The sequence below is a fragment of the Peromyscus californicus genome, unplaced genomic scaffold (assembly GCF_007827085.1).
Source record: "Peromyscus californicus insignis strain IS unplaced genomic scaffold, ASM782708v3 Scaffold_10__1_contigs__length_136768540, whole genome shotgun sequence".
NCBI lineage: Eukaryota > Metazoa > Chordata > Mammalia > Rodentia > Cricetidae > Peromyscus > Peromyscus californicus.
The window spans coordinates 64,295,744-64,439,922 of record NW_026294391.1 but is presented as its reverse complement, the minus strand read 5'-3'; the positions used below and the strand labels follow the sequence as shown (position 1 = coordinate 64,439,922).

Here is a 144,179-nt window from a genome sequence, read left to right as displayed (position 1 = left end):
GGGCTGGCTTTTTGGAGCCTGGGGCCTATGCTGGGACACTTTGATCAGCCCTGGTGTAGGGAGGAGGGGACTGGACCTGCCTCAGCTGAGTCTATCAGACTGGACTAACTCCCCAGGGGAGACCTTGCCTTAGAGGAGATGGGAATCGGGGGTGGATTAGTGGGGAGAGCTGGGGGGTGGGAGGAGGGAGGACGGGGGAATCCGTGGCTGATATGTGAAATTAAGTTAATTATAAAATAAAAATAATTTTAAAAGCCCACCCTCATAGTGACACACTTCCTCCAACAAGGCCACACCTATTCCAACAAGGCCATACCTCCTAATAGTGCCACTCCCTGTTGGCCTATAGGGGCCATTTTTATTCAAAGCACCACACTACTCTTGCAGAAGGACCCAAGTTCAATTCCCAGAACCCACATTGAATAGCTCAAAACTGTTTGCATTTCTAGCTCCAAGGGATATTCTGGCCTCCCTAGGAACCCACACTCATATGCATATACCCATATATGACACATATATAATTAAAAATAAAATAAATTGTGAAAATAAATGAATTAGAAAACCATATGATTTATATAGTGGTATAGAAAAGCAAAAGATTAGATGTTGAGAACTGTAAAGAAAAGAATAATATTAAAACATGTGATGGTGGGGCTATGTTTTATTTTGTTTGCTATATGTTTACACCATGTTCAGGCTGGCCTTGAACTCAGTTCAAAATGTGTTTTATTCACTATTTGCTAACTCATAAATAGTAAATTTGAGGTTGGAAGAATATTAAAAAAAGAAACCAAAAACTTCTGCTAAAGAAACATAGCAATAAAATGATTCCAAATGACATTCTGCTATACCTACAGAACAGTGCCTTACTCAGCCATCACAAGAGAACCTTCTTCTTGCAGTAGGTGCCAAGTAACATAGAGACCCATAACTAGACAATGTGTAGATAGTGAAAAATTTTGGATCACTCAGTACTAAATGGGATGTCTTATCAAACCCCTCCTCTTGGGGCTCAAGGAGATATGTGGAAGAAGAGGTGGAAAGATTGTAAGAGCCAGAGAGGACGGATGGTTCCAAGGAAACAGTGTCCTCCAGACATAACAGGACCAATGCACATATGAACTCATAGACTTGCAGCATGTATAGGGCCTGCACAGGTTCAAGCCACACAGGATCCTAGCACTGAGAGAGGTGAGTGGACATGGGCTCCCATCCTAACCTAGAAGCTATCTGCTACTGGTACCCATTTGGAAAGGTAAATTTAGTTTTCTCTAATGGAGTGTCACTGGGTATATTAACCACACTTCAGGGCAGGCTCCATGACCAAGAGTTGTTGGTCAACACAAAACTAACTCAATGCTATTTTCATAGACATTTTGTCTCATAAAGCTTTGTTTGGGCAATTTTTTCTCTTATTATCTTTTGCTTGTATATTTTGGTTTCTGATTTTGTGAGGGAGTTTTGTTGTTTGTGGGTTTTGGGTGTGTGTGTGTGTGTGTGTGTGTGTGTGTGTGTGTGTGTGTGTGTGTGTCTGTGTGCATTTTTTCTGTTTGTGTTTTCCTTATTAGGTTTTTTGTTGCTGTTGTTGTTGTTTTCGAGACAGGGTTTCTCTGTGTTGTTTTGGAGCCTGTCCTGGATCTCGCTCTGTAGACCAGGCTAGTCTCGAACTCAGAGATCCGCCTGGCTCTGCCTCCAGAATGCTGGGATTAAAGGCGTGCGCCACCACTACCCGGTGCTTATTACTTTTTTTAAGAGAGAAGAAAAGAGTGTGGAGCTGGGTGGGCAGTGAGGAGAGGAAGACCAAGGAGGAGCTGAGAGAGGGGAAACCATAATCAGAATCCATGAACAATTTTTCCCAATAAAAATGACTGAAAACTGAAAATTTTAGAGATCTTGCTTCACCTTCTATTTAATCACCTTTTCCTTAACTCTGGCTAACTGATCTGGAACTTTATGATCTGAAATAAGTGTAGTTTTCCCCAAACATCATGTTCTCTGTGACTTGGAGGCCTTTGAACATGTTGACTCCTTTTGTCTGGAACTGTCTTTTCAAGCTTGTCCTCCCATTCCATTTATCTTCAGTTGGTTAACTCCTACTCATCCGTCATGTCTATACTTAAATTTTACATTCTTTGGGAAGTACTCCTTGCCCTCCTCCCAAAATTAGATTAAGCGTTTTTATGCTCTCATAATACAATCTAGTTCAACTACAGCACTTACCACAATGTACAGTATTTTTTTAATTATCAATATTTGCCATATACAAGACATATGTTTTGCTCACCTTTTTATTTCATCATCACCCTGCCTGGTTACAGTAGGTATTCAGTATGTGTTAAAATAATAATAATAATAATAATAAAAGAATTATGGGGTTGGATAGACGAGTCAGGAATTAAGAGAACCTACTGCTCTTTCATAGGACCTGAGCTTGGTTCCAGGCACCCACATCTGGAAGATCACAGCCACCTGTAACTCCAGTTCTAGTGGTATCCAGCATCTTTGGGTACTGTGGACACTGCACACATGTGCGCATATATATATATATATATATATATATATATATATGTTTATAGACACATAAGCATACAGATAATTAAAAATAATAAAAATAAATCTAAACAAAAGAATATTATAGAATTAAGTTTCGAAGTGGTATTAGGACTGCAAATATAAATTGGATTTCATTAGATCAAAGAAGGGAGCTAAAGCAAACAGAGTATGAATTACCTAGCGAAGAGAAGCAGAAACTCTAAAGTTGAAAATATTCAGACTTTACTAATGAAGGTTAAACAGTGTGAGAAGAATTAGAGATAAAGAAACATATAAAGAACATTTAGAGTTTCTGAAAGATGAACAAAACATTATAGAAATATGGAAACTTGGGGGGAAGTTTCAAGGCATTTTTTCCCAAGCAACGAAAACAGTAGGGAAGCTGTTGAATTACGTAGCTTTTTTCAGTAGCAGTACAGAGAGAGAGATGTTTGATTGCACAGAGTTAAGGAGTGAATTAATCTGGAAAAAAAATATAGTTTGAGCTGGGCGGTGGTGGCGCACGCCTTTAATCCCAGCACTCGGGATAATATATATATATATATATATATATATATATATATATATATATATATATATATATATATATATATATATATATATATATATGTAGTTTGAATTTAGAAATAAAAACTACACAATAATTTGACAGTCAATATAAGGAAAAGAATATTCTGTATTCTGGGCTGGGGATATAGCTCAATGGTATAGTGATTGCCTAGCATGTACAAGGCTCTACATACAATACTCAGCACAGAAGAAAATGTTATGTATGGGAAAATGGGAATAATAAAGGATTGGCAAGAAATAAGTAAGAAAACCTTTCAGCTGGGCAGTGGTGGCATATGCCTTTAATCCCAGCATTCTGGAGGCAGAGCCAGGGGAATCTCTGTGAGTTCGAGGCCAGCCTGGTCTACAGAGCGAGATCCAGGACAGGCACCAAAACTACACAGAGAAACCCTGTCGGGAGGTGGGGGGAACAACCCCCCCCAACAGAAAACAACAACAAAAAAAGCTTTTCAAGAATGCAGAAATAGGGTTTGGGGATTTAGCTCAGTGGTAGAGCGCTTGCCTAGCAAGCACAAGGCTCTGGGTTTGGTCCTCAGCTCTGAAAAAAAAAATGCAGAAATAGCAGAAAAGCACCCAAGAAAGACAATCCCCATTTCAGCACAGCCCAGGACTGAAACGAAGATTAGGAAGATTACGCTGAAGTCACTAAGGTAACATCTTATCACAGAATCACCCCCTAGGGTGGGTGCCTAAGGGTTGTTCAGATGGAGTGGGAGGTATCTCACTTGAATATCTAAAGGGAAGAAGGGGTATGAGATCAAAGGAAGACTCAGGGGGTAAGAAGTGCCTAAGGTTGCAGGATTAGATATTTGGGAGGCCACATGCGAGTTCTCCAGGACTACTGTCCATGCTGCTGAAGCTGGATCTTGAGGAATCCAAGTGGTTTTGCAGGATTTACAAGTTACATGTTCAGTGAGAAAGACTGCAGAGAAACGGGTGCCTGCATGTGAGAGAAAGAGCAAGACATTGCTTAGTGAAAGAGATTTTAAGATAAAGTATATTTTGTCACCAAAGAACCAAAGTCTCTGCAAAACAACTTACAAAGGAGAAAAAGACAGTACCTAGAAGACCTGAGATGCAAAGGGAATAGGGAGGTCTCAGATGAGGTTTTGCATCTTGAAGAAAATCAGAGACATAATACTTGCATGTTTATTGAATAGGTATTGAAATTTGAAATTGAAGAAAGAAGGGCATAAAAATAGAGATTATCGCCATAGAATTTTAGATGTAGGGCAAGTCTAGCCATTGTATAGACTCTTTATAAAAGCTCCAAACAATTGTGTGATTTTCCCCTTAAGTCACAGTCAATGAAAGAACCAAGATTAGAACAATGTTTTTTGTTGTTGTTTTTTCTGACTCTCACGGTATTATTCTATCATGCTGAGAAAGAGCTGTTTTGAGGGAAGTAGAACTCGTAGTGAGTTCATCAGAATTTCAAAGGACAGCAATAAAAATGCACTTTGATGTTAGCTCAAGTGGAAAGCTGGCTTAGTCAGGTAAGAAATGCACATCAGACCTTCTTAGGGCAATAAAAAAAGTTTTTATTTTAAGAAAGAGTGAGTATTTAAGGAGCAGGTGACTTCACTTCAGCCACAGCGTTTAAAAATACAAAAAAAGCTGGGTGTGGTGCTTTCACATTTCTAATCCTAGGACTTGGGAAGCTGAGGCAGGAGGATTGATTGCTATAAGTTTAAGGCCTACCTGAGTTATGGCGTATTGCATGTCAATCTGAAATGAGATATAGGATAAGACCATGTCTCAAACAAAATTAAACTGAATGAGTAATGTGGACTTTGATGAATTTTAAAGTTAACTACAGTACAATATGTATTAATTAGAGAGCTGGGAAAAGGATGCATTGTGACATGTATTGGATGATTAACCAGAATACCTTAGAATTCACTATGGAATTTTTTTTCATGAATTGGAATATATAGAATAATTAATTTTACAGAATACTGAATTCCATAATATTTTGACTGTTTATATATATATTGATCCTAGGGATTTTCCTAAAATTTAACAAAAAATTCTTTTACTTTCTTGTTTTCCTGTTAAAAGCAGAATAGCATAAAATCAATTAATTAAAATCAAGATGAGCAACTTATTTGGATACGAATATGATTTTATCAAGGCTGGTTCTGTTTGTATTTGTGGACAATAATTAGTCATTAATATGGGGGTGGGAGATGGCTCAGTAGGTAGAATGCATGCTGCTCAAGCATGAAGACCTTTGTTTGATCCTCAGAACCCACGTAAAAGCCAGGTGTGGTGGTGCATAGCAGGGATAGAGGTGTGCAGTAACAGGCAGATCCCAGGAACTCATTGTCCTGTCTGGCTGGCCAAATTTGTGAGCTGCAGGTTCTATGAGAGACCTCGATTCAAAAAAAAAAAAAAAACAAGTGGTAGCTCTGAAATCATATACACAAAATTGTACAGACTAAGTAGGTTGTATTTCTACACTTTAGGAACACATAAATAAATATATACTATATATATATACATATATATATAATCTCTCTCTCTCTCTCTCTCTCTCTCTCTCTCTCTCTCTCTCTCTCTCTCTAAACAACAATTAAAGAAAAAGAGGCCAAGAATTTGAAAGAGAGCAAGAGGCATACGTGGAAGGGCTCAAGGAAGAAAAGGAGGTAAATTATGTAATTGTATTTTAATTTCAAAAACTAAAAAAACATTAATTAATAATAAATAAAATGGAGAGTGACGGAGAAGACACATGTCAACCTCTGGCCTCCACATGCATTCATGTACACTTGCACACACATTTGCACATACACACAGCCCGTTAAAGTCATAGTTTTAAATTTTAATATTAATGAATAAATCCTTAAACTGTGACTATTTAGTTGTGTAACAACACTATATAATTTGTTCCCAAGTAAAGGATAAACAAAACAAACAAAACAAATAAAATCTCTAGTACTCTGAATATAGAAAGGCAGGAGGATCAGAAGTAAAAGATCATCTTTGGCTAATACTGAGTTCAGGTCCAGACTGGAGTACATGAGACCCTACTTCAAAAAATATTCTTATTCATTAGTATCTTAAAATGATCTAGAAATAAAAAGTGTGGCACAATAAATAGGACTTACTCAAGAATGGAAATACTGTTTTATACCAAGAAGTATATCACCTGGGCATGGTGGTACACACTTATAATTCCATCACTGGGGAGGTGGAAGCAAGAAGATTAGGGGTTCAAAGGCAGCTTCAGCTACAGACAATCTGAGGTATATGAGACCTTATCTCAAAAACATATGCATCAGTATGAAGCACAATGTCTCTAATATTCATATAGTATCTTATAGAATAATTTTAATGTGGCTTAAATGCAGATAGCTGAGCTTGGTGGTGCACACCTGAAATTCCAGAACTACAGAGGATGAAGCAAGGTTGTTGTGAGAGGGCAGCATAGTGGGTTGAAGCTGACTTGAGCTACACAGTAAGATGCTGTCTTCCAAAACAAAAACAAAATACATACAATGGGATTGATAAGGTAAATGAAAGAGCAAGTAGATGAAAACAAAAATATCAAATGGCACCGAGGCTGAATGTGTAACTGAGTTGTATACATACACATAGCATGCACGAGACTTTGGGTTTAATTCTTAGCAACAAAACACACAGAAACACACATGCAAAAATGTTTCCAATAAAAAGTTACCTTAATAGATAATACTCATGTATCCCAAGGTGACTTCACACTCACTATGTAGCTAATAATGACTCTGAATTTCTGATTGTCTTACCTTTAACTCCCAAGTGTTGAGATGACAGGCATGGCCACCATGCCCAACTAAAGTATTTGATTTATTTTAAAAAGCTATTTCTTTCTCTTCCTGTAGCATGATTTTTTTCAACATTCATTTATTTATTATATGTATGTGTCACACACATGCATGTGCAAACTATGGCCAGCACGTGTAGGTCAGAGGACAACTTGTGGGTATCAGTTCTCTCCTTCTACCATGTGGGGCCCAGGGATCAAACTCAGGTTACTTGGTGGCAGGTGCCAGCACAAAAAGCCATTTCTGATTTTAAATTTTTCTTACACTATTAGGAATAACTGTTTTTTTAATCATAATTAAGATTAGTCTTTTATTTATTCATTTTTTTGCAAGGCCCACAGAGGTCAGAAGAGGGCATTGGACTCCACAGAACTGTAGTTACAGACAGTTATGTGCTGCTATGTGGGTGCTGGGAACTGAACGTGGGTCCTCTGGCAGACCAACAAGTGCTCTTAACAACTGAGCCATCTCTCAATCCCTTATAATAAAGATCAATCTTCAAGAACAATCAGTATTATATAGAATACTAGACATATTCCAATGAAAACAATGACATTTTTGAGGCTTTAAGAACATATTTATGGAGCAAGGAGTAGTGATATATACCTTTAATCCCAGCACTCAGGAGTCAGAGGTTCGTGTGTCTTAGAGTTTGAGGCCAGCCTGGTCTACAAAGCAAGTTTCCAGGACATCAAGGACTACACAGAGAAACACTGTCTCAATAAAACAAAACAAAAAACAAACAGAAAAGAATGTGTTTATGATTTTAAAATCAATTTTAAATCAGCAATCAAAGTAATGTGTTTCATAATGTTATTTTCACATGTATGTGTCATTATACTTTGTTTTTGTTTGGGGGCCAGGGTCTCATGTAGCTCAGGTAGGCTTCAAACTCATTACACAGCCAACAATGACCTTACACTCCCAATCCTGCTGCCTTCACCCCCAGAGTACTGGGATTATGTTCAGTCCCTATCATACTCGGTTTAAAACAATGAATTTTTTAAAATTATGAACATTTAAATTATTGTATTCATTCTTACTAAACATAGTTTGAAATTTCTCACCAGGGAAGTAATGTATGAATTAGATATTAGAGTGGGATGGAAGTTAAATCACTATAAATAATTGACTTAACTATCTACCTACTGAAACTCATCACTTGTAAAATTACTAGGATACTATTAATAATAGTATTTTTGAATGCTCACCATGCAGTAGGTACAGTTATCAATATTTCATTTCACCTTACTTATCTTGAAAATACTATAAATGTTGTATTAGTTACTTTTATACTGCTGTGCTAAAACTATGTGGCCAAGGTAACAAATAGAAGAGTTTATTTGGGGTATATGATTCTAGAGGGTTAGAGTCCATGATGGAGGGAGGGATAGAGACAGGAAGCAGATGGAGCAGAAACTGAGAGCTCACATCCTGAACCACAAACAGGAAGCAGAGAGCACATACTGGAAACTGTGGATGGTTTTTAAAATCTCAAAGTTTGGCCCAAGTGATATACTTCTTCTAGCAAGGCCAGACCTCCCAAGCCTCCCCAAACAGGGCCACCATCTGGAGACCAAATATCTAAATGACTAAGGCCTCCATAGATATCATTTTCCCTTATAAAGATGAAGGAATTTAGGATTAGAAATTAAGTAACTTGCTTCTAGATCAGATGTCATAGCCTAGTATCAAAATTTTTTATTCAAAATAGACAATATCAAGCAGCTTTAATTTCTATAGAAGATAGCCTCAGAATTAAAAAAAAAATGTTTATGAGATCTGGAGAGAAGGCTTAGTGGTTAAGAGCACTGGCTGCTCTTCCAGAGGATCTGGGTTCATTCCCAGCATCCACATGGCAGCTCACAACCATCTGGTTGACAATCTTTGTCAACAAGTAGAATTTTTCCAACAACGTACATGGTGCCTGTCCCTTATCTCACATTCTTCCATAATAACAATCATTTTAACCATTCTGGAACCCTCTTCCAGCCCTTCAAACAGGTAGAAACAATGAAGATTTTCTGCTCAATAAGTAGAGAGGCAAACAAGGTAAGTAGCTGGTTGAATGTTATCATTTAAATAGCCTTTTGAAATTCCAACTAAACCAATAAAATAATAAATGGCATCCAATTAAACAAGTGAAAAGTACGAAGAAGGAAAAAAAATCTACTTTCAACAAAAAAGAGAACTATGGTGGTACATACCAACAATTTCAGCACTTGGGAGGTAGAGGGAGGAGGATCAGATTTTTAACCTTAGCACCAACTATATAGTGAGTACAAGTCCAAGTCTGAGCTAGATGGTATCTTGTCTCAAACAGAGGGTGAGGGAGAAAGAGACTGAGAAGGAGAGGGAGAGAAAGAGAAATAGTAGACTACATAGAAGGATGTTTAATATTTGCTAGTTTTGTGACATTGATCAAAACATTTAGTTTATTAGAGTTATTTCCTTATTTCTAAAGCGGAGAATAATGAATGTATACTACACAGGGTTCTTGTGACAATCACCAATAATACATGTGAATGTCTAGCTTAGTCTCTAGCATCTAATAGGTACTATTTATCTGTACTCTAAAGAAGTTGAAATTACGGAATAATAATCTTAACAAAGCATGTGTAGAATTCTTATAAAGAAAAAAAATAAAAAATTATGACTGTGGAGCTGTGGATATAGCTTAGTTTGTAGACTGCTTATCTAACATACACAAGGACCTAGGTTCAATCCCTAGTACTTTATAAATTGGGCATCGTGGTGCTTGCTTATAATATCAGCACTCATGAGGCTGAAGCATGTGGATCTCCTTGAGTTCAAGATCAACCTGGTACTACACACTGAGTTCCAGGCTAGCTAGGTTACAATGTGAGATCCTGTGTCAAAAAATCAAAAAAAGAGCAAAAGGGGAGGAGAAACAAGACAAAGTGTTTCTGAAGTTGCTTTAATAAAAAGAAGTATGCTAGCTTGCCTTCACTGAGACAAAGCACCTGAATTAAACAACTCAAAGCAATACAAATATATTCTGGCTCAAAGTTTCAAGAGGTTTAAATCCAGTCAGCTGACTATACTGCTTTTAGCTCTTTGGCAATGTAGAAACATGTAAAAGGGTATAGTGGACCGGGCGGTGGTGGCGCAAGCCTTTAATCCCAGCACTTAGGAGGCAGAGCCAGGCGGATCTCTGTGAGTTCGAGGCCAGCCTGGGCTACCAAGTGATTTCCAGGAAAGGCGCAAAGCTACAGAGAAACCCTGTCTCGAAAAATCAAAAAAAAACAAAAGGGTATAGTGGAATTAAAGTGCATACCTCACCCAATCTTGAAACAGGAGTGAAAAGGGTCCAGTGAGAAGATATACCTTTCAAAGGTGTACCTTGTGACCCGCTTCTTTCATTGAGGCCCCCACCTCCTACTAGCCCATTTACCTCATAATTTACCAATGCATTAATTCATTGATGAGATTAGTGCCCTCTTGATCTAATTATGTCTCAATAACTCTACATGTTGGAGAAGCAAACCTTTACTATATGAGACTTCTACAAGCCATGATAAGGAGATAACAAATGAAAAACAGAAACATTGGTGTGTGTGCAATCAAGTTTTGTCAGATGCTCAAATGCAATGTAATATAAAAAAATGAAATCAACATGGTATTGGTACCAAATAGTGATGGTTGGTTTTAATTGACAACTTGACACACAATTTAGAATCACCTAAGAATGGAGTCTCAATGAAGAATTGCCTAGATTATGTTGGCCTATGGGCATGTCTGTAGGGATTTGTCTGGATTATGTTAATTGATGTGGAAAGATGCCGTGGATATCACTCTGTATGCTGTGAATGTGTTGCTCTAATCGGTTAATAAATAAAGTGCTGATTGGCCAGTAGCCAGGCAGGAAGTATAGGCAGGACAAAGAGAGAAGAGAATTCTGGAAACAGGAAGGCTGAGTCAGGAGTCACCAGTCAGACACAGAGGAAGCAAGATGTAAAGATACCGGTAATCCACGAGCCATGTGGTAAGGTATAGATTTATTGAAATGGGTTAATTTAAGATGTAAGATCTAGCTAGCAAGAAGCCTGAGCCATTAGGCCACACAGTTTTAATTAATATAAGCCTCTGTGTTTACTTGGGTCCAAATGGCTGCAGGACTGGCGGGTGAGAGAGATTTGTCCTGACCACAGGCCAGGTGGGACACAGGAAAACTTCAACTACAGAAAGACTGAGCTTAAAAATGGGCAGCTCTGTTCCGTAGCGTTAAGTACTGGACTGTTAAAAAAATGAGCTGAGCACAAACATGCATAACTGTGGATGTGAGTAGCTGCTCCAAGTTCTGGATGCCTTGAAGTGCCTCCAATGATGAAGTGTAACCTGGAGTTGGGAGCTAAAATAAATCCTTTCTCCCCTCCACTGCATTTGACAAGGTATTTTGTCACAGCAACCAGAAAGGAAACCAGGATATAGATCAATAGAAAAGAACATACAAAAAGAAATAGATCTTAATGAACACATTAATGAATGACAATGACTGCATAATGTGCCAACTGGAAAACAAAAACATTTAATAAATATTGCCATAAAAATAGTTAGCTGTTTTTCACAAAATCCTCATACACAAATTCAGTTGGAAAATAGGAAGTCATACAGAAAAATATTAAATTATTGTTTTGTCTTTTGTTTATAGAGCATATTTTAATTACATACAAGAATGGTTTTCATTATGATATTTTCTTTTTCAAAGTTTTAATTAGTTTAATATTAGTGTGTTCGTGTGTGTGTGTGTGTGTGTGTGTGTGTGTGTGTGTGTGTGTGTGATTTGTGTCTGTGGGTACATGAGTGCCAGGGCATGTATGTGGAACTCAGAGGAAGTTTGTGGAGTTAGTTCTCTTCCTTCTAGCTTGTACATGACTTCTAGGGATCAAACTTAGCAGTTAACCCCGCTGAGTCATCTCTTTGGCCCCAGTTTCTTTCTTCCTTCCTTCCTTCCTTCCTTTCTTTCTTTCTTTCTTTCTTTCTTTCTTTCTTTCTTTCTTTCTTTCTTTCTTTCTTTTTTTCAAGACAGGGTTTCTCTGTGTAGCTTTTGTAGCCCAGGCTGGCCTCGAACTGACAGAGATCCATCTGCCTCTGCCTCCTGAGTGCTGGGATTAAAGGCATGTGCCACCACTGCCCGGCTCCCAGTTTTTAAAAAAGATTTATTTTATTTGGGCCCATGAGACTGATCAGGGGATGGATAAAGGTGCTTATAGCCACGAATTTGATCCCCAGAATCCAAGGTGAAAGGAGTTAACTTACCCCAAGCTGTCTTCTGATCTCTTCAAAGCCACATGAGATACATGCTCACTGACATGGACACACACACACACACACACACACACACACACACACACACACAGGTGGGGGAGATAGAGACAAAGACACACACACACACACACACAGAGACAGAGAATAAACAAAGATACCTCAGTGTGTAAAGGCACTTGCTGCCAAGCCTGGCAATGTGCATTTGACTCCCAGAACTCACATGATAGAGAGGGCTAACTCGGGCAAGTTGTCCTCTGACCTCTACATATGCATAGTATACCACCTACATATAACCAAATTCTTACAAATCTCAAGATGAGGATTCCTTTCCAAGTTTAGGAACAAAAGTGTATTAGGGTAGTCAGGATGCAGTCTAGGTGGGTAATCCAACAATGGCTAGCTTGTGATAGAAAGGCCAAGATTCTGGTAGTTGTTCAATACACAAGGCTGGATGTCTCAGAAGTCCCAATGTGGCACTGGAGTCCTGGAAGAGTCCTGGACAGCCGCTGCTCTTCAGTCTGTTGGAATCCCAAAGAAGTAGGTTTTAACACTAGTGAAGGAATTCTGTAGCAACAAGGCAGATGGACTTGCCAATGACAGTGAGGACAATCAGTCAAAAAGCGAACTTTCCTTTTTCAACCTTCCTTTTCTCTGGGCTGCCACCAGAAGGTGCCTTCCTGCTTCAAATAGTCTGATCTAGAAAATCCCTCACAGTAGTTAGTACCCAGCAGCAGTTTCAGACAGGTTGACAACCAAGATCCGTCATCACAAATGGAAAATAAATCAAAAGGAAAATGGGGAAGATTGACTTTAAACTCTCCCCCATTATAAACAAAGTAAATCCAATTTTCAAAACAAGCTAGGCATTATTATTAATGCCAGGAGTCTCAGTACTTGAGAACTAAAACAGAATGGTGATGTAGAGATTGGCCCTTAAGCTGCAAAACTCTGTCTCAAAAATAAGTAAATTAATTAACAATAAACAAATAACAAAGGGAATAATAAAATTGGAAATGTTCTTGTAGAAACACGCATAAAATGGGTTTATAATCATATATATATATATATATATATATATCTCATACAACTTGATAAGATGGAAGTAGGCAATTCTAACAATTCACAGATGAAATAAATGGTTAATAAACAGGTATAAAATACATTTTCATGCAGCCAAATAGTTTCAACTGAAAATGATAGATGACAGATAGATAGATATAAATATATGATGGCTTATGATATAGAAATTTTATACAATGCTGAACGGAATATTAAAATTAGTAGATTTTTTTTTTTTGCTTTTCTAGACAGGGTTTCTCTGTGTAACAGCACAGACTATCCTGGAACTTGCTTTGTAGACCAGGCTAGCCTTGAACTCACAAAGATCCACTTGCCTCTGCCTCCTGAGTGCTGGGATTAAAGGCATGAACAACCACGCCCAGCTAAAATTAGTGGAAAAGTAAGTTGGAGGAAAAACTCATAATGCACTTGGGCGGTAGAGGCAGGTAGATCTCTATGAGTTGGGAACCAATCTAGTTTATACACAGAGTTCTAGGTTAGTCAGGGCTGCACAATGAGACCTGTCTCCAAGAATTTCTTTAAAGAAAGAAAAACACAGACAAAAATTAATACCTCATGCGATAAATGATACTTTACTAATGAAAACAAAGAGGAGAAAATTCAAATGTATAATATTAAGTTAAAGCAAATGTAATGTGTACAAGCAGTGACATTTCTACAAATATTAAGATACTTAATAAATATTATATGTGTGATGATCAAATCAAGAGTCCAGCACATGATAACCAAGGCCCTTAACACTGATATATATCCTAACCCCTTACTGTTTCCTTTGCAAGTAGCAATCTGAAAATGTGTAAGAAAATGAAGGAGAAAAATGCAAGCCGAGATTAAAGAAACAAATAATCAGAATACTATTTGGTTTTGAAATATTCAATTACAGCTCCACGAGGAAAAAATGTTAAGAACATACTACGATCATAATTAAATTTATTAACCAAACACCCTTTTAATTAATTTTAAAGAAAATCTGGTTTTATTAGTTTATCTTTATTCAAAGCACCACATATTTTTAAGACCCCACTTGAGACATAATTTGCATACCATAAAGTTCACCATTTGGGTAATGAATGCATAGCCTTTTGAAAGGTAGAGAAGTATTTTAAGCATTGAGCTACATCTCCAGCTCAAGTTCACTGTTTTAAAATGTGAATTTAAGGCCAGCAAGATGGTTCAGTGAATAGGTAAAAAGGCTTGCCACACAAGCCAGGTGATCTGACGTTGATCTCTGGAATTCATGAAAAGGTGAAAGCAAAGAACTAACTCTACAATGCTGTCCTCTGACCTCCACACACGGATCAGAATATCCACACCTATACACATGCATACCTACAGCACCCACACACTAATAAAAAATGGTTCACTTAGATGGTTTTCTATATATTTACAAAGTTGCCCAACCATTACCACATCTAGGTGTAGAACACTTTAGAGGTACTTCCCTCCCAAATATATGTAATACATGCAAGCACATCCCCTTGCTCCATTTCCCTAGATCCATGGAACCAATAATCTACTTTTTACCTCCATAGTTCCACATGTTCTTCACATTTCATATAGTCCCACTGCATGTGGTCTCTTTTCTGATTAGCTTCTTTCATATTTTTATGATCCTGATGTGTGTGTGTGTGTATCATGTCATTACTTTTTTCTTTTTTTTTGTTAGAATACTCAATTTGATAAGTAGAGCATATCTTGTTTATTCATTCATAAGTTGATGGGCATTGTGTTATTACGGAACTATTAGAAATAACACTGTGCCGAGCAGTGCACGCCTTTAATCCCAGCACTCAGAAGGCAGAGCCAGGCGGATCTTTGTGAGTTCAAGGCCAGCCTGGTCTACAGAGCGAGATCCAGGAGGCTCTAAAACCACACAGAGAAACCCTGTCTCGGGAAAAAAAAAAAAGAAGAAAAAGAAAAAAACAAAGAAAGAACACTGTGAATGGGGTTTTTCATGAAAGCCAGGCTGGTCTTGAATTCTCTGTATAGCTGAGTCTAGCCTTGAAATGATTCTCTTGCCTCCATGTCCTAGATGCTGATTACAAACATATGCCACTGCAACAGCTTCTTTTGTTGTTTTGGATGCTATGAACTTTTGTGTACAATTTTTTTTTTTTGAGATTGGGTTTCTCTGCGTAGCCATGGCCATCTTGGAACTCATTTTGTAGACCTGGCTGGCCTTGAACTCAGAGATTCCCCTGCCTCTGCCTCCCCAGTGCTGGGACTAAAGGTGTGTGCCCAGTATAATATTTAAGGCTTCTTTCCCTGTTTTTTGAGACAGGGTTTCTTTGTGTAGCCCAGTCTTTCCAGGAACTCTCTCTGTAGACCAGGCTGGTCTTGAACTCAGAGATCCGCCTGCCTGTTGTGTACAACTTTATTGTACTGATTTTTCCATTCTTTGGGGTATACAGTGACAGTTTAAGTTTTTGAGGAGCTACCAAGCTGTTTCCACAAGCACCATGTAAGAGTACCAGCAACTCTACATACTCACCACTATTTTTTTATATCCATCCTACTGGATAGAAGGCAGGTATTGTCATATTATGGTTTCAATTTGCACTTTCCTGAGTATTGATATGTTTGTGTTCTCTCTATATATTCTGGTAAGTAGATCCTTATTGCATATAATTTACAACTATTTTTCTCTTACATTGAGCTATCTCTTTCTTTTTCTTTCCCCTCCCCTCCTCCTCCTCCTCCTCCTCCTCCTCCTCCTCCTCCTCCTCCTCCTCCTCCTCCTCCTTCTTCTCTCTCTCTCTCTCTCTCTCTCTCTCTCTCTCTCTCTCTCTCTCTCTCTCTCTCTCGACAGACTACCACCTTGTAGCCATGGCCGGCCTGGAACTGGAACTTTAAATGTAGACCAGGCTGGCCTCAAACTCAAAGAGAATTGCCTACTTCGGCCTCCACAGTGCCACTACACTGGCCCTTTCTTTCAGTAGAAGGATTTATTTTGCTTCATGATTTCAGAGTGTTCTTTCTGGCTGGCAGTGTAAAGATGCTTGATGAATGGCCACAATTTTCTTGATAATGTTCTTCATTGTACAAATGTGTTTCACTCTGACAAAGCCTACCTTATCTCCTTTTTGTTAGCTTGTGTTGTAGGTATTATAACTAAGAAACACTTGTTTAAGGCAAAGCAACAGCCTACAGAATGGGAAAAGATCTTCACCAACCCCACATCTGACAGAGGACTGATATCCAGAATATATAAGGAACTCAAGAAATTAGACATCAAAATGCCCAACAGTCCAATTAAGAAATGGGCTATAGAACTAAACAGAGAATTCTCAACAGAGGAAACTCAAATGGCCGAAAGACATTTAAGGAATTGCTCAACATCCCTAATCATCAGGGAAATGCAAATCAAAACAACTCTGAGATACCACCTTACGCCTGTCAGAATGGCTAAGATCAAAATCACTGAAGACACCTTATGCTGGAGAGGATGTGGAGCTAGGGGAACTCTCCTCCACTGCTGGTGGGAATGCAAGCTTGTACAACCACTTTGGAAATCAATATGGCGCTTTCTTAGAAAATTGGGAATCCATCTCCCCCAAGATCCAGCTATACCACTCTTGGGCATATACCCAAGGAATGCTCAACCACACCATAAGAGCACTTGTTCAGCTATGTTCATATCAGCATTGTTTGTAATAGCCAGAACCTGGAAACAATCTAGATGCCCTTCAACTGAAGAATGGATAAACAAAATGTGGTACATATACACAATGGAATACTACTCAGCAGAGAAAAACAATGACATCATGAGGTTTGCAGACAAATGGATGGATCTAGAAAAAATCATCCTGAGTGAGGTAACCCAGACTCAGAAAGACAAACATGGTATGTACTCACTCATAACAGGATACTAGACATGGAACAAGGATGACTTGTCTGCTACTCACATCACCAGGGACGCTACCTGGAAAACAGGACCCCAAGAAAGACACAGGGATCGCCCAATGACAGAGAAATGGAATGAGATCTACATGAACAGCCTGGACATGAGTGGGGGTAGTGAAAGGCGAGGGTTGAGGGAAAGAGAGCTTGGGGGAGCGGGAGATCCCAGCTGGATCAACAACAGAGAGGGAGAACAAGGAATAGGAGACCATGGTAAATGAAGACCACATGAGAATAGGAAGAAGCAAAGTGCTAGAGAGGCCCACAGAAATCCACAAAGATACCCACACAACAGACTGCTGGCAATGGTCGAGAGACAGCCCGAACTGACCTACTCTGGTGATGGGATGGCCAAACACCCTAATTGTTGTGCTAGAAACCTCATCCAACTACTGAGGGATCTGGATGCAGAGATCCATGACTAGGCCCTGGGTGGATCTCTGGGAGTCCAATTAGTGAGAATGAGGAGGGTTTATGTGAGCGAGAATTGTTGAGACCAAGGTTGGATAAAGCACAGGGACAAATAGCCAAATGAATGGAAACACATGAACTATTAACCAATGGCTGAGGGGTCCCCACTGGATCAGGCTCTCCGAATGGGTGAGACAGTTGATTGGCTTGATCTGTTTGGGAGGCATCCAGGCAGTGGGACCGGGTCCTGTGCTCATTGCATGAGTTGGCTGTTTGAAACCTGGGGCCTATGCAGGATTGCTTGGCTCGGCCTGGGAGGAGGGGACTAGACCTACCTGGACTGAGTCTACCAGGTTGACTCAGTCTGTGGGGAAGGCTTTGCCCTGGAGGAGATGGGAATGGAGGGGGGGGGCTGGGGGAAAGGTGAGGGGGACAGGAGGGGGGAGAACAAGGGAATCCGTGGCTGATATGTAGAACTGAATGGTATTGCAAAATAAAAAAAAAAAAGAAAAAAAAAGAAACACTTGTTTAATATAAAGTAACAAATATTGACATATGTATTCTTCAAAATTGTATAGTTTTGCCCTTTAGAGCTTGGAACAAATATGAGTTCATTGTTGTATGTATTATTATACTGTAGTGGTCTAAACTGATTTTTCTGCATGTGAATATCCATTTGTCCTAGCACTTGCTTTCTTTCCTAAATTGTATTGTCTGGGTACCAGCGTCAACAACTGAGAACAGCTCTGTGGGCTTATTTCTCAATTCTCAGTTCTATTCCAATGATGTGGAGAAGCACTTTTATGTCAGTACCGCAGACTCCTCCGGATAGTCGCCTCTAGTCAGTACGGCTTGAGCATGGCAAGTGTGAGCCTCCCTAACTTATCCTTCTTTCCAAGGATTCTGGCTATTCTGGGTTCCTTGTATGAATCACGTAGTTTCTGCCAAAATTCCTGCTGAGATTTGGCTACAGATTTTATGCAATGTAGCTCAGTCTGAATGTATTGTTATTTTACTATCTTCCAAATCATGGACATGGAATGGTTTTTTTTGTTTGTTTGTTTCTTTAGGTGTTCTTTATTTATTGATTAATTTTTTTGAGACAGGGTTTCTCTGCATAACAGTCCTGGCTGCCCTGGAACTGGCTTTGTAGACCAGGCTAGCCTCGAACTCAGAGAGATTCACCTGCCTCTGCCTCCCAAGTGCTGGGATTAAAGGTGTGCACCACTACTGCCTGGCTCTTTAGGTGTTGTTTAATTTCATTCAATACTGGTTTACAGTTTTCAGTGCACTAGTATTACATTTATTTTGTTAAACCATATTCCTAAGTACTTTATTCTTTTTGCTACTGTAAATTGAAATAGTTTTCACTTCAGATTCTTTACTTCTGGGGTACAAAAATATACGTTCTCTCTTGGTCGTGTATCATGCATACTTGGTCTGCTCATTCATTTGCTCTGATAACCTTTTACATAAGTTCCTTAAGATTTTTGCTATGTAAGATCGTAAAGTTTAAGAAAGAGATCCTTTTTCTCTCCCACACCGGATCTGTTTTCCTTTTTCTTAACTAATTGAACATGTAAGACCTCTGGGACAAGGGTGAACGGAAATAAAGGGCCACAGATGTAGCTCAACTTGTTGAGTACTTGCCTAATTTTCACGAGACTCTTGCTTTGACCCCCAGCATCAAATAAACCAGGTGTGCTGGTAAATGCTGCTAATTCTACCCCTTGGGAAGTGGAGTTAGGGGGATGAGAAGTTCTAAGTCAGCCTTGGCGCACAGGGAGCTGGAGGAGAGTCTGAGCTACATGAGATCCCGTCTGAAAGGGAAGAAATTCTCCCTTCAATTGGATCTCCTGATTATAAGATAGTACTTAGCTTTTCCCAATTACCTCTGATAGCAGCTACAGGTTTTTCATAGACACCTGTTATTAGCTTAATGAAGTCCCCGCCTTAAACTAGTTTGCTGTAAATATTTATTAGAAATGGTGGCGAATTTGGCAAAATGTGTTGTGTTAATGTGTTTTCTGTCTCTGTGAAAAATGTATGAGATAAAACAAATCAAAGAAGAAGAGGTTTATTTTGGCTCAGGCTCTGAGAGATTGTAGTGCATGGTTGCTTAGTTCCATGGACATGAGCCTCTGATGGCATTGTAAATCACAGCTAGAGTGCATGCCAAAGGAAGCCTGTTCACCTCAATGTGACTAGGAAGCAAAGAGAGGGGAAAGGCAGCGTCTTGAGCTCTGATACCTTCAAGATCATGTCCTCACTGACCTGGCCCTACCTTTTATTTATTTATTTTTATATTTGTGCATAATCATGGCACAAAATGGTGGCTTTCCCTGCAACATTCTCATGTATGCACATCATGTATTTTACTAATATTCTTCGCCTTGTGAATCTTGTTGTCCACAAACAGTCTGACCTCTACTTTTCTGCCATCTGTATACACATATATCTATGTATATATGTATGTGTGCAATCTAGATTCTTCATGAGAGAGAAAACTGGGTATTTGTCTGTCCGTGTCTGGCACATTTTGCTTAATATGATGCTTTCTTTCTCTAGTTTCATTTGTTTCCTTGAAAGTAATGTAATTTTGTCCTTCTTTGGGAGGTAATACTCCATTGTTAAAAGAAGCAGAACCCCTTAAATTAGTTAACAGCTGATGAGATGGCTCAGTGAGGAAAAGCACTTGCTGTACAAGCTTCACCTGAGTTTGATTCTTTCTTTTTTTCCAAAACAAGGTTTCTCCCTGTGTAGCCCTGGCTGTCCTGGAACTCACTCTGTGGACCAGGCTGGCTGGCCTCGAAGTTAGAGATCCATCTCTCTCTCTGTCTCTGTGCTGCGATTAAAGGCGTGTGCCACCACTGTCTGGCCTGAATTTGATTCTTGGAATCAACAAGGTGGAAAGAGAGAACCTACTCTGTAAAGCTGTCCTCTGACCTCTACACGAATCCTGTAGCTGGGCCTGTTGGTGGAAGCTTCCAATCTCAGCTACACAGGCTGAGGTAGAAGACTGAAATTCCGAAGCTTGCCAGGTGTGGCGGCGCATGCCTCCCTGTCTGCTCAGCCTCTGGCAAGTAGAGGCAGAAAATTTAGAAGTTCAAGGTCACCTTCAGGTACATAGTGAATTCAAGATCAGCCTGGGATACATGAGACCCTTTCTGAAACAAACAAACAAAGCGCAAAAGACCCTGATAGTTCAAGGCCTACCTAGGCAACTTAGTGAGACCTTTTATCAACAACAACAAAACAAAAACAACAAAATAAAACAAAACACATAGATGTAGATCAATACTCGAGTGCTCGCCTAGTATTTGGAGGCGCTTGGATTTAGATTTAATTCCCAGTACTGAAAGAGAAGGAGGGAAGAGAAGGAAACAAATTGCTTTTTTTTTTTTTTTTTAATTTTTCAAGACAGGGTTTCTCTGTGTAGCTTTGGAGCCTGTCCTGGAACTCACTTTGCAGACCAGGCTGGCCTCGAACTCACAGAGATCCGCCTGCCTCTGCCTCCCAAGTGCTGGGATTAAAGGCTTCACCTTTGTTTTTAAAGTTAGCTTTGCTGAATATAGGATTCTTGTGTGACGTGTTCATTCTTGGGTTACAATGTATATGCTATGCTACTGCTTCTGGCCTCCACTGTTTTTAATAAGAAATTAGATCTTGATTTTCTCTTATTAGTGATGCAGTTGTTTTCAAGACTTTGTTTTTTTATTTTCAATATTTTTAATATGCTAGTGGACACTATTAAACGTTTATATTTGTAGTTCACTGAGCTTCCTGTGTATGCAAGTTTATTTTTAAACAAAGGCCTCTGACATTGGTGCAATGTCTCTTCAAAATATTCTATTATGTTTCCTCTCATTCGATAATATTTTCACTAACACACACACACACACACACACATATATATATATATATATAACATATCCATATACATATATATGTTGGTGAATATAATGTCTAATTTTTTCCAAGATCCCCTTCCATTTGTTCTCTTTAATTTTCATTGTTATTTTTGTTTTACAGAATTCATAATCTCTATTAGCCTTGAGATCAGTGGTTCTCAACCTTCCTAATGCTGCAACCTTTTAATACAGTTCCTCATGTTGTGGTGACCCCCAACCACAAAATTATTTTGTTGCTACCTCATAACTGTACCTTTGCTACTGTTATGAATCGTAATATAAATATCAGATACGCAACCCCCAAAGAGATCATGCCCCATAGCTTTAGATCAATAATTATTATTTTGCTTTCCTTGTACAAGTTTTTGATTGCTCTCTTTGGTGAGTTTTAAATTTTAGTTATTATTTTGTATGCTAACCCAGAAATCTACTAATTGAGCCATATCCTTGGTTCATGAAATGTAATTTTACTTCTGTTTACATTTTATTTATTGTTCTGTGGATGTGTACTCCTACAATCACATACCATGGCACATGTGTTGAAGTCAGAGGCCAACTTTCAGGAGTCAGTTCTATCCTCCTCTGTGGATCTGAGGAGCCAACTCAGGTTGCCAGGTTTGCTCCACGTGCTCTTAATGATCCTGCGATGTAATTTTTTTTTTTTTTTTTTGGTTTTTTGAGACAGGGTTTCTCTGTGTAGCTTTGCACCTTCCCTGGCTCTCGCTCTGTAGACCAGGCTGGCCTATAACTCACAGAGATCCACCTGCCTCTGCCTCTCGAGTGCTGGGATTAAAGGCATGTGCCACCACCACCCGGCTTCTGCAATGTAATTTTAAGGAGGACAGTAAGTTCGATCTCTGGAACCCACATAAAAGTGGAGAGAGAGAACCAACTCCACAAAGTTGTCCTCTGACAGCCACATGTAGACAGGCTCATGCACACACATCCATACATCCATACAATAAGGGTAAATAAGATTTACTTAAAAAGACAGATGATAGCTGGGTGGTGGTGGTCGTGGTGCATGCCTTTAATCCCAGCACTCGGAAGAGGTGGAGGCAGGTGGGATCTCTGATTTAGAGGCCAGCCTGGTATACAGAGTTAGCTCCAGGACAGCCAGAGCTATACAGAGGAACCCTGTCTTGAATAAAATCAAACCAAAATAAAATAAAGATGATAATAAAGTAAAGGATACTTCAGTGAATTGTGTCCCCTGCAAATTTGTTCATGTTCTACCCTAAGTACCAGTGAATATAACCTTACTTGGAAATAGGTTTTTGTAGGTATAATTAAGGCATTAACGTGAGATCATTCTAGATTCACGGTGGACCTGAAATTCATTGACTTTTGTCCTCATAACAAATACATTAAGTGATAGAGTGCTTGCCCAGAATTTGAGAGGCTCTGGGTGAGTCCCTAGACTCATATATATATACAAAATACGGTAAAATTTGACACTGGGCCACAAATGGACAAAGGGTATGTGAAAATGGAGGAAGATATGTGAATTATGTTGTCAACAAGTCAAAGAATGCTAAGGATCCATCAGAAACTGGAAAAGGTAAAAGAGCTTCTCCTCCAGAGCCTTCAGAGGGAGCATGAACTCTGTCACAGGCTGATTTTACATTTCTGGCTCTTAGGTGTAAAAGGACAACCCTCTGCTTTCTTAAGCCCTCTGGATTAGAAGTTGTTATGGTAGCCCCAGGAAACTAATGCGTCTACCAAGTAAACATTTTTTTATTAACATTTTTTAACATTTATTTAGTCTGTTTGTGTGGGGGTGAGGAGTGCATGCCAGGGCAATAGCGTGGAGATCAGAGAACAACTTGAGTGTCTGTTCTCTCCTTCACTGTACTGGTCTTGAGGACTGAACTCAAGTTGTCAAGCTTGGTGGCAAGCAACTTCCCCCACGGAGCCATTTGCCAACTGTCTTAGTTTTCTTTTTCTTTTTTCTTTTTTGAGATACTTTCATGCAGGCAGGTAGCCAAAGATGGTGCTGAACTTTTAATCCTCCTGCCTCAAATTCTCAAGTGCTAGGATTATAAGAACACACCACAATGCCTGGCAACAATTCATATTTTTCTACATAAATCCATTCTTACTGTAACAGATGAAAATTTGCCTCCTCTCCTAATCAAAACTTTGAAAAAAAACGGAAAGAAAGATAGTAACACGGGTCAGTGGGTAAATGTACTTGCTGCCAAGCCTGATGATCTGGATTCAGTCCTGGGACCCACATAATGGAGGGAGAAAACCAACCCCCACAAGCTCTCTTTTCTGAGCTCCACATGTACACACACACACACACACACACACACACACACACACACACACACACACACAAATGGCCGCAGAGTTAAGACTGGTGACTCTGTGTTATAAAATACTTCCAAGTGTCTGATTAGTTAGCATTAGTTCTGAACAATGAATACTTTTTGTGGGAACATACAAATTTCAAAAACTTCCTTCTTACCTACTGAGTCCAGAAAATGCATGCTAGTTCATCAGTTTCTTGATTGTCACCTCCAAAAGTCACCCTTACTGACTGCTCTGTGGAAACGGATGTGGACCTTTACATTTTATCTTTCCTCTTCCCAGTTTACTTGTCAGTAGAAAACATTAGAAGCAATGTAAGAAAGTTTGCTTCCGGAAGTTCCTGAAGTCATGGAGCACTCTCTCAGTCCCCTTCTCTCTATAAGTAGGGTATCACTGTTTCTCAAGCTGCTTTTGAATTAGCCATGTAGCCCAGTCTACTTTTGAACTAAAGATCTTTCTGCCTCAGCCTCCCTAGGGTTGGGATTATAGGTGTATCAGAACGCACAAGGCCAATCTTTATTTTCTTTACTCCTGATCCATTATCACTTCAAATTCCTGTTAAAACAATTAATTGCCTTGAGGGCAGCTGACATTTCCTCACTCACATACACGATAAATAAATAAATAAAATTTTAAAAATAACTTTTTTTTGGGGGGGGGGTTCGAGACAGGGTTTCTCTGTAGCTTTGGAGCCTGCCCTGGACTAGCTCTGTAGACCAGGCTGGTCTCGAACTCACAGAGATCCTCCTGCCTCTGCCTCCCGAGTGCTGGGATTAAAGGCGTGCGCCACCACCGCCCGGCAAAATAACTTTTATAAAAATTAATTTCTTACCTTAAACTTCTGTAAATTTGTGAGGTTTTATCTCTCAATTGCATCCAAATCAATAGTTAAGTGAGCACAGGGATGATTATGTCACATATCTTTTGAAATAGAACACAAATATATTCTCACATGACTTCTACAGAAATTCTATAAATTAAGTAAGTATGGCAAGTATTATTTATTCTTATACTTTACACATAAGGAATATAATTAATAAAATGTGATTGCTCTAAAGTCATATAGTAGTCATTTTTATTATTTGTGTAACGAAGAAAAAAATAACCTTTCTCTTAGGTCACTGTAAGAATCAAATGAGCTACAGCAGGTAACACATGTGGTGAGGACTTGATAAAGGTTAACTGTTGATTATATTATATTGAATTATGAAAATTGTTACTATTTCAGTAAACCCCTTCCAATTATTTTCTGAGGTTTTATATTATTTTTATCTATTTTTTCAAATAATGATCATACCAAAGATAAACATAACATTTCACAATTACCTTGTGTTGTTATTAATTTCTGAATAAAAGAAACAGAAAGAGTTAGCAAGGATATACTAAGTTTATATTAACTTAATGGAATTCTAGACCCACAGTGGTACTGGCTGAGCTCACTAAATGAGAAAACCAAACTGCTACTATAGCCATAAATTTAGAAGGTGAATCTTCAAATTTGAGTATCTCAAATGTAAATAATGTATAGAATTCAAAGAGTTTGTTTTCCCATCAGGTTTAACTTCAATGAATTCTGATTTCAAAGTATAGAATGAGAACAGAATGTTAAAAGAAAGTGGGTAAGTGAACCAGTTTACTCTGTGTCTTTTTTATTATAGGATTTTTTATACAAATCCTTTGATCACTGAAGATTTAACTACCCACCACCAATGTCAGTGCCGTGCTAAGAGCTGAGGCTATATATTAAAACAGTTGTAGTCTCAAACCTGTGGAAAATAACTTTGTAAATGAGTGTGGTGACTTATGCCTGTGATGTGAGCACCAGGGGAGCTAGACAGGAGGACTGCCACTGAATTCCAGGTGAGCCTTGGATATATAGTGAGAGCATGTCAGAAAATACTTAAAAGGCAAAACAAAACAAATTATCATTTCTATCCAAATTTTAATGGATATTTAAGAACTTTTTAAGTGTTTTGGCAGTGTTTCAAAACAGAGTTCAAACGTATCCTACAGGAATGGGGAAAAATGCATTGTTGAACATTTCAGAAGGTGCAAATAGCTTCGTGGTTAAAGTGCAAATTTGTCACGCAATATTTATCAGGAGGATATTTTAAGTAGTTTTCTATAAGAATACTATCTGTGTATTCCGGTCATCAGGGAAGTACAGCACTTTCATTTGGAGCAATGCTCCTCCTTTGGACACAAAATCTTTTAGTGGCTAGAGCCATTTCCTTGGGGGTAGTAACAGAACAAACAGACCAAACCCTTTCGGTGACCTAAGGTAGTTAGGTCAAGTTAGTCCCTTACAAGTTTCTCATGAAAGGTTCCCTCACCGGAAAGGGTCCGATCGCCCTCACAGGAAGGGTAAACAACTCTGGAGCTCCGGGACGCCAACGCCACCACAGAGTTTCCCCGAGGTTGCCAGAGCGTCTGCCTGCTTTTAGCACCTCTTCCTCTTTCTCTGGGCAGTAACTAGGCAACCTCAGGCCGGCTTAGGCTGCTGGAGCTAGGCGGCTGCCTTAGTGCCTCTGGCGGCGAGCCGGGAGCGCTGCAAGCTGCTCCCTCCCCTTTCTCCCCCCCCCCTTCTCCCCCTTTCCATGACTCCACCCCTTTTGCCCCCGCCCACCCCTTAGCGACTTCGGCTCCTCCCTCTCCTTCTCTCTCGCTCTCCTTCCTCCTCCGCCTCCTCAGCTCTCGGGCTAGAATATCTATGGGTCGAAACGTGATGCGATGAATCCGAGAGAGACCGAAACTGGGACGAGGAGTGCGGCGGAAGCGGCGGGACTCCCAAGCATGGGGGCTTCACCACAATAGAGGCAGCGCCCCCACCCGCCCCAGCCAGCCCTCCGGAGCGAAGCCCCCAAACCCCCTCGGGAAAAGGATGGCGGCGGCACCTACCCAGATCGAAGCCGGTGGGTAGCTGAGTCGGGGCTAAAGGGATGGGGGTTTGCGCGACGGCTGTCAGAATTTTTTTTAAAGCTTGTATTTCTCTTTCTTGCCTCTCTCTTAACATCTGCCCCCACCCCCCCCCACCCCCACCCCTTCTTTAGAGCTGTATTACCTGATCGCTCGGTTCTTGCAGTCCGGACCCTGCAACAAATCCGCTCAGGTGAGAGAGAGAAGGATATCTGAGAGTGTTCGGGAATGGTCCCAATGGGGAAATTGAGGCACCGGGTGAGCAGTGCAGTGGAGGGTGAGGGAAAGGCCGGCCTCGATTAGTCCTACAGTCAGCGGCTGTGTTGCAAGTGGGGAGGGTGGAATGGGTTGGCGCCCCAATCTGCTCCTCACATCCGTGTTTCCCTCTTCCTCAGGTGCTAGTGCAAGAGCTCGAGGAGCATCAGGTATGGACCCTCTTTGGGAAGGGCTGGGGAGGGCTGGGGAGAAACTGGAGGAAGGGTAAGGTAGGTCACGGGCCGAGGGCAGGGGCCCGGAGGGAGCCTTCGAGCTGGACACTCCGGGCTGTTGTCACTTGGGGTGAGCCGGGTTCTTTCTCAGAAGGGGCGGACAACGCAGGGGTCTTAACTCGCTGCCTTTTATTCCGGCGGGAGGTGTATTTTCAGGATTTCCTTCCCTTTGGCCTGTCCCCCCACCCCCCCACCCCCGGCACGGCGGCAATCGCTGCCGGGACTGAAGAAATGAAAATGCTAAAGGGTCTAGGACTGGGCTCCGGGCTGGGTGCTGCTGATGGGGAGCAGAGGCTTTTCCTTCACCCCCCCCCCTTTTCTTTTCCTCTGGCCCCCAGCTGATTCCGCGCCGCTTAGACTGGGAGGGGAAAGAGCACCGAAGAAGCTTCGAGGATCTGGTTAGTAAACTTTTCATTTCAACTTAGCCCAACTCTTTCTCCACTCCCTCCCCACCTTGTGCCCCCAACCCGCCCCTGACCCTTCAGCCCGCAAGGCTCCGGGAGCCTGCTGTTTGGTGTTCGAACGACTGCCCCTTCCCCCTCCCAGCGTGTCGGAAAGGGTACCTTGCCCTCCTCCAGCCTTGCCTATTTTCACCCGAAAACTTTGAAGAATGTGAGTTGGTTAGTGGAGGTGCTGTGTTGTGGATTATGACTATGTTACAAACATCGGAGAAGGCCCATTGTAGGGGGAGAAGGGACAGAAACCAGGGGGTTATCTTGGGGCACGTACCAAGGACTGACGCTGGCCAATGACAGCGTTGGTAACAGCCCGGAGTTCCGGATTAGTGGAAGAAAACTGGTTTCTGGTTGGTCCTGGCTTGAAATACGGGAACTGAGGCCAGGCTTGGGTGTTTTTTTTTTTTTTTTTCTCCTCTCGCTCTCTTCTTTTTTTTTCCTCCTTTTTCTTTCTTTCTTTCTTTTTTTTCTTTTTAGAGGGGAGGGGAGAAGGGGCTCAGAAGGGGAGCTGACTCGTAAATGAGAAAAACGATGTAAATAAAGATACTAAGGACCACTGAGTAAATTCCAAGATTTGCCGTCTTCAGATAATGGACTACTGAATAAAAACATTGTTGTATATTTCAGATCTTAGAAAATAGCTCATCAGTTCATCAGTAAATCGAATTTGTACAAATAACATTTTCACTAAATCAAAACTATGGATTATGACCTTTTGGGAATAGGTGATCATGATTTGGGGATTAGGAGACAACAATAGGCATTTAAAAAAAATAGAATATACTTTAGTTAAGGACCAAAGCTATTGGATTGACTGCAAATACAATTCGTAGTATAAGTATACCTTTTCCTCCGCACTGAGACAAAAAGATGATCCTTTATATTTTGGGAAGGAGGTTCTTGTGTTGGCCCCAGATGTAGAATTGTATGACAATAAAAGGAGTGATAAAATCTAAATTCAGCTCTCTTTCCTCCAAATAAGATCCAAATGAGGAAAATCAGACAAAGTGGAAAAAAAGTTGGAAGGCTAGTAGAATAAATAAATTATTTAAAATATTCTTGCAATAAGAAACATTTAAATTGCTGTGGTAATCATTTTGATAATTTTTGTATTTTACAGGAGTGAATCCAAATAAAAAAATTGTACAATTGTAATAACAGTGAATGCCACCACCATTACTATTAATGGTTATAATTTCTCACATGGCTACAAATTATTTCTGAATACCTGTTACTACTTTTAATTTTTGGCCAGAAGTTTTATGTTATTGTTGTTAGATATAAGTCCTACTTGTACCACAGAATGTAAAACCAAAGTATTCACTAATACATGTTTTAGCAGGTAACTACTGATACTGATACGTGTTTGAAAATAGTTTTAATATCTAGGTGTATGGACAATATTTTTGTTTACATTGTCCCTTTCCAGTTTATACATGTGTGTGCAGGTAGATCATCTTTGAGCAAATGGCAAAAGGAAACTTAAAAGGGAAAATATATTTTAAAAACAAATGAGCCAGGCAGTGGTGGCGCACGCCTTTAATCCCAGCACTCAGGAGGCAGAGCCAGGTGGATCTCTGTGAGTTCGAGGCCAGCCTGGTCTAGAGTGAGATCCAGGAAAGGCACAAAGCTACACAGAGAAACCCTGTCTCAAAACAAACAAACAAACAAACAAACAAACAAAAAAACAAAAAAAAACCCTAACATGATAGAAAATTGAATAATTAAAAATTTCTCTTTACTATACAATTTTAAAGCCAATTTACTAGTCCTTTTCTTAAACTGTAAAGACAAATTTTTACACAATTACAATCAATGTCCATTTTCTGCTTTATAGTTTTCTGACAGTACTTTTGCATGACTAGTGTTATTTGAATAGTCATCCATGTAATGGTAAGAAAAACAAGTACTTGCATTTTAGATATTATGATTTGTCCTCAATTTCCAATTGATCATTTTTGAGTTACATTCACTTTTTTCACGAATATTTTTGCATAATCAGGTGGTCTTTTTCTGCTACCTTCTTCCCCAAGAGTCCCCTGGACTTTGTTCTCTAATGTGAATTTATGAATAAGGTCAAAGGAGCTCATCAGCTTTGTAGCTTTTGTCTTATATTGAAGATCATTCTCCGGAAGTTGATTGAAATAGACATTTTTTATTTGTACTAAGGTGTACTTAACCCTTAACAGTTACTTTTTACAATTATTGTTAATGCAATTATCTGTTTATATGGACTTGATTTTATTCTTTCATATATTTCTGTTTTGTTAGCTTGTTTGAGACAGGGTCACATCCTGTTTGTAGGCTAACCTGGAGCTCATTATGTAGTCCAGGCTTGCCTCCAGCTCAAAGCAGCCCCCTGCTTCAGCCTTAGAAATGCTGGGATTACAGGTATGACCCACCTCATCAGTATTTAGTTATTTAGTTAGTTAGTTGGTATTGTTACACAAGATTTTATAATTTAGCCAAGGCTGGCCTTGAATTTGTGAGATTTTGTTTAGAATTTAACTATATTTCAGATAAACTATCTACCCTTGCTTTTTCATTTAATTTTTTTTTTTTTTTTTTTTTGGTTTTTCGAGACAGGGTTTCTCTGTGTAGCTTTGGTGCCTGTCCTGGAACTCACTTGGTAGCCCAGGCTGGCCTCGAAATCACAGAGATCTGCCTGGCTCTGCCTCCCGAGTGCTGGGATTAAAGGCGCGCCACCACCGCCCGGCTCATTTAATGTTTTATATCATGTACCTTGTTGTTCTTTTTCTGATTCCCCCTTGTTCACATTTTTTATCCATGAAACTGAAAGCACTAGTTAGCAATTATATTAGAATGGCATAGGTTGTATTACCCTTATTTAATATACAAAATACATGAGGCAATGATAATATTAAATTAAATTTATCAAAGTTATATGTTCAAAAAATACTATATGCTCATTATTGTCTGTAAAAAGAGTATATGCGTTTATGAAGATAATTGTTATCATTCTAAGAATTTGTATTAAAACATTCAGGCTTTAAAACTTTCTTGACAGTATTGGGGATTAAACCAAGTGCATCTTGCATTCAAGGCAAACCCTGTGACTGAGCCACAGCCGGAGCCCTATTAAGAGTGTTTTCACATTGTCATTTGATTCATAACAACTACTTTAAAACAATTTATTAGCATTCCAGACATACCTATATTCTTTCCTTACCTTGCTCAGCTTTTGTCTAATTGCTAACACTGACTTAAATTGGCTACTAGAATAGCAGACTAATTTTTCAGTGCTGGTAGCATAGTTATTGAATGTGTAAGCATGGCCGCAATTCAAACATGTGTGACTTAAAATCTGCTCTGTGACACGCAGTCTCAGTTACGAAGAATAGAATGGAGCATGCAAAACCCAAAACATGTGCTCCTCAAATCCAGTGCAGTGCAGTGTCATAATACTAACTGATATCATGGTAGAGCAGGCAGTCTCTGGAAGCTGGTGTTGCTATTGACTTACTACAGCCAGGTACACATTGTTGCTCACCTAAACAGGTTTTTTAGCACGTACCTAGATTTGGCTGTAGGAAACTCACATTAGTGATTAAAATTTTTCTGGTGATTTATTTGATAATTCTGGAAAAACTGGTATCTCAGTACAAGTGCAGTGGTATTGTAAGTGAAGAGAGTAGATGATAGGGAGGTAAGAATTTATATTTCATAAATTCTGCTTACAGAATTTTGTCTTGAAGTAGTCATCCCTGTCTCTCTTCCTGTGTGTGTGAGAAGAGAAGCTGGGGGGGAGATGTGTGTGAATATGTGTGTGAGTATATGAATTTATGTGTGCTTTCTGTACATGTGGAGGTCAGAGGTTAATGGGATATCTTCCTCAGTCGCTCTGTGTGTGTGTGTGTGTGTGTGTGTTTTACTTTTTAGTAAGCACTAGAGTAAAATTTATTAGTTTTTCTTTTATTTTTAGTTTCATATAAATACATCATTTCCCCCTTCCTTTTCTCCCCCCAAACCTTCCAATATAACCCTTATTGTTCTCTTTCAAATTCATGATCTTATTCATTTTTCATTAATTATTGTTACACAAATATATCTATCTGTATATACATATGTATTCCTAAATATAACCTGCTCAGTCTGTATGTTAATTGTATGTATATTTTCAGGGCTGACCAGTTGATATTGGATAACCAATTGATGTGCTCTTTCCTGGGGAAGACTATTTTTCCCTCTCTCAGCATTACTTATTATTTTTAATAGAATATCATTCATATAGTCTTTAATAATTTCATTCATATAAACAAAGTATCGGGGTTGAGGATTTAGCTCAGTGGTAGAGAGCACAAGGCCCTGGGTTCGGTCCTCAGCTCCGGGGGGTGGGGGTGGGGAAGTATCTTGGTAATATTCACCCCATACACCTTATTTTTTGAGACAATATCTTTCACTGAATCTACAATTTTAATTCAGCTACACTAGCTAGTCAGAAAACCCCAGAGATTTTCCTGTGTCCATCTCCTCAAGGCTAGGATTACAAGCCCATGTTGCCGTTCACGTGGGTGCTGATTCCAACTAAGGTCCTCATGGTTGTGTGGCAAGCACATTACCCACTGAGCCCTCTGTCCAGCCTGCCTGAAATCATCTTTGTCATGTTTTTCACATGACTGGTAGTATAATTAGTGTGCTTTTTTTTCCTGTTGTTGTTTACTGATTGCTTAGGAACCTTTTTGGTAACAAATAGCAATTTAAAGGCAATATATTGTTTTATGTACGTTTGCAAATACTGTATTTGTGTACACACACACACACATATACACAGATTATTTAAGCTGTTAGCTGATACTGAATTTATTCCTTTTATTTTATCTTTTCTACTGAGCAACTTGTAGACCGTAGATGTAGCCTCTGGACTTAGCTTTTCCTTTTTTTTTTCCCTCTTTTCTTGATTTTTATCTTCACTCAGGTTAATAGCCCTTTTAGCACTCTTCCTCCCCTCCCCCTCCTCTTTTGTTTGTTGTTTTTAGACAGTTTACATTGTGGCTCTGGCTGTCCTGGAACTTGCTGTGAAGACCAGGCTCGCCTGGAATGTAACAAGAGTGCCTGCTTCTGCTTCCGCCTCTGGAGTGCTGGGATTAAAGAATTGTGCCCCAGGCCCAGTCACTCTTATCACTTCTTGAAGTGCTGAAACCTAGAGAATTCTTGACCCAAGGAGGGTTTGAGGCTTCTTTTTCCTAGGGAAAATCTTTAAATGAGTAGAAAGAAAAGGAAATGCTATTAATACTGATTAAAATTCACAAAGGAGAGTTGTAGGCTGTCTTAAGACCTTGTAACCTGTGCTGCTAAAGAGTGCTCTGGAGTCCCTTTAATCCTAGAATTTAGGAGGCAGAGGCAGGGGAATCCTGTCTACAAAGCAAATTCCACGACAGCCAGGGCTGTTACACAGAGAAACACTGTCTGGAAAAAACCCTAAAAAGAGAGAAAGGAAAAGAAGTATTCTGATTAGAGAAGACCCTGTTATTATTTCCATTTCTGCACAACTATCCCTGATTCATATTCAATAACATTTTTTACATAATTATTGGAAAATCAGACATTTTTATTTCTATAAAGTTGCCACAAGATTTAAGATGTGAGTTTATGATTCAATCCTGACTTTTAAGTAAACCTAAAATATTGATTAGAGAACACTTAAGAGACACAGCTCTTACCTCTAGGGAAAAAAATACTTTATTTTTGCTGGGTTCTTTTTTGTTTGTTTTGGGCTTTTCCATACAGTATACGAAGCCCTAGCCCATCCTGAAACTTACTCTGTAGACCAAACTGGCCTGAAACTCAGAGATTTGTGTGGCCCTGCTTCCTGAGTGCTGGGATTAAAGGTGTGTACATCACTGCCCAATTATTTTTGCTTCTTTAGGTCTCTGTATTAACCCCTGATACTTGGAGTTTTGATTTATTTCTATTTACTAGTTTGTTTTCTCCACAGGGACTGTCATTTCTCTTAGGGCAGTGGAATCTTTTTGAGGGGGTTGTGGGAGGGCATCATCCCTTGTCTCTAGGTATACTCTACATCTAGGGTAGTTATGTAAGATTGTTTTTTTTCTGAGACAAGGTTTTTCTTTGTAGCCCTGGCTGTCCTGGAACTCACTTTGTAGATCTGGCTGTCCCAGAACTCACTTTGTAAACCAGGCTGGCCTCGAACTCACAGAGACCTGCCTGCCTGCCTCTGCCTCGAGTGCTGGATTAAAGGTGTGGGCCACCACTGCCTAATTTATTTAAGGTTTTATAACAAGTTTGTCAAGGGTCAAAAAATATTTACCAAGAAAGACATTAACTTACTACTCTATACAGAGTCTCCCATATAACATTTACTTGTTATAAGGAACTCAGTTTGTTCGAGTGTTGGAAAATTTGCATAGTTTGCATGTATGTAAATAGACAGTGCCATGAGGCTTTTTTTCCTTTCACATACTGTATATATTTACATGAGACATACTAAATAAGCCAATGTGAATGGTAACTATCATGCGCTGGGACATTAGGATATTGGATTCTATAGATAATATTTTTAGATTGAATCATCAGGTGCTTTGATTTTAATATTACTTGCATATTTTAATGAAGTATAGTTCTTTTTAAGTATTTTCTTGTTAAAGCAAACTGAAGATATGAAAAATAACACAAAGTATTTCCTTGACCTTTGTCCCAAACCTAAAGGTAAACTTTCTAAATACAAACCTGAAACAGCATGGTTGCTCTTATTTCTGAGCGTCATGATCATTGCCTAAGTTCTACCTATTTGAGTAGATTCCAATTAATTTTGGCAAAAGCTTACAAAACAATTGACCGGAAGTGCTGGGTGTGTTGATATACACTTGTTAGCACTTTTCAGAGTCTTGCTATGGAGCTCAGGTTGGCCTGTAACTCAGTATAGAGTGCATGTTGCCTTTAAACCTTTTGGAATCTTCTTGCTTCAGCCTCCAAGTGCTGGAATTTTAGGCATGTGCCGCTTTGCTAGACACTGCTAGTTAAGATTCTTTTCTTCTTTTTTTCTTTGAGATAAGATCTCACTATGTATCTGTAGGGGGCCTGGAACCACCAGGTTGTCCTTGAACACACAGAACAGAGATCTGCCTGCCTCTACCTCAGATTCTTTTCATTTTTCTTTTCCTTTTTCTTTCTTTTTTTTATTTTTTATTTTTTATTTTCTGTTTTTTTGAGACAGGATTTCTCTGTATAACAGTCCTAGCAGTACTGAATTCATTTTATAGACCAGACTAGCCTTGAACTCAGAGATTCACCTGCCTCTGCCTCCCAAGTACTGGAATTAAAGGCGTGGGCCACTACAGCCCAACTCCAGATTCTTTTCTTAACCAGTTAATTCTCAGTACTGAATAAATGAAGTCAGAAAGTTTACACATCACTTTTTTTTTGTTTTTTCGAGACTGGGTTTCTCTGTAGTTTTGATACCTGTCCTGGATCTCGCTCTGTAGACCAGGCTGGCCTTGAACTCACAGAGATCCGCTTGCCTCTGCCTCCCAAGTGCTTGGATTAAAGGCGTGTGCCACCAACACCCAGTTTACACATGTTTTTTTTTTTTTATTTTTCACATGGTTGCGTTTTTTCTATTTTGTACCACAGTTTATATAAAATTAAGTTATAGTGATTTAATAAAGATCTGTAGAATACAGTCATTGCTATGTAAATACTATGGCAGCATTTAAAGATGCTATGCTTATTTTGTGTCAGTTTCTTTTATAAGAATTTGTTTGAATTATTTGTGTGTGTGTGTGTGAGGAGGGCAAAGGTTTTCTGGTGTTACAGGCAGTTGTGAGCTACCTGATGTGGGAACTAAACTTGGACATCTACAAGGTAGTAATTATGTGCTCTTAGCTGCTGAACCATCTCTCCAGCCCCGTTGTGTCTGTTTCATAAAATTGGTTCACATATTAAATACTTGATTTTAATTTTCTTGATTTCATACTTTACAATACTTTGCTCTATGATGGAATAAGTTGATACCTTGGAACTAAGTGGGTTTTTTTCCTGTGTTCTATTTATGATTTTTAGGTGGCAGCCAATGCACACATTCCTCCAGACTACCTCCTTAAAATTTGTGAGAGGATTGGTCCCTTATTAGATAAGGAGATCCCTCAGAGTGTCCCTGGGGTACAGACATTACTAGGTGTTGGTCGGCAGTCTCTGTTACGGGATGCCAAAGGTAAGAATTTTTTTAGATATTTAACACTGTTACAGAGGAAGAGTAGGAGATCAATGTAGTTTCAGATGAATATTTACATGCCTTTAAAAATACTTTCTTTTAGTTTCTATGAACTTGCTGGATTTTATTAATTTTCTAAATGTACAAGTGAATTCCCCCCCCCCTTTTGTGAGACAGGGTTTCTCTGTGTAACAACCCTGGTTGTCCTAGAGCTTACTTTGTAGACCAGGCTCACAGAGATCTACCTATCTTTGCCACCACCTGGCTGTGAGTAAATTTCTAAAGGTGTAAAATCAAGTCCTTTGGTCTCGAGTACTTGAAAAAAAAAAAGCTTTTTTTCCCCTTTTTTTTTGAATGTTTATTTTTTCCTTAACTAACTTTTGGTCTTTTTTTATACAGACTGTAAGAGTACACTATGGAATGGGTCTGCTTTTGCAGCTTTACACAGAGGCAGACCTCCAGAACTACCTGTAAATTATGTGAAACCTCCAAACGTGGGTAAGTAATGTCATGCAAGTTATAAACAAACATATTCTTGATTCTTTGTTGTTGGTGGTATTGTTTTTGAGACAGGGTTTGTCTGTAACAGCTCTGGCTGTCCTGGATCTTGACTCATTCTTGAACTCTTGGTAGCCAAATGTAGGTACCATGATTGAATTTGAAGTATAAACACACTTAGATTCTTAGAGTTAATTTTTTTTGAAGATTGATTTATATATGTATATGTCTGTGTGTATGTATACTTTATGCCAGAAGGTGCCTGAGGAGGCCTGAATCGAGAGTTGGATCCTGCTGAGGTGGAACTACAAGGAATTGTGAACCACCCAATATGGATGCTGGGAACTAAAATCTAGTCCTCTGGAAGAGCAAGCACTCCTAACCACTAAGTTTTCTCTCCAGCCCTACAAAATTTCTTAATGGGACCATGTACTTTAAAAATAACATATTTATTCGTGTGTGTGTGTGTGTGTGTGTGTGTGTGTGTGTGTGTGTGTGTGTGTGTACACATGTACGTGCAACTGCACAAGTTTGGAGGTCAGAAAACAACTTGTAGATTTTGGGTTTCTTCTACCTTCTGAGTCTCAGGTCAGCAGGCTTAGCTGCAGGTACCTTTACCCACAGAGCCATGTCATGGGCCTCAGGGCTGTATTTTTAAAGTCATTTCCTATCTAAAGCAAATGTCACTGTGTAAAAGATGACTTATTTTTTACATTTCATTTCTTTCTTAGCAGAAACTTGGTTTGTTTTTGAGACAGGATCTCATGTAGTTCAGGTTAACCTCCAGTTCACTGTAGCAGAGGACAACCTTGAATTCCTGATCACTTCTGCTTCCTCTTCACAAATGTTGAGATTGTGGTGGTCCCCTGCCTCAGAAACATTTTGAACATATAGTATGGGTGGTTTTAGCCATATGGCTTTCTATTTCTAGATCTCTTCATTGAGTTTCCACAAATTTTTACAGGGAACTGTTTAAAGATAGCTTTCAGAAGGAAACAAATGTATGTTCTGTTTATATTTCTTTGCCAAGTTTATAATGATGTTATGTATTTTATATCAGTCATCTTTCTATTTATGTTTTGTTGTTTTGTGACATGGTCTTGCTGTTTCCCATACTGGATTGGAATTCACTGTGTAACGAGGCAATCCTCTAACTTGTCTCTTGATTCTTGGAATTATAGACATGAAGCACTACACTTTGCTCTATTTTTTAAGCAAAACATCCCCATTTTTAATTTTAGTTTACAGAAACTCACACATCCCTAGTTATTCTGGGACATCTCTGGCCACATCATTTTGAATAATTAATAGTTACTGGTCTACCAAGATGGCAGATCTCAGTCCAAAACAATTTTGATTAGAACTAGGATTTACAAAGTACTTGTACATTCTGCTTCCATAAAAATTACATATTTTTCTATAGTTCCTTACACACTGTGCTTTAAAATCTGAATAGATAAATTTCGATCAAAACACAAGAACATTTTTTTTGTTGTTGGCTTTTTAAAAAAATTTTTAGACAAGGTCTCACTATGTATCCCTGACTGGCAACAGAGATCTGCCTGTCTCTGCCTTCCAAGTGCTTGGATTAAAGGTGTGCATCACCTTGCCCAGCTTCTTGTTGACTTTTTGATACAGGGTCTCATACCCAGGGTAGCCTCGTGGTAATCCTTTTGTTTACACCTCTCAATGCTGGGATTACAGACATATGCCTCGTTTATTTACAATTTTTCAAAAGGAATACTATTATATACAGTAAGTTAATAGAACTTATTAACCCCTAGAGGTTAAATGAATTGAGGTAGAGATTATTTTAAAAGATAATTAGACAAAATCATTGCTTAAACATAGATGTTCATAAGAGAAATTGGTGACTTGGGAGTGCATTGCTATCAGTACTCTTTCATAGTTTGGATGGTACTTGGCAGAATAGACAACTGGGTTAAGCCTTAATGGATTTGTGTTGCTGATAATATTTTTTCACTTTATCAGGGATAGTTTATATACCAGTATTTTTATTTATAGTATATTGAATTGAATTGAAGGGTTTTTTTTCCTCATGTACTTATTTGTGTTCAAAGATATATGTAAAATCAGAGATTCGGCTACCTCTACCTTCAGAGTGCTAGGATTAATGGTGGTCTGTGACACCCTGTCAGACTTTAAATTCTGTTTTTTTCTTTTTGGTTTTTTGAGACAGGGTTTTTCTCTGTATATTCCTGGTTGTCCTGGAACTCGCTCTGTGGACCAGGCTGTCCTTGAACTCACAGAGATCTTCCTGCCTTTGCTTCCCAAGTGCTGGGATTAAAGGCGTGCCCCACCACCGCCCGCCACCACCACCACCACCACCGCCGCCCAGCTCTTTTTAAAATCTTAAAACCTGCCTTGTATTTGGAGAGGAGCTTAGATATAATTCACTCAGTTTTCACATAGAACACACTAGTCAAGTTTAAGAAATTTAAATTTAAAAGATTTAGCTAAATTAGCTAAGATTAAGTTTAAGAGATTGAGAATTCAGACCATGATAAAAACTTTGACTAGGAAAGCAAAGAATATGAATGCCAGATCTTTTAAAATTGTGATGTCAAAGCTAGGTGTGGTAATGCATTCCTGTAATCTAACACTGTAACCTCCAGGATTCAGGAAGTTCCAGGAGGAGAATCAGACAAAGTCTGGGTCAGCTTTGGTTTCTTAGCAAGTTTGAGGCCTGCCTGGGCACTGTGAGAGAATAAAATTACACAAAGATTTTCTGCACTCAGGAGGCAGAGACAAGTAGATCTCTGTGAGTTCAATGCCAGCCTGGTCGACATAGCAAGTTCCAAGTCTACAGAGACAAACCATATAACAAAACATTGTTAATTTCAGGAAGTGTTCTCATTGTGGGGAGCATTTCTCTGTACCTACTTCATTCATTCATTCCATTTTTGGTTTCTTAAGACAGGCTGGCCTCAAATTGGATTTGTAGCCAAGACTGACCTTTGAATCATGATCTTCCTTCGATCTTTCTTACTTCACCTCCCAAAGTGTTGAGATTCCAGGCTTGTATCACCATACCCACCTCACCATAGCTAGTTTGAAATTAGTGTTTTACAGACAATCAGTCTAACACAGAACTATAACATGGTGGTAAGTCTTAAAAGCTGTATAAAAAAAATCTAACAACTAGAGAAAATTTGAGCATTAGTGAACATGGAAAGCAGCTGTGTCTAAACAATACAAAGAAAATTTGTAAACTGTAGGTCTACTCTGAGCCTTTTCGAGACAGGGTTTCTCTGTGTAGTTTTGGTGCCTGTCCTGGAACTCTCTCTGTAGACCAGGCTGGCCTCGGACTTACAGAGATCGCCTGGCTCTGCTAGGATTATAGGCGTGCCTGACCCTCTGAGCCTTTCATATGTAAAGTATTTTGTGCTTTACCTAATGATGGGTACTTCTTATGTAATTAGACGTTGCAGAAAAGACTAAAGAAAGGAATTAGGGAGGATATTAGCCTTTAGTCCCAGCACTCTTCAAGCAGTCAGGCCAGTCTCTTAAATTGAAGGCCAGATTGGTCTACTCAGGGAGTTCCAGATTAGCCAGGGCTATATAGTAAGACTATCCCAAAAAAAGAAGGAAGTAAAGATTCTAAACATTTCTAGGGAATATGTCTGGGAAACTAGCTTCCCTTTTTGCAGCATAGAAACCCTAACAAAATCCAAGGAAGTCATATAATTGGTTGAAGATAGTTTGCTTTTCTTATATTTTTTTATAGCTATAGTCAGATGCTCATACTTCAAATACACTTATTCAGCTGCAAAAGTAGATAATTAGCTATATTATTTTTTTTAAAGACAGGGTCTCAGTATGTAGCCCTGGCTATCCTGGGACTCACTGTGTAGGCCAGCATGGCCTAGAACTCACAGAGATCCATTTGCCCTCTGCCTCCCAAGTGCTGGGATTAAAGGTGTACACCACCACTGCCCAGCTCTATGACTTTTTAGAATCTGTATATCTATCAATCAATCATCTTTTTATTTTTGATGCTAGAGATGAAGCTAGGACCTTATACGTATTAGGTAAACTCTTTACCACTGAGCTCTGTCTGAAGCTATCTTTTTAATATTTTGATTTTGAAATAGTGTTTTGCTCCAGGCTAGGCTGGCCTTCAGTTTTCTGGCTTTTCCTGCCTCAGTGTTCCGTGTGACTGGATTGACAGGACTTTGATACAAGGTCTGGCTGTTTTTAAAGTAAAGCATGTTAAGGTGTAGTGATATAGAATAAAATTCTCCCTTTTAAACTGTCCAGTTTACTGAACTTTGACATGTAAGCATTAGTGTAACTTCCAGAGTAATAAAGGATGTAATGTTTCTATCATTTTCTGAATTTCTGTCTCACAACCCCTGAAAATGACTTATCTTTTCTTCTGTGGTTATATATTTGGTTTATTTAGAATACCATGTAAGTCTGGCTGGCCTGGAACTCACTATGTAGATCAGGTTCATCATCTCATCTTGTTTTTATTCCCCTATCGTGTTCTTGACCTTGAATTCACAAAGATCAACCTGCTTTTGTCTTTCAAGTGTTAGGGCTAAAGGTATGAACCACCACACTTAGCCCACAGTTATATTTTTCAGGCAAGATCTTACCGTGTAGCTCATACTCACCTAGAAATTGCTATGGAGACCAGGCTGGCTTTGAAGTGTAGTGATTCGCCTGAGTAGCTCCTGAATGCTGAGGTCTAGCAGATTTCTTTTAGATGAGCATTTTATGAGACTTAAGTCATATCATATCAGTAGCATTCCTTTTTATTACCCAGTAGTATTGCATTGTATTGATACATTGCATTATTTGTTTAGTTCCATCCGTTATTGGATAGTTAGATTATTTTCATATTTTGGGTATTATGAATAAAGCTACTTTAAATCTTTTGTATAGGTATATTCATGCATATAGTTTGATTTTGGGGAAGCAAATACATAGTAGAATTGGTAGATCGAATGCTACATACAAACTTATTTTATAAGAAACCATGGAACAATTTTAAAAGTGGTAGTGCCATCTTTATTTCCACCAGTGATATAGACATTTGCACTTGCTTCATCCTCATCGGTTTTTTGTATGATTATTTGGTATCTTTTTATGTGCATAATTGTCAATTTCTTTATAAAAGTGTCTGTCCTGTGTTCATTTTAAAAACGGTTTGCCGTTTTCTTAATGAGTTCTTAATATATTTTTGTAGCTAGAGTTTTCCTGCCTGGCCCACAGTCAGGACAAATCTCTCTCACCTGTCAGTCCCACAGCCGTCAGACCCAACCAAGTAAACACAGAGACTTATATTGGTTACAAACTGTATGGCCGTGGCAGACTTCTTGCTAACTGTTCTTACAGCTTAAATTAATCCATTTCTATAAATCTATACCTTGCCATGTGGCTCGTGGCTTACTGGCATCTTTACATGCTCTTTGTCATCGTGGCAGCTGGCAGTGTCTCTCTCACTCAGCCTTCCACTTCCCAGCTTTATTCTCCTCCTTGTCCTGCCTATACTTCCTGCCTAGCCAATGGCCAATCAGTGATTTATTTATTGACCAATCAGCAACACATTTGCCATACAGACCATCCCACAGCACTTCCCCCATTTTTTTTTTCAAAAAGGAAGGTTTTAACCTTAACAAAGTAAAATTACATATAATTTGGGAATTTGGGCATAGCTTCTCTTACTACTTCCTGCTGGAGGGGGGCGCTGTATCTTATGGGGACACAAAGAAAATTTTAGGATTATGGAATAGTCCATGAGGCTGTATTGTCTGAGCCAGTTGCCTTCAAACCATTCTGGATGTTGGATCATCTGGGCCATGGTGTCATCAGAGAACTTTCAGGGGGTCTTGGCTGGTCAAACCTGATGTATCTTAATCTGGAACAAATCCATAGCCTCTGGCTTTCTGTGGGAACAAAAGCGACTCTTTTCCAAAGTAACATATCCTTATATCCAAATTTTGAAGCCAAGGTACCTTTAAAATATACATTTTGGCATAACTCAACAGCTTTTACAATCAAATGTTTTTCTGCAGTTAAAAATTCCAAAGACAACACAATCCAGATTCTCTGTGTAATATTCATCTTTACGTGGCTTATTTTTTTTTTTTTAATTTTACTGTCTCTTTAAAGACTTTATTTTTAAAAACTATGTATTTCTTTATATAACTGTATATATTCCTTTTTCTCTCTCTTCCAAGTCTACATATATTTTACACAATTGTAAACTATTACATCTGAATCTGTCTTATTGTGAATCTATTGCTTTAAACTGCAGCAGCTGTGGCTGCTGGCTCCGCCCACCTCAGCTTCCCAACATGGCCGTGGTATTTTACCGCCCGGCTCTGGGAGCTATCGTGGGTCTATGCTTTTATCCAAGCAGCATGTAGCCCAGAAACCTCTTTTTTTTGTTTTGTACTAGCAAAGTCTAAATCCACCGTGCAGCTTAATGTGCCACTTGCAGAAACCTCATTCCCGCCATACAGCGGCAGGTCGAGCAGGCACGATGGGAACCCTCCAGTAGCTCAAACCGGGAGCTGCCGCTCATTTGAGAGAGACAATTAGGAACTGTTTTTAGCTCCGTTTTAGAATCTTTTTTCTCAGTTTTTAGGTGGAAACTCTTGCCACCACGTTGGACGCCATTTGTAGCTAGAGTTTTCCTGCCTGACCCACAGTCAGGACAAATCTCACCGTTTTCTTAATGAGTTCTTAATATATTTTGGTTACAATTCTTTCCTATTTTGGATCAGTCTGTGACTATCTTTGCATTTTTTTTGTTTGAAAATTCCATTTATTTCACTCTAATGGTAGTGAATACATACAGCACAAAGTAAAATCCTAACAGTACAGATCAGGTCTCAGTATTTCAGCCTGAGTTTGTTCTTAACTCTGCCCATTGCTGTCAGTGTGAACTCAGTCACACTCCTGGGCTCTTTACATGGCTTTTCATCTGATAATGCCTGAAACCATTGTGAGGACTTATCTTTTTGCATTTTTTAAAGTCTTTAAAAGGACAGAAGCTTTTGATGAAGCCCTGCTCATCAGTTTTTTTAAAGTATATGGGTTTTTGTGTCATATCTAAGAAATTGTTGCCTAACACAAGATCAAAAGATTTTCAAAATTTGTTTCAACATTTCTCATCCTTAGCCCTCATATAATCTTTATAATCCATTTTTCAATTACTACAAACAAGCTTTGGGGCTTTTCCTTCAAATACCATTGAATACATGGCTCAATTTTGGGAAGATTTTAGTTAGTTATTGCTAGGTAACATTTTCAGTTTTTGTATAGACCTTGTGATACTCATTTACTAAATTTGGTGACTTAAGATACCTTGAGATTGTTTATGTGGATGATGTAAACACACAAAGATAGTTTACATTTTTCATTCTTTTTCCCTTGAATTTCTTTCTTGCCCTATGAAGTAGTTCGTTGAAATAGTAAAAATGGAATCCTTTGCCTTGTTCCTTATTTTAAGATTAAAACTAGGCAATTCTTATCACTAAGTATCATCATAGATGCTTTAATTGAATCAATTTGAAGATGATACCCTCTATTCCTACATTAAAGAGACTTTTTAAAAATCAAAAATGGATATATCCCTCTTAATTTTATGATTGGAATTTCATCAATAATTTATGTATACATTTTAAGCAAGTACTTTATCACTAAGCTCTATTCTCATGAGTGTACAGTGTTTTGATTCAGGGTTTCATGTAGTCCAGACTAGGCATGTACTCACGGTATAGCAGATGACATCTGTTCCTGACATGATTCTCCTGTCTCCATCCTATGAGCTGGGACTACAGCTATATCCTACTATGATTTGCTTTATGTGGTGCTTCAGACTGAATCCAGGACTTTGTGCTTGCTAATTCCTTTTTTTTAATTCTTTGAGAATTTCAAAGAGTTTACTTTTCTCATACTCTTTTTAAAAAGGAAAGTTTTATAGAAGTGTTTTGCTAAATACAATTCTGACCATTGAGACATCTCTCCAGCCCCCAAGGTCAGAATTGTATTGATTTGGGAAAACATTGCTGTAAAAATATACTTTATGAAGTTACCAAAGAATTAAAAAAGGATTGGTATGATATGATCTTTAGAGATCAAACCATTAAAAGTTAAGCATTTTTTCTGCATAAAAATGCAAAACTTTCAAATGTAGTAGGGCAGCTTTGAACCCTGGGACTTCTTCTCTCTACCTCCCAAGTGGTGAGGTTATAGGCATACCAGAATGTTTGTGGACTGGAGATGGCTCAATGGTTAAGACTACTTATTTTTATTGTTCTTCTAAAAGACAGGGGGCAGGGGGTTCAAATCATAGCACCCACATGACAACTTCAGTTCCAGGGTATCTGACATCATCTTCTGGCCTCTGGACACCAGGCCATGCATATGGTGCACAGATGTACATGCAGAAAAACACCCATACCATAAATAAATTAAAAAAGTAAAATTTCTGACCTCACCTGTACTCTATACCATGATACATTGTTTAGTCTAATGTTCCAATGCTTTGTGCAGTTATTCTGTAATGATGCTTAGCAATGTAATGAAATGAGGTGAGGGAGCATGATGAAGGAATTTGGGAGTTAATTCCCAGATACCATTTTCCATACTAACTAATATACCACTTTAAATATATGTGTGGTTCCCTTGATCAAGGGTGAATTTCTAAATTTCTCTAGAGAAAGAACAAAATATGACTATAGGGGCTGAAGAGATGGCTCAGTGGTTAAGAGTGCCTGCTGCACTTGCAGAGGACCTGAGTTTGGTTCCCAGCACCCCATTGCGGCTCACAAAGCATTACAACTCCAGTTTCAGGGGATCCAACATCCTTCTCTGATCTCCACAGGTACCAGGTACACATGTGTTACACAAACATACATACAGAAAAACTCTCATGCAAATGAAAAGAAATCTTAAAAATGAGATGGCATTTTTATTTACACTCCAGTCATACTATTTCATTAACTGGGTGCTTGTCTAGTCCAATTGGACATTTTATTGTGCCAAGATTAAATCAGGAAGAAATTTGAACCAACCTCAAACACTATAAATACTGAATATAACTTAAATAAATACTGGGGCATGTGCAGTATTTGTGGTGTTGCTTGGAGTCTTACCCTATTACCACTATGTGTTATTATTTATTCATCCATTTAAAGATTAATGTTCGTTATGGGAACTGGTAGTTAAGACTAAAATTTTATGCAAACACAGATCTACTGCTGAGCTAGTTTGTCATTAGGGAAGTAATATTAAAAGTTCGATGTGACTTTCAAAAACTAGTAATTATTATCCCTCATGGCAAAAAGTTTAGAAATTCTATTTTCATATCAAAACAATTGTCATACAGTTTCTCTTAGAAGGGCAAGGGTATGACTTAACTCATTTAGTTACATATTAACATTATTTCCCAAGAGGAAATATGCATGCTTTTGTATGTGTAGGCTGAGTCAAAGGTGTGATGCATTAAGATGCTATTTTTAAACTTTTTTCACTTTTATCTCCAGTCCAATTAAATTAAAGCTAGATGCTATAATTTGCATAGCATGCCTTTAATTTACATTGTGTACACTTTAGGAGGCTTGCATTAATTCTGGAGCCAAATTATTATTTACAAGTTGACATAGGCTTCCATTGAGCATTGATTGTCTCTTGACTTACTGGCCATTGCATGTGTCATAGTTAATGCCAGAATTTGCTTGGAGGTGGGACATCTGCCTCTTTTTAATATGTAGATAGAAATTTGAAGAAAGTACTCTCAGCTAAACTGTTCTCTTGAGTAGATGAGTGAGGTTCTGTCAGAAATGTTTATCACTCTTCCTCCTTAATTTTCTGTAGTTCCTATCTCTTGGGTCATTTTTTGGCCAGACTTTGTCCTGTGTTGGTTGCCTCTCCCCATTTGCTCTTCCTCCTAGTTGTACTTAGGTAATTGTGCATGTCGTTAAGTTGCTTCTAAAGTCCTTGCTTTTATGTGTCTGGAGAGGAGGAAGAGCTGTTTGTCACACCTGCAAGTAATTACAACTGAACTATAAACTCAGTCCTTTGTATGTGCTACATTGAGTGCTTACTAAATAGTAAATGGATGGAAGTGCTATAATTACTGCCACATGGAAATGGAAACACCGTGGTAACTGCAATGTTTATACAGCTGAGTTTCTAGCCCTTTACATACATTTCTGGAATCAGTATTGCAGTAATATTAGGATTAGTAATTTTAGGACCTTTGATTTTTATATTTTGAGATTATAATATTATTACACCATTTCCCCCTTCTCTTTCTTCCCTCAACCCCTAAGTCTATTCTGAACTTTTCTTTTTCATACAATACAAAATATTTTAGTCTTTTTTCTGCACTATACATTTGATCAAGTGCTTTACAGAAATATTACTTTATAGTTTATCAAAGGAAGTTTTAAAACAAGTGTTAAATTTGTTAAATTGGAGAAATGTGTATCCAAAACTTCTGGGTTAATAACCAAATCAGGTTTAAAGGCTTAGAGGACGATTAAAAGGATAAGAAGAAAAATACAAATGTAAGGTGGTTGTGGTGGGGCACTCAGGAGGCAGAGACAGGAGGATTTCTGAGTTCAAGGGCAGCCTGGTCTATTTGGAGAGTTCTAGGACAGCCAGCGCTACATAGAGACCCTGTCTCAAAACAAAACAAAATTACAATGTTTGTTGTTCCACTTATATTACATTTAAATAACTGCAGAGTGACAGAAAGGCTGAGCAGAACTGGAAAAGGTGAGTAGGTTTTTTTTTTGTTTGTTTGTTTGTTTTGTTGTAACTCAGTATTACCTAAGCAACAATCGAATGTATGGCCATTACCTAGTAAGCCTAGTATACTAACTAGTGTTTCCTAATTTGTGCTGCCCATGAGAACTGTGGGATGGAATTGGCATCCTCTTTGAAAACTATAGACTTTTAGAATGAATGATTAAAGTTTTACAGATATAATTTGATCCATAATAACATTGAATTGGTGAAAGAAATTATTCTGCAGTTTTATGTATTTACTAGACTTTCCAGCTTTTATTCAGATTTATTTTTACTCCTTTTCTAGTACCTTTCAAATTTAGTGGATATTAATTTGTCTTGTTGTTAAAGCATTTCTCAAAAAAAAAAAAAGAAGAGTTTTACTCAGGCTTCCTATGATCCTTTGCAGATGTAGAGCTGATGCCGAATTTTACGTGTTTTCTTTGTTTGGTTTGATTGTTTTTTACAGTGCTTCAGATGGGACTTGGGGCTTTATGCATGTAACATACTTGTTGTACCGCTGAACTATAGCACCAGCTTACCATTTCCAGAGTGGGTTTTTTTATGTTGTGTTCCTTTTGTTTTTAAACTTTTTGAGAGAGATTCACTTTGTAGCCCAGGGTAGCCTAGAGGTTGTGATGATTCCTGTGTGTATACCCACACACATACACATCATGGGGCACATATGGGTCCCTGGCATTGGATTCAGTGAATGAGTGTGGCTCTGTGGCAAGTGCCTTTATTTGGTGCAATGCCTCACCAGCCTTTTCAGGGGTTTTGATGGGGCAGTTTCTTAGTCTGTTACTGTCCTTTGTATTTTTAGCCACTGTTTGCTTAAGGTCGCAAATATGTACTCTTTTCTAATTAAAATAAAAATAAAATGAACATTATTATTAGCCAAGTGACATTTTTATAAAAGAGAAGACAAAAAATTGGTTTGTCTTTCAGTGTCATTTAAGAAAATTAGAAGCTGCCAGGCGGCAGCGGCGCATGCCTTAATCCCAGCACTGGGGAGGCAAAGGCAGGTGGATCTCTGTGAGTTTGAGGCCAGCCTGGGCTACAGAGCGACACCCAGGACAGGCAGCACTGTTACACAGAGAAGCCCTGTCTCGAAAAAACCAAAAAAAAAGAAAAAGAAAATTAGAAGCATTCTGTTTTTATATAATTTTAAAACATTTAAAGATTAGAAAGCTACAGAAAGATTTCATAAACAGTATATAGAACGTATTATATTGTCAAGGGCAGATGAAATTGCTCAAGAGTTATCTGAATCATGTGAAAAAATCATTATTATCACCACTTTGTACACTTCTGATTTTATGTGAGTTTTGGTGCTAGTTTGATAATATGCTCTCTCCCAGCCGATATAAAATTTACCTAGCTTTGCTTAAGTCCCATATTTTTTACTGTTAATTGATCACAATATTTATCATATTATTATTTATCAAAATAATACATATCAAAATTCAGTGAGTTATTCTTCTTACAGTTTTGTTTTAGGCTCAAGTTTTATTCAGGGTAGGAGCTTTGTCAATACTAAACTGCAGATTATATAGGATAATTTAATTATGTTTTCTATTTAAAGTGCACTCAGTAAAGACAACCAAGTGTTAGCCTGTAATCTGACAAAATCAGATTTAGCGTTTCACAGAGTGGGGGAGTAAGCTCATGGAACCATGGAAGGTCTCTGAGGGATGGGAACAGCTTTATTACATTTTGATTAAACTAAAGAATTCTTAGGAGGGTTTAAAGGAAGCCAGATCAGTTCTAGATTGGTGTCCGTTTATGAGGCAAATTCGGAAAAGGGAGAATTAGCTAGGTATTGGATGTTATTATTAAGCAAAGGTAGTTGAGGAGTTAGAGATTTCTCTCTTGGAGTAAATGAAAATAGCAAATGAGTCTGGGCATATCATTGGTAAGAAAACAGTAATGGCCAAGGAGTGAGTGGGAAGTTTATTACGGATATTTTAAAACTGCTATATAATCTTGGGTAAAGCAGTGTTTCCTGTTAACTTTGCAGCTGCCTTTATCTGTATCTGTCCTCCCGAGTTTGAGTAATTTTAGGGCTTTTGTTTTAGTTTTCAGATCTCACTGATTGACTCTTTCAGTCCTGGATAGCTTTGGAGTATTTTAAAACAGAGCCTTATAAATCTTTTAAAGAACATGATCTGCAGATCGTCATTTGTCATTAAGGTTAATTAGGGACTCCTTGGGGTGTTCTTAATCTGTTGAGTTGAAAATCTTTTGAGGAGAGGGCTAGAAATATTTTGTAGTTGACAATTCAAGGTTCCGCACTTGTGGGGGAAAGTTGTGATATAAACTTCTTTTACTTTAATAGTAAATGAATAAATTAGTTAGTGGTCTAGCAGCTCTGAAGTGGTCTTTGTGGAATATTCTTTGATATTCCTTGGGTCTTCTTGAGCTTCCTAGTAGAAGCCAGAATCCCTGCTGATTGTGTTAAGTGTCTCACAGATGGAAGTAAGATTGAGATATATAATATAGACTTTTTATTGTTAACATTACGTCTTTTTAGGCTCACACTAGTTGTATATTCTAAATGTTTAATTAAACAGGTAGCTTTTAAAAAGTGGAAAGACTATTGCAGTGAAATCAGGAAACCTGGGTTAAGTGTAGGCTTTGCCATTTATTGGCTCTGTGGTACTAGGTAACATTCCGTATTTCCTTATTTTCTCATTTAAAAAATGAAGAAAATACTTGCTTTCAGATCTGTCAGAATTGCTGCATACTCAAATGAGATGTTTTGGAATTACATTTTGAACTTTAAATTGTTATGCAAGTGTAATTTATAATTATATTATACTAGTCATTTTTCCCATTGCTGTGACCAAGTACCCTGAGAAAAAGTACCGTAAGGAAAGGGGGTTTTATTTTGGCTCATGGTTTTCAGGAGACACAGTCCTTCATGGAGATGAAGGCATGGAAGCATGTGGCTGGGACTTCCCACATCCCTGTTAATCAAGAAGCAGAGAATGGACGGAGGACAGAGGGGGAGTATAAAACTCCAAAGCCTACCTTCAGTGACCTACTTCCTCCAGTGAGGCTCAGTGTCCTAAAGGTTTCACAGTCTCTTAATCAGCCACCAGACGGGAAACGATGAACATTTCTCATTTAAATCACAACAGATTTGAATCATAGTTTCTAATAATACTGTTGGAAATGAAAGGCAGATGAGTTCAGTCATATTCCTTACTTTTCTGTTCCATTCATGGTATCAGGGACTATGTTGAAGTCCTGGAATTGAGTTTTGTGCAGAATCAAAGAGGAGATAGAGTTTCATTTTTTTATATGAAGCTGTCTACTTTCACCACCACCATTTATTAAAGATGTTATCCTTTCTCCAGTGTAAAATTTTTACCTATTTCTCAAAATCAAGTGGCTGTAAATTCAGGCACCTATATGAGTATAGGATTATATCTGGATACTCAAGTCTATTCTATTGATCATTATGTGTCTTGTTTTCATATTATGCTGTTTTATTGCTATAACTGTGTAGTATAACTTGAAATCTGGGGTGGTGATCTGCCAACAGTTTTTTTTTTCTTTTGTGATTTTTTTTTTTTTACTTTTCTGGGTGTTCGTATTTCCATATGAAATTTAAGATTATGCTTTCGATTTCAATCCAGAACTGTGTTGGAATTTTGATGGGAATTGCTTTGAATCTGTAGATTATGTTTGGTAGGATGGACATCTTCCTAATACCAGTCTATGAACATAGGAAGTCTTTTCATCTTCTGGTATCTTCTTCAGTTTCCTTTTTCAGTGACTTAAAAGTTCTTTGATTAGATTGATAAGTTATTTTTTTAGGCTATTGTGAATGATATTATTTCCTTGTTTTTTCCCTCAGTGTGTTTGTCATTTGTATATATGAAGGTTACTGATTTTTTGTGTGTTAGATTTGTATATAGCTACTTTGCTGAATGTGTTTATCAGATTTAGCAGATTTCTGGTAGAGTCTTTAGGGTCTTTTATGTATCCAGTCTAAACTGCAGCTGTTGAAGGACATTTGACTTCTTTCCTCTTTTTGTCTCCATTCCCTCTATCTCGTTGAAGTTAGATTTTATGAAAAGGGAAGTGATTTTAGACTGCCTTCAAGGTTAAATAGGGTATTGATGAGCTGATTGCAGAAGCTAAAGGAGTAGCTAGAGGTAAAGGACATCAATATAGTAATCTGAGAGTTGAGTTTAAAACTGAAGAGATTACCTTTGGAAATGTCAAATGGCTTCCTCTGTACTTGTACTTGTTCATGTGTATGGATGTATAAGGACATTAAAGTTCTATACAGTTTTATCACTTGTGTGTCTGCCTCTACTATTGACAGAATTTTCATCTCCACAAGGGCTCTTTATGGTGTCTTTTTATAACAGGCCCACCTCTTCTACCTAATCCTAACCCCGGGCTGTGTCAATTACTAATCTTATACAGCAGTCACTTAGTATCATGGAGGATTAGTTCTAGGACCATCCTCTTGTGATGACTAAATTAATGGATGTTCAAGGTCCTTGTATGACACAGAGGTGCTATGGTTATATGTTAGTGATAGAGAGCTTTACTACTGTGTGTAAGGCTCTGGATTTAATTGCCAGTACTGCAAAAAGTAAAATAAAATAAACAAACACATAGTTTTTGAACATAACTTATATACCTTGTTCCATATATTTAAAATTTCCTTTAGATTATTAATAATTCTTACAAAAATTTTTATGCTGTATAATTATTATTAGGAATGTTGACAGAAAAACCATTTGTATGTATTTGATGCAGATGCAGTTTTATTTTTGTGGCTGTTATTAAACTCAGGGCTTCTCACATGCTAGATAAATATCTTCCCCCTAGGTTACACTCCCACCCCATTGTTTCACATATGCTTAGTGTGTGTGTACACTCATACTGTGATGTACGTGTGGAGGGTAGAGGATGACTTGTAGGAGTCGGTTCTCCTTCCACTATGTGGGATCTAGGGATTGAACTAGGGTTGAGGAAGAATCTCTTTGATTCTGTTGCTTTGTGGACTCCAGGTTAGCTGGCCTGCTAGCTTTCCAGCATTCTCCTGTCTGTGCCTTCTATCTGGCAATAGGAATGCTGGGATTACAACTGTGAGTCAATGTATATGGTGTTGCTTAGGTTCTGAGGACTGAACTGAGGTCACCAGGACTGGGTAGCAAGTGCTTATACCTGCTGAAGCCATCTCTCTAACCCTCAAAATATTTTCTTCTTTACATGTACATTTTCTCACTATGTAGCTCTTGGCTGGCCTGGAACTTATCCCATAGACCAGACTGGCCTTAAACTCATAGAGGTCTGTCTGCTTCTGTCTCCTGAGTGCGGGGACTAAAGGTGTGTGGTACCACTCCTGGCTTCTTTCATGGTTTTTATATTCCACATGCATGACATTATGCAGTACTTGTATGTCTGTGCTTATTTTATTTCACTTAGCATAATTATATGAATTCTAATTCTGTGTTTGCTTGGATGACAGGATTTCATTCATTTTATGGCTTAATAGTATTTAATTGTGCATGTGTGCCACATTTTCTTTCTTTATCAGCTGGTGGACAGTTTAGTTTCTTGTCATTTGTAAATAGGACAATAAATATGTGTATAGTATAGATGTTCCTTCTGTATATTGTTTTTTTTTTTTTTTTTTTTTTTTTTCGGTTTTTCGAGACAGGGTTTCTCTGTGTAGCTTTGCGCCTTTCCTGGGACTCACTTGGTAGCCCAGGCTGGCCTCGAACTCACAGAGATCTGCCTGGCTCTGCCTCCCGAGTGCTGGGATTAAAGGCGTGCGCCACCACCGCCCGGCCTGGATCCTCTGTATATTGGTTTTATTTTCATTGGCTGTATGTTATGTAATGAGATTGCTAAAGCATATAACAATTCTATTTTTAGTTTTTGGAGAAACTTTCTACACTGCTCTCTGTAATGGCTATACTAATTGATACCTCCCTCCACCAGTAGTATAAAATAGTTAGTCAAGACAATGGGCAGAGGTTAGAGTACTGCTTGAAGCCAGAATAAGTTCTTCTTTCATTGTGGTGCGGGGGCTCAAACCCAGGGCCTGAGCCTGCTGGGCAGGCACGCCTCCTATCTCACTGAAGGAGTGTTGGGATTAGAGCTGTGCATCACCACAGTGATGCTGGCTTTTTTATGTGGGTTGGGGTGTTAAACTCAGGTCATCAGACTTGCATAGCAAACACTAAATTTGCTGATTTCTCTCCCAGGCTCAGTAACAGCCATTCTAACTGGGATAAGGTGATTATTTGATTTGCATTTCAATGATGATTTATAATATTGTCAGTTTTACTATATGTATTTTAACCACATGTTTGTCATCTTTTCAGAAAGGTCTGTTGCATATTTTTTCACTGTACTCATTGGTTTTCTGTTGAACTTTTGGATGCTCGTATATGTTGTCTATATCAATCCTGTGTCATATGAATAGCTTTTAAATATTTTCTTCTATTCTCTAGGTTGTTTTTTTGTCTGTCATTTTTTTGTGCAGAAACATTTGAAATTCAAGATAATAATTTGGCCTATTAATACTTACCTTTATTTCCTATGGTTTTAGGGTTAAAACAATCCTTGCCCACGACAATGCTCACTCTTTTCTTGTATTGTTCTCTGTGCCTATATTTATGCCAATACTGTATTGTTTTAAATGCTATAGTTTTAGAATATATTTGGAAATCACACTTGTTCCTCTTATTGAAGATGTGTTTGATTATTTAGGGTTTGTGGCTTCATACAATTATGTGATTTTTCTTCTAGTCGTAAAAAGATTGTTATTATTATTATTATTTTTTTTTTGGTTTTTCGAGGCAGGGTTTCTCTGTGTAGCTTTGCGCCTTTCCTGGAACTCACTTGGTAGCCCAGGCTGGCCTCGAACTCACAGAGATCCGCTTGGCTCTGCCTCCCGAGTGCTGGGATTAAAGGCGTGCGCCACCACCGCCCGGCATTATTTTATTAAGATTTTATTTATAAACAGATTGTATTATAGACATTTAACATATCTGTGATGCATATTTACTTTTTTGAATCTTGTTAAATTTCTTTAGTGTTTTGTAATTTTCATTGAAGACATCTTTCATTGGTTTACTAAAATTTACTTACAGGTATTTTTTGTAGTTATTGCAAATAGATTAGTTTCTTGATTTTTATCCCCCCTCCACCTTTTTAGAAAGTTCTATATTAGGACTTAAAAAAGCAAAACTCTCGGAAACCTAGTGGTTATTTTGATAGTTGCACTCCAAGATAATTTGCTATTACAATTTACTTATTTTACATGTTTATTTTGCATTCTGCAACTTTGCTTAAGTCATTTATTTGTTCTGATAGCTTTTGGTAGAGTTTTCTGGAGTTTTATTTTTTAATCCTTTGAGATAAGTTCTCACTCAGTAGCCTAGGCTATCCTGTAATTTGCTCTGTAGCTCATGCTGGCCACAAACTATACTCCTTCCTCAGCATCTTTTGTGAGCCACTATGTCTGACGAAGACAATAAAGGAAGTTACACATTTTAGAGTGAAAGCTTTTGTGTTCTAACAGCCTTTATTAATTAAAGGGCTATTCCTTCTATACTTACCTTGTTCAGAATTTTATCTTTGGATGAATATTGAATTTTGTTTTCTGTGTCTATTGAAATAGTCATGATTTTGTGTTTCATTTTCTTGAATTGTATATGTTGAAGTATTTTTCTTCTCTGAGGCAAATTCCAATTGATTATAGTGAATGATCTTTTCAGTGTGCCATTAGATTTAGTTTGCTGAATTTTGGTGAAGTTATTTACTTCTATTTTCATTCAGGCTTCTTCATCCAGGCTGTAATTTTCTTTTTAGAAAACAAGTTTTGATTTCCCCCCTGTGATATTTGGGATCAAACCCCAGGGCCTGGTATATCCTGGGGTTCACTCTGTGACATAGTGACCCCAGTTACGTTCAGTTTCTCTTTGTTGTGTTCTGTTCTTATCTCTTATGCTGTTTTGTTTTGAGAAAAGCTTTGCAGGCTGGCTAAGCCCAGGAACTCTTAATCTTCTTCCCTAATGCCTTCTTATTTTGCTATTAGGTGATACTGGCCTCCTAGAATGCATTTGGAAGAAATCTTTTTAAAATTTCTTGGGCATGCCATAAAAACAATGGGTATTAATTGTTCTTTAAATCAACATGTTTGCTGGTTCTGATATTTTCTTTGAGTGGAGACTGAATTATTGCTTCAATTTATTTATTGTTGATCTGCTGAGGTTTTCTATTTCTTCAAAATTCAGTATAGAAACATGTATGTTTCTATGAATTTGTTCATTTCTTCCAGGCTATCACATTTGCTGATGCCTTTTTTCTAACTTCTAAAAACCTTTTTTAAATCTGTAGAGTCAGTTGTAATGTGTCCCGTTTCATCTATAATTTCACGTAAATCTTCCCTCTTTAAGGGTAGTTAAGGGTTTGTCTACTTTTAAGTAGTTTTGAAGCAGTGTGTTGTTTTTCTTGCATTTATTTAATGTGAATGTTCTCTAATCTTTTTACTATTTTTCTTTCTAAAGCCTTTATCATTATTTTTACTGCTTTTCATTTAAAGAGTATTATATCTTAAATGAGTATTCCTTCTTCTGAATCTCTTTTTGAGTGGGATATATTAAGTCTATCTTTTCATTTTCAGTCTATGCATAATTTTCTCCTATGGAAAGTAAATTTCTTCTTAGCAGATTATTGTTCAATAAAATTGATTTAAAGATAGAATTTGGCTATACTGAGCAGGCTGTTCTCAGGCATGTGAGTTTAAGTGTTATTACCTTCGAAATAACCAAGGTTGTAGTGCATACTACCACACTTCGCTTATATCTTGGTTTTTATTTGCTTTTTTTAAATTCCACTAGTCACTCTAATCTGTATTACTTCAAAGAGAAAGTCAAAACAGAACTTTTTGTAAACTACTCCCTAGAGTCTCAGAAATTGTGACAAGGTCCTTAGAATCCACACTAATGTTGGTTTGCATTTTTGAGTGTGTTCTTCATTTCCTATCTTTAGACTTAGTTACATTTAAATACAGATCCCAATGAAAACTCTGTAAGGCCATAGAAAGCGAGAAAAATACTGAATTTCTAATTGTACCTGTAGGCAAATATTTCTTCATGTGGTTGAATCATATTGAGTCTGGCTTTCTATAAAAAAGACCTTTTCAGTGTGCTTTAAATTTAATTGTTCAGAAAAGAACTGTTTTCAATACATTAATAAATAGCATAAGAAGACATATCTAAAATGTATAACTCCATTTTTTATTAATATATAAAATTTACTAGCCAAGTTTGGAGCATACACTGTAATCCTGGTACTCAGGAGGCTTAGACAGGAGGATTGCTGCAAGTTCAAGCTCAACCTGAGATATGAAATGAAACACCGTTCCAAAAACCAAACAAGCAAAAAAATTAAAATTTAGTGTAGAGTGACAAATATTTTATGGTTGACTACTGCTTTTCAATTTTAAACATTGTGGCCTTTCTACCTGTTTTATAATTTTCAGTGTGTTTCAGCATAGGCTTCCTGACATTTGGGGAATATAATAGTATTCTAGCTTTCGTATGTAAGGGCAATAGATGAGAATGTACTTTGAGGTATTTGTGGCAGAAGTAATGCATTTTCAGTGATCCTTCTATTTCTTGCTCACTGACCTAGGTGTTTTGATATGATTGACTGATTTAGGAGAACAGACTGGTCTTAAACTGTTGTGGGAATAAGCTGGTGTACTACTAAGGTGTTCTTAGTATAACAGCCTTACAATAAGACTTTGATTTGTTGTCATTGTGCCTCCGTTTTTTACATTTACTACCCATTAATACCTGAGAGTATACTATTAAGCATTAGCATTTAACACAAGATAGTAAATTAGCACATACTACCCCACAATGTAAAAATGTTCTAAAATAGATAAAACTTCTTGTTCTCTAACATTAGAATCTTAACAGGTTTTTGGTAATGTTTATAAAATGATGGGATGGATTGCTAACAGATATATTCTGAAGCAAGGAGTAAAATAAGAAAAGAATCATATTCTCTTTTTTCTTAACAAGACAGGGTCTCATGTACCCCCAGGCTGTCCTTGAACTCATGTAACAGAGGATGACCTTGTTCTATGATTTGACTGCTTCCACCTTCTGAATGCTAAGATTACAGGCATGTGTTACAATGTCTGGTTTTATTTGGTATTAGAAATTGAACCCAGAGCTTCATGAATGCTAGCCAAGCACTCTACCAATTGAGCTGTATTCCCATTCCAAGAATCTCATATTCTTGTAATAATTCAGTGTGCTATAGGGTGACATAAGCCTGTTGTAATCCTCGATACTTGGAGGCTGAGGTAAATGATTTGTAAGTTCACGGTCTGCTGGGGCAAAGAGAACGTTCAAAGCATTGTATTGAAATCTTGTCCCCAAAATAAAATGTGAAAATAAAAGCAGTTGGTGATATAGAGTGTTGGCCGATAACAAATGAGGCCCTAGTTTTAATCCTTAATATCCTCACCCTCCACACACACACACAAAAGACTAAATGAAGTAAGTTAAGTTTAAATTTATTAACTTGGATTATAGTATATCAAATAATAACTTTGAAAGAAAAGGAAAGTAGGTGCTAGTTCAGTTGAAGGAATGTTTACTTGCCTAATATGCTTGAGGCCTAAAATACACTTGGCATGATGGTGCATGCCTACAATCCCAGCACTTTTGGAAGAAGCAGTAGGATCAGCATTTCAAGACAGTCTTGGTTATATAGCCAGTTCCAAGCTAGTATGGGATATGAGACACTGCCCTACCTACCACACACAAAGACAGAATTTAAGGACTAGGGCTAGGAATAGGTCTTAGTTGTACAGGTGCTTACCTAGCATGAGTAAAGACCTGGGTTTGATCCTCAGCCACATAAAGAGGTATGTAAACATGTTAAATGCTCTATTAATAGTCTGATGTATACACATTGTTACACACTTCGAATTATGACATTTTTATGTGACTTTAAATATTTGGTAGTCTTAATTTCTGAGGTTAGTTTAACAGGATTTAAAACCTAGAGAGTATTTGGCCGGGTGGTGGTGGCGCACGCCTTTAATCCCAGCACTCGGGAGGCAGAGCCAGGCGGATCTTTGTGAGTTCGAGGCCAGCCTGGGCTACCAAGTGAGTTCCAGGAAAAAGGCGCAAAGCTACACAGAAAAACCCTGTCTCGAAAAACCAAAAAAAAAAAAATAAATAAATAAAAAAATAAAAAATAAAAACCTAGAGAGTATTTATCAGGAAATAGATTAATTTGTCTAAAATATAAGAAATAGAAATAAGCACTATTATTTTCTCAGTCAACAAGAAGTGATATATGAGTATCTAGCTGTTTTAAAAGGCCCAAATGAATCTAAGCCTACTACCTTACTCAAATTATTTTCAATGACAGATAATCTTTATAAAGTCAAATTAGACAGGACAAATGCACCATGAGCCAGTGGGCAAGCATGCAGAGGGAAGGAAAAGTTTCAGAAACTATAAAGTGGTGACTTTAGCTTTTACTCCAGACAAAATTTTAGACAAGTCTATCGAACAAGAGATTGGTTTGTATTTTTAGAAACAGGAGGAGATTATTAGAAACTTTCATATTATACTTACTAAGAAAGAATCAACACTAGTTTTATTTCCTTTTTTTGTTACTAGGTTCTATAGTATTATTTCTTTGTTTGTTTGCTTGTTTGTTTGTTTTACTGGAGCTGAGGACTGAACCCAGGGCCATGCGCTTGCTAGGCAAGCGCTCTACCACTGAGCTAAATCCCCAACCCAGTATTATTTATTCTTAGTGGCATATATTCATTGCATATAGTACTTGGTTTCATAAAGGCACTTTCATATAAACATATACTTGAGTATTTCCCATGCCCCACCCCCAGTCCCTAGTATATTAAATCTTTAGATTTCACACATAAATGTGGTCGTGCTTTACCATTTTGTGTGTGACTTCATTTACCACAATGTCCTTCAGTTCCACCCATACATGACATTTCATTGTGTATACATGCATTTTCTTTGTCTATTCATCTGTTGATGCCTAGGCATCTTCCAGAACTTGGCTCTTCTGAATGATGCTGAAGTTAACATGGTAGTTCAGATATTTCTTCATCATTACAATATCATTTCTTTCAGGCTAATTACTTGAGAAACCTCTGTACTATTCTGGAAAGTGATTATATATATAATTTACATTCTCACTCTTTTTTTTTTTTTTTTTTTGGTTTTTCGAGACAGGGTTTTTCTGTGTAGCTTTGCGCCTTTCCTGGAACTCACTTGGTAGTCCAGGCTGGCCTCGAACTCACAGAGATCCGCCTGCCTCTGCCTCCCGAGTGCTGGGATTAAAGGCGTGCGCCACCACCGCCCAGCCATTCTCACTCTTAACATGTATTCTTAACACTTATTTATCATGGCTGTGTATTGTGTGTTTCTTTCTTTTTTTTGGGTTTTTCAAGACAGGGTTTCTCAGTGAAACAGTCCTGACTGTCCTGGAACTTACTCTGTAGCCCAGGCTAGCCTCAAACTCACAGAGATCCGCCTGGCTCTGCCTCCCGAGTGCTGGGATTAAAGGTGTGCGCCACCACCGGCCCGGCTGTGTTTATTTCTTGAGGTGTATCTGTGTGTGTGTGTGTGTGTGTGTGTGTGTGTGTGTATGTTTTCACGAAGTGTATCAGTCAAAGGACATTTTTCAGGAATCAATGCTTTATGTGTGGATTTGGGAATTGAACTCAGGTCCTCAAGCTTGGCAGTAGGCACCTTTACCCTACAGCCTTTTACTTGTTTTTTTCTTGTTATTTGTTTACAGCTTCATTTGAGGAATGTCTCTTTAGGTTCATTGCACATTTTAAGAGTTTTGTTGTTAAGTTCTTTGAATTCCTTGTAATCTTTACATGATTTGGATACTAGTGTTTTATCAGATGTGTGATTTGCACATTCTTTCTCTTAATTGGTGAGTGATCTCATCATTCTGTTGTTTTCTGTGGTATAGAGTTTTTTGTTTGTTGAAATCTCATTTGTTCTTAATTTTTCATTATATGTGTTGTTTATAGTGTTGTACAAAGTACTTTTTAGTGGCTTTATGGTTTGAGAACTTTCATATAAGTCTTTGACCCATGTTGGATTGATTTTTATATGTGATATGTCCAGTGTCATTCTTTTGCATGTGGATATCCTGTTTTCCCAACAGCATTTAATGATATATTTATCCTTTCCCCATTGTATGTGTTTTGAACATTTACTGAATGTCAGTTTATTTTAAATCCTTGTTATTGGACATCCTATTCTTTTGTGTTGAGTGTATATTGTTTCTTTGCTAGAACCATACTGTTTTGTTTATAGTAGCTTTATAATGTATTTTTTTTGGTTTTTCGAGATAGGGTTCCTCTGTGTAGTTTTGCACCTTTCCTGGAACTCCCTCTGTAGCCAGGCTGGCCTCGAACTCACAGAGATCCGCCTGCCTCTGCCTCCCAAGTGCTGGGATTAAAGGCGTGCGCCACCACCGCCCGGCTATAATGTATTTTGTAATCAGATAATATGATGCTTTATGCTTTGTTCTTTTTTTTTTTTTTTTGGTTTTTTGAGACAGGGTTTCTCTGTGTAGCTTTGCGCCTTTCCTGGATCTCACTCTGAAGATCAGGCTGGCCTCGAACTCACAGAGATCCACAGAGATCCGCCTGCCTCTGCCTCCCGAGTGCTGGGATTAAAGGCGTGCGCCACCACTGCCCGGCGCGCTTTGTTCTTTCTACTCTAAAATCCTTTGACTATTTGGAAATTTTGTAGTTCCGTTTGGATTTAGAAGTATTTTCTACTTCTATGAAAAATGTCATTGGAATTTTGATAGTGATTGACTTGACTCTATAAATTACTTTGGTCATTTATGTTATCAAATGGATGACTGCCTAACAAAAGACTCAACTTCATACTGTGTATGGATGAATCACTATACATCTATTGAGATATGTAGTCAAAAAATATATTGCATTCAAATGGAAACCTAAACAGAATTAGGAGTAACTGCAAATGTTAGACAAAATAGTCTTTAAATTAAAAATTTTAGGAAGAGAAAATGGAATGCAGCCCCACTAAAAATATTGTATAAAATATTCAGTGTATATGTGTAAAATGTATCCAAAACAAATTAAGTTTTTTTTTAATGCTGAATGCCGTTTATTGAAGGAGGGAGGAGGTCTTAAATACAGGCTTATAGCACAATGGGAGAACCCCCCCCCCAAGGCAGATGTTTGTTAGCTACAGATGTTTTACAATCTTGCATCTAAGCTGTTAACGCCCATTATGCAGGATACACAGACAAGGAACTTCCCTTAAGCATTCAGGAGAGTGGAACCCGGCAGGGAATTAGCATAGGGAGGATATCAAGGTCAAGGTCAGCAAGCAAGGCAACAGTTACCCAAAACTGGGGCCAGGGCTCTACAGGTCCCCCTTTTACTAAAAAATGAGATTCTGACTTAGGTTGCATGGGATGTCAGCAGGTCACCTTACCCAACAAATTAAGTTTTTGTTAAGCTTGAGTCTCATCCCCAGGATATCTCATTATTTATATGCAAGTAATTCAACTCCCCCATCTGCAATTGTAAACATTTGTTTTTCTAAGCATTTTTGTATAAGAAATCCATCTGTACGTGGAGGAATCATACCACACTTATTATATACTGTAATTGTAGTCCAGAGAACAGATTATAGCAATACATGTCTGTATGAAACAACCTACTACACTTAGGTGAAATGAAAAAAGCAAGACTAAAGTAACCATAAATTCATTAGAAGAAGAATTAATGACTACAAGAACAGTACGAAAGATCAAGTTAATAGTGGTGGTTCGTGCTTGTGAGTTTTCGATTCCTTGATGATTTCATCCATGTATATCGTGTGAAATAATGCATTTTTGGCAGTCTACCTTCCCAACAAGTCGCTCTCCTATTTTCATGTTTTGTGCAGTGTTTTGACTTTTGTTTTGCTTTGTTTTGTTTCTGACATGCTGAGTTCAATTAGGGTTGCTTGCATGAGCAAGAGGGATGCATTCTTTATGGGAGCATGCAAAATGTGTCATGCCTAGACCTTGAAGAAAATAATTCCCTCTCCCCTTGCAACCTTTATCTACTAATAGCTCCTCTGGGAGGACTGGGATCTCATGATCCATGAGTCCCTCTCCATCCATGAGAGAATGTTAATGGGCCAAGTCTTTGGTAAGTTCTAAGTAAATGTTTGAAAAGATATGACCAAAGCCTTAGACTAATTTTAAAAAAGGGAAAGATTAAAACAGATGAAAGTAATTAAAACTCATAACACAGAAATACAAAATTCATAAGATGCAACTATACATCAACAAATTGGATAGTCTATACTACAGTGAACAAGTATATAGCAAAAATTAAATAGCCTAAAAGAAACAAAGATTTCTCAAAAAATACAACCTACAAAAAAAATCAATCAGGAGCCCTGTGGTGGTGGCACATGCCTTTAATCCCAGCACTTGGAAGGAAGAAGCAGATTAATCTCTTGAGTTTGAGGCCAGCCTGGTCTACAGAGCAAATTCCGGGACAGCCAGGGCTACACAGTGAAACTCTGTTTCAAAAAACAACAACAAAAAACAAAAACAAAATTAATCATGAAGGAGCAGAAAATCTGAGCAGAATTGTAAGAAGAAACTTAATTAAAACTAAAAGCCTCCTAATAACTTCATTGCTGAATTCTACCAAACTTTTAGAGAGGGACTAATTTAATTCCTCCTCAAACTTCTGAAAGTTTGATCTCTTGATAATGAGATCAAAGTCACTGCCAGTATCCCTGATGGACATAGGTAACAAAAATCAAACAAAATGTTAGCAACTAACACAGCACACTGAAATATCATAAAACACAATCAAGTGTAATTTATTCCCATGATGCAAAAATGTATCAGTACAGGCAAATTAATGACCATGATATAGCAATTGATAAAATGAATTGGAAAATACTGGACACGTTCTTCTCTAACATTACAGAAATGCATTTGACAAAATTCACCATCCATTGGTGATAAAATTACTAATAAGTATAAAATGTATATATCCCAGTGAAGTAAAAGCCATATATTTCAAGTCCACAGCTAACATACTCTTCAGTGATAAGTGGTTTTTCATCTAGGATCAGGAACTAAACAAGGATGCTTTCTCTGTCTACTTCTGTCTAGCTTAATACTGTATATTGTTGCCAAGTCGATTGGAAAAGTAAAAAAGAAATAATACATCTAATTATAAAAGGAAAATGACATATTTGTTGATGGCATAATGTTATACAGAAAAAACCCAAAAGACTGCACCAAAAAGCATTTGAAACTGGTGAGCAATTTCAGTCAAGTTTTCAGGTTACAAAAGCAACACATGAAAATCTGTGGTGTTTCTGTACCCTAATGATAAACTAGTTGAAAGAGAAATTATGAAAAAAAAATCCCATTTATAGTATCCAGTAATAGAATATATAGGAATAAACTTAACTAAGAAAATGAAAATTCTCTGATTAAAAACTGCAGCACTGATGTTATAAACCAAAGACTGTATGAATAAATGGAAAGATAACTGTGCTCATTGCTTAGAATTCCTTTCTGGCTCTACCTGTTCTTCAAAGTTATTTATTTATTTTATTTCTTCCTGCTCTTAATTTTTTGTTACTTGTTTTCATCCTGCAAGAAGTGATTTTTCAATGAAAGTGTTTCTCCTACCCCCAAATCATATTTAGCAATGTAGGGAGCTATTTTTGCTTGTCACACTCGGTGCTGGTAATGCTGTTACCCTCCAGTGGGTAGAGCCCAAGGTGGCTGCTAAAACACCTTACAATGAACAGATCCACCCTTGTAACAAAGAAATATCCAGCCCAAAGTGTCAGTTGTTCCTCAGTTGAAATGCCATACAACAAAACAATATAACTTTTCTTCTGTGTACCTAAAAAAAAAGAACGAAAAAAGAAAAGGAAGGCAGAAGTAGTTGTTGAGACAAGAAACTCAAAGCATTAAGAAATATTTGACTAGAGAAGGAGCATGCTTACTCACTCGTGTCTTAGAGTTATAAAAATTTCTATTTGGCTGGATAGGGAATGGCTACTAAAAAGAAATCCTCTTATCTAGAATTTATTCTTACAAATTTTCTGTCATTTATATTTTTAACCATTATTCATTTCTCATTGTCTTAGAATATATAAGTGCTCAGATCTCTAATATGTTCTAATGATTTGCTTTCAAAGTTTTCTGATTACGACATTCATCATTCATATTTTTGTAATTTTGCCAGTTTTAAGTGGCCAGTGGTTGTACCTTTTCCTGAAAGGTAGACTTCATAGCTGTTTATACAGTAAGGCACTAAAAGATTTCATATTTTTATTGTGGCATGGTCTAATTATACTAATCTTGCAAGAACTGAACTCTTGCCTTAAGTTTGCTGTGCTTAAATATAGAATTGTTACTGTTTGTACCACACAGTTTTTGCAGGGTGCTAAGTTGCCAAAAGGTTTGCCTCAAAGTGACTTTGAACATACAGAGATTCTCTGTTATGATTAAAGTACATGTTGTGAGTTACTTGGTTTTTTTCAGTGTGCTAAGACAAGATTGGAAAGATTTCACAAGAAAAATGTGAAATGTGAATGTTGTAAATCCTTACATTATAATCAAAATCTCTATTTTAGAAGTGAACACAATCTAGGTGGTATTTGTTGAATTGTTCAGGTTATATTACAATCTTGACCATTTTTAAAATTACACATATTTATTTTTTATTTATTATTTTGTGTGTGTGTGTTTGTGTTTGTGTGTGTGTGTGTGTGTGAGAGAGAGAGAGAGAGAGAGAGAGAGAGAGAGAGAGAGAGAGAGAGAGAGAAAGAAAGAGAGGGAGAGAGGGAGAGAGAGAAGAGAGATAAAACCTCAAAAGTTCAATGATAATAAACCAGTGGAAGAAACTCTAGTTAGAATCCTGAAGGTGAGAACTGATAGTCCTAAAAGGGATTATTCTTTTCTTTTTATTTAATTAAATTAATTTATTTATTCATTTATCTATTTATTTATTTATTTTGCTGCTTAACACCTATGTAATGTCATAGAAAAGGAAAAAGAGAATGTGCTTGAGAAACTACAGAAAGCCAAGTAGAATGTCAGACCCCTGAGACCTAACAGAACAGTATTGTTCGTCTGTTGAGTATAGAAAATAATGAAATGCATAAGGGAATTTAGACCTCTCATTATTGTAGAATTTGTATGGCAGGTATACCCTACTTTATCTTATTTTAATACTCATAATTTAATAGAGTAAGTTTCACTTTTAGATTTTAAGATGTATTCTCGTATTTCATTTTATTTGCAGTGAATATCACCTCAGCCAGGCAATTAACCGGATGTAGTCGCTTCAGCCATGTTTTCCCCTCATCTGCTTACCAGCACATTAAGATGCATAAGAGAATCCTGGGGCACTTATCTTCTGTCTACTGTGTAGCATTTGATCGAAGCGGGAGGCGAATTTTTACAGTGAGTTAAAAATTTACGATATATGATGTTACAACTGAAGCAAGACTCTGTGCCATCCATTGTATTATACTTTATAAGTAATTTATTTTATTTGGACTTATTAATTCAAGAAAAGTTGTGTTGAAGTTGTAAATAATTTTTCATTTTTATAAATGAAGGGTAAGCTATGATATCCACTATCTTTTGGGAAATTTATTTTAAAAATTATGCTTTCAGGAGTCTATATAAACTCAAGATGGTTAATTTATGTGGAACAAATATACTCAGTTTTATTCTGTTTTACAGGCATTTATTAAAAGGCATTTTCCATGTGTAATTGCTGCAAGTTTGGTTTTAATAATTATATCACCTTCAAGATTAAATAGTTGAACTATACATTGAGGTTTTCACTCACATATATATTTCTTTGATTTTAGCATTGGTTATTTTTAAAAACTCAATTTTATTAAGTTTTACTAAGTCATATTCTTTGCCTTTAATGAAATCTATAGCATAATAATGTGTCTAAAAAAACTGATGTGATTGCTTCTTTACTGATAACATAAGGTGAGAGAAGTAGCACAACTTCAGCTCTCTATTTATATCCTACAACAAAGGAAGTGCTTTACATTTTGAGAAATTAAAACTCCTTAGATTGTATTACAGACTCTTCTGCTGATGACTTATGTCTCTAACTATGGTGATATAATAATGGTGCATGTCTTCTTTTAATAAATAAGTAATTACTTTACCATATTAGAATAGAATTCATTTTACTATATTTAAAACTCATTTGGAATTCTTAAAGGGAAGTGCAACATACAGATTTTTCACTAGGGATTATTATTGGCCTCAGGTCTCCAGAGAAATCCCTGTAGATTATAGACTTAAATTTTGAAATATTTGCAGAAAAAAATTATTAAGATAATTAAGCCAGAGGCTGCTAGGCATATAGAAAGAAGCAATGGCAGAAATGCTTAATAGCTAATCACTTGAGTATATGCATAAAATATTTAAAATGTTTTTAGGATTATTAGTTTTGAAGACTTTAATCATAAATGCTACTATTGGTTTGGACAATACTTAGTTCTCGCATTTAAACAATGCGTATATTTGCTACTGGGTCCACATATTTTTCCTTAATAACATGTTTGCTTTGTAATGTTGCTTTCCTTCTGGCTCTAAGTGGCAAATTTCTGTTTCATTATGAGTCTTCTGTCTTTTGTGTTGCTGTAGGGTTCAGATGACTGCTTGGTGAAAATCTGGGCTACAGATGATGGACGCCTCCTCGCTACACTTCGAGGGCACTCTGCTGAAATTTCCGACATGGCTGTTAACTATGAAAATACTCTCATTGCTGCAGGCAGCTGTGATAAAGTGGTGAGGGTATGGTGTCTTCGAACTTGTGCACCAGTTGCTGTCCTTCAGGGACATTCCGCTTCTATTACTTCCATACAGGTGAGAGCAAGGATGCAGCCTCTGACATATTAATAAATACCGCTGAGGATTTTCTCATTTGAGATCATGAATTATATTATTATAATTATGAATATATTTATGAATTATTATGTATTATTAGTATTATGAATATTTTATATATTACATGGATCTGTATTATATGGATCATAGCACAAAGAATGACAACAGGAAAATGCTGTCATAGAGCTTTGTTTCTCTTCTGCAGAGAAATATTTTTATTTTTTTTCCTTTTTATATAAACCTGTACCTTTAGAAATAAATAAAAAAAATATAATGGAGAAGGTTCTTCAAATCTTGACAGCATGAGACAACATATTTATCTATGTGTATATGTGAAGAGGGGATTATATTTGTAAATGCCTGCCTGCACACTAGTAAATACCTGTTCAGGTATATAAACAGGTTTTAACATGAATATTGGTATTCTCTGTTAATATTTAATTCAAAATGTATGCCAGATTTAGTATGTGTGTGTACATGTAGTTTTAATATTAGGAAGAAACATATTTTTAGTTTCAGTGATTTTTTTTTGTTTCAATTTGGTATTTGATATAAAAATATGTTGTTGATAAAATATTTTGAGCAGATGTTGGTAGTGAAAGTCCCTGATATCTCAAAAGCTGTTACTCTTAACAAAACTAAGCTGAAGTTTTACCATTCTGTTTTTCTCAAGAGAAAACCAAAAATGTCTTTTTAAACTTTTACATGTAGATAATAGTTTTGTAAGAGGTCATTACTTACATTTATCATGTGCTATTTTAATAACATATCACTTATTTATAGGGATGCAGCAGAAAGTGCACGCATTCTGTATTGAATGAAAATTTTTCATTAAAATTTTGATTAGTTAAGATTATTATGTGGATTGTTTGGAGGCATAATCTTACTATATATATAGCCTTGGACTTTGAAAAATCTCACACCTGCCCTTAATGATATCATTTGGCCTTGTGTTTTTGAATTTTGTCTGGATGCCGATTAAACTGATAAATCAAATATCCACATCTTGGGCCCATTTTATAGCTATGTTTTTGCCTATTCAACTGTGTACTTAGCATCATCACAAGAATGTCTCCTGGGTGTCTCAAACTCAAAATTTAATTCTTCCTCCCTCAAATTTAATTCCACCAAAGCTTTCCTCATCTGTTTAAGTAAATTTTTTTGTCACAAATAAAATACCTGAAACATTTCTTACAAAGTAAAGAGGGTTTATTTAGCTCACAGTATCAGATATAAAGTTGGAATGGCTCAATGCAAGCTCCACAACTACCCCTAGTCTGTATGACTTCATGCTGTAAATAAGAAAGGCGGAAGTATGATGGAATAAAAAAAAAACGAATCATGGAGGAGGTATGTGTGTGTAAAAGCGTAAATCACTGCAGGAAGTCCCATCAACACAGTGGAGGTGGGTACAATCCCTTGAAGGCATTCCCTCAATAATCTCTAGATTTCCCCCGATGTCCCTCCTCAGAAAGGTTCCATCATCTTTAATAACCTTTAATATGTGGACCTTTGTGGAGACATACAACAGCCTAACTATAGTATCATCTAAGCATATGGTGTTTCATGATTTTAATTAATGTTTATCTTCTTGTTCCCTTTGTCTTATCTGTCACCCAATCATGTTCTACTCTCAAAATATACTCAGAATCTGGAACATTCTCATGAATTACATCTGTACTGTGTTGTCTAAAGCTGCTAACATCTGTGGCCTAGATTGTTGAAACAGACTTCTCATTGCTTTTCCTGCTCTGAATTCTCCCTTGTCCTAGTCAAGACTCTCCATGGTAACCAAAAGATCATAAAATAGACGTCAGAACCTAATTTATAGCTTCTGTTCTCCAGGTTAGAGGCTACAAGCCTTTCCAGTGATTCACAGGACTGTACCAACTGCAAGCCTATAGACATTCTCAGCCTCTAGATTTTCCTTGACCTCATCTACTGTTTCTTGCTTTTCATTTTCACTGTTTTAGTTCCTGGTAAATTCTGTGTTCCTTCTTCTCCTTTTCCCCTTTTCTCCTTCTCCTTGCCATCCTCTTCCTCTTACCTCAGCCTCCCATATATTATGCTAGGCTGAAATTCCTGATTGTCTCCTACTATTTTCTGTCTCTGGAGTAGTCATCCCCAAATACTCACATGTTTTGTCCCCTCACTTTGCAAATGTTCTATGCAGATCTTATCTTCTCAAGGAAACCATCTCTGACTTTACCATTTTAATCAACTAACGATCTCTGTCTTCTTGCTGTATTTTTATTTAATTAATTTAATTTTTTAGAATTTCACACAGGAGTACTGTATTTACATCATTTTCACCCCTGCCTCCAACCCCTCCTGTGCCACCCTCTCAAATTTGTGACCTCTTCTTCAATTATTATTGCTATATCTATGTATGTGTGTGTGCGCACGTATGCACAACCTGCTGAGTATTCTTAGTGTTGCTTATATATGTATGTATTTAGGGCTAACCACTTAGGATTGGCTAATATAGCAGCATGCTTATCCCTAGAGAAAACTGATTCTCCCCCTCTCAATAGCTCTTCATCTAGGGGTGAGGCCTTGTGAAATTTTATCCATCCACACTGGCATGTTGGCATGTCGTTTTGTTCACAGCAAAAATTTCCCTTTGGCATTCTATATTATTTACTATGATTTATTAACTGTCCTTTCATTCACAATATATTATCCTTCCAATTTATTTCTTTTATAAATAACATCGAGATAAAATTTCAGGTTCCTTTTATGCTATTTATTTTTGCTCAATTTTCTATAAGACTTGTATATCAATTTATATGTTAGAAATATATGGGCTTTATTTCATGTCAGATATGGTGGCACATGCCTTTATTCCTAGGAGGTAGAGTCAAGAGGATCTCTACAAGTTTGAGGCCAGCCTGGTCTACATAGCAAATTCCAGGACAGCCAGGACTAAATAGAGAGACCCTATCTCAAAAAGAAAGAAAAATATATGTGCTTTTTTTCAAGTCTCCAACATTATTTAGCAAATAAAATAATGTAATTAATATATAGCAACATGTCAACATATGATAAAGCAATTTAAATTTAATGGGCATAATAAAGGTTTTAGAATTTTTTGAGACAATTGTTTATGTTCTCATTCCTATGGATCACAGATCAGCTGCAAATTCAGACTAGTTGGTAAATATTTTAGATTTTGCAGAGTATACAGTCTTTGTCAAATTACTCAACTTTGTTCTTAAAATTGATAAAATAGCCATAGACAGTATAAAGTTACTTTGTTCCATTAAATCTTATTTATACAAATGGGCAGCAAGCTGACTATCATATGTGGGCCATAATTTGTTGCCTCCTACTATAGATTGTATATTAAGCTTTTAGTAAAAGTTTATTTATCTGAAGTTTGAAACTATGTAAAAGGCATGCTACCTGAATCCTGGTTTCTTTATCTCTTAAGTACTAATAGATAACATTAATGGACAATCTTTATTTCAAATTTAAGTCTTTAGGATGAACTAATTAAATTAATTTTAATATGTATAATGATTGATTTATTTTGATTTGAGTTCAAAATATTTATCAATCTCAGATATATTAATCTTTAATTATTATCTCAATGGAAATAATTATCTCCATTTGGAATTTTAATTCTGGTATTAATGATTGAACACAGGGCCTTGTGCATGTTAGGCAAATATTCTACCACTGAGCTATATTCCCAGCCCTTCAGTTTTGATTTTAAAATTCATAGCCATCCTGGAAAATATAGTCTGATTTTAAACTTTTTCCTATGTCTTAGCCATCTTGAAGACTGATGGTTCCTCCCTTCTCTCTGATTCTCTTCTGAGGAGATGTAAAATACCAAGAGTCAGAGTCTGAGAAGTATACTGTTATAAAGACTGTGGTCCATTTTGAATGGTTGTAATTCTTCAAATTGCAGACTTACCTGTGTCTATTTTTTCTCAGTCTGTTTATACTGCAATGATATTAATAAAGATTTAGTATATTTAATTATATTCAAGAAAACAATTGAAAATGATTTAAATTTTAAAAAGACAAAATCCATCGAGTGTGGTGACATAAACCTGTAATCCCAGCATTCCATAGGCAGAGGTAAGTGCAGGGCCAGCCAGTCTACATAGTAACATGCAGGCAGGGCAGTTTACAGGAGTTGGTTCTCTTCATCTACTGTCTGGATTCAGTGACTCGAACTCAGGACCTCAGGCATTTTGGCAAACACAATTTATTCACTCAGCCATCTCACTGGACTGATACTGAATTCTTAAATGATTTATTTATATATTTGTACAAAAATAGTTTGAACAGGAAAGCTTTATTTTTGTTTTAATTCTCTTTTTTAAGTTTTGTCCATCAACTAAAGGCACAACTAGATACCTCACTTCAACTGGTGCTGATGGAACAATTTGTTTCTGGCAGTGGCATGTAAAAACAATGAAGTTTAGGTAAGTTTAAATACATTTTAGAAATTTGGGAAAAATCAGTTTGTATATCTTCATTACCTTGGTGATGTAATAGTTCACGTTTTGAAATATGTACATGTAAATAAACCCCCTGTGTGTATTTATATTCATACTTATTTTCATGTTTAGAGATAGAATAAATATTTTTGTAAAATCAGTGTTAAGGCTGTGAAATTCATAGGGAAAAGTGTGATAAGATGTATTTGAACATCTCATAATAATGGCATTAAATAACAGCAATATGTTTGCGAAACTGTTGTCAACATCTGATGTCATCAATTATATTTATGAGGTTTAAAAAATTTTAACTGAAAATGTAATAGCCATTATTAGCTTCTTTCCCTTACCTTTTTAAAAATAATATTGATGCTAAGTAGATCAATACTCATCAGTGTGCTAGGATTTTTGCCCATTAGATGAGCCTGATAGAATTAAAATTTTTTCTTTATTCTTTTAGAGATCGCCCAGTAAAATTTACGGAGAGATCTAGACCTGGAGTTCAGATATCTTGTTCATCTTTCAGTTCTGGTATGTATCAAAATTTGATGCTTTTAGTACTCAAAATCATCCATGTATAAAAGATTGATTTAAATTTTTTTATGAAGAAAATGTGTGTGTGCTTGAAAACTAAACCTACCAAAGCTGTAAACCGTGTGTTATATGCTACATGAACCTTTTTGATTAATTAGCACCTAGTAATAGTTTTTCTTCATTTAATACATTTTATATAATGCTGGTTTTATTTGGCAAAGAATAAACAGTCCCCAGCCCAAATACCCATTAACCAAATTTCCTAGCTTAACTAACAGAAAATGTACATAGTGGTGGCTTCATATATAAGGTGTTGTAAGATAATTGTAACTATTCTTAGAGTTTTGACATAGTATTTCTATGTAAAATATAGTTAATTATTTAAAGCTTTGACTTTTATTGTTTTTAATCAATAAGCCTATGTTTAATATGTAATTGGTACATTTTGTTAGGTGAAGGATATATTTGTCTTAAATGTGTCTGTCTTTTTATCTTTCTCTCTCTTTGTCTCTTATGGCAATGAGTATTGGACCTAAGGCCTTGAACATGCTAGGCAAACACTCAGCCACTGAACTATATCCACAATATTCTATCTTCTTTTTTACTTTTTATTTATTTATTAATTTTTAACTTTTTAAACTTGGAGGTCTTTTTTTTTCTCCCCTGAGACCGGGGTTCTCTGTGTAATAGCCCTGGCTTTCCTGGAACTTGCTTTGTAGACTAAGCTGGCCTCCAACTCACAGAGATCTGCCTGCCTTTGCCTCCCAGGTGCTGGGATTAAAGGCATGTGCCACCATGCCCAGCCAGAGGTCTTTAATTTTTAACATTTATTCATTTATTGTATATGTGTGCATATGCGCCATGGCACATTTGGGTAGGTCAGAGTACAGCATTTGGGAGTCAGTTTTCTCCCTCTACCATGTGGGTTTTGAGGATTGAACTCAGATCCACAGAGCTTGGCAACAAGCACCTTAATGCACTGAGCTGTCTCATTGGCCCTTACTTTCTTATTTGGATGCAAGATTTCACTTAATTGCCCTGGCTGGCCTTGAAGTCACTCTGAAGCCCTGGCCAACTTTTAGCTTATGATCTTTCTGCCTTAGCCTCCCTAGTAGCCAGAATTATAGTTGTGTTAATTGGCACAACTCTCTTGTTTTTCTTGAATTTTATTTCTTTTTCTTTGAAATATTAGTATGATATCAGTATTTGTAAGAAAGTTTTGTGTTTCTTGAAGACTTATTAGTAATACAAAGTAAAGAATTAAATAGAACTAAAAAAAGCTCCTTGGTACTATTTGTTTTGTTTTTTATCTTTCAGGTGGTATGTTCATTACAACAGGTAGCACTGACCATGTTATTAGAATATACTATTTGGGTTCTGAAATACCAGAGAAAATTGCTGAGTTAGAATCACATACGGTAAGAGCAAAATAAGAAACTTGTATATATTCCTTTATTTTTTTAATCTCCCTTTCTTGTCTTTTCTGATCTGTACCATACTTTAATGTAGATGAGTATTAAAACTTTTAACTCAAGATGCCTTTTTAGTAATAAAGATAAAAGTGAAATTCTGGAATTATTATGGTTTTAGTACATAAGAACAGCCAATTTGACTGTACATAAAAGTTCACATACTTAAAAGCATTTTAAGTATATTCATAGGAAAAATACTTTATGAATTGAGCTTATTGATTTCTATGTTTTTCACAGTATCATCAAAGGCTCAATAGAATCTAGTCTTCCTTAGCAATAGCAGTCATTTATTTTTGTTATTAATGTTTTTTAGCATACAAAATAATCATATTCAGTGTCATTTTCATGCGTAGATCTTGTACTTTGTTCTTATTAAAACTCATTCCTCCACCTCCCTTCCTTCTTTTGATGTATCCCTTTCCTCTCTTTTCATTTAATTTTACATATATTCAATTACCCTCTCTTATTCCTCTCATCCACTTGAATCTCTTTCTCCTCTCACAGCATTCTTTCTAATTTCATATCATACACATACATACATATGTAAATATATGTATATATACATAAGCGTGTGTGTGTTTGTACCTAGATTCCATGTATGAGAGAAAATATATTTGACATTCTGTGCCTGGTTTATTTAGCTAAACACAATGATGTCCAGTTCCATCCAATTTCCTGCAAATGTCATGATCTCATTCTGCTTTATACATAGACAGAATCACATAATATGTATGTTCCACATTTTCTTTATCCATTCATCTACTGATGGACATTTAGGATAGTTCCACTTACTAGTTATCGTGAGTAATGCAACAATGAACATGAATGTCCAAGTATCTCTGTTATAGGTTGATTTAGAGTCATTTATATGAATACACAAGAGTAGTATACATGAGTCATATGGTAGTATTCCCTTTTAAATTTTCAAGAAATATCTATACTGGTTTTCATAGTGCCTCTCACTTTACATTCCCATCAGTAGCATAGGGGATGCTTTTTCTTCATATCCTGGCCATCAGTTTTTTGTTGTTTGTTTTCTCTGTCATAGCCATTCTGACTATTCTGAGGTGAGATGGAATCCTAATGTAGTTTGAATTTGCATTTCCCTGATGGATAAGAATGTTGATGCTTTTTCAAATATTTATTGACCATTTGCATTTCTTCCTTTGAGAACTGTGCAATTTTAGATATAGCAGATCCAGCTTGCTCTCACCTTGCTGCTTCATATTCTAGATACTAAATGTTGGAAGTTTATTTAAGTTGTGCAAGAGAAAAACTTAGCCCACGGTCAGGACAAATCTCTCTCACCCACCAGTCCTGCAGCCGCTCAGACCCAACCAAGTAAACACACAGAGACTTATATTACTTACAAACTGTATGGCCGTGGCAGGCTTCTTGCTAGCTGTTCTTATATCTTAAATTAACCCATTTCTTTCTATTAATCTATAAGTTGCCATGTGGCTGGTACCTTACATCTCCCTTGTCATGGCGGCAGCTGGCAGCGTCTCTCTGCCTCAGCCTTCCACTTCCCAGAATTCTTCTCCTCCTTGTCCCGCCTATCCTTCCTGCCTGGCTACTGGCCAATCAGAGTTTTATTTATCAATCAATCATCCACAGCAACTAAATGTAAGAAATCCATTTGAGCTCAGCATGATAAGGAAATCCCTCTGCACTGTATAGACAAGCACGGTCTAGTTCATAGAGTCCTGAGAGAGGAGAAATACATGAGTGGGAAAGAATTAAGGGGGGGAATGAAGAAAATTTAATTTACAGGGGTCCAGGTAAGTACAAAAGTGTTACCAAGTAAAAATCTCCTGTTGGAATGAGTGACTTACCACTCATGTTAGTTGTTAAGGTTATATTATTTCATCAGGACATCTAAAATTAGTTAGGAAAACCGTCAGTGAGAATTCAGAGGTTATCAGTAAATACCACATTGAAACTATAAAACAATATAAATCAGAAATATGTGGCCATATAAATAGCTTAATTTTAAAAATTAAATTAATTATAAACAAATTGCTTCTGTTTTATTAAAAGTTAAGTTCAAGTGCAATTTGACAACTGGAGATTGTGAAAATGAGTATAGTGTGTGAGGATGCATTTTAGCTTCATTGTCAAAGAAAGTGAAAAGAGTTACAAATTTCAGCTTACTCTTTAAAAGAACACATGGAAAACAAGTAAATAAATAGTTTTCTGAAGTTGTACAAATAAAACAATTGGGAAATTTCATGGAACTCAGTTGTCTTAGGAGGTAGGAAGTCACTGGTGGCTGTTCCCCTGCTTCTCTGATCGTTCAGGTTCTTACCCCGATAACTGACTCCTGGCTTTTATTGATAAAGAATGATGAGATTTACACATCATTCTATTACTGTGTTGTCTTAGGGAGGATGTAATACAGTGATACCTGTTCAGAACTATGCATCTCTTGAGATGATTTACAAGCAGATTTGTTTATGTCTAGTTTGTTTGAGAATGCCACCAACTTACTTATTTTGTACATTGTTAGAGGCTTCAGTGATTTATTGTTTTAAGAATTTTTTTTAGAATTGAAAATCATATTTAAATAGAATCTACTATGTAAAGCTGTTGTGTATAAATTTAGGAGGACATTTTATTTTTCACATAACTTCACTTTATCATTTTAATCAAAAGTCTGTTCTGTTTTAGGATAAAGTTGTTGCTGTTCAGTTCTGTAACAATGGAGACAGGTAATTATGGAGTACATATTTGTATAAAGAAATATTTGATGCTTTTTTAAATAATTCCTTCCAAACCAATACGGTTGCTATCCAGACACTGACTTCTCAGGAAACTCTCTTAGAAATCCTTTGCTAGGCTAAACGTCTGTGTTCACATCACCTTCCCCAGAGTTAAGCTGTTTGAGCTCAGTTTACAGTTACTGCAGTTGCACCTAGAAATTTTGTACCCCAAGCCACCTTCTGTAGACCTGGAAATTCCCTATTATACCCCAGTTTCACTAACTGCCAAAGGGTTTTTAGATGATCTTGGTTACTTGAATTGTTTGGCTAGTTGTAAAGATAAAACCTAAAAGGTGCATTTGTGCAGAGGGGCAGATTATTTGGTATAGTCTGTGGTACTGATGCTGTCTGCTACGTTGGGAGATTACGTTAGACAAAGTAGCTCAGAGTTTTTTCTCACCTTACAGACACATGCATGAGGCAGAAAATAGCTGTTTTGTTCCGTCACTAGGTTCAAAGTCCGTGTCTGTCTTCCTTGATATCTTTCTCTTCCCAATATTTTTAACTCAGTAGTGACCATAGTCTATCAGCTCTTCATCTTCCCGAGTTCTTTCTTGTTTACTTTGCTTTTTCTGTTTTCTTTTTTACCACCTAACGTAATCAAGAATTCTTCTGTTATTTGATTAATATGTCTCTGACAAGTAAACATTTGTTCTATTCAGAAATTTTTTTAGCATTTTCTCTTCTATTGCTCTAGAATAAATTTTAAACGTCAACATGGCATTTCTAAATTCTGGACAACTTGACTTAGTTAGACACAGGCATTCTTTTCTCATGTGAATCTGCACATTTTCCCTAGTTGCTTTATGCATTGTTCCTATTCCATATGTTCATATTACCTCATCCATTACTTCACTTCTACTTTCCCTCACATAAGTCCTAGCCAGAAATGTCATTCCCTACCTTCTACCTTAATTTTTTCCTCCTACATGTCCTACCTCCCTTCTCCTTGTCTCTTTTCCTTCTTCTTCCATCTCTGCCTCCCTTTCTCTCCCTCCTGATTCTATCTTGTCTATGTCTCATCTGGCCTTGAAGGTTCATGTCCTACTTGGAGCCTTTCCTGGGGCCTCCAGATTTTATATTTATTTTGCCATCCTCTGAACATTTGTATCACTGGTCTCTACTACTCATAAGACACATTCCCTATCTCTATAAAAGCATATCTTATATACACTTAGCTGTGAACCCTCTAAAATATCTAATCTCCAAATGTAATAGTCTATGCTGGTCTAAAATTTGATAAAAAAAATAGATCAAGTTAGCATACATTTGTATCTATATGCCTATATGAAAACTCTGTGGGTGACTGTTTTATTTCTAAGTACTTTTGAACAGAGTAATTACAAAGATGAATTTTGACCAACTTTGTCAACTATAAAAGCAAATAATGAGGGTTGACAGTTTATCTGTATTAAGAATGACAAAACCTAAAAACAAAATTTAAGAATGACTTAACCATATTACCATTCTTAATTGACTTTTAAATCTATTTTTTGTGTGTGTGTGTGTGTGTGTGTGTGTGTGTGTGTGTTTGAGACAGGGTTTCTTTGTGTAGTTTTGGTGCCTATCCTGGATCTCGCTCTATAGTCCAGGCTGGCCTCAAAGTCACAGACATCTGCCTGGCTCTGCCTCCTGAGTGCTGGGATTAAAGGCATGCACCACCGCCACCTGGCTTTAAATCTGTTTTTATTTATTTGGGTGTATGTGTTTGTCTCTGTGTGTATTTGTGTGTGTTAACCACATATATGTGGGTGCCTGCATAGACCAGAAGAGGGGCTTGGATGCCATAGAGCTGGAGTTATAAGCAGATGTAGGCCATATGACATGGGTGCTGAGAGCCAAATCCAGGTCCTCTAGAAGAGCAACAAGTACTCTTAACTGCTGAGCCACCTCTATGAGTTATTATTATTATTATTATTATTATTATTATTATTATTATTATTATTAGGTTTTTTTTGTTTGTTTTTCGATACAGGGTTTCTCTGTGTAGTTTTGGTACCTGTCCTGGATCTTGCTCTGTAGACCAGGCTGGCCTCAAACTCACAGAGATCCACCTGCCTCTGCCTCCTGAGTGCTGGGATTAAAGGTGTGCGCCACCACCACCTGGCTAATTTATTAATTTTTTTAAGATTTAGGTTTTTTTTTAATTTTTATTTTATTTTTATTTTTTTATTTTTTGGTTTTTCAAGACAGGGTTTCTCTGTGTAGCTTTGCGCCTTTCCTGGAACTCACTTGGTAGCCCAGGCTGGCCTCGAACTCACAGAGATCCGCCTGGCTCTGCCTCCCGAGTGCTGGGATTAAAGGCATGCGCCACCACCGCCCGGCGTTTTTTTTATTTTTAATTGTGTGTGTGTGCATGCATAAATAAGTGTCCACATATGTGTGGGTGCCTAAGGAGGCTAAAGAGATCAGGTCCTCTTGAGCTGGAATTAATAGATTGTGAGCCTCCTGATATGGTACTGGGAATTGAACTTGGGTCTTCTAGAAGAGCAATATATGCTCTTAACTGCTGAGTTACCTCTATAGCACTTATTTTTACTTTGAATTCTGTGTGAGTGTGTGTGTGTGAGTGTGAGTATGTATGTGTGTGTGTGTTTCTACATGCGGGTATGTGAACCTGAGTACAGTTGCCTACAAAGAGAGTCAGAAATCCTGCATTTGGAGTTACAGGCCTTCTTAACCACTGAGCCATTTCTCCAGCACCCATGTTACTATGTTTTCCTATTAAAAGAACCTGAAATTTTAATTTCTTGTCTATTTGTAAATGTGTATTTCCAAAGCATTGTTACTATGTCTTAACTATCAGAATTTTCTTTAAAAAATTACAGGATATTTAAAAATTTAATATTCAATATATTAAGTATTATAAATTGATCCTTTCTTACAACTTTTCTTAAGAGTCTTATTTTTTTTCAAAATATAGGGAAACAATTTAGCAGTACACATCAAGAGCTTTTAAAGATATGCCTCTTTTAACTCAGTACAATATATGAGATTGTACAAAGACAGCTAGAGATGCCCGTCATAACATTAAGTTTAAAGCTGTAAAGTAAAACGAATATGTCTTAGTTAGGGTTTCTGTTGCTATGAAGAGACACTATGACCATGGCAACTCTTTTCTATCTTTTAAAATTTTTTTTTATTAAGAAAAGTTTTTTATTCATTTTCCATACCAATCAAAGATCCTCCTCTTCCCTCCTCTGCTCCTCCAGCCTCCCCCTCCCAACCCACCCCCTATTCCCTTCTACAAGAAGGTAAGACCTCCCATGAGGCAACTCTTATAAAGGAAAATATTTAATTGAGGTGGTGGCTTACAGTTTCAGAGGTTTAGTCCACTATCATCATGGCGTGAGCATAGTGGCATGCAGGCAGACATGGTGCTGGAGAAGGAGCTGCTGCTATATGTTGATATGCAGTCAGCAGGAAGTAGACTGAGAGTCCTGCATCTTGAAGGCAACAGGAAGTGTTCTGTGACACTGCATATATCTTTAGCATATATGAGACCTCAAAGCTACCTCCACAGTGACATACTTCCTCCTACAAGACCACACCTACTCCAACAAGGCCACACTTCCTAACAATGCCACTCCCTTTGGGGGGGCCATTTTCTTTCAAACTACCACATAATATGATTATTGATCATTATGAGCTTCATTAAGTAAATTTTGATATCCATATAGTTGAACACTTACTGAAATTGATATAGCTTTATACTTGTAAATGTAGATTAAGAGCTACAAAAAACAGTTATAAACAACCTTGTATATGGTGGGATTCTGTTTCCTAAGGGGAAAATGGGTCAATATATATGTTTCAATGGATTTTTATTTTTTTCATAAGTCTCTTAGTATATAGCTCGTGCTGGCCTTGAACTTGTAATCTTCCTGCCTCATCTTGAGTGCAACAGGCATGCAAACATGTCTGGTTTAAATGCATGTCTGAAAGATCAGAAAAAATACAGTATCAAACTTGTGGGTGAACAAATATACTATAAAAGGTAGCTCATAATAAAAATTTCTGTATATTTATAGTGTTGTACAACCTTCAGTGTTATTCTTTGAGCAAACATGTTCTTTAACCCTATAGCATGCTCATTCCCTTTAGCTGTGAATCCTCAAGCCTATCGTCACTCTTTCCCAGCCAGCACTGGGCAACTGTTCCTCTCTTTGTCATTAAACTTACTTGTATGTTCAGTATTCACCCACATTACAAAATGTATCAGGTTTTATTATTGAATAATAGTCTGTTGTATGAATGCCATACTTTACTTATCCACGGGTAAACATTTCATTTGTTTCTGCTTTGGGGATTTTTGAGTGTTTATGTGGACTAATGTTTTCATTTCTTTTGGTGGATTTGTCCCTGGAATAGGATTGCTGGGGCGAAAGGTAACTTTATGTTTAGCATTTCAGGAACTGACAAACTGTTCTCTAAAATCAGTGTACTGGTTTACATATTCCAGTAGTGTATGAAGGTTATTCATTTTATAATCAAGAAAATGTGATGAGTTTTGGAAAAATAACAAGGTTATTTTAACTTTTTTCCAGTTTAAGATTTGTTAGTGGAAGTAGAGATGGAACAGCAAGAATATGGCAGTATCAACAACAAGAATGGAAGAGTATAGTGCTAGATATGGCTACTAAGATGAGTGGGTAAGAATGGATGTTAGATATTTCAGGGGGTCTCCCGTGGCTTATCATCCTTTGCATTGCCCCATATTTAACAATGCCTATAATTTTTATGTTAGTAAATAGTTTGAAATTAATTACTAGACATGAAATTTACACCTTTATTCAGTCTCTTAGCAACTGTTCCTTTGCTGTTTACCTTTTACTCTAATTACTGAGGACTCCCTTATATTTCATGTTGTTAGCATTTATACTTGGCATTATATATGCATTTAATCAGTATCTGCTTTCATCAGAATACTGCTTATTAGAAGATATGTCAGTCTCTTTGAAATAATTAGATTTATTCATGTTTGACCTTTAAATTGACTACCTTATTAGTCATGGACAGATATTGTTAATGCCATAGTCATTTAAGTAAACTAATTTGCTGATACTTATTTACAAAGCCTATTATTTTTAAAAGTAATAGTTAAGGAGATAATATCACCACTGTACATTTTTGTATTTTTTGGCAGCCAACCTGATCATACTGTGAATTTTATTTTTTAAGATACAGAGTTCTTTCTGATCTCACTTTTTGTGTGTGTCCAAGCAACTATTATATTAGTTTGGTTTCTATCGCTGTGATTAAGCATCATAGCCAAAAGCAATTTGGAGAGGAAAGGGCTTATTTCATCTTACAACTCCCCGATCATACTCCATCACTGAAGAACTCAAGGCAAGAACCTGGAGGCAGGAACTGAAGCAGAAGCCATGGCTAACACTACTTACTTAGGCTTGCTCTCTATAGCTTACTCAGCCTGCCCAGAGGTGGTACTGCCCAGAGTAGGCTGGGCCCTCCCCCATCATTAATGGTTAGTCAAGAAAATGCCCTAGAGTCTTACCTAAAGACTTAATGGAGGCACTTTCCCAATTGAGATTCCATCCTCCCACATGACACAAGCTTGTGCAAAATTGACAAAAAGCTGACCACAACTATTTGCCTACCATATTTTTTAGCCTTCACTGCCGTCAATATATGAGTAGTATTCCATGATGGGGTACAGGTTTTTTTTCATGAATACTCTTAGACTTTTTTTTATCCAATCATTTGCATTCTCCTAGAAAATTTTTTCATAGTTTGCTGTTTTGTGTTTACCTTTGTTAAAATGTGCAAGATACAAATATTTCAAATTTTTGCTTCAGGAATAATTTGACATCTGCAGAGGACAAAGTCACTAAGCTAAAGGTGACCATGGTGGCTTGGGATCGTTATGACACCACTGTTATTACTGCAGTGAACAATTTCCTTTTGAAAGTTTGGAATTCTGTCACAGGGCAGCTTCTTCATACTTTGTCTGTAAGTATTATACTTTTTTTTAATAGTTTAAATTTTTCTTTTATTTTTTATTTTTTTATAGTTTTTCAGGTTTTTTTTTATGCCGAATGTGGTTTATTGAAGGAGGGAGGATGTTTTAAATACAGGCTTACAGCACAATGGGAGAACCCTGGAGGGCAGAAGTTCGCTACCTATGTTTTACAATCTTGCATCTAAGCTGTTAACGCCCATTGTGCAGGATACTAGAGAAGGAACTTCCCTTAAGCATTCAGGAGGGTGGAACCTGGGAGGGAATTAGCATAGGGAGGATATCAAGGTCAAGGGCAGCAAGCAAGGCAACAGTTACCCAAAACGGGGGCCAGGGCCCAGTATTATACTTTTTAATAGGAAAAGAAACTATTTAAGCCTAATGAAGTGGTGTGTTGTAGGTCCAATGCTTAGGAGGCTGAGGTATGATAATTACTTTAACCTAGTTTGAGAGCAGTCTGGTCAGTATAGTGAGACCTTGTCTCTAAAAAGAATGAAAAAGGTCAAAGTACATTATTCTAGGAACAAGACATGTAAGTTTTACTTTCCTTTCTATTACTTACTAGCCTTTGGAGAATATTTTGGGGGGTCTTTTGGTACATCCACCAGATAGGACTAATACATGATTTACCACTGAAAAGAGGAATGATGTTTTTATTATTAATTAAATTATTCATTCATTTCACATCCCGACTAAGTTTCCCCTCCCTGCTCTCATCCCATTTCCCCAAAACAATTCCTTCCCCATTTCTGTTATAGCTGTTAATTTAATAAATCTTTGTAAAGTTCCATCTTCGTAATTACCTTAAAGCCTTGTTTAGTGACACTCTTCTTCTGGACTGACTCATAGATCACCTGTTTTCACTGAATTGTACAGTCATAGACAAAGCTACTTTTCTCTTTTTTTTTGTCTTTTTTTTTTCCTTCTTTGTTTCATGTAGTCCAGGCTAGCCTTAAGTTTTCTATTTAGCAAATGAGGACCTTGAATTTCCTATTCTTCCTGGTTCCATCTCCCAAATCCTGGGATTATAGGCATGTGCCATCACACGGTTTTATGCAGGGGTGTGATACTAGGCAAGCACTCTGCCAATTGAACTAAATTCCAAGCCCTTCATTTCATATAGTACTTGCATTTCAATTGTAACAGTTTATATCAGGATCTTGGCAGGGCATAAAGCTATTCCATTCAAACAATGCCTCCTGAGCATCTACTGTGTGAAAGGTTCTAGACCAGGTATTAGAAATCAGTGGAAAATTAAGCAAAATTTTCTCCTTGCAGCTTTTTAAAAGAGAATACCTTTTAATCAAATAAGGGTTGATTCTTAAAAGTGCAAGATGTACCAATTCAAATTTCTACCAGTGATCAGATCTGATCTGGGAGAGACTTTTTCCTAATGTACTCTGAAATAGATATGCAATTACCATTTGAATTATCAATATCAATTCATGCTTTATTGAATATTCTTTTAGGAAATTGAAAAATAGTGGCTGTTCAGATTGGTTTTTTAACAGAGGTCTTAGTTACAGAATAGAAAGAACATTTTTAGTAGTTACAGGAAAGAATTTTGGTTGTCTTCAAGTTATTGATGGTACATTCTGTAATGGAATTTTACCTATTCATCTTAGCAATTTATATTTTGGGCCGGTCTGCACCTATTTTTTTTTTTGAGGTAAGGTTTCACTATATAGTTCAGATCAGACCTGTGAGTTCTGACACTACAGATACCATGGTGAAAATGTTAGATGGAAACCAGTCAAGGTTTTTTATCATGGTGGTAGGGGTGGATGGAAATGACATTTTCTATTTTCCTTTCTTTGTCCTCCAACTTGTATTTTCCTTTGAGATCCTATCTCGTATAATTCCGACTGGCTTCACACTCACTTTATAGTCACGGGTGGCCTCCGAATGCCCACATGCATGTCTTGACTGCTGGAAGTACATATGCCGTCACACCCTGCTTGTTGTATTTGCTGTGGCTTTTAAAAAATTATTGAAGTCCTACATCTCCAAATTACATTTCAGTGGTTAGTGAGCCTTAATTATCTTTCCGTGTCTTATCTAAGACTATCAGGTTTATAAAACCAGCAGTTCTGCATTTAAGGCCCTCTAACTAAAATATTTATTTATGAAGTACCCATGAGTGGATGCTAGTCAATTGGTATGTATTAATTCATCTCAACTAGACTTCTAGTGCTCAAGATCTTTTGGACAAATAAACCAGACATCTGGTGTTGCTTTTCATTTCTAATATTGATTTTCATCACAGGGGCATGATGATGAAGTATTTGTTCTAGAAGCACATCCATTTGATCAAAGGATCATACTTTCAGCAGGTCATGATGGGAACATTTTTATTTGGGACCTTGACCGAGGGACCAAAATTCGAAATTACTTTAATATGGTAAGAAACCTGTGTTTAAACATATTAAATCTTACTTTGCTTTTTTGATAATCCAGTGGCCTAGGACAAAGGAACAGCTTGTCATCTGTGTATAAGTCAGTGAAATAATTCAGAGAATGACTCAGGGGCTTAGAGTTAGATCTTTCAGCATGGCTACTTATTTTGGTGTTAACATTTTCCATATTCTGATATGTACATCTAAACTGAAATGTTCAATCAAATTTCTTACAATTGGAAATGTAAGCTAAAATACCAAAAGATCAATGTTTAAACTGTAATTTCAATTCATGAATACAAAGAAAAAATTAAATCATGAATCTGTCTATGGTATACACCTCAACTATATGAGTTTCATAGTCCAAAACTTACTTGCAAAATACATATTCGTACATATGTACATGTTCTTTTATTGTTGTTGTTGGAGGAGACAGTATCTCATACAGCTCAAGTGTACCTCAAACTCTCAGTGTAACCAGCAATGACCTTTAACTTCTGATCCCCCTGCCCTACCTCCTGTGTGCTTGGATTTCAGGTGTGCACTGCCATACCTGGCTGTGGCTTATTTATTTGTTTCTGAGACAGGATCTTGTGTACTGATAGAGATGACTGTGACATAAATCTCATAGAAATTACATAAAAACTTGATTAGTTATCATTTCTCTGAGTAAAACATCACTCTTCTCTGATGAGCATACTCATATCTCGCACGTTTAGGGTCCTTTTCTTAAGAATAGTTCCAAATAAACAATGCAAAACTGTGGCTGGACCTTTGAGCTCACTTCTGCAGACTTTATATAGATTATCATTGATAATACTATGTCTTATGTTAGTGGATTATTTGCATAGTTTACTTTTAAGATAGTTACTGAAAGGCTTATCTTATAACTGAAGATATAAAAATAATATCTTCACTTTGTTGAATAGCACCATTGTCAGTTTGGGTGCATATAGATCCTTTTAACTTTCCTCCTTCATTTATTATTTCATACGTTATTATGTTAGGTGCAGTTGTTCATTGTGTCTCCCTCAATTTTCTCCTCCATAATTATAGTTCAGAGATTTATTGTTTACTCTAGGGTTCTGGCTACAGAAGCCAGAGAGTACACTGGAATGTTGATTTATCACATAATTCAAGGGAATAGCTAGGAACAAGCTATTGCCTACTTAGTATTTGAGGACTCTTAAAATGACTTAAAAGACTCCTCTGAATTTCAGATTGAAGGCCAAGGTCACGGGGCAGTGTTTGATTGTAAATTTTCACCAGATGGAAACCATTTTGCCTGCACAGATTCCCATGGGCATTTGTTGCTATTTGGCTTTGGATGCAGTAAATACTATGAAAAGGTTAGTATATATAATTTTTGTTACAGACAATAATTTGGGATTGTACCATTCATTGAAGTTTTTCATTGTATGTATTCATGGAACATGGTACTGTGTTGCATGAGGAGATTTTTGTACAAGTCTATATTGTATATTGAGAATATGTCCTTCCCTTCCCTTTTCTCTCCCCCCGCCACATTAGTCCCCCCAGATAGTTTCACTTCTTCGTTCATGTCATAAATATAGATTGCTTTTTGTATCAATATGAAATCTAGGACCCATGTATGAGAGAAAACATATTTCTCTTCTTTGGTGCTTTAAAGGTTTCAGTGTACAGATTTTTTGTCTTCCTTGGTTAGGTTTATCACAAGGTATTTTAGTTTCTTTCTGGGGTTGATATGAGTGGGGTTGTTTTCTTGATTTCTTCTTGGGTGTGTTTGTCATCAGTATAAAGAAAGGCCACTGATTGTTTTACATTTATTTCGTCTCCTGCTGCTGTTCTATCAGCTTTATCACCTCTAGAGTTTTTCTGCAGAAGTCTTCTAAAATGTTTTTTAGATTTATTTATTTTATGTGTATGGATGTTTCACTTGCATGTATATATGTGCACCATATGAATGCCTGGTGCCCTCAGAAGTCAGAAGATGGTACCCTGGAACTGGAGGTACAGATGGTTGTGAGCCAACGTGTGGGAACTGGGAATTGAATCCAGTTCTCTGCAGACAAGTGCTACTAACTGCTGAGCCACCTCGCCTAGTCCCATGTGGTGAAGTCTTTAGAGTCTCTTGTGTATACAGTCATATTATCTGAAAATAAAGGAACTTTGATTTCTTCGTTTCCTGTTTTTATCACCTTTATAGCTGTCTCTTGTCTTAGTCTTTTAAGACTTCAGACACTGTATTGAATGAGGGTGAAGAAAATAGGCCTGCTTATTCTGGCTCTTGTTGAAAATACTTTGAGTTTAACTTATTTACTTTGGTGCTTACTATAGTTTTTTTCATATTTATCTTTTATTATGTTGAGATGTTACGTGTTTTGAACTTCATTCATTTTTTTTTTTTTTTGGTTTTTCGAGACAGGGTTTCTCTGTGTAGCTTTGCGCCTTTCCTGGAACTCGCTTTGGAGACCAGGCTGGCCTCGAACTCACAGAGATCCGCCTGGCTCTGCCTCCCGAGTGCTGGGATTAAAGGCGTGCGCCACCACCGCCCGGCCTCATTCATTTATTTTATGTGTATGGGTATTTTGTATGTATGTATGTTGGTACATTACATGCATGCCTGGTGCCAGTGGAGACTAGGAAAAGGTGTCAGAGCCCCTGGAACTGAGGTTACAAATGGTTGTGTTCATCTGGTTTTTGTATCAGGGTAATGATGGCTTTGTAAATAGGTTTTGGTAGCATTCTTTCCTTTTTCTGTTTTATGTAATTACTTGAGAAGCATTGGTGTTAATCCTTCTTTAATGGGCTGATAGAATTCAGATTTTTTTTAAGTTGAGAGTTTTTTCCCCTGATTGGTTCAATCTTGTTGCTTGTTATACTTCTGTTTAAATTGTTTATCTTGTTTTCGGCTAATTTGTTAGGTCATATATGTAGTCCTCCATTCACATCTTTTAGTTTTTCTGCTAAAAGTCTGGTATCAAACTTACTGCAACCCTCTCTAAGTGCTAGGATTATAGGTATGCTGTAGCACACAGAACTGGTTCTTTGTATTTTATTAGCTATTAATCTAGGGAGATTGTGGAATCTTATAGTGGGAAGAGACCTCACCATCATTGAGGTTAGCTCAATAGCTTTTAATATTGTTGATTTGGTTGATATTTACCACTCTCATTATGCATATTATGCTTAATTTATTCTTGTATAAAAATAAGAACTCAAGTTATATAGGTTTGTGTGTTTGTTATAAGTCAAATCAAAATACACAACTTCTGATTGTTGCCTTATTTTTTATCCTAATTAGGGAAGTATAATATGAGGTCTTCAAAATAATGCAAATCATAGAATTTCATAGATAAGAAAACTACTATGTAGGTCATTTGTTTCTTTCTAGAGGAACATATGACAACATAGAACTATGAGAGAACATAAAAACTGTGTGATTCAAAATATATATGTGCTATAGGAACAAAAATAAGGGCCCAGACTATACATCTCTGGTATGTTAAACACTAACAAAACATCTCTCACAAAGATTCCAGATCAGATGTTCTTCCACACTGATTATCGACCACTTATTAGAGATGCAAATAACTATGTATTAGATGAACAAACTCAGCAAGCTCCTCACCTCATGCCTCCCCCATTCTTGGTGGATGTTGATGGAAATCCTCATCCTACAAAATTTCAACGGCTGGTACCAGGACGGGAAAATTGTAAAGATGAGCAGCTTATTCCACAGCTGGGATATGTGGCTAATGGTATGTTATCTCCTAAAGCAAATTTAAAGTGTTGCAGATGTATGTTCCTTACTAAATTTTGAAAGAGGTTATAACAGGCATTATATATTATTTTTATTATTTTTTACTTGTACATTACAGCTTAACAGAGTAGTTTTTCATTGTTTAGCTCTGCTGTGCAAAAGTAACTGGTTTAAGACAAACAGTAACATGCCCAAGAGGTAATTTGTTCACCTACCACAGTGGAAACCATTACCATATGTATGACCTTGTTCTGTATAGTGACTTCTGGTAATGATTAAGCTTACTAACTTTACTATATTAAGCTTAATTGGTAAAATTATATTGATTATAGTATGAATAACTCATTTTGAAAGCTGCTAGTTAATGAACCCCCAAAAAGGAGACTAGGTTTCTTTAGATAGATGTTTCAGCTGTGTAGACTGTCTTTTCTGCTTCATCTTCCATAGAATGCCTTTGTATTGGTTTGATACTTAACAATTTTCATTTAATTATAGAGGAGTAAGTTACAGATTTGCAAATAGAATTTCCTTTCCTTCTTAAATTTTTTTTTTGAAACAGGATCTCACTATATACTCCAGGCTAGCTCATTTGCATTTCTGTCTTAGGCTTTACTGTTGGGATTACAGGCATGTGCCACCACACCTGTCTTCTGGATTTTCTTTCTTTGCTAGGAAATTGATGCTTGAATTGACCTTCATAAAATAAAACGAAGTAAAAATTTGTAATGCAATGTAGTAGCATTTAGTTACTCTGATGATTTAATATTTATTAACCAAGAGAAAAATGTAAATAATAAATAGAATATCAGACTGAAACTATCTAAATAAAAACTAATTTAGCATACTTAATATTACAAGAACTAATTACTTCAATACTCTGTCAAATGCATTTGATCTAATTTCAGGGCAAGATGAAAAATAGGACATGATGCATTTAAGAAAGATAAAAGTTAAAGTTTTCACTCAGAAGTAAATATTGAATTTGAGTTTATTATAAAAATAAATTTCTACTTATTAAGACACTAGTGTTATAAAAATGAAAATACTTATTTACTTAAAAGACTTAATTTCTTTCAGAATGAAATTTTCATAAGAAAAAGATGCAGAATCTAGGTAACTGTGACTAAGCTTGTTTATAAATTACTCAGGCCAGGCATGGTGGCTCACAGCTGTAGTCCCAGCACTAAGAAGGCTGAGACAGGAGGATTGCCATGAACTCAGGCCATGCCAGACTATATAGTGAGTTCCAGACCAAGTTGGGTTACAGAGAAAGACCCAATGTAAAAAAAAAAAAATTACTTAAATCTCTAATTTTTAGAATATAGCATATAAAAAATTTGTTTTAAAATGGATTATTTAACATTATAATCATTCCTTAAAATGCCTAGATAACAATGTCTAATTTAGGACTATTGGTTAAATCAGGTACAAATGCTGAATCATTAAATATATTTTTAAAAACTCCCATAAAGTGTTATTTCATGTATACTTTATTTTCAATTTAAATGATTTCTAATTACTTCTCTCACAATTTATAAGTTAAGCTTACTTTTTTTTTTAAAACCATATGAAGGTATACAAAACGTAAGAAATTTATCTGACTTTCTTCTGTCTTTGGTCTCATTAAGGTGATGGTGAGGTGGTAGAACAGGTAATTGGGCAACAAACCAATGACCAAGAAGAAAGCATTCTTGATGGCATAATCAGGGAGTTACAGAGAGAACAAGATCTCAGACTAATTAATGAAGGAGATGTTCCACATTTTCCAATTAATAGATCGTATTCTGTTAATGGTGGTAAGTAGTTGTATATTTGTGGAAAGTACAAAAACATATTTCAGCTATTTTACTTTTGCCATGTGTAATGTATAATGTGATAACATTTCATATTTATAAATGCAAACATTTTAATTTATAACTTTAATATCAGTTATTCCAAAGTAGTATGATCTCATTGTTACCATTTATGACTAAAAGGATTCAGCTTCTTCAAACAAATGTAGGTAGTGTATTGAAATACAATATTCTTCCTGATTCCGTTTATTGTCTTGGAATAAGTCTGGCCCTTTTGTTGGGGACCCAACCTATGAAGTTTTTTTTTTTTTTTTTTTTTTTTGGTTTTTCGAGACAGGGTTTCTCTGTGTAGCTTTGCGCCTTTCCTGGAACTCGCTTTGGAGACCAGGCTGGCCTCGAACTCACAGAGATCCGCCTGGCTCTGCCTCCCGAGTGCTGGGATTAAAGGCGTGCGCCACCACCGCCCGGCGAAGTTTTTAAATGTAAACCACCTCAAGTGTAGAAAGTGCCATTCCAGTAGTTGGCCCTTCTTGTTGAAAGGAGACAGCAGCATATCATCCTTCACTTCTGAATGAGCGAAATAGGCTAGGAGAAAAAAAGTCTGTCCCTCTCTTAGGGAATACAGATACGACTCCTGAACAGGCTTGCGCAACAGCTTATTCTTAATACCAGTAGAAGCTATTATATAATTAATTATTCTTTTCCCCATTTACTTTGCATGTGTATGTATATGTGAGCATGTGTGTGTCCACGGTCTAGAACTCAGGTCACCAGAACAAGCACCTTTACCTGCTGAACCATCTTGCTAACCCCAACATGAATATTATTATTATTATTATCTATTGTACATCTTCTTTCACTTACCATGAAATGTGCCTATGTACCTGAGATTAATATGTATATATATTGAATTGTTTCGATCCTAATTTGTCAAGAAATGTGAGTTTTTTGAGACAGTGTTTCTTTGTGTAGCCCTGGCTATCCTAGAACTCGCTCTGTAGACCAGGCTGTCCTCTAACTCACAGAGATCTGTCTGCCTCTGCCTCCTTAGTGCTGGATTAAAGGTGTGAGCCACCTCCACCTGGCAAGATTTTTTTCTTAGTGCTAAGGATTGAACTCAATGTCTTATGTAGCAAAGTCTCCACCACTCAACTACATCTTGAGCCCATTATTTTTATTTGTGATTAAGTTTTCCAGCATTGTCCACAGTGGCCTTAAAGTTGGCAGCCATCATGCCTTACCCTCACAAGGACCAGGAGTTTTAGGCCTATACCAGTGTGTCTGGTTGTTTCTTTTTATACTTACATAATTACTGTAAGTTTTTGGTAAGATCACATCACATGTAGGTTTGCACAGAAATGAACATATTATTTAAATTTGAGGCAATACACAGAATGATTTTACTTATTTCTTGAGTATTTCACAAAATTATAATAAAACAGTTCTTCACTTGGGTCCCTTGGGGCGTCTAACTCAGTTAAGTTTTCCTGAACCTTGGACAAGATTAGTAGACTGGCAATCCTGTATTGCAGAGTTTCTTAGATCCTAATTTAGATGTTCATTAGGGAAATCGTATTTATCTCTAGTTCTAATACTAACTTGCTATAGGTTAGAAATTCCATTAGCCAATGGAACCCCACTCACTTCTGTTTGCAATGCTCATTATTTTTGAATTGTTTTTGAGTGCTTATTTCTATAGCTGACATTTACAGTTTTCTATTTGTGTTTTATTTGCAAATATGAAAAAATTAACAGGAAGCTTATTAGAGGAATAAAAGGAAAAGTTCTGTCAGTGCATTTTTCTTATTGCTTATTAATCTTAAAATGAATTTTGATATTAAAAATATTTTGCTAGCTGGATGTGGTGGCTCATGCTTTAAATTCTGTCATGGGAGCAGGATCACAGTGGTTTCAAGGTCAGTCTGAGATGCATAGTGCGTTCCTCAACAGCCTGGGTTACAGAGTGAGACCCTGGTTGTTGTGGGTTTTGGTTTTACTTTGGTTTTTTTTGTTTGTTTTGTTCTGTTCTGTTCTGTTCTCTGTCTCTGTCTCTGTGTGTGTGTGTGTGTGTGTGTGTGTGTGTGTGTGTGTGTGGTGTAGTGTATGCATGGGGAGGCATGACTGTCTCTCATTGAATCTATTGCTAACCAATTCATCCAGACTGGCTAGCCAGCAATCCCATGGCTCCTCTTTCTGCTTTTGGGCTGCTGGTGTTACAGGCACAGACCCTGGAACTGTGTGCTAGACATCCAGACTCAGGTCCTCATGCCTGCATGGCAAGCACTTTTCTGACTAAGCTGTCTCCCGAGTGTCTGCTTGTACTTTTCAATTTTTTGTTGGTTTTGAAAGTTTTATAAGTTTTATTCTGAAATATTATTTTTAGCAAGTATCATACTCTGTAGCCTAGGCTAGCCTACAACTCATAATCTACCTCAGGCTTCCAAGAGTTAGAATCTCAGGTGTGTATCTCCACACTCACTTAGTTTATTGAGAAATGTCCTAATTAAGTAAACAAAGACAGATAGAATTTAGATTTTTTTTAAAAGGTGCAACTTAAACTATTATTAATACATACGTGTGAGTCTTTCAGATCGTATTTGGGCATAGTGTTGTATTCTGTATTTAATAGATGTCTGATAAGCAGTGCTTTGAAAAAAAATGAAAGGAATTGTACAAAATTTCAACATTTATTGAGTACCCCTTATATTTATAACAGTCTAAAAACATGAAGATGGCACAGAAAAATATAGAACAGGGGCAACAGTTACTTTCATATTTCCAGAAGTCTCTTTGTTTTTTTTTTCCCTCCTCTCCTCTCTTGTAGGGATCAAATCTAGGGCCTCGTACATCCTAGGCAAGCAATCTAACACTGTTACAGTGCTAGTCCAGGCATCCTGTCTTAGAAATTTACGTTTTATTTAGCGCTCTAATCTCCAGCACTGGTGTCTTTGTTCAGAAAACTGTTTTTCCTTGCTTTTGTTTTAGCTCTGAGTAGTCCAAATATGGACATACCTTCTTCCCCAAATATTGGGCTTCGGCGTAGTGGTCAAATTGAAGGTGTTCGGCAAATGCATAACAATGCTCCTAGGAGCCAGATGGCCACTGAACGAGATCTCATGGCTTGGAGCCGAAGAGTGGTGGTAAATGAACTAAATAATGGAGTCAGTAGGTGAGTTGATATGGTACCCTTCATAAGAATATTCTAAACTGTATGTTTACAAATGAATTATTTTAAATTAGCCTAATAACCAAGATATTCTAATCTAGTTGCATCATGTATTAGTTTTTCCATATTAACTAATTCTAATTAGTTTATGTTATAACAAATATCATCTTAAATGTGCTCAGCTTTTGATAAATGCTTTGGGAAATAGTGAAAATGTGAAGCATTATTGCCAGTGCATTAGGTTATCATCTAAGTTAGGGTAAGAATACAAATATTATTCAGAAAGAATTCATAATAGATCATATGTGAACATGAGTAGCATATTTATCGTATATTTCACAGTGACTCCACAAAAAATGATCACCAGCTAAATATTGGAGCAGTGTGAATATGCAATGTAGATGTGCTTGAAAGTGTTGTTTAAATGGTCTTCATTGGTGAAAGGATTTCATTGACATAATTTCAAATCTAGAATCACTATTCTTACTTGTAAAACTACCTTTTATTATAATAAAATTATATAATTAAATGGTTATATATGTGTTATATATGTGTTATATATATATATATATGAACTATTACAGAGAACATATATAATTCATTTAAACCATACCACCTAACCAAGTATTTTTAACAGATAACCCAAAAGTAGCAAAAAATATTTAATTTCCATTTTCCCCTCTGCTTTCTGGTGTAAGGAGGAATCAAGAAAGAAGACATCTAATTTTATGAGTTGCAACTGCTAGAATAGAGAAAATTTAAAAAAAAAATCTTATTTAAAAGTAAACAGGAAGCAGGGTATTAGTTATTTGCAGACTAATATTCATTGCAATGTTATTCAAATGAGCAAGTGGTGGAACAAATCAAAAGTAAATCAGTAAATAAATAGATAATCATACAATGGTATTTTATTAGTCCATAATGAAGCCATTCTGGTAACTGCTGAAACGTGAATAAAATTTGAAGCTATCTTGCCAGGTGAAAGAAGACATACACAAAAGGACAAATATTGTGGAACTCCACTTAACATATAATATTTAGAGCAGGCAAATTCATAGATGTAACAACAGATATCAGAGGTTTTCAGAGCCTAGAGGAATGGAGAAATGAGAAGTAACTGCTTAATAGGTACAGAATTTGTCTTGGGAGTGATGGAAAACTAGTCGGAATAGGTAGTGGTGGTGATTGCAGAACATTGCCACTTTGGATATAGCTAAAATGACTACAGAGATAAAATTTACATTTTGAAATTGTTCAATTTTCAGATTTGATGTTTAAAAACTATTGGATTCTTTTTGATTATTTTGACCTGCAATATTTTATTAGGGTGCAAGAAGAATGTCGAAATGCAAAAGGTGACCTAGAAATTAGTCTTTATACAGTTGAAAAGAAGAAAAAGCCATCTTATCCTATCCAAAGAGTAAGTTTGCTTTTTCCGTGCTTTGTAATCTAATGTTTGCAAATAGTTATTTGAAAGGCAACAGTTATCAATCAGGAGGATATTTAAGTTGGTGTCTGCTTACAGGGATCCTAATTAAACCTCAAATCCATACACATACTTACCTATATATACATACATACAGACATCCATACATGTGCATGGTTATTAACAGAAACATTTAAATAAAAGGTTGTCTTTTAGTGTATATGCATAAAAATACTATTTTCATATGGTTAAATGCAACTAACTTTTTATTGGTCATCAGTCACAACGTAAAGCAAATGCTAGATCCATTAGATGAGAGGTTGGCAAGCTCATGAATGAAATCCTGTTTATTTTAGTTAATTACATTTTATTGAAGTATAGCCACATGCTCAATTATAGCTTGCCTTTAGTTGTTTTTATGTTATATATAAAGACAGAGTTGAGTAGTTGGAATAGAAATTATTTTACCTAGAAAGCCAGACATTCTGACCTTCTACAGTTTGCTGACCTTACTGCAAACCCATGTATAGCCTACCTAATCATGTAAGCAAAATCTAACAATCCATTGAGATGTACTGGATTCATTTCCCAGTAGACCCTGCTATGCAATGAATGGGATACCTGTACTGCATTTGTCCTAATAAGCTTATTAATACTCCTCATTCATCAGTCAAAAGGCATCAAATGGAAACTATTTCTTCCCAGGTTACAACCACTCTGTCTAATATGGTTAATTGGAGACTCTGATGATTTTTCAGTGTTTAAAGGAAAGCTAAGCAATGTATCCTGAATTCTAATTATTTTTTCAATATCAATGAACAAAATTAGGCGTAATTATCATAAATACCTCAAAATATTTGTACGTGATTTTGATACCTGCTTTAAATTTGTATATTGTGGGTTTTTTTTTTAGTTTTTTAAATCTCTAATACAAATCTAATCCATGATTTCTTTTGTTTTGCTTATTTGCCAATTGTCAGTTTGTCTGGAAATGCCAGGGTTTAGACTAGTTATATAAGCATTTAGGTATTTAGGCCAGTATTTACACATTTTCATATACGTTGAAGATGAAAGAAGCCAGACATGGTGGTGCTTATGTCTAATCCCAAAATTTGGGGGCTGAAGTAGAAAGATAATGAGAGTTTGAGGTCACTCTGGATAATATAGTAACATTTACATATAAGAAAAAGAAACTGGCCCTTCAAGACTAGAAGAGTTTTAAACTTACTCCCAATGACATATTAAGGCTGTAGCTTTGCTATGTGATATTATCAACATTAATGTTTTCTACTTATATGTATTAGATATTGCAGAAAGGTAGATATTACATTAAATTTTATTTGTTAAAATTAAGTACCTTTTATTAATAGTCTCCTGATGTAACTCTGCCTAGCCTGGAAGCCCTGGCTAGCCTAGACCTTGCTATATAGACCAGGCTGGCCTTGAACTCAAATAGATTCACCTGCCTTTGTCTCTGACTCCTGAGCACTAGGATCAAATTCATGTGCCATCAAGCTGGGCCCCTAATTAAGTATGTTTTAAACCCGTATACTGCATTGATAGTCTGCCAGCTCTGGGTTAGAATATCAGCTGAACTGCCTGTTACTAAAATTGTCTGTTTTACATTGTTCACAAAGAGTAGGACTAACTCCAGTGAGATATAAGAAGTTAAGTTCCTTGCTTGTTATCTGATTGCATACTTCTGTGCTCAAAAAATGAATTTTTTTCGTTTTGGGTTTGGTTTTTGAGGCAGGGTCTTTCTATATAGCCTCTGCTGGCCTAGGAATTACTATGTAGACCATGCTAATCTTGAACACAATGCTCCTTCTGCTTCTTGACTCTTGAATGCTGGAAATACAGGCATGTGCCATCATGCCAGGCAAGACCTGACAATGCTTTGTTAGGGATTTATGCTCAGGGTTAAAGATGACAGCATATGATGCAGGGCTCTGCAACAGGCTGGAATCTTACTATTTTTCTTGTTGTTACTATTTTTGAGACCATGTCTCATATAGCCCAGGTTTGCCTTGAACACTGTAGTTGAAAATGATCTTGGACTCCTGAAGTCCATATCTTCTTACTTCAAACTCCTACCTCCATTCATAGATTTGGGAAGTATAAGTATATGCTACATATCTGATTTGAATACTTTTTATATGTGGATTATTTTGAGTCTTTCATCTTCTATACTTAATATAATCTAAAGTTTATTTTATGTCTATTGATTCTCTCCGGGCATTTTTCTACAAGGAAGATGTGCTAAATTGCTTCTAAAAATTATTTTTCTGGGGTCAGAGAGATGGCTCAATAGTTAAGAGCACTGGCTGCTCTTCCAGAGTGCCCAGGTTTGATTCCTTGTACTCACCCTCACAATCATCTGTAATGCCCATTTGAGGGCAACCAATGAATGCTCTTTGTGGCTTCCATGGGCACAAGGCATGCATGTGATATACAAACATGCGTGGAGGTAAAACACCCATATACATGAAATGAAAAATAAATACAGTCAGGGTCTCACTCTGTAGCCCAGGCTGGCCATGAACTTATGGTCCTTCTGCTTCAGTTTCCTGAGTGCTGGGATTACAAGTGTGGACAACCATGTAAAGCTGTGTGAAATTGATTTAAAGATATTTAATAATCCTTAAGAATCTTAAGAATGCTAATCTAGAATGAAAGAAATATAAATGATTAAATCTAATTAGTCATGTTAATGCTTTAACAGACTTTCTTATATTTCTTTTAAATAAATAAAGTACATTTAAGGATTACATTAAATATAACATGGTTGTTTATTCCTGCTATGATAATTGTGAATAATGTGCCATCTATAAACTCTAAAGGGGCAAATTCTTGCAACCTAGGTATTCAGTTTTGTATTCCTTCTTTTCAAATACAAATGTATTTTTCCTTCTCTTTTCCAGAATGATTATCAGCCCAGCTGTGGGCGGTCTTTACGGAGAACACAGCGCAAGCGTCAGCATACTTATCTAACACGGTCCAACATAGAGCATAACTCACAGGCATCATCTCAAACTTCAGGTGTACAAGAAGATACAGACAGCTCCTCAGAGGTTAGTTAGAGCTGCTATTATTTATTTAATGTAAATTTTGTTGTTTTCTCTTTTGTACCATTCATTCAAGTTTACTTTTGAAAGTCACTTGAATAGAAAATTAAGAGGTTTACACGGATTTGGGTATCCCATTTAGTCCTTTTGATTGTCTTTCCTTACTTCTACCTAAATCCTAACTTCTGCCTAAGATACTATCTTGGCAAGAGTATAGTATATGCCAGAAAAAGTTTGTCTCTGTGACAGTGAGATAAGATAGTGACAGGAAATCTTCCTAGAAATGGAAAGAAATAAGACATAAATAATAGAAATAAGGCAAACAGTCGCAGAAGTGATTCACTCTGTAATTGGCTTGTACATCCATTTTATTTTATTTTATTACCAACTACCTATTCTGGAAGTCATTGAGTGTTGATTTATCTCAGACCTATCATGCCAGAGAACAAAGAGTATGGCAGTTCTTTTCTTCTGGTTCCTCTGTTCCCCAATCCTATTGTTCGTTTTACAACTCTATTTTTTAGGTGCATGAGAGTTTTACTGCACATTGACATTATATAGTACTTTCTTTCTTCTGCTATTCATGGTTCTTAAAGCAATATTTCCCCTTTCCTCCATGAATATCCTGACCTTAAAAGTATACTCACATAATATTTTTAAAACTTTTTTTAGTATGTAAGAAGGCTATAAGTATTTTGAGATTTAAACAGTTTTTTTAAGAAATAAAAATGTTTTATATCAATAAACAGTATAATACCAGACCTTGTAACATAGCCAGTAGGTTTGTTTGTAAATTTGAGATCTATGTCGAAAATAATTATGTGCATTTGAACTAGAATGTTTGATGAATTAATGAAGTGTTATAAATCAAATAGTTTTTTTCTGTATTACACCAGCTGCTCCGAACATATATCTGAATTGTTTTCTCTTTACTCTAGGAAGATGAAACTATTGGTACAAGTGATGCTTCTGTGGAAGACCCTGTGATTGAGTGGCAAAGTGAAAGTTCCTCCAGGTACTTTTAATTAACCCCAAATTATTCAACATTTCATATGAAGTTACGATTTTGTAGGAATTTGATAAAGTCATAGATAAAATAGTATCATGTAATAGAAAAAGTTCTGGGTTTGAAACCTATGTACCATTTATTTCTTCATGACTCCAGTACTTTCTCTGGATATAACTATAGAGGTTTGTTTCCTTTATTTATAAAATAAGCTTTTTTTTAAATTTATGATTCTGCTTCTTTGCAGTTTTGTATAATTATTTCAGGTTTTGGTCTTTTGAGATAGAGCATTATTATATAACTCTGGCTGTCCTTAGACTCACTATGTAGACCAAGCTGGCCTCAAACTCACAGCAATCCTGCCTGCCTTTGGGCTTAAAGGCATGCACCACTATTCCCAGCTTTTATTTCAGTTTTAAAATTGTATCTCTTTCATCATTTCAGCAATAGGATTGATTATGTTTATTTTTAGGCTGTTTTGTGTTTCCAACAGGGATTTTAAATCCTGTTATAGTAAATTAAGTGTTTTTATTCAAGAAGCATTTCATTAAAATAAAATAGTGATCAAAATTCTGTATTTTCTTCCTTCTTTTTCAGTCCTTGTCATGTAAGTGCTCTTCGATAACAAAATGATCACTTTTCCATTATAATTTTGATTTATTTACAGTGATTCATCAAGTGAATATTCTGATTGGATAGCAGATGCTGGGATAAATTTGCAGCCTCCCAAAAGACAAACGAGACAGGCAACACAGAAAATATACAGCAGCTCTGAAGATGAAAATGTGAAGACATTGGAAGATAGGCAGAAGAAACCTAAACAGACTAGAAAGAAGGTTTGTAATATATAAATTGTTTATCTTTGCCTTGGTTTTCTTTTTTGCCTTTGATATTTGAATATTTAACAGTGACATGTGCTTTTTGTCTAAAAATTACATTGTCTTAGAAGCCAATTAAATAAAATTTTAATTGACTTGAAAGAATTATTTTTAATTTATTATCAAAGGTAACAGTTAAATGTCATCATTATAATATGTTATTAAACTAGAACATTGACAATTGCTTGTTAAAATGTAGCAAAGTTCCACAAGAATAAGCCATTAATAATATAAAATGATTGTTCTTGTCATTACCCAATTATAAATTTGTATTCCTATATACATTTTGCTCATAGGATAGAAGAGTTTGATGAATTTGTATTTTGTTTTACCCCATTATCCTTCCTTTCCACCACAATAATTTAACTTAGGGGACATAATACTTGAATCTGCATAGTTCTTTGAATTTGATGGTTTAAGTTTACATGTTAATGTTGTGACAAGAATATGCTGTTTCTATACTTTCTATTTTAAAAGAATTGGTGTTCTCTAGAACACCAAAAAAAAAAAGAATCTGTGTATCTAAATGGAAAATGGCTGATTCCCTTAACATGAGCTCTGCATATTCTTCTTACAAAAAATTAAAAGACATTAATAAACTAATATAATAATCCTATTAGTATTCATAAATACCAATACTAGGGTTTGAACCTACTGCTTCACACACTACCACTGAGGTATATATACCAGCTCTTTTATGTACTTTTTCATTTTTTAGGCAGAATCCAAGTTGCTCAGGCTGGACTTGCGTATTCTTCTGTCCCAGCTTCCTGAATATCTGGGATTACAGACCTGCAATATCTGCTCCGTCTTAAATTCTTAATAGTCACTATTGTATTACTATTGTTTGAGTTGCTGTGGTCTAGAAACATGAAGAGAAAAAATGTGTTATTTTTAGATGGTAATATAATGTCAAGCTATTATCTGGGATCCGTTCCTATTGGATATGTTTAAAAATTACGTATTTTCAATGTGAAATAAGCCTGCTATTTTAAATAATTTTTTCCTGTGTTTTTCATACTGCTATTCATGAGTTTGCACTTATGAACTATTGTTATAAATACTGTAATTGGTTTTTTTTATTTGTTTTGTTTCAGAAAGGGGGACTTGTTTCTATGGCAGGCGAACCCAATGAAGAATGGTTTGCCCCTCAATGGATCTTGGATACCATCCCACGGCGTTCTCCATTCGTACCACAGATGGGAGATGAGGTACTTGTTGCCCAATAAAAATCCTTTTGCTTCAAGAACACTACTGGGCTTGAGAGATGGCTCAGCAGTTAATAGCACTGACTGTTTTTCCAGAGGACCTAGGTTCGATTCCCAGCAACCCACATGGCAGCTCACAACTGTCTATGACTCCAGTTCCAAAGAATCTAATGCCCTCTTTTGGCCATGGTGGGCACCAGGCATACACATGGTGCACAGACATTCATGCAGGCACATAAAGTAAAATAAACAAACAATAACAGAATTTTTTTTTAAAAAAGAAACAATTAACATTGCTGTGCAGTGGTGGCACATGCCTTTAATCCCAGCACTTGGGAAGCAGAGGCAGGCGGATCTCTGTGAGTTTGAAGACGGCCTGATCTACAGAATGAGTGCCAGGACAGTCAGGACTGTTACAGAGAGAAACCCTGTCTCGAAAAACCAAAACAACAAACAAAAGAATAATTAACATTATTCAGTCTTGGTATATTACATTGGTTTTAATTTTTAACTTGATTTATTATTGAGTATATGTGCATAGTTGAGGGGAACAGAAGCTACAGAGCACAGATGAAGTAGAGGACAGCTCTGTGGAATCATTTCTCTTTCTGCCTTTTACATGGGTTCCAGGAATTCAACTCAGGTCACACAACTTGGACAGCAATTGCTTTTAATGACTGAACCATCTTGCCAGCTCCAGGAAAGTCACATTGTAATTCTGTTGTAACTATATATGTACTCTTTGTGTCTTTGGTCAACTGTGTATTTCTTGAGGAATGTGACTCAATATAATCAATTTTGCATCCTTCGTAGGGGTCTGATATTATGGAGTCAACATAGTAGATGCTAGGTTAACATGGAGTTAAATTTATTTATGACTGATTTCTAAAGTTATGGAAACAGTTGGTTTTAATTGTAATTTTGTAGAAATGAGTGGTACTTTGAGTCCTCATTCAAGAACTAATATTGTTTAAAAAATTCAACCTGATAGAAAATATGCTAAAGCAGGTATGTCCAATCCAAAATATCTGTGAACGTGGTCCAACCCATTTGTATATAATATTATATTGCAAGATCAAGAAGTTGAATCCCTGTGCTAAAGAATAATTACTGAATCTGTGATTGAAGAAACGCAAATACTCATTTATAATTAGGCATAGAAAAATCTAATATAATATTACCAAGTAGAAACTTTTAGTATCTTAGTGAAATTATGGTTACCTTGGAATGTCCTTCCTCTAGTTAGACTGTTTTGTCTGATGTATTGACTGACTAAATATTTAAGCCTTTTTTGTGTGTGCTGGGGATTGAACCCACGGCTGATACATACTAGGCAGTTGTACCATTCTGTTGTACTCTCAGCCCCTGCACACCATTTTTAATTCAGAATTAACTATAGGAATGTGAAATTGTCATTTCAATAAGCGACAGAAAAAAAACCCAAGTAAATAATGAGACCATATATAAATTTGACCTAATGTTCTCTTAAAGAGATCTTGTAGCAGAGACAGCTATCAAATAACATTATGAATAAGCTATCCTTTGCTTATTTTGTTTAGGGATTATTAAAATGTTCCTTTTTGGTGATGTTGACTTTTGGTTATTGCTTGTTTACATTACTATGCTAATAAGTTTCTGATGATTAATGCTGTATTATAAAACTTAAAAAGCCTTAAAATTTTTGACAAAACTGAAATCATAATTTATTATATTTAATGCCTATTTGGAGACACATAAGGTCTGTCGTAAAGTTGAATTAATTGTAGAGGACTTCACAGAAGAAAGTAAGCCTCTGTATACTTTTAAAATCTGATGAGACCCTTCTCTCCACTTCATGACCATGTCTGTCAGTTTATGCCTTGATGGAATCACTGTCCTTGTGTTTTATTAAACTGATTTCATCATATGCTTCAAGCTTATGTATTAGGCTATGACAGTTCTTTGGGGGAATGGAGAAACTATTGTAGTGAATCCAACAGTTACATAGCAATTTGAGAATGTTTTTTAAAAGAGCTCATGAAGGCACACATGTACTGTTCATGTAATCAGTTTCTTAATTACAGCATTACTTAGTACTTTGTCTAGCTGTGAAGCCCTTGTTATTTTGCTTAGAATAACCCTACTGATAAGTGATTGTTTCTCAAAATGCTTCTTCTTAAAGGTCTAACTCAAATGCCAAATTCTGGTTTGCCTTACCTCTTTCTGTATGAGTTTTCATACCTATATTGTGTGTGTGATTGTGTATGTGTTATACTACTTTCCCTTTAAAGGAAAATATTACATTTTAATACCTTATGATAGCATCTAGTACTTTGTGCTATTTTGTCAATATTGAGTATAAAATGAATATATAATAATGTCCTTAGTTTGCATTTTATCTCCTATGATTTTTATTTACTAATATTTAAATATTTTCAATTTCTATGTAGGTTTTTTGTTTTCTTGGGTTTTGTTTGGGTTTTTTTTTTGTTGTTTTTTTTTTTTTTTTTTGAGATAGGGTTTCTCTGTGTAGCCCTGGCTGTACTGGAACTCTCTCTGTAGATCAGGCTGGTCTCGAACTAACAGAGATCCATCTACCTCTTCCTCCAGAGTGCTGAGATTAAAGGTGTGCACCACCACTTTATGTAGGTTTTGATTGATAGAGTATGCTCATGTCTTTTTTTGGCTTTATATAATAGGAATTTATTCTCCCAAACCATTTTGAAAGGTAAAAATATTATAATGTGGCATTGGCAGAACCGTGTTCTCTCCCAAATCTTTAAGGCTGAATCCTTCCCCACTTCCCGTACCTTTTGGTAGTTCTCAGAATCATTGGTGTTTGTCAACATGTGGCCCCAGTACTTCAATTTCTATCCTACCTTCATGAGGCAGTCTTCCCTCTAATTCTCTCTGCATCCTGCTTTCTATCTTCTTAGCTGTACATTCATTTAGGGTGTACATACATCTGCAATGCACTCATGTACACTTAAATTGATTATATCTCCAAAGATAGTATTTTCCAAGTAAGGTCACAGTCACAAGTGTGCGTGTGTCTGTGTGCCTGTGTGTTCGGGTACACTGTTCACCTGCATTTGAGAATTGAGAACTGAAAACTTAGAAGCATTTCATTGAAGGCAAGGAGAAGGGAACTTGCCTTACCTAAGTGCCACCACTGTGGCAGTAAGACCAAAGGATCCAGAGGGGACCTAGGGCTCCTTCATTCTCAGATAGTAATGTCAGCAGCATACCTAATTATAAATTAACCACAATGCTGGGTCCACAGTCTGATGCCTCCTTTATGTGCTCACTTGATAGCATTTGTTATTGGGAAGTACCTTTTTGTCTTCTCCATAAATAACTCACAGTAGGAGTTCTGTCTTACTGGAATGCTATGAGGATTGGTTAGTGTACTATATGTGAAGCATAGTCTCTTACATGAGAACAAATAGAAAAAGTAGCTGTTATTTCCATTTAGCCATTGCTACATGGTGTAAAGTATTTGAGGCATGTCACAGTGTGTCTTATTTACAGATGAGATGGCAGATGTAGACAAATTGCTGAATGGTCTTATTAAATAAAAAACACAGAGCCAGATATAGGGGTGAAAACCTGAGAGATCAGGGAAATAGGAAAAGCCACAAGCTAACCTCACCTCACTAGCTCTGCAGCTTCCAAATAGCGAGCTACTTCCTGTCTACCCATACCTATATGCCTTGCTGTTCTGTCATCTGATTTGCTCTCTCTGCCCATCTACATCACTTCCTCTTCCTGCCTAGCTCTATACTTCCTGTCTGTCTATGCAGACCTCCAGACCTCCATGGTTAACTAGTGTTGGAATTTAAGGCCTGTGCCATGTCTGGCTCTGTTCCCAGTGTGGCTTTAAACTCAGAGATCCAACCAGATACCTGCCTGCCAAGTGATAGGATTAAAGGCGTGTGTTACCATTGCCTGACTTCTGTATAGTGACTGGCATTTTCCTCTGATCCTCAGATAAATTTTATTGGGGGACACAGTATATTGAGGGTGATAGTACATCACCACAGGCAGAGAATTAGAAAGGTAATCAAGTTGCCCAGATTTGCATATAATTAGATGTTAGAGTCACAGCATACTGGTACAGAACTTTCAGAACCTCAGCATCTCATGCTTTTATGAGAACTGGTCTACAGGATTCTGCTAAAGATGAGAAATTGAATTCCTTGGGTTATCTTGCTCATACCTCATTGTATATTTTAAACTCTCCTAATATGGTATTTCATGTTACCTTATTCTATTTGTTTATATCTGTCAACATTCTGAAACCACTGAGGAAAAGAAACTTTCCTCAATAAATATAGACAATAGTAAATACTATCTTTTAAGAAATTGAAATGTCTTACCAAGTGCTTGAATTCCTTCTGTGCTCAGCTAGTGCTGACATAAACTCTTGCAACAAACACTCGATTTGTCTTCATATCAATACTGTATGCAGTTGTTTTCCCAGGTGCTTCACACTGAAGAAAAAAAAATCATGGATGTACACAAAACTGGTTGCATTTCCAAGAACTGTTTAAACTCATAAGTAGCATTCTATCATTGGATGTAATAGCTTTCCCTATGGTACTTTCATGAATGCTTGGTTTGGGTTGATTCTCCAGTCTTCATCACCTACATCTTCGTGCCCCAGTTCTCCTCTTGTCCCCTTCCGCTTTTAGCCCGTTCTATTTAATGTCACAGGTGTTCTATTGCCCTCCCCTCCCCCGACCTTGAAACCTCTTTTTCCCCTCTCATAGACCTCTCTTTTCTTCAGTTGACTTTTGCAGCTGCTTGGGAGAAAAAGACTGCATATATTATTTGTGCATTGTGAAACTTGGCACAGGGTTAGATAGACATGAGCGTTGAATGAACTTCATTTGACCAGGAAAAGTTTTTAAAAATTATAATTATTTTATGTAAATGGAAGAGGATGTTTAGACAGTATATATTGGGAAGTGTAGAGTTAAAATAAATATGACTGTGTAATACATTGTTTTCTGTTTTAGCTTATTTATTTTAGGCAAGGACATGAAGCATATGTGAGAGCTGTAAGGAAATCAAAAATATATAGTGTTAATTTACAAAAACAGCCATGGAACAAAATGGATCTCAGGGTGAGTTTGCCTAATGGACTAGAATATAATCAAAGGGTTTGGAGACTAAGTTGCGTTAAGCTTTTTTTTTTCTTCTTCTCAGTTTCATGGGTATTTTGATGGTATTGTATTTGCAAAATTAATTGAGGCATGGTATTTTGTAGATTGGATAATATATAGTTCTTAAAATTTGTATGCTAGGGTATAGTGATTTATACCTATGGTCCCAGTTCTTTGGGAAGCTGAAGCAGAATTGCTGAGAAAGTGAAGCCAGCATGGACTACATGGTGAATTCCAAACCTTCCTAGGCTATAGTGTAAGACTCAGTATCAGAGAAAACAAACTGGAACACTATTTTCAAAAAACATCTTATGGGGCTAGAGAGATGGCTCAGTGGTTAAGAGCACTTGCTGAGGACCTGGATTCAGTTCCCAGCACCCACATGGCAGCTCATAACTATCCATAACTACAGTTCCAGGGGATCTGATGTTCTCTTCTGGCCTCCACAGGCACCAGGCACTCACATGGTATACGTACATACGTGCAAGCAAAGCAATCATACACATAAAATAAATCATTAAACAATTCTTATGCTGTGTGTTATCTTATTTGCCCTACTTTTCTGTAAGCTTTGGGTCCTCATGTTGTTACTGTTTCTCAGCTACAGAAAAGCAGACATTCCATAGTTTGAATAGTTTCCCTATCAGCAATTGAGTACATTCCAGAGTAAACTGTGTGTACTACAGACATTCTCAAGGTTCTGGTAGTTTTGAGATAGGTTAAATAACATAAACCACAAGAAACTTAAAGACTTGTATTCTGTGGGATCATCTCTGTTGATGTAATATCCACATTGCTTTATAACATCAACTAAAACAGAGAGTTGTTACTGTTGAGGAATTTTGTCAGTTAATATGAATTTATTCTTTCTCATACATAAAATATGTATAGGCAGGCATAAGTATGTATTCCTATTTGAGTTTTTTTTTCTGACTTAGAGGAAAACAAAGGGCAGTTTTACTATGATTTTGTATGGAAAATTAAGAGTTGCTGTTTGTTTATCTTGAAGATAAAAGATGTTCAAGTAGATATTTAGACATTTGCAGATAAAATAGTAATGTTTTAAGGTGTTAAAATATCCTGTCAAATCATCTTTACATGATCATCTCTATTGCCTGCTCATCTGTTTAGAATCAGATGAGAATTGAGTACTCTTCTAGAACCAAGGGAATGGATAAGATTTATAATGTCTTATTTCTAATCACAGCTCTGTGGTTCTAGGAAATTATTCAGGGATAGTATGTGTAAGATATAAGAGCATGGTCTTTGGAGTAAGACCTGAATTTCAGCCCTAGCTCTCCTATATGCTGATGTATACTATATCCAGAGAGATTAGTTTTTTTTCTTATTTCTTAAATGTGATCAATAAACTGTAAGATTGTGACATAATGCTCTGTCTGAAAATCTGTCATCTCAAATACATGTACATATAAATCTGTATGATTATTTATTAATTTTGCTAATAGGGTGGGTGTTTTTTAACTAGACAGTATCACAGTCCCCGTGAAGTTTGATTTTTTTTTAGTAATTTTTCTAAATTTTGAGATTATAATATAATTACATCATTTTCCCTTCTCTTCTTGTCAAACTCTGCTGTGTACCCCCTTGCTGTTTTTCAAATTTATGACCCCTTTTTTAATTGCTGTGAATATATATATATATACAATCTGCTCAGTTTGTATGTTATATGTGTATATTTCAGGACTGCCCATTTGGAATTAGAGGTATCCTATGTGCACATAATTAATGTGCTCTTCCCTGGAGAAGACTTTTTCTCCCACTCTTAATTGCCTGTAGTTCTTTTTCCAGGGTTGAGGGCTGTTCAGTATTAAGGTTCAACTTAATGTAGTTCTTACCATTTGATGAATAGTCACATGATTTTGTGATTCAACAAGTTATAGTGTTTTATTTGTATATATTTAGCATTGATAAAGAAAGAAGCCAGCAGTTTGAGAGTGGAAGGGACTTGGGAGAGGTTGAGGGAAGAAGAAAAAGGGGAGGAAGTAGTGAATTAAATTTTAATTAAAAATAAAAAAATAGAAGTAAAATACCTTTAAATAAAAAAATAAAAATAAAACTTCATGATTGCAACTGTTACTATATTAGACACTAAATAACATTTTAGTATTCAGAGAATTCTTAAATTATTCAGGTAATAATGAAATGTATTAATAAAAGGTAGTCATTTATAGAAAAATAATGTATTGGTGCTTCCATGAATAGGAGCAAGAATTTGTTAAGATTGTAGGAATCAAATATGAGGTTGGACCACCCACGCTATGCTGCTTGAAACTTGCATTTTTGGACCCCATTTCAGGCAAAATGACTGGAGAGTCTTTTTCTATTAAGTAAGTAGCTGTTTCTGATTCTCTGTTTGTTTGTATGACTTTTAATACATTGTCACTAATGTATTTAATATTCAATTCAGAGCTCAAAAGCAATGGGAGGGGAAATACTGTAGCACTTCTATGTAGTTTGGAATTCCAAAGATCTGAGTTTAGTTCTTGGTTTGTTGCTCTGTATATTGTATGATATGAATGAATGAACTGATCCCATGAGCAAAGCAGGTTACTTAATCTGCTCATGTAAAATGGACATGCCTGAATGCTGACACTTTCTTTAGAATTGTAGGAAATCAGACAGATGTTTATATAGTATGTTTGAAACTTAGTAGTTGGTGTTTTTTTGTTACTAATAATAGGGATAATAAGTAAATAACTATTTGTAGGATTTAAATTTAAAATTGAAGGGAATGAAAAAAATATAAATCCATATTTTTTTTGAGGCAGGGTCTCATTTTGCAGCCCTGGCTAGTCTTGAAGTTTCAAGATCCACCTGCCTCTGCTTCCCAAGTGCCAAGGTTAATGGTGTGTGCCACCACACCTTCTGATCCATTTTTTTAAAATTTTGATGAAGATCTTCATATTAAATTTTTAAAGCCTTTATTCATATCTTTTTATTATTTAAGTAAAGGCATTTCTGGAGACCATGGAGCTTACAAAATTATGCTTAATGACCTCTTTGTCAAGTATTTATCCTTGGAAATGGAGCAAGTGATAAATACTATATTACAGTATTAAATGCTACTGTGCTTTCTTTTCTATGTAGGTATCATGACATGCCAGATGTCATTGATTTCCTTGTGCTACATCAGTTTTATAATGAAGCCAAAGAAAGGAACTGGCAGATTGGTAAGTATAAATTGTCACTCATAATTACTAAGCTTGAAATACAGTATTAACCCTGGTTTAACAAAAGGAAATTAGTTTAAGATTTAACTGAACAAAGAAGTCAAATTTATAAGATGAGCAAAAAAAATTAAACATAATGTCAAGTAACTTTGATTTTTTTTTTTTTTTACAAACGGTTCACCCTTGTACCTCATTTCACACTATATGGTTTTACTTGCCTATGTCCAGTTGTAATTTAAAGATATAAAATGGAAAATATCAAAGTAATAACTCAAAAAATTTTGTTCCTCATTCTGCATACTATAATGAATTCTTGCACCATCACATTCCTTCCCTGGGATGCCAGTTTTTCCAGCAAACATGCTGAACCCACCTTTACTTCTCAGCTGTGTCTTCCAAATGCTCTGGGTATTATAGTGCTTAAATTCCAGTACTTAATGGTGTCATAGCCTAATATGTGACAATGCCTACATTATTCACCACACTTCATTTCACTGTACCAGCTCCCATAATCACAAAAAGAAAGGATGAGTATAATACAATAGACTACTAAAGAAAAACCATATCAGAAGCTTTTATTACATTATATTATATTTTAATTGTTGTTTTATTATAGCATACAACTTCTAATCTCTTACTATGCCACATTTATAAAATTGACCATAGTTGTGTGTCAAAATGCTAAACACAAGCTACTTCTGTGTTCAAAACTATGTATGCATGTGGGTGGGAACAGAGCTCATTTTGTTTTAATTTTCTTAAATTCCTTATAGGTGATAGATTCCGCAGTATAATAGATGATGCCTGGTGGTTTGGAACTGTGGAAAGTCAGCAACCTTTTCAGCCAGAGTATCCTGATAGCTCTTTCCAGTGTTACAGTGTTCAGTAAGTATAGCTCATTTGTGACTCTGATAAATACTAAGTGCCCTACAATATCAATTTTTTTTCACCTGAAATTTGTTTTCCAAATAGATCATTGTATTCTTTCCTGTGGATTAATTTTAGATATATTCTTGATTACAGCATCAGCAAAGAAGCAAAGCTGCCTTAAAAGAGTGGGCTTCTGTCTTCTTAGCTTTCTATTGGTAGCATATTTTCTCTGTCAGTGGCTTATTACTATCTTTATATAAGCAGAGTTGTACTTTCCTGAGTACTATGTTGCTTTTTTCTAAATTTCACCCTCAAGAAATCATGCAAATTGTGTTACTGCATGAAAGGCAATGCTTGGGAATCTGATTTGCATCTTCTTCTTTTGTTGATAGCTGGGACAATAATGAAAGAGAAAAGATGAGCCCCTGGGATATGGAGCCAATTCCAGAAGGAAGTAAATATACCTTTAAAAATTAACTATAATTCTTGGGAAAGCAGAATGACAGCAGTCTGATGTTGGAAGCTAATGGTTTTGTAATTTTTTATTTTGTACCTAGCTGCTTTTCCAGATGAAGTTGGTGCTGGTGTTCCTGTGTCCCAGGAAGAACTGACCGCTTTGCTATACAAACCCCAGGAAGGAGAGTGGGGGGCTCATTCTAGAGACGAGGAATGTGAACGAGTTATTCAGGGCATCAACCACCTTCTTTCCCTGGGTATGGTGAATGCAAACATAGTAGGAAAAGAATGGGGAGCTTGGAAAGGCAGCAGAATTTTAAGTTCTACACAAAGAAATATTGTTTATTACAGTATACTTTACATTTAATTCAACAAGCACAATGATTTTTGTTTAATGTTAACATTTTATGGTTTTGGCTAAAGTAGTTACTAATAAAACTTTTTCATCACTCTGGGGGCCAATAGTGAAGGCAGGCATATAAGTCTCTTTTTCTTTCTTGAGTCATTTTGGCTCTCTAGCTATTTCCTGAGCCTGACTTTGGAAGGGTTCCTTGGTAAAGACAGTGGGTGAGTAATGTATTTTACCCACATTAATAGCTATATTTTCTAAAATATATCACTGGGAGAAGTTCAGCATTTATTCAGGAAAGACATAAAAAACTGAAAGTTGGCACATTTCTCATTTAATTTTGTTTCATTTTATCTAATTTGAACAATCTATCATGCATGATTCAAAGATACTATGTCCAAAGAAAAAGCGACATTAATTTATATAATTAGGTATATTGCACTATGTGAATATTCACTAACAAGAAATGCTGTTCTCTGTAATAGCTGGGTATTTTTTTTTTCTTTTTGGTGATTTTTGTAGATTTCGCCAGCCCTTTTGCTGTTCCAGTGGATCTCAGTGCCTACCCCTTGTATTGTACTGTAGTTGCTTATCCAACTGACCTCAATACCATCAGACAAAGACTTGAAAACCGCTTTTACAGGTTTGTTTTGTTTTATACTTTATTACAGAAGTCGTAGTTTTATGTTTCTTGTGCCTTTTTAAGATCCGTTTTTTTTTTATGTCTGATATAGTCATCCAAAAACATGCTCCAGAGTTCCTTACATTTTATCATACTAGCAGACTAAAAATCTATATGGAAAAAAAGAGTAGAAAACATAAGTAGCACAATTGTGTGAAACACAAAAACTACAGTAAATTTGTTTATTCAGTGCAGATTAGGTAGTAATCTAATGTATCATCATCAAGATGCTACAGAGATAATGCAGCACATTTAAAATCCTCCTTGGGGAATTAAATAATGACTAAATTTAATTGAGATATATATATATATATATATACACACACTATACACACACACACACACACACACACACACACACACACAGAGACACCAAGTTATTTGTTCTTTATTTTAGCTGAGGAGAAAAATTATTATAAAAAGGTTCTTGGTGCTTTACACTAACTGCAGTATTCCGTGAGCTAGTTAGTCTGCCTCTGGTACTTGAGAAATGGGTGCAGTTTATAAAATTGGTATTATTTCATTTGATAATATGTCAGACATAATTAGGTAGAAATGTGTTATTTTCCACACTAAAGTTCCTTCCTTTTCTTTCTTTCTTTCTTTCTTTCTTTCTTTCTTTCTTTCTTTCTTTCTTTCTTTCTTTCTTTCTTTCTTTCTTTCTCTTTCTTTCTCTCTTTCTGTCTCTCCCTCTCTCCTTCCTTCCTTCCTTCCTTCCTTCCTTTCTTTCTTTCCTCCCTTCTTCCCTTCTTTCTTTCCTTTGTCCTTTTCCTTAAACTACACATGATTTTTGATTTATCAGTGAACTTTTTGGTTGTTTTTTTTTTATTTTTATGTGTGGGGGCGTGGCATCACACCTGTGGCACCCCACACATGTGGAGGTCAGAGGACAGCTTTCAGGAATTGGTTCTCTCCTTCTACTGTGGGATCTTGAATGTTGGGATCAGGTTTTCAAGTTATCCACTGATCCGTGCTGATGTTTTAAACATGCATAAGTCACACAATATATATGTATCACATACATGTATTGAAATACCTTTGACATATCGTGATAAAATGACTAATAGTCTAATAATGCATATTCTAGGCATATAATTCAGATGTATCAGGCCAAGACTAACAGGATTTTTTTTATTTCATAGGAGAATATCAGCATTAATGTGGGAGGTACGCTATATTGAGCATAATGCTAGGACTTTCAATGAGCCAGATAGTCCTATAGTTAAAGCAGCCAAGATTGTGACTGATGTCTTACTTCGATTTATTGGGTAAGATGTGGTGTTATCTTCTACAGAGACTAACATTCTATTTTTTAAATATTGGAATGTATTTTGCCTTACTTATCTTGTTTCTTAGGGATCAAAGCTGTACTGATATTTTGGATACTTACAAGAAAGTTAAAGCAGAAGAACTAAACAGCAGTGATGCAGAGGAGGTACGGACCACAGCTTGATGATTATGACTGTTTCTTTTCTGGTATTTGGGGCACAGTAAATATTAGTGTATACTATAATTGATTATGAATAGTGAAAATTTTAGGAAGGTGGCTGAACATCTGAATCTTTAATATTAACATCTTGTGACCTGTATTCAAATGGTATGTACCAAAATTTAATGATGTGCTATATACAAGGCATTGTCAGAGATAGGTAACCAGTCATCCCTTGAAACTTGGTCCATTTATATAATGAACAATCAACAACTGGTTTCTAGCCCTTCAAAAATAAGACAAAGCACTCGCATTTTATTTTATTTGGTGAGTTTCTTGTGTGTTTTTTGTCTTTTTCTTTGCATTCAATATTTTAAAAGAATGTTTACTTAGAGCTAGGCAGCGGTGCTGCACGCCTATGACCCCAGCACTTGGGAGGCAGAGGCAGATAGATCTCTGAGTACTGTGGTCTGCCTGATTTACAGAGAGAGTTCCAGGACAGCTAGGGCTACGCAGAGAAACCCTGTCTCGAAAAAAACAAAAAGAAAAAAAACTGTTCAGTTGATGCTAATTTTAGTAATGATTTTTTCCAATATTGTATGTAAAATAGCAAAAGATCTTTAAATTATGCATTTCAATGTCTAAATGTTTAGTAGATGCATGGAGTTGCTACCTCATTCCTTTTTGGAAGTTTTAAATACAGTCAATCTTTTCTGAATGAATGAAATTAATCCTCTCAGCAAGACCATCATGTACCACTAGCTAATTCAGAATGTTTAGTAGAAAACAGTTCATCCGAGAGATAAAATAAAAAATTCAAATATGCTAGATCCTGTTGGAGGGCCATAAGATACTTTTCATGTTTATTTTGGTGTAGCTAGTCTTTGTTGTCAGACTTTCTTTGGACCACCAGCTCCCAAATAATGACATGGAGACTTATTATTGATTACAAAAGGTTGGCCTTTTGCTTAGGCTTGTTCCCAACTAGCTCTTATAACTTAAATAACCTGTTTCTATTCATCTATGTTCTGCCACATGGCTCTTTACCTCTCCTCAATTCAGTGTGACTGACTCCCTCCATGTCTCACTGGCATCTTGTTTCCTGCCTCCTGCAGCGCCAGATTCTAACCCTGAGTTCCTCTCTCTGCCCAGAATCCCGCCTAGTCTCTCCTGCCTAGCTATTGGCCATTCAACTATTTATTAAACCAATTAGAAGGCGCCTTAGGCATAGGCACATCTTTACGGTGTACAACATTTTGTTTGCATCATTCATCTTTAAAATGGTGAATCTCATGTGATACTTTCCTGGTAAAAATTTATCTGACTATAAAATCATGTATTTTAATATACCTAAATGCTATTTATACAAGTAATATGGAAAATGTAATACACTGGTTAGATATTAACCTATTAAAAATCAAGCAAAATTGTTTATTTTTTCTTAAATTTTTTTTCTAACCATTAACATAAACATATTTTAATTTAGGATTTGATATAATAAGAATTTCTCCACAAACTCGCAGTGTTTTGCTTAGACTAGAAATTTAAGGTAAAGTTTTAACAGCTTGATTTAATTGGAAAGTAATATCTATAAGTCCTGATCTCATTTCTCCTGTGTGTTGTGTAGTTATTTTGCCCTTCACCAGTGGTGCCTAGGTCTTGACTTTGGGTTGACAGACTTATCTCTCAGAGACATAGTTAACTGAATTAGGATAAATTTATAATTCCCTAGGGAAAATGTACTAATTCTTGAAATAGCAATGTTTAATTGGGAATACTTCCCAATTCTGGCATATCAGATGAATGAGTCAAATAGAATAAGGTTTTTTTTTTAATACTCACACTTATTTGCCTACAGAGTTCACCTTTTTCCTCATTTCCTGTTCTAGTTTAAAGGGAAAGCCTTTTCAGTTCTCCCAGTGTGTTTTCTAACCTGTCCACAGCGTACTGCCAAAGTTGGAAGTGAACCTCCCTCCTACATTTGCTCTGCTGTCTGCTCCAGTGAAGGAAAGTTAACTGTCATTGTCTTTACCATTCACTTGTGACCGTCTGTTTACTTTTTAACACTTCTAATGTAACTTAGCAGCTCTCACTTTCCTCTTTTAATTTAGGATACAGAAATGGTTGATTTAGATTCGGATGGTCCTGGAACTTCATCTGGAAGAAGGGTGAGTAAATCAGTGACTTGCTGAGAACAAAAAACATTTCCAGGTTTCCTCAGTCACTAGATGCTGAAGTCTTACCCCAATCTTTGAGAGTAGCTGGACTCTTGGAAGTAAATACATAGCTTACACGTGATGGAGGTTTATTAGAGCAGTGGGTCAGGATATACAGCCCAATCACAGGAAAAAAGACAGCGAGGGCTGGATGAAACCATACAGGTTCCCATATGTCCTCCCTCTCCTATGAGGGGCCATACAACACATTCTTCCCGCAGCAATCAAAACAGAAAAACATGTGTGTGATTAGTGACTCAGTTACCAAGAATTTTACTAGTGACTGCTGCTAATGGAGGTAACTTCTTACTAAGGCATACCTTCATCCCAGATTCCCACAAGAGAAAGCAGGCACTCTGCACAGATTAAGTTGTTTATACTGTTTAAATAAACAGTCTTTACAATTCAAGAAACAGTTCAGGCTCCCAAATACTGGCCACAGGCCAACATTTGAAGTCAAGGGGAGTGGGGAAACATTTACTTGTCTGTACTTTATTTGCATTTTTGGGTTTTTTAAAAGAAAATTCAGAATACTAGACTTGATGGCATTCGTTCGCTTTGGTTTATTTTTTGCTAGACAGAATGATGCTTTAAACTAAGAAACATAAGCAGTAGCTGTTGTGTCTTATACAGGGGACTGCCATTCAAATGACAGATACGTTAGCTCAGCTGGTTGGAGTTTGACTTGGGTAATATTAGGCTTTTATGAGAAAATCAAGGAATGGTTATGGAAACATTAATTCTGTTAAATTTGTAGGCCAAATGCCGAGGCAGAAAACAGTCCTTCAAGTGTAATCCTGATGCTTGGAAAAAACAATGCAAAGAACTACTGAGCCTTATTTATGAACGTGAAGACTCAGAACCATTTCGACAGCCAGGAGATCCTCATTCCAACGAAGTAAGCTTACCATTGTTTAAATAATTGCCAACAGGATCATTTCCCATTATTTATCCAAGCCTAGTATCTATCTATGAACAATTTCCACAATTCTTTCCATTTAGTCATAACTTTTGAAAATAGTTATCATGGACTTAGTATGTAAATTATACAGTTTCTAAAAGAAACTTGAATCAGCTGGGGGTGGTGGCACATGCCTTTAATCCCAGGCAGAGGCAGGTGAATAACTGGGAGTTTGAGGGTAGCCTGGTCTTCACAGAGATCCAGGCTAGCTAGGACTGAATAGTGAGACCCTGTCTAAAAGAAAACAAACAAAAAACCCTTTTCTTTCCTTTCATACTTTAATTTATTTGATTAGTATAGTCTACAAACTTCTAGTGACACCTTTACACACTATAGACTTAATAATAATGTCAGACCTGTTTAATTTATAGTAAATTTGTTATCAGAATGGCTACTTAGAGTAATCCATATACCAGCATTACTTTTCAGCATTATGACAATTTAGATTATAGAATTACTTTTTACTTTTAGACAGGGTCTAACTGTATACTCCAGGTTGGGTGGGACTACTGTGTCCTAAGCTGACAGTTTGCTTCTCACATGCTAGGATTAAAGCATGCACTGCTCTGCCCTGTGGCTAGGATTTCTTTTTGTACATATATGACAACTCCATATAGTGTAGACACTTGAGAACATCGTGTGTATGTCTTGGAAAGAAAACTAAGTAACAATATTACATTCAACTAAGTTTGATTTGTTTGTAGGAAGTTTGAGGAGGACACATTAGGCTTGTGTTTTTCAAAGCAGAATATTGTGAATACAGAATTCTTTCAAGTAAAATAGCATTTTGATTTGTGGGTTTTTGAGCCCGGACTCACAGTTTCATTGCAAATCTTGATACTCTGGAGTGGTGATGTGGAAACCGTCTGTGTTCTTTGTCCTGACAGGCTCAGCAGCAGCAAGAAGGAGAACCCTCAGCATCAGCTCTTCCAGACAGACAAGCTCCATCTCATTCTGAGGTAGGCTTAGACTGGTTTTGTGGTGTTCTGTTTGAAAATTTTCACACTGTGGGCAAATTTTGTGCAATTTGCTCAATTTGCCTTCAACTTAGTTTCTTCTTTAAGTTTGTTTGGTTTTTTTTTTGGTCATTTTAATTTTTTTATTTTGGTTTTGGAATCAACATGTGTTCCCAGCTGTTTTTCATGACATCATATAGTTGTTTATTTGGAAATACAGGTAGAAAGCCATGCAGCAAAGCGGAGAATGTTCAGTGTACTGTATTAGGTCTGTAGCACAGATGCTAATTCCCACTTGGGTCTCCTTAAATAGTCAGCTGAGTAATCTGAGTTTTTGTCTTATTACACATGTTCTGACATTATTCCTTATGAAAGTATTAGTGCTTTATAAGGCATAATCTTTTGGAATATACTTTTGGTGTTTTTATAACTTAAGGAAATCTATTTAAAGCAATTGTTTTTCATACTTTGGAAAACATTTTCTCTTCTTTATAATACCTTTTTTCTGTTACTTTTTTCCTCTTTTCACTTTCTTCTTAGACAAAAATGTGGTAGTTCTACTTCTTAATATTCTAAGTAACATGAGTGACTGAATACTTACTATGTATTTTACTCAAATTCATGAATTCATGGTAGGAGAAAATATAAGTCTGTTTCAGATATTATCATATACGACAGCCCTAGGAAAAACATAACTAGACAAAAGACTTAAGTTAAAATGGATTTTTTTCTTTCTCCTAATTAAAATCAAACTAAGCTCTGAATCAGTGAGACTGACAACTAGAGATGAAATAAAAAATCACATTGGTTAAAGATCCAAAAGGAAGCCAAATGTGATGGTGCAGAAGTAGAACCCTAGAACTTGGGAGGCTGCTATGGGAGAATAATGAGTTTAAAGGCAGCTTCCACTGCATGGAGAGACAGAGAAGAGGGCTAGGGAGCACAAACATGACCAGTTAACTTCGACTTTAGTGACTACTTATGTGAAATCTCATAACTCAGAATCCTGGAAATGTGTAGGTAGTTTGTGCAGTGGAACTATTCAGTTACACCTGAATCATCCCCTCATCTGTCCTTAGGTAACTTCATGGTATCAGCAGCTCAAGCCAGTGCCTTGGACTTTTCTCTTCTAACCCTTTAAACTCCTAGTATTTTCAGAAACCTAAAACGGAGTGGGTTTGGGAGTGGGAATAAGTAGTTGGTAGACAAGGTAGTGTTTGTGTCAAGATAACTTGCATCCGTGGGTAATGTAATTCTCGGTGCTATTTTATTTTGGATTGTTTTGTCATTTGAGTATTTAAATGTACCACGTTATTATTTGTAGGATTATCAAGATGTTATAGACACACCTATGGACTTCAGCACTGTGACAGAAACTTTGGAATCAGGAAATTATGATAGTCCTCTGGAATTTTATAAAGATGTTCGCCAAATATTCAGCAACTCCAAAGCTTATACTTCTAATAAAAAGTCAAGGGTATGAAACTAATATTAAATGGGCAGTTATGTATTTCAGGCAGTTTTCCTTCCACAGTTCTTAAGATTTGTAAACAAGTATATTCTACTATTTTGACACAGTTACTGAAGTTTCATTCTCAGTATCTTTTCTGAATTCTGGATTTTTTTCAAGGCATATGTAAATATACTTTCAGAATAACCATTCTGAAATTAAGCAGCTTTTTCTTTCTCTTATCTTACTCTTCTTTATTCTTTAATGATAATTACATCTGCCAAAGAAAAGACAAAGAAAGGAAAGTTAATAATTTAAATACTCAAATCTCCAGGAAATGAACTGGTAAATATAAAGGTAGTTGACAATATTAATTTATATGAAGTGTTTTAATTAGCTCTTAATATGGATATTCCCATTGCTATCACAAGTAGCGATCCCTATTGGGAAGTTACAACTTTATTCATACTCATATTAAATAAATCCCCTATGTGTTGTCAAAACTGCAAATATCCCAAGAACAAGAAGTAGTAACAGTAATATTTATCTTTTGGAGTCACTAGTGTCCAATTAACTGTTAAATTAGTTACATGCTAGGTGTATATCTACCTGTTTCAACTACTTTATATACAATCAATTTTCACCAATTTCTCTAGGTGTAATTCTTTTTACATTTGCTTTTCCACTTTCATCATAATTTTTAGGGTAATTCAGTCTCTGTAGAAAGTTTGGAAAATATGGAAAACTATTAAAAATCAAACTTTATCACATTTTTATTTATAGTTAATATTTATTGTGCTTACTTCTAGGCCTATCTATACTAATACTTAACATTCATATGCTTTTAAAACTTTAGGTTTCATATTTCAAGTTATTGTTATATGTATTATGACTTTAAAAATAATTTTTATTAATTATTTGAGAATTTCATACAATTTTTTTAATATAATCACTTATTACCCTTCCCACCCAACGTTGAGATTACTTTCTTCTTTTAATTCATTTCTCATCAAGCCAATTTGTGTTGCCCAGACAGTCTGGCAATTGGGGCTTGTTCTGGTGTGTGTCAGACCTTGTTCTGGTCAGCCAACCAGGGGCTCACAGTGTTTAAAAAAAAACGACTTTCCTGCTCCCAGCATCCATTAAATGCTCTAAATCCTCCGCTAGCGGGAGGATTACATGTCAGCCTTCCTGCCCTCTAAGCTGGAATTTTTGTCTGTCTGGACCTTGTGCAGGTCTTGTGCATGCTTTCCCATTCTCTGTGCATCTGTCCTGCTTTGTCTGCCAAGCACTGTTTCCTTGAAGTCATCCACCACCTCTGGCTCTTACAGTCTTTCTGCCCCTCTCTTCTGTGAAAATCCCTGAGCCTTGGGCTGAGATATGAAAGTCTTACCGGGGCTGAGCACTTTACCCTTTGTTTTCTGCACATTGACCAATTGTGGGTCTCAACTTTAAGTGCCATTTTCTGCAAAGAGAAAGTTTCTCTGATGAGGGTTGAGAGATGATCTGATCTATATTGTGACTGTTTAAAATAAGGTTATATGATCATTTCATGGTTTATTGGGATTTTGTTAGTTTTATTTTTTACTAGTATCCAAATTTGGAGTCTTAAAAAATAATTTCCCATTTTACACAAATAATGACTGTAGCCAATGTCTTTAATATCATTGAATATGCTTATCATGCATGGGTGTACAGTTCCCTGATGGTTCCTTACAACAGATTCCCAGAGGTAAAATTATTAGCCAAAGGACAGGTATATCTTTAAAGTTTTAAGGTACATATTTTAAATTGTCTTATAGAATATTGTTTCAGTGAAAATTCCCTCCTATATGAGGATTTTTTTCCCTGTCTTTCACAGCACCAAATATTATCTTTTAAAGTTTATATTATTTTTTAATACATGAAAATGACATCTTAATTCCTCAAGAATTTTTCAAATAGATAGTGTTTTTCATCTGCAGTGATGTTCATATTGGTCCAGATATGTTCATGCTTTTCTCATAACTAAAGGTAACTGCTAAAACAAGGCTATACTTTCTACCTTTCCAGATCTATAGCATGACGCTGCGATTGTCTGCCTTATTTGAAAGTCACATTAAAAATATCATCTCTGAATATAAGTCAGCAATCCAAAGTCAGAAGAGGAGAAGGCCACGGTACAGAAAGCGCCTGAGAAGCAGCAGCAGCAGCTCATTATCTAGCAGCAGAGCTCCTAGGTATATTATATCGATGTGGCATTTTGTGTTTTAAAGCATTTTGAATGTGTTACCTCATCTGCAAAAGTTTATGAATAAATTCAGGATGTCTCGAGAGACCCAAGAACTCTTGTTCCTGGGGAAAAAAAAATGGAGTTTGTAAACCAAAGTATTGTTTATGTGGGTTTCACTATGCCTTTAAATTTTTATTATTTATTTTATTAAGTGATTGAAACTTAACTTTGTCAGATCACCTATTTTAGGCATTTCACTTGAATTTTAGGTAGTTGCCATTTTGGTCACCTTAAGAATTTTGTGTCATGTTATTTATCATATTGAGTTACTAACAGAAAAAAATGGTCATAATTATATATTTTTTTATTTACAGTCCGAAAGGGAAACAGAAGCAAATGAAGTTACAGCCTAAAAATGACCAGAATACCTCAGTGTCTTATGCCAGGACTAGTTCTCCTTTTTCTTCTCCTGGTAAATATGTATTTGGGTTTTGTGCTCTACAGTTTGATGCTGATGAAAGGATATAGAAGTGCTATCACTGTTTATAGTGCAAAGAGCAATAGATTTGGATTTAGAAAAATTGCATTTTAATCATTTTTCTACTTGCTAGTTGTATGACCCTCCAGTAAGATACTAGGTAAAGTGATTTGGTTTCTTTGACTACGTGATTTTTCAAATTCATTTTTAAAAAAATTATTGTGTTTATAAGTATTTTGCCTACATGTACATTTGTACACCATCTGCATGCCTGGTACCCGCAGAGGGCAGAAGAGGATGTCAGATCCCCTGAAACCGGAATTACAGATTGTTGTGAGCAACCATGTGGGTACTGGGAATCTACTTTGGATCCTATGGAAGAATAGCCAATACTCTTAAATGCTGAGCCATCTCTCTCTGGCACCTAACTAGACGAATCTAAATGTCCTTTTGCAAGTTCTGTAACTGTATGATTTTTACTATCCATATATTTGTCAACGTAAGACTTGAAGGTAAAATATGTAATGGAGGTGTTTCCTTGGGTGGTTTTTTGATATTCTGTGTTTGAAAACAGTGATGATAAATTATTTGTTTTCTTGTCAAATATTCATATTTACTTTGAGGGTTGGACTTTAGGGTCTGAGTTTCCAAAAGCTGGGATATGTGCTACCAGTTATAAAGCAACATTTAATTTTATCATAAGGTAGTGAATGTAGAATTTTAAAAGCAGCCTATATTAAATTTCCTGAAAAAAATGAAATTAAGTTAACATTATAATCTTTTTAAATGTAAGTTTCAGATGCTGCTGAGGGTGTTTCACTATATCTACTTGATGATGAAGGAGATGGGCCGTTTTCTCCATCGAGTTTCAGTGGATATAGCCGAAGTGGAAATAGCCATGACCCAGGGAAAGCCAAATCATTTCGTAATAGAGTTTTACCAGTTAAACAAGGTAGGAAATTGAATATTGGAGAGGTAGCTTATTCTCCATTTTCTTAAACGATGAGTCATTTAAAAAGCTGATGTATTAGGGTAGTACAACTAGTATGTCTTGGTACTTAATAAGAATTGTAATACAGTCAAATTTATGTCAAAAGAATTTTATAGCTGCAATTAGGAACAGATGTGTACTATTGTTTTTTGAACAAAATGTAAAATGAAATGAATAAGGGAAAAAAACTAAATGAAGAATTCTTCCTCCAAGTGCATAAGAACCATACTGTCAGAAACATTTAGGATTTTTCATATATTAAGCCATGTCAATAAGAAATGAGAAAGACTCAAAACTCTTATTTTAAAAGGTCTCATTCCCACAGGCTATTTCAATAACTTCATATTTGAAGAAAAAAATGTAGGACTTACAGAAATCATTGACCTAATTCATGATCATATTTATCCATCTTGTATGCCAAGGGAATTGATTTTATAAATATTTGAAGTTTACTATTATTTGGAAACTCTTATACAGGGTCCTATACATACCTTGAACATGCTCAAAGAAAGTTCTATGTTCAACTATTTGAAGTTTGTAAAAATACTTAAATTTGTTTTTACAAATATGTTACTGGAATATCATTTTAACTTTATATACATTTTAGTGGATATTAATTTTTTGTATTCATTGTTTTATAATCAACAGATGACCTAAAATAGACTATAAGTGTATTATTAGTTATATGAAAAATATTGGAACATGTTGTAGTTGATTTGAGTTAAAGACTGACAAGCAATTGAAACTTACTAATTTAAAATGTACTTTTATAGTTGCCATTTTATAATTTTGTTCTCTCTGATTCTGTTGCATTGTTCATATTTAGGCCATAGACTTCCTCACTCTTCTTCATGGGAAAAGCTTATAGACAAAGTAGCCTGTATTTCCTGCCTCTTCTTTCATCCAGGACCCTTTATCTCTTTATAGCCTAGTTTCTGCACCAGGCACTCTCCAAAAAGCTCTTCTCCCCAAATCACCGGTAATAGAGACAGCCCAGCCGGCGTTCCTTTTCTTAGTACGTGACTTCTTGATCTCTGTGTCACTTGACACTGTTTACCACCTCCTCTTAAGCTCTTTTTTCCTGCCTTATAGACTCTACTGGTATTCCTATATAGTTCCTTTGCTTTGCTTTGCTTGTTCTGAGCTTTATTTGCAGTTTTCTGCTATTGTGGCTCACTTGATTTTTGGCTCCTGCAAATAAAGAACTCTAATCTGTTGACTAAGCCAGTCATCATATTTCTTATAGGCCAGAGTCTCACTATGTAGTTCTTAGATGGCCTGGAACTCACTATGTAGAGCAGGTTGGCCACAGACTCAGAGTTTTGCCTGCCTCTGCCTCCAGAGTGCTGGGATTAAAGGCATGTGCCACCATTTCTAGTTTCAACCAGTCTGCTTGATGCTAGTGGCTGTGTAATGTATCAACTCAAACTTCTGTTCGTTCCACCAGTCTCATTTCCAAGTACTTCCTAAAAATTAGTTCCATTCATGTTCATTATCTTTGTGTCTCAAGGTCATCCTTTTCATTCAACTTAAATCTCTTCTTTTTAAAAATGTGCTCTCACTATGTAGTCTAAGCTCACCTCAAATTCTTTTATCGTTTTGACTTACCCTTCGGAATACTGAAGTTTGAAGCATGTACCACCATGCCCTACTTAGTAATTTTGAGCTCTCCATTTACCTCTCACATCCACATAGTTGTAAAACCTTGTTAAATATGTGTGTCTTTTTAAATTTGTATTTGTGGTTATGTGTATATGTTTGTGTCTGATTGTGGGTTTGTGCACGTTAGTGCAGTGCCCCAGAGGCCAGAAGACAGAATCCGATTCCCTGGAGCTGGAGATACAGGCAGTTTTTAGCTGCAAGAACAGCAAGCCCTCTTCACCATCTCTCCAGTCCCGCTATAACTCTTAAATACTACTGAATATCTTATCTCTCGTTTTTTTTTTGTTCTTGTTGTTTATTTTTTTTTTTGTAACACCAACTTAGTCTCTAGCTGAGTATATTAGTCACTTTAGGTAGCTATAACAAGATACCAGAATGAGCAGCTTAAACAACAGACTTTGATTTTACCACACTTCTGGAGGCTCTAAGTCCAAGGAATCAAGGTGCATGGAGATTATGTTCTGACAAGCTTAATTTTCCTCAGGCTTATAGAATACCACATTTAAGTTGTATTCTTTGAAGCCATTTATCTGGCTCTATATTTCTGTTTCTCTGTGTGTTCCTCTGTCTCTGCCCCCACCCCCTACCATGTGTGTTGGGGGTGGGTGGAGAGATAGAAACTTCCAAGTCTCTTCCTTTTTCTTTGATACTTAAGACCTTGATTAACCTTCAGTCTCCAAATGAAGTCCCTTTGGCAGTTAGGGCCTCAGTGTAACAATTTTATCTTTAAATGTTAACATAACATAGCTTGCTTTCCTCGTCCATTTTTTTCCCTTTATTTTCTCGCTGTAGACTGAAAATTTCCAGAATTCTCTCTCTAGCTCCATTCTTATGAGATCCAGCTTGTATACCTATATGATTTTCCATTTCTTTTGGGGTATGCTTATGTATGTACATATACAAATGTATAGCAGGAGCTGAACCCAGGATTTCATGCATGCTAAGCATATTACCATTGAACTACCTTCGGTTTGTTTTTCCACTTCTTTTTTTAGATTTCTCCTGGCATCTGAAATGAGAAAACTTGACTTTTTTTCAGCACACTGCCGGAACTTGTTCCATCTTCACTGTTTCTCATCTTAGCCAAGAGTTCTGCCCATTACCCAGTTTCTTAGACTATAAAGCCTAGGAACTGTTTTGTTCTTAGTATTTGACATGGAAACCCCCTCAGCAGGTCCCATTGTTTCCACCTTTGAAATAAAAGATTTATTCTGGTGGGCCTTCCATGAGGAAATGGTCTAATAGATTGGCTATCACTTCTCGACACCTCATTATGTCTTACCTAGACTACTGACTGCAGAGGTCTTTTAGCTGATCTCCACTTCTGTTTAACCACCTTCTACAATCTGTTCTCTATATAACAGTAATAGTTTTTAAATGTAAATCGGATGTTGTCTTTCTCTAATCATCTACCATTTCATGTTTCTATTCCATCCTGGCTGAACTAGATTCCCTTAGATCTTTTTCTACTGCTCAGATTTCCCCGCACATTTCACGTCATTCATTATTTAAATATTAAACCCTAAGACATCTCATTGATTTAAATAGTACCCCAAAACATAGTCAAATACTTTTTTGCTCTTATTTTCATTCTTTAGCTCTCTACTTAAAATTGTATTAGTTATTTATCACTTTGTTTTTGTCCAGACTCTCCCCAGTAGTATATGAGTTAATGATATATGATAGCAAGGACTTTATCTCATTCATCATCAAGTTCCAACCTCCTACTAATACCTGTTCCATACTAGTTATTTGCTACATGAGACAAACATGTCAGCTTAGGAAATATCCTGGACTACCAGGTGTACAGTAAGAAAATGTTTTATTACATGAATGAAACTTGTAATTTATGCTTCCTTATCATTATTAAGTTTTTGCTAAAATTTCTGCCCAGACAACCTACCAATCCTTCAGTCTACTTTCTTATTTCAGAGAAGCAGTAGAACGGGCGTCAAACTTTATCTTTCATTTCAAATAGATCTAAGTATCTGTTCCAGCACCTTTGATGATTCTGTCCAATCAGTTTGGGGCACTAGATATTTTTAATAGATTTTTTTTTGATTTTGAGTTTGAATGGCTATCTTACAATGTCAAGACTTAATTTTTAAAAATCATTCCTTTTGCTTTAGATCACTCCGTTGATGGGCCTCTTACAAATGGTGATGGCAGAGAGCCCCGAACAGGAGCCAAAAGAAAACTACTCAGTGCATCAGAAGAGGACGAAAGCATGGGAGGAGGAGGAGAGAAAGAGATGAAAGAAACAAAAGAAAAAGCACATTTATCCTCCTCAGAGAGTGGAGAGTTAGGATCCAGTTTAAGTTCAGAAAGTACCTGTGGCTCTGATTCTGACTCTGAATCTACTTCCAGAACAGATCAAGATTACGTAGATGGCGATCATGACTATAGCAAATTCATACAAACCAGACCTAAAAGAAAACTCAGAAAACAACATGCCAATGGAAAACGAAACTGGAAAATGAGAGGCACAGGAGGAAGAGGCAGATGGGGCAGATGGGGTAGATGGAGTAGAGGAGGCAGAGGAAGAGGTGGCAGGGGACGAGGGGGTCGAGGAAGAGGTGGAGGTGGGGGGAGAGGGAGAGGGCGAGGGAGAGGAGGAAGAGGTGCCTCTAGAGGAGCCGCCAGAGCCAAACGAGCACGTGTTGCAGATGACGAATTTGATACGATGTTTTCAGGACGTTTCAGTAGACTTCCTCGGATTAAAACAAGAAACCAAGGCAGGAGGACTGTTTTATATAATGATGATTCAGATAATGACAATTTTGTGTCCACTGAGGATCCTCTGAATCTTGGTACATCCAGATCAGGCAGAGTACGTAAAATGACAGAAAAAGCCAGGGTTAGCCATCTCATGGGATGGAATTATTAACAGTTAATGAATTTAGAGTAATTTTTAAAAATAAAATCAATGGCCTTCTACTGCAGGGAATTTACCAGAAAATCTACAAAGCAAGTTGTGTGGGGACTTTTGCTTCCTTTCACATTGGTGCTTTTCCATTATGCCAGTATACATTTGTTTCAAGACTTTTAATCTCCACACTTCATTTGTTCAAACAAGCCTTACTCATTAGGCCTTAAATTAAAACAAATTCTGCCCACACATATACATGTGTACATATACACATGTGTGGAGATGCATACACAAGCGGGCATACACATACATACACATACACATACACACACACACACACACACCACAGACACACTACAGATTTACTACATAAAAGGAGCATTCTGCTTCTTAAGAGTAGCATGACATTTTTATCTCAATAAGATATCCCTCTTTGCTTTTGTATCACAGAAGTATAGCACCTTCTTACAGAGTTTTATATAGTTTGTTTTTGCCATTTGATTCCTATACCCAGTAATAATAACTTTTGCACAATACACCAATCCTAAAGGCAGCTATTAAATGTTTACAGTTTCTATATTGTAAGAACGATCTGGATTATTTTACTCTTCCCAGGCCAAACTTTCATGAACTGTACTGAACTGAAGTATATATTTATACTGCAGTTTTGGGGTGGGGTGGGGGGTATCTTGATATGCTTTTCATTGATTTGCTTAATTCACGTTTAAGGTGAGAAAGGGTTGGTGCCTTGTAAATATGTAGCAAATCTTTGTGGTGTGTCCTGATGTGTGCATTAACTTTATTAAAAGAGAATACTTGAGGTATCAATCTAGACAAGGTGCCAAATGCAAAAGTTTCTTGCATCCATTTTTCTTTTCCTGTTATATTTTATTGCATTAATAGAAACTTGTGTAGCTTAATAGTAACTTAAACATTTGAAAAATCCTCATCCACAAAGAATAACTTCTTTGAACAGTAGCTCAGCTACCTCTATTAACTACAACTACTGGAAATCCTAAGGAAAATAGATGCTGTTACTCATTACTAAGGAGAACTAGAACAAGCCTGGTAGGGATGAATACTCCTAAGTTATAAGCTGAGAATTTTCAATAATCAATCATATTGGCTCTCAAATGAATAGTTGTAACAAAGTTTCCTAAGTATTATATGCTCTAGGCTTTTGTAGAACATATTTATGTAAGTAGACTTGTTCTACTGCTTGTCTATCTCTGCAGCCACTTACTATTTCACAGCTGTGAGTTACTGGTTTTCATTTGTATCTTAAAAGGTAACCAAGTACCTAACTTGAGTTGGACTATTTTGGCTAGCTGATACTTGGAATCAACTTTAATGGGTTCTTCTATTCTCATTCCAAAGGGTTCTTCTGTTCTAGACTTCCAGAAAAGAGCCTCATTGCACTGCAGACAGATATTTTGAATCATTATTTTATAGTTGAGAAAAAAATCTTTAAAATCTTTTTTGGTCTTGTTTACAGCAGTAGAGTGCACATGGTTCCATAAGTGAGCTTCAGTCCAAGATCAATTGTATTCCTCAAAGTTGACATCGCAGTTACGCTACTTAGTTAGATACTTCAATTCTTGAAATGGGGGGCGGGGGGGATAACAATTGATCTCTGCTTTTGTAACAGCAATTTCGTTGCACTTAGATCAGACTTGTGTGATAAAACATTTTCTTACTGTACACCTGGTAGTCCAGGATATTTCCTAAGCTGACATGTTTGTCTCATGCTTTCAATCATTTCATGCATCTGAAAATCTGTGAAGTGCAGAGGAAGGAGTGCACACATAACTTTGCTTTTTGGTGGGGTTGGGGAGGGGGTGGTTATTCTTGAACTAATACCCGTAAGCAATTTTCACTTGCAGTAGAAATGATGTTCAGGCTTTAAGAAAGTAGAATGAACTGTTAATGGCACTAATGTCTGTTGCTAGAGAGCAGACCAAACTGATCTTTTTGTTGTTGTTGTTGTTTTTCTTCACTAGATACCAAAACTATTTCTGGTTATAACTCAGCTGCCATTTTAACCATAGTATAGATTCCAAATGTTCCCATTTTGAGAGTCTACATTTGATTTTTACTAAAATATACAATTTCAGTTATTCATCTCTTGGGCATTTAGACTAAATTGTGCCTATGATTTCCTCGAGTCAGTAACATTTTGTCCTACAACAACCAACATAATATAGTTGCTTAAATTCCTGGATGTACCCAAATATGTGTACCATTTTAGTGTGAAATTTGTGTTGACATTCTTCTATGAAGAGCTGACCTCTTCAAATGTAGAAGAATTGCCATTTGTGAGATGTTAGCTGTCTGGAGCTTTATTTATAATTTATTTTGAAAAATAAAAATGCCACATTTATTCCCCAAATCTCAAGATTTTCTAGGCTTACATAATTAGAATAATAAGGCTAAAGACATTTTTAAGCATATTTTATATGTAGTGAATTACTGTGAAATACTAGTGAGCAGCATTTTGCTGTGATGTTGATTTCAGTTATTAGAATTTAAAGAGTTAGTCACCAGGGTATGTTAGGTGAGTAGTTGTCATTTATTATAAAACAAACAGATACTTTTCTGTTTGCATGCAAATTATTTTCATAAGTGTGAAAATAAAAAGTCTGGGAAATGATATTTTTACTTTTTTAATCTGGACTTGCCCCTTTCCTCAATTTATATTTTAGGTTTTTTAACACCACTTCCTACAAATGTGTCATAATTTGTATCATATTGAATACGTTATCATTTCATTTTCTAGAGATCTTTTAAACCTAAGTAAGATCTGGGTTCAGCCATAGAAAGAAAGTAGGGAATGAGTTAAGAATTCTGCAAATGAAGACCACTGTTCTATTTAGGCCCATGAGAGCATACATATGTATAAGTGTAATCCTATGCTATATCGGAATAGTCAGTAAGCTATAATATTTCTCATAAATACTAATGTTCAGATTCCAAGCTTTATGATCTTAGCATGTGTATATGTTTATAAAACTGAATCATGTGTTTCTTCGCTGGCTTGCTGTATGTATCTCATCTAGCAATAGGATGCTCTCCAAAACAGTCACAAACCTACTAGCCTAATAACTAAATTTGTTTTTGTATAAGTGTTTGTGTAGTTGTATGTATGTAGCTTTTTTCCACTTTGACATACCTTATCCCAGACATTAAAAAAGAGAATATTTTATATGGAAGACACTGTCTACCAATTATTTGCCTCTTTAGAGCTCAGCCTGTGCATTTATTAATGCTTAATCCTCCATGTCATCATGTCTTTTAGATAACCAATTCTGATTTTGTCATACAACTATGCCCCTCTATTCTTTTAATTTAATTTGCCCTTTTATTTGTTTATTTTTCTCTTTCCCTCCCCAGAAATCAGGCTTATTCTAAAATTCTTCCATATAGTGTTTTGTTTCACCCAGAGGCAAAGCAACTGAGTAAAATACCCAAGTGTCATTCTACAAAATTGAGTTCTCATACATCTAAACTAGATTTCAGATATTTTAAATATTCAGATATTCATCAGACAATACAGTGATTAAAAGAGAAAGATGTGAATACCACTTCTAACTTTTTAATAAAACTTTTTTGAGCATTTTTCAAAATTTGTAAGTTTGTGGTAATGATATATATGGAATCATTTTATACACATTTGCCAACTGGTACTTATCTTTAAAGTTGAATCTTCATGCCCTTAGAAAGGAGTCTTAACGTGATTTTCACTACATTTTGATGCCCAGCCATTTAAGCCATTACAATAACATTTGAGATCTGAAATGAATAGTTCCAGGGGAAGGAATAAGACTTTCGATACAAAGTTCTTTATTTTAATTGCTAACCACATTCCACAACATCTTTGTGGTACAAAAGGCTTTATGAATGTTTTATTGAAAATATTCTAAGATCACTTTTAGAGCTTGTTTTTCAAATTAATGGTGAAATATTTGCATGCTGTTTTTACTTTACATCTCTTAGGAAAGCTTCTTTTCCAAGTGGTAATTTGTCATACACAGTTTGGGTTAAAATCCAGTATAACGTTAAATATATTCATGGTGCTGTATTTTGGGGAACATGGCTAGCACTCAGGTTTCTTGATATCTAGTCCTTGCTCTAGTCTTCTCACCCTTGAGTAGTGTTACTCCGGCCATCTTGCCTCTCGTGCTTGCTCTTACCTCCATTTCTCTTTCTGCGATGGAGATTGCACCTCACGGCGCATTCTTCAACCAGACTGGAAATTTCGGATTCATTTCTGAGAGAAGTACAATAGAAAGGCCCTGCAGTTTAGAGTTAAGGTGTGTTTATTTATATGTATGCCCATTTCTTATTCTTATACCTATCTTAATTAAATCTAGAATATGGGACTTAGACATATAAAAGCATGGTAATTATTTTCTAAAAAAAAAAATAAATTTATTGCTACATATTGAGATCGCCATTAGTAATTTACTTTTAAAAATCCCATATCAAAATACCTAGAAACCCAGTTGGAAAATGTGTTCTTTGCATATGTCACCAAATATACATTTAGGCAGTACTACAAATGTTAATTCTTTAAACAATACTGTGGTGATGGCAATCAGTAATTTATTTCTTTGTTCTGTAACTTTTCATCTCTGTCTTTTGTAGTCCTTTACACAGTATTAACAAAACTGTACTTTATGTTTGTTTTTAGTGTCCATAAATTTTAAGATGGAAAAACATTCATTTAATAGTTGATGTGATGCTGTATATGGGCAGAATGTCCATTAAACTAAAATTGAGTGGGGAGAAAAGGTAAACAAAACTGGCTTGGTTTATAAAAGATGTTTTGTTTGGCAGTTGTCGGTCATTATAAGCAATTACCTTCAAAGACAAAAAATACTGGACTAATTTGTTTCCATTCTTTATGGGATGTTTACAATAAAATTCCAAGTTGTTTGGAATCAGTTGCACTCTCGCTGCTTTATGCCTTAACTCATACTAGAGATAAATTAACAAGACAAAGAAATATAAGAAATATGAAGTTAACCTTTCTACTGCCCAGCTTTAGAGATTGTATCGTGTAATCCTTGGCTCTTTGTCATAAGATATTTTCTTACTATCATTTTTTAATCTTGGAAACTCAGTTGCTTCCTATGAAAGAAAAGGTGTTTCCTAGTTCTTGCTGATATGCTTTGGATCACCATTAGGTGATGAGTATGATGTTAACACTTTAAAATGTGGGCTGCTTGGTGCCTTCAATAGCAGCTTCCAAAACACTCGTCTGATTGTTCTGCAGTGTTTCTTGAGATGGACAGTTTCTAGTATATTTCTTGTTAAAGTTTAGCAGCTAAGCTATGGAGACCTAGTACTTTTTATTTGGGGTTAAATTGCCTATCAACTTTGAATTTATTATAAATGGTGCTTTAATTCAATGTCAATCTAGGAGGGAGAGGAATGAAGTGAGCCAGCATCTGAACGTTTTACCAGGAACACTCGTCTTTGGCCATTAATCTATCTCCACAAGTTTTCTCCCAGTGTCAAGAATTCTACCGAGTTCAAGATAAATAAGCTGGCTAAAGACTGCTCTGCGTCTTTCATATGGAGGCTGTTTTGTGTTTTTAGAAATAAATGAGATGACTCAGTGTAGGTCACCTCTTTTCTGACATTGGATCTATTGACTGACAGCCCAGTTTTCACAATACCCTGAGTGAGGTCTGGGGATACTTGTTATTTTTGTTTAGCTGTTTGATTGCTTAAAAATAGCCCTCTTTTACAATGTAAACATGTTACATTAAAAATTATTTGTTAGCAGGATTTGGTATTTTCTTCACTCTCTAGATTTCTTAAATAGAAAAATTAAAGAATTTTTATGACAAAACTTTACTGAAGTATTCAGAAGATTGTTTGCCTCGTTGAGAAGATCAAGAGAAGAAGTGCTCTTTGCCCTCTCTATATATTATTTACCCCTTACTTAAAGCTACTTTCCAAAACTGCACAAAATAAATTGAAACCAATACATTGAGCTTGTGAGTTAATTTTTACATGGGACTTTGGTGCTATATTTAAGCTCATGTACTTCATTTACTGTCTTAAGTTTTTTATAAGTACTGAAGGCATTTTTATGCATAATGCTGGTAGACCAAATATAATATTAAATAAAATAAAAATTTTTATGGTGTCATTTTTCCCAAAAAAATTGGAGTAACATTTTTTTCCTCGTTTTGTAACTTTTTAGTAACGTTTCCTTTGCCATCTGTAGTAACTGACTTAGTAAAGTTACTTCTTACCTCCAGAGTATAAACATCTAGTAGCTAATTTTAGCAAAATTGTTAGTATACTAATCTTTCAGCATATCCTAAGGACTTTCAAATCTCTGATGCTAATATGCTTTCATTAATTTGTAAAGTTTTACTTAATAACTTGGCTACTCAGTACCCTTCGAGTCTTCAATTTTATAAAATTTCTTGCAGACATTTTAAGAAATAAGAACATTTCAAATAATATTAATTGATAAGAAATTTTATTAATTCTTAGAGGTGTTATGTGGTTCATGTTTGTCCTGTTGAAATTCCAACCAGAATTTGTACAGTAGTACATTAGTTTGTACTAGGAAGTTTGTGTACTCTGTCAAGTACTTTATGGAGGAAACTTGTCCTAAGACTTTCTAGTTTTACAAAATTCATTTTGAATGAAATATGCCTCCCAAATTGTAAAATAGACATTTTCACAGGAGATTTTGTTACTCTTGGGTATTGTTCATTTAAAATGTCAGTAATGAAGTGCTGATAGTTCTGGATTGTTTTCATATGTTAAGTTTAATTTACAAACTAGAGCCACCCTTGTATACAAAAAAAAAACCCAACCAACCCATAACTGTTACTTAATCTAGTCTGACCTAATAACATATCTTGCCCTTGACAGTTTTAGTTACTAAATCTTTTATCACATACTTCTCATTGTTCAACTGAAAATTGTCAGGGACTGAGTCATATTCTTTCTCTGAGTTATATAGTGCTTTTCTTCCTATAGAATATTTACCAGCAGCATTTACAAGAAATGGCAGCAGGAACACTATGCTGTTCCTTCCTAGGGTTGTTCATTTGTACCTTCTGGATTTTTAGCACTGTAATTTCTTAAAGAGCTTTATAGTTTACAAAATTTATTCCTCAAATATAGTCTCAATCACCAGAAAGACTATCTGTTGACTCCCATTTTTTTTCTCAAATGAGAAAAATGAGTTTCAGTAAAATCAAGTAATTTGCCTAGTAGGTCCATGTAGCTAGAAATCAAAAAGTAAATCAAAAGTTCTTGATTTATCCTGGCGGGTGGTGGTGCTGCACACCTTTAATCCCAACCCTCAGAGGCAGGGGCAGGGTGATCTCTTGAGTTCCAAGTCAGCCTGGTCTACAGAGCCAGTTCCAGGACATACAGGGTTATACAGAGAAACCCTGTCTCAAAAAAACCAAAAAAGGAAAAAAAAAAAAAAGAAGAAGAAGAAAAACCTGATTCATCCAGGGTACCTACTTATAGTTTTTCTTTAATTCCGCTGGCTTGCTTCCCTAACTGCTATATGAAATAGAAAGTCCTAAGTCATGTATGTAAGTGTAACTTAAAGAGAACTTTTCTGTTTGCTTCTGGTCCAGATTTTCCCCTGTTTTAGTATATGTGCTGCCAAAGTGAGCACATGGTTCACATTTTTAATGAGGATGTTCACTGAATTGTGTCTTTAAGCCTCTTTCTTCTTTGGGGACGTGGTGGTTACAGGGTCCGATGCCATGTGTAATGTGAGTCATGGGATTGGTACTGGTACTTTTGATGCTGTTGTGTCCACATTGAGCTGATGAGAACTACTATAACTGGAGTGGTCCTTCAGTCATGATACGGTACTGTGTGGTGCTCTCTTTTCTATTCCTTGGTAACTAGAGGGGGTGTCCCTGGCCCAGTATCATTTCATTATGCTGCAAAATGATCTGACAAGGCTAACGAAAGGAGAGAGAATCCACTCGGGTTCAGGAAGAAGGTTCTATTCCCTGTAAAACGGGAAAAGTTGGGTAGGTAAGGCTGACTTACTTGGAACTATGGTAAGTCTGGATACTTATTCAAATAAGTTGTGGACAATAGAGTGTGCTCAGTGAGAGGAAGAACAGTAGAGGAAATGAAACAAGACCTTGGGACTCTAAAAGACAGGTTGTAATCAGTGGTAGTGCACGTTCATATTTTAGTAAAGTGTTGGAAGAGAGAACACGAAATCAGGAGAAATCAGTTTAACTTACAAAAAATCGGTGAATGAGTTGGCCAACAATAATGATGTCAGATGGCCTGAATAACAGCTGAATTAATCACCTATGTAGGATCTTAATTTTTTCCCTCAGAGCATGGACGCATGCTTGCTGACTTCATTCTCAAGTAATGAGGTTTTGCAATATACTTTTTTTTTTTTTTTTGGTTTTCCGAGACAGGGTTTCTTTGTGTAGTTTTGGTGCCTGTCCTGGAACTCACTCTGTAGACCAGGCTGGCCTCGAACTCACAGAGAACCCCCTGCCTCTGCCTCCCGAGTGCTGGGATTAAAGGCGTGCGTCACTACCGCCCGACTTTTATTATTGTTTTTTGAGATAGAATTTCTCTACATAGCCCTGGCTATCCTGGAACCCACTGTGTAGACCAGGCTGCCTGGAATTCACAGAGATCCTCCTTCCTGTGCCTCCCCAGTGCTGGGATTAAAAGCATGCACCACCATTCCTCGCTGGGATTAAAAGCGTGTACCACCACTTCTGGCTTTGCAGTAGAGTTTTAAAATCCTCCAGGACTGCTTCGGTTACATTTGGTTATAATCTATCTTATTTTAGGGTGCCACAGTTTCCCTTCTAAATACCTACTTGTCCTTATTCCCATCCAAGGAGGATAAGTGTTGGTTCCAACAGATAGCTTATGAAATTCTAGTAGTGTTAAAAAAAACAAAAAACAGAAAGGGAATAGAAAATAGCATATTACTTTTCTCTGGACTCCCTGCCTCCTTTATAGAAAGTCATTTCCAGTCTGTTGTCACCCTCAAAATAAAACACGACAATTTCTATTATGCCTGTTTATACTAATACTTATCTTTGCTTGCATTAATAGAATTTAGAAATCTGTTCTTTGCGTTTTAATTAGATATCATTCTGTGCTCTGCCCTGTATGTTTCACAGTGTATCTTTAGACGGAAGTACCCGTGTTGCCAACACCTAAGGTGGTTCCTCCATTTTTCTCTCTACAATTAGCAGATAAAAATTGGTAGAAACAGTTTTTACGAGAACTGGGCAAAACAATTCTCATTTCCCTCAGCCTTGCCATTAGTGATATAGACAATATGAAGCTAGAATATAGGAATGTGTAGATTTGGCTGAGTGACAAGTTCCTCTCCTTTGGGTGGCCTACCTTCATCCCTGGCATGGAATTTACTGGAGAAATTCTAACCCTTAGTGCCCCTGACCTTAGGAGAGGTAAGGGAGAGAGGGAAAATAAGGAGACACCTTAAGGTCGCTAAGATTCATCTCAGAAAAGAGAGGCTAGCAGGTTTTGGGGAATAATAAGGAGTGAAAATCTTCAGTGTTGAGTGGATGTAATTTGTTCCCAAACAGCAGCCTGGGATCCAAATCACAGGGAAGCTCCTGAGGTGTCTTTTTGTATTTTTGCTGTGAGATGGATGGGAATGGGGGTATTTCCATTTTTTACTGCTAATCTGTAGTAGTTTAGTGTCGGAATCATTGAATTGCTTATAATAAATAGGCTTCCCGAAGTGTCAGACCTTATTAGGAAGTCATTACCATTAGCCTCATTTACCAGTGAAGAACTTGTGAAGTTGCTAAAGTTCTCACTCGTAATAAATGGCAAGATTTCCTCTTGGATCTCAGCAAAGGCTGTATGGATTGGTTTAGTCAGAAATTCGCTGAGTTGCTTTGGCCGAGTCTCTTGTTTTCCTTGGTTCCGGTTGTTGCTATCTGTGCAAGGTTGAAATTGAACATTAACTTCTAAGGGGCTCCTTGTTCTGTTCTTTGAACTTTCTTGCTTGCTCTTTTTGTATCTTCTTCATCTCTAAAGTGAACTGCTATTGAAGGTTCCTTGTTCTCAGGAGCTTGGTAAGCCCCATGTCCTGGTTAAAGTAACTTATTTGAAGTGTTTGGGAGACTTCACATTTTGTAATGGAAAGTTTATCAAATCCAGTTTAGGACAAGTAAGGTTATTGGGAATTGATTAATGGCATAGATAGTAATGTGAACTCCAATGACTTCCTTCTCAGTGAAACTTGTGGGAAATACTTTTGAAATCACTAAGAAATGCTGGAAAAGGTCCAAAGGGCAAAAGAAAATAGACAAAACTATTCAAGAAAACCTATGAAAATTCATTAAGTGAAAACCTGGTATTTAAGCTCCTACACACACTTTCTTCCTGGTTGGAGGATATATCAATACCCCTGGGCCTTGTGCTCTGCTCAAAAACTGAAATTCTGTCTTCCTGCTGCAGCCTCAGATGCCAGATCCCGATAACCCTTGCCCCGGCTTATGAAATATTTAAATACCATGAGAAAACCTCAGCTACCGCCCTGCCCCTGCTAAATGCTCAGCTCCCAGAAAGTGTGTGTGGGGGGTCTTCCACTCAGAAGTTTGACATTCCAGAGCCCTGACTCACAGATTTTGCCTGGGGTTGGGGAGAAACCAGAAAGAAACTGTAAAACATTGATCTCATCCTAGAGGCAGGAAGTATTTCCATGAAGTCTAAAAGTGATCTTAAGGACAGTGAAACCTCAGGCCTATGTAGTTAGGCACGATGGTCTAGGGCTGACCTGCATATGGTGTCTTGAAGAGATTGTGGAGAAAACTGAACAGACTGCTAGGCAGAGACAGGGGAGGGCAGGGAAGGGGACAGTTTATATTGGATTGATTTTAAGTGTAATTTATTCTGGCAATGAATGGATTTTAAAGTGTAGCCAGAGGTAGAAGAGACCTCTACCAAATGATTGATTTGCTGAGGTGGTTATGAACATACCACAGGCTGAACTGCATTCAGGAGGGAAGTGAGTCTTTTAACAACTGGGAGAGAAAATTTTCAATAAAATAATCCAGCTAGTTACTAAATATATATCACTACACATAACCAAGCAAATAACAGTATTAAATGTCTAACCTCAGGGCTGGAAAGCGGTATCACTGTCTAGAGTTGCTGCACTACATCATCTAAAAGGCCAGCCACTTTCCAACAAAATATATACAAGTTATGAAAATGAAAACAAATATGGCAGAGGGAAATTAATACATGTAAATAATAACATCAAATGTGAATGGACCGAATAATCCAATCAATAAACAAATTCTTAAACGAACAAGGGCTGGAGAGATGGTTCAGCAGTTAAGAGCATTTGTTGCTCTTTCAGAGGACCTAGGTTTGGTTCCTAGCACTCTTGTGGTGGGATCACAACCATCTGTAACTCCAGTTCTGGGATCCGATCCCCTCTTCTGACCTCCAGGGGCACCAAGCATGGATGTAGCATAATACATACATGCAGGCAAAACATTCACATACATAAATCTAAAAAAACTTTAAATTCAAATTTATGCCGTGTACACGAGATAGTTTTACATGAGATAATTTTTAATTCAAAGATACAAATATATAAGCAAAAAGATGGCAAGAGAATGCAAACAGAAACCAAAGGAGAAAGGGGTACAGTTAAATAAACAAAAATAGCTTTAAGATGAAAAACTATTATTGGAGATCTCTAAAACTGTAAATATATGAAGAAAAAAGTTCTAAAAATTAAGGGATAAAGCGTAAAGCAAGCCAAAGGGAAAGGACATTTAAAGAGACAGGCTAAAATGAAAAGAAGATTAGAAAACTGCTAAGGGTACACTAAAATAAAAAACAGTCTACAAATATCGCTGGGTGGTGGGGGCGCACTCCTTTAATTCCAACACTCAGGAGGCAGAGACAGGTGGATCTCTGAGTTTGAGGCCAGTCTGGTCTACAAAGTGAGTTCCAGGATAGCTAGGACTGTTGCACAAAGAAACCCTGTCTTGAAAAACAAAACAAAACAAAACAAAACAAAACACTACAAATATCAACAAAATTAAGTCAACATTCACTGTATCAGTAAGAAAAAAAACTAAAATCAAGAATGTAAAATAAAATATTACCTACCTCACAGAAATCAAAAGTGAATACTATGAACAGACTGAGTAGTTTGAACAATTGAAATGAATTTTCTCACTGCCCTGAGACTGAATGTCAAAGATCAAAATACTGACTAGATTGCTTTCTCCTAAGTCTTGTTTTGGGCATGTGTATGTCTACTTGGAGAGAGACACAAAGACAGAGATATATGTCTTTTGTAAGGACACCAACACCAATCACCTACCCTTTTGATATCACTTAAATTTTGCTTCCTAAAGACTATAGCATCTGATAGAGATAGGAGAATAGAAGCTGGACATGGAGTTTAAAGTTAGGGGAGGACAAGATTCAGGCTACAACAATCAGCAAGCCATTAGATTAGATAACATTCATGAATGACATGTTCCTAGGAAGTCTCAAACTGTCAAAATTGACTGTATAGACCTATGCAAGTAAAAAAGATTGAATTCACACTTTAATTTTTTTCCAGAAACAAAATCCCAGTCCAATATGTTATCACTGGTAAATTTTATCCAATATTTAAAGGAAAATCAATACTAATCTTTGGCAAAATGTTGCAGACAATTTTAAATATCCAACTAATTCTGTGAAACCTGTATTACACTGATAACTGAGTCTGACAAAACATCACAAGAAAACTACAAAATAATATTCTTTTTAAATTTAGATACAAAAATTGCCCAAAGTGCTGACAAACCAAATCAATAATGTAAAAAGCTATATACAAGGAAGACTTGTCCTCAGAGTGATGTGGGTGAAGTGGTTGTCTTTGAGAACAATAGAGACTTTCTCCTCTCGGGGGTCCGAAACTCAGGCTAAAGTGCCAGATGGCCATGGTCATCAAAACTGCCAGTGAGTGACTCTGAGTTCTTTGTCTGGTAAACTTGAGAAATGAATTTTTTGACAGCAGTTTTAAAAGGAGTTTTACTATAGAGTAAAGGCTTTTAAAAGAAGGATTAATTGTACAGAGAAAGCAAACAAGCTACTGTACGAGAGGCGTCCTAAGAGAGGGTTGCCTCTGAGGGGCTTTGTCTGGGGGATCAGAAGGCTTTTTACTAAGAAAGGAAATTTCAAATGACTAAGCTGAAATAAGGAGAGGTGGGCTGGTTAGTCCTGCTGGTCCAACCACCGATCTCCAGGAAGTATCCACTAACCTCTCCATCCTAGTGACAGGAGTAGGGTTCTGATGCACACCTCTGAGGACCAATGGACTATCTGATCACGCATAGCTTCCAGGCAGCTGTGCTCATTAGGTTGCTATGCTGAGGAAGAAAAAAAATAGTGCATCTAGCAGATGTACTTCTGGCTTCTGGCCAGGGCAGAGCTGCACACAGGACCACTGGCACTTCTGGCCAGATTAGAACCGCTTGTCAAAGACAGGAAGCAGAGCTGCTGGCTCGAGAGGTCTAACTGCCTGACAAATTTCCTCTGTTTTCATCAAAAGCAGGTTTCTGTAAGTCTAAACTTAATATAATGTATTAATAAAATGACATGAAAACGACATGTTCACGTCATTAGAGTCAAGAAAAGCATTTGACGGAATGCAATGCCATGTGCACTAAAAGCTTGCTGCAGATGATGACAGGAGGAAAATTCCTCAAGCTGATAGCTGCCACTTGAAAACCCACAGCTAACATCATACTTAGTTGGGAAATGTTGAGTGCCTTACTCTTACAAGCAGCCAATCCCTAAAGTAGGATTTCAACTCTCAGTATTTTCATTAAACATCATTCCAGGGATTTTAACATGGAAAATTAGTTTTAAAAAAGGAAAAGATATCAATGTGGAGTGAAAAAAAAAAGCATCTGTCTATGAAACTGTTGTGTTCTTTGTTGTGTATCTCTTTCTTCTTAATTGAAACCTTCTTTCCTGGAGGGAGGAAGGAGGTTTATTAGAATCAGGAAGTAAATGAAATAAGGCTCAGGATGCTGCTGACCCTTGATTAACAACAGCCATCCAGAAGGCTACATCAGCAGTAACAACTGGTTACAAGCTGAGAGTTACAAGACTCTCCAATCAGCTAAGCTGCCTGTAAGTTGTGCAAGAAGCTCCAGGGATGCAGCTTTCATGAGCCATCGTTCATGCTGGGGTGGGCTTTTCAGTGATGCATGTGCATTGGAGTCACTCATGCTCTGGTAAGTAACCTCAATAAAACATTGATGACTAAGCTAGACTTGGATGATTGCTTCTTTTAGTCTGTTGGTGCGCTATCAAGAGCGAACACACATTGGTTCTCATCTCTCTGAGAAAAGTCACACAGAAAGTTTAGCACATGAAAAGGGACCAAGAGAACCAAAGATTAATAGGGGAGGAGTGGTTGCATGTTTTATCATTCACCACAGGGAGCATCAGCTTCCACTACAGCAAGGAGGAATACCATTCCCTACCACCTGGAGCAAGATAACCGTATCAGGATTGTCCTAGAGACACTCTAACCTCTCACAGATCAAAATTAGTTTCCTGTCTCATCACCAATGACAGGGACCATAAAATCATCCCTCCTCGCACAACTTTTAAGAAGCTCAGCTGACTGGAGAGTCTTGTCTCCTCACCAATTGTAACTGCTGATGTAACCTTCTGGAGGGGTGTTATTAATGCTTCCTGTGATGAATGATAAAATATGTAACAAAGGCCAAGCCATCTTAAAGTGCAATGTCATTGCCATCAAAAATGCAATGTCATTCAAAGGAATCTCAGGGTGGCCATATTCCTCATGGTATGGGGTGAAATGCCTCACTGATAAATGGGGGCTGCCATGCAAGTATGTAGATGCTTCCCAAATGGCTGATGGACTAAAAATATATTGTAATTTCTGATGCATGTGAGGGATGGATAATAAACAGCCTACGATGCTCACTTTACTGGGTCACATAAGATTCTGTTCACAAACCAGGTAGGAAGCTAATTCAGTATGAATTTCAGGACTGGTGTTAGGCTTTGGTCACTTTGCTGAACCCTAAGGTGTGATTTAAGAGATGATTTGGTGGATCTAAACAATTTGGATAAGCATGTAAATTTGGCTCATAAAGTGTAATAATGATCAAGAAGGGAAGAACGTCTGGGTCACCCAAAGGCAAATATAGCAAGATCCGTGTCAATCTGAAATTTCAAGGAGAAAAAATTAATAGAAAGCCAAATGCTGTACCAACTAGAGTATAGAAAACTTTGAAGTTCAAAGAAGACATAAATGATAAGATAGAGCAGATGAAAACGTTTCAGAAGTCTGCTGTATGGGTGGTCACTACCCCTAGAGTATACTATGCACATTTTTCCCTTGAAAGAAAGTACACAGGGAACAGATTATCTACCCTGTGTTGGGGGCCTTTTAGTGGCCAAGTGCGGCAGATGGAAAGGCACTAGCCACCATGCTGGATGGGAAGCTGTCAGAACCATGAGTCTGGTTTCAGAATTAAGCACAGCAGCCTAGAATATAATCCTGCTGCATTTTGGAACGGAGAATGGCTGAGCAATGCAAGTTAACCCCAGCAAGACTATTAGGGGTGTCAAAATGCATTGTGGTCCCAAGGACATGGTAGTGCATGGTGAGTAACTGCAATTGCTTATGGAAAGGATTATAGATTATGGAGGACTAGATGGGGTAGTGTCCCCCTTATATACTACTGTTTCCAAGGCTGATCTTTTAAAAATTTAATAATTGAGAATCCTATACATACATATAATGTGTTTCCATCAAGTTCATCCCCCAAATCCCTCCCCTCCAAACCTCCTCTATTTTCATCACAATTATTCTCTCCAAATTTCTTGTATTGTTTCCCAAGACCATGAAGTCTACTTATTTACTGCCAAGATGTGGATGAATGTATGGCCAACTACTTACTGAAGCATGAGTAGCTTCTCAAGGGCTACATCTCTGTAGAAAACTGACCCTCCCTCTTCCCAGTGGCCATCAATTAGAATAGCTCCATAGCAAGAGTTGGGACTCCCTGACCAGCAGCCCTTCTATATTAGGATTTTGTCTGGCTTGAGTTTGTGCAGGTCTTTTGCATGTGTGCAGCTGCCTTATTGTATCCAAAAAACCAATGTTTCTCTGTATTCATCCACTGCCTCTGACTCTTAAAATTTCTGTTCCAAAGCCAGGCAGTAGTGGTGCAAACCTTTAATCCCAGCACTCAGGAGGCGGAAGCAGGTGAATCTGAGTTTGATGCCAGTCTGGTCTACAGAGCAAGTTCCAGGACAGCTAAGGCTACGTAGAAAAATTCTGTCTTGAAAAATAAACAAACAAACAATTTTTTTCCGTACCCTCTTCTAAGATGATCCCTGAGCTTTGGGACTAGACTGTGTCCCATTTAGTGGTAAGCATTCTGCAACCTCTTATTCTCTGCACATTGAGCAATTGTGGGTGTCTTTGTTTATTGCCATCTACTGCAAAAATAAGATTTTCTGATTGGGGTTGAGAAATGCATTCATTTATGGATATAAACACAAGTCCTTGGGTTAATACTATGTTCATTTATTGGAATAATAATAGTGGGTTCTCTCTTAGGGCCTATTACCCACATAACCTTAGGTTCTTGGCCCTATTAATGATGCCAGGCATGAGTTCCATCTCATGGAACAGTCCTTGCATTCAATTAGAAAGTGATAGGTTACTATCATAATGATGTCACTATTGCACCAGTGAACGTATCTTTCCAGGCTTTTCATGACTATTGCTTGCAGCAGTCACAGCTTGGCAAGATCTATGATAAGTTTTCTTTCCTGGTGGCATGCAACTTCTGGTATTATGAAAGCAAGTGGGAATGAAGCTTTCTTCATGTTCTATGGTGCAAATATTTTGTATCTTTGGCAATAGTGTCTTACCATCAAGTTCTAGATAGTAACCAAGAGCAATGGCAATAGCCAGTAAATGTGGTCATCATCTCAAAAGCCATCAGGGTCCATTATGCAATCAGTGAGTATCTGCAAGGTCACTCTTGGCCCTAGAATAACAGCATCTTCTGAGCATCAGGGATCTTCTGGCCATAGTGACTAGGCCAGAGGCAGGCTAATGGGGTGGTGCCTGGGATGTAAAAACAGTGTCAAGAACAGGGAGCAGTGAAACTAGAGGCTACT

General features: G+C 36.6%; 1 protein-coding gene across 2 annotated transcripts; it reads left to right on the top strand.

Moving 5' to 3' along the window:
• Positions 1 to 26,495: 26,495 nt before the first annotated feature.
• Positions 26,496 to 133,111, top strand: Brwd3 (bromodomain and WD repeat domain containing 3). Of its 2 annotated transcripts, XM_052734761.1 has the most exons (41): positions 26,496 to 26,748; positions 26,887 to 26,945; positions 27,148 to 27,177; positions 27,579 to 27,638; positions 35,736 to 35,886; positions 36,286 to 36,384; positions 65,543 to 65,703; positions 66,919 to 67,140; positions 71,500 to 71,600; positions 72,076 to 72,146; positions 73,467 to 73,567; positions 76,292 to 76,332; positions 80,931 to 81,035; positions 82,200 to 82,353; positions 84,627 to 84,761; positions 85,977 to 86,105; positions 88,274 to 88,499; positions 90,130 to 90,297; positions 93,280 to 93,463; positions 94,787 to 94,880; positions 97,808 to 97,957; positions 98,890 to 98,966; positions 99,625 to 99,793; positions 100,933 to 101,046; positions 106,044 to 106,151; positions 108,414 to 108,538; positions 109,299 to 109,381; positions 110,155 to 110,266; positions 110,644 to 110,705; positions 110,809 to 110,964; positions 111,579 to 111,699; positions 112,881 to 113,006; positions 113,095 to 113,173; positions 115,279 to 115,335; positions 116,141 to 116,281; positions 117,232 to 117,303; positions 118,625 to 118,777; positions 120,803 to 120,969; positions 121,337 to 121,434; positions 122,234 to 122,392; positions 126,223 to 133,111. In XM_052734761.1, exons 1-41 carry the CDS (start codon positions 26,718 to 26,720, stop codon positions 126,978 to 126,980), a joined length of 5,409 nt encoding a protein of 1,802 aa, XP_052590721.1. In that variant the 5' UTR covers positions 26,496 to 26,717; the 3' UTR covers positions 126,981 to 133,111. The 2 variants fall into 2 exon arrangements, with proteins under 2 accessions (XP_052590721.1, XP_052590728.1); XM_052734768.1 differs by lacking the exon at positions 118,625 to 118,777.
• The last annotated feature ends 11,068 nt before the right edge of the window (positions 133,112 to 144,179 follow it).

Bases quoted from the DNA above. Each gene is read 5' to 3' on its own strand.
- Brwd3 (XM_052734761.1), top strand. From the start codon at position 26,718: ATGGCGGCGGCACCTACCCAGATCGAAGCCG. The intron at 106,152-108,413 runs GTGAGTTTGCCT...TTCCATGAATAG, and splicing joins GGAACAAAATGGATCTCAGG to GAGCAAGAATTTGTTAAGAT. The intron at 117,304-118,624 runs GTAGGCTTAGAC...TATTATTTGTAG, and splicing joins AAGCTCCATCTCATTCTGAG to GATTATCAAGATGTTATAGA.